The sequence below is a fragment of the Echiichthys vipera genome (assembly GCF_963691815.1).
Source record: "Echiichthys vipera genome assembly, chromosome: 18".
NCBI lineage: Eukaryota > Metazoa > Chordata > Actinopteri > Perciformes > Trachinidae > Echiichthys > Echiichthys vipera.
In genome coordinates, this window is record NC_139843.1 from 28,383,058 (window position 1) to 28,527,236 (window position 144,179).

Below are 144,179 nucleotides of genomic sequence, written 5' to 3' on the forward strand. Positions count from 1 at the left end.
TTAATGTTGCAAGCCCAGAAGTAGTGTCAGAAATTAGGGACGTGCTAGTCCCCCTTCAGGTTTAGGGAGTTGAAGAATATGTTTTTTGATAGGGGCTGGTTTATTTTTCCAGATAAAGGCATTAAGTTGTTGGTCTAGGTCAGTGAAGAGCGATTTGTTAAGACAAATTGGGAGGTGTTGAAAAAGGTACAGAAACTTTAGTAAAATGACAGCTTAATAAGACCCATCTAGACAAGTCTGACTTGCATTTATCCAACAGTGGCTGGAAGTTCTTTTGAAGTCCCTGAAGGAGCTGGTGACACCCCCAAATACTTGAACCCCTCGTCAGCTGTTTTAAAGGGGCATATGGATTGTGGGAGTGATCTCGCCAAGTTGTTGATAAAGAATAACTCACTTTTTTAAATATACAATTTATATCCCGATAGGTGTCCAAACTGATTAAGGATTGATAAAACTGGGGGGACAGAGGTTGTGGGGTTTGAAATAAATAAGAGAAGGTCATCGGCATATAAGGAGAGTTTGTGGACCAGGCCAAAATGAGCGATGCCTTCAAACTCATTCTGTTTTCTACACCAGATGGCTATGTCGAACAACGAGGGTGAGAGCAGGTGGCCCTGCCGGGTCCCACACCTGAGAGGGAAACATGCCTAATGGACGCCGTTACATACAGAAGCTTAACCCAAGAAATAAAATTAGAATCAAAGCCAAATTTCTCCAAAATATAAAATAGGAACTGGTCGAAGGCTTTCTCCACATCTAGCACCACTACGACCTCAGGAGTGTCCGATCCATGGGAGAATATGATGTTGAGCAGCCTTCTGGTGTTGAAGAATGGATGTCTCCCAAATATGAAGCCTGTCTGGTCTTGTGAATTTATCGATGACATCACACTTTGGAGGCGGAGGGTGAGGACCTTAGCAAGGATCTTTGTCTAAAAGTGTTTAAAAGTGAGACCGGTCTCTAGCTGCCAGATGAAGTAGGATCCCTGTCTTTCTTCAGGAGCAATGAAAAAGTTGCCTCATACAAGGTCGCTGGAAGTCTGCCTTGAGTAAAGGAGTCATTGAACATTCTCACAAGGATGGGAGCTGATAGCATCGAGTATGCCTTAAAGAACTCGACTGTAAAACCATCAAGATCAGGAGATTTCCTGTTCTGCATAGACTTGATCGCTTCATGCACCTCCAACAGAGAGATGGGTTTACCGAGCTCCATAGCGATGCTTATATCAATCTGAGGGTACGTTTGCTGCACTAATTGGGTTGCATTCAGAAGTATATGTGGTGTAAAAATCAGAAAAAGAGTTGTTGATCATCACTGGATCCGGGGTGTGGCTACCGTCTGGTAGTCTGGTAATTTTAGAGATTAGTCTGAAAGCACCTGCTGCGCCAGGAGTCTCCCTGCCCAAAAAAGTTTTGTTTGGATTGTCGCAGCTGTCTCTCCGCTACGCGTGTCATTAAGAGGTTGTGTTCCGAATGTCGTGGTAGCCGTTTCATAATTATGGGGGGGGGGGGGGGGGGGGGGTAAGTTTCATCGAGTCTTACCAGTTCCTCCGCAATTTCCACCAGCCTAGCATGTGTCCTCGAACAGTAGCTTTAAGGGCTTCCCACAGAGTGCTGCTGCTGACATCAGGGGTGTCATTAAACTTTATGTAAGAGCGGATTTGAGTCGCAACAAAATCTTTAAACTTACTATCCGACAGTAAGTGTGAGCTGAACCTACATGGTGAATGTGGAATTGTCATCAAAAACTAATGTCAACTGTGGTAGGAGCGTGGTCAGAAGTGACTATATCCACATAGTCGAGGAGGTTGTTATCTAGTAAGGAAAAATCATTTCAGGAGAATGTGTGGTTCTCAACTGTGATGCATATGTTTTCACTATGTGTGCTGATTTGATTTGGATAGCGTAACCTGTGTAGGAGAAGATCTGTCAAGAGTCACATCCTGCACCAGGCTGAAGTCTCCGCCTATGATAATGCGATGACTGTCAGCATTGGGATTTTGACAAATAGCCTTGTAAAAAACTGTTCATCGTCCCAGGTGGGCGCATTAAGCGAAACTAAGACCACTGGTGTAGTCTGGAGTGTGCCCGAATCTATTACATAGCGGCCGTCAGTATCTAGGTTTACATTTGTTGGCTCAAAGAGGACCCTTTTATGAATGGTGATAGCTGCCCCTCTAACTCTATCTGTAAATTTCAAGTGGAATAAGTGGCTCATCCGCGCCCTCTTAATATGTGAGGTGTTGACTGTTTTGAGATGTGTTTCCTGCAGAAACATCACTTCCTCTTGAAGGTGCTGCAAAGGTGTCAGGAACCTTACCGTTTTTGATCGCTTTGTTCATTCCCTTAGTATTCCAGGAAATCAGACGCACTCCAGTACCTCACTTTACAGCATTAGTCATAGGAACAATAATAATATGTTAGAATGACACTGCATGACCTTAAAGTAATCTGTAGTAGTGGAGGAAGAGAGTGGGGAGAAAGGGGAAAGAAAAACAAAAACAAACAAGCAAACAAACCAACCAAAAAAAGGCCCAAACGCACATAAAACAGAACAAAAACAACATAAAACAAGACAGTAACAATGACCAATCTGAGGGCTACTCCCATTGACAAAACACATTCTGAGCTCTCTAGCTCGAACTAACAACTAAACTGAACTTCCGGGTCTCCTCCCTAAACAAACAGTGTTTGGCCCCTTAAAGTCACATGAGAATAATAGTAATGAATAAAACATAAAAATTGTATAAATAATTATTCCAGAACAGACATTAAATTAGTCAGCAGAGGGCACTAAGATGCCATGGGGCAGGAAGGCCATGAGGGTATTTTTCTATCTCAGCTCAGATGAATAGAATGCATTTATAAAACCCTCCACAATGCACGCTGTATCGATACAATTCACCTCTGTACATCAGACTATAAAAAGTGTCAGGCTTCAGTAAAGCCCTTTGACTAAACAGAGCACAAGATAACACTTTGGCAGTGGGTGATAAAAAGTTTAAATGAAATAAAATAAAGCTGTGAAAGAAATATATAATAACAAAATGAAATCCACATGCAGACAGGCTTCCAGTGCTTGGCACGAAGGCCGACCAAAGACAAACTGAATTCACATAACAGTGTGAGCAGGCACAAAAACAGGATGAAGAAACGGGAATTTAAAAAGCATCAGAAAACACCATACCGTGAGTCAACATGTCCACAGTGCGTTAAAATGACCACTTAGCTATTTCTGTTCAAACAGACAGAAAATCGGCAGCCCGTCAGGACTTTAACTGTTAACGAGGCAGTTTAAAAATAATATAAACTATTTAAACTCCGGTCAGTCCGCGGACCTTTAACAGATTCTGGTAATCAAATCACTCTGATGTTATTGCGCCGGCTCCAGGACTCCAGGTCGCTGACTTTAGCCAGCAGCTTAGCGTTGCTCTCTGTTAGCGCGGCACAGGAGGCCTTCAGCGTTAGCAGACGCATGTCCTGTAAATTTGCATTTACCTCAAGGGAGCCTATCTTCTTTGTGTGGTCGGACACTGTGGCGTGTAAGTGGTCCGGCCTTGCTTCGAGCATTGAAATAGAGGCTTTGAACTTGGCAGAGAGGGCTTTGATCTCGGCGGAGAGGGCTGAGCGGTGATGCTCCAAGAGGTTAGTAATGGCGGCAATGCTAATCCCGCCACCTGCCTCCTCTGTGGGGCTAGCCTTCGCCCCCTGGTCTTTTACAGTCTGTCTGGTCGAATGTGTGGGCATATTTAGGTGGTGTAGCCATTAAACGAGACAAATATCACTATTGTTGTGACTTTCAGGGTCCTGAAACGTCAAAATGTCAAAAGTTGCGGGAGCAAGACTTGACCCATGTCTACTCCATCTCAGCCAAACCGGAAGTCCAAAATCAATCCCACTGCTGGCTTTTGTTAGTAATGGTCTTACTGTTACTTCTGATGACGCTGAGGACACTTCCTAGTGCCTGGAAGGAGAGACCCTCCCCCCATCTTTTTTATTTATTAATTTTCTTTTGTTGTTTATCTCTTTTTTGAATTACGTTATTTATTTTTGTTATTAGTTTTTTTTTTTTTTTACTTTAACCATCTTCTTATGTTACATGGTCGGTTATTGTGACCGTGACGTGGGTTATTGGGAGGGATAGCGGGATTCATGTTGGGGTTGTTCTGTTGTCTGTGTTTTTTCACCTCAAAGCAGACACACTGTACAACTGTCATACTTTTTCCTTGTACTTGTCTGCAGAATTCAATAAAAAAATAAAATAAAAATGCAGGTCCACAAGTTCAGTTATCTTATCGGTTTGACCTTTCATTTGCTGTCATTTATACCTTATTGTATCATTTCACTGTAAGCAGTTCTATAGTTAGCAAAGGATTGCATATTGCTATATTTATGATAAATGACCACGCTTTTTATGTGTTCTTGTTTTTTAGTTCCTTGGAAATATAGAGACACGTCAATGTAATAATGGATGGCGAGACACCCCAAATAAAGATATGCAGCACGGGTCCATACCTCTGCAGATTCTGCACATATACAAGGGTGCTAAAGCTATAGTCAAATGTCATATTGAATGCCATCCATGCACAGATGTAAACTTTCTTTATTTGTTCATTATATATATTTGACATCACATTTTACATTTTAAATATTTTCATAATCAAAGCAGTTTGTATTCATTTAAGTGTAGATCTTAGATATGTTTTTCTTTCAGAGCACCTGACATCTCACATGACCTCAGTGGCCCCTCCAGTGTCCTCAAGAAATTGTCTGGATTACAGCAGACAGCCAGGTTTTGAACCTGCTCTGGTTCTCACATATTTGACCACACAAACATCCAAATGGTATCAACATGTTCAGCAGAGTCTCTTCTCTCTGGTGAAAATTATACTTTGGACATTGGACTCATGTTTGTTTTTAATTAAAAAATGTTGTTTGAGAGGTGTCGTCTCCATTAAATTAACTTTCTGACCTGTCACCATGGAAACCAGAGCTGTGACAGGTGACTTTGATTGATGGAGACACTGACCCAATGACTTAGCAGTTGCTGGGAAAATGGAAGACAGGACAAATCTAATTTGACATTTCCAATAGATCTCTGATTGGCCCTTTGTAATTTTGCTTGGACTTTATATTGTATTAGACTGATGTAAACATGAAAATCAGTATCTTCAGTAAAGCCTCCTGTTGTTCACAGGAAAATACACAGCAAAATCAAGAGTTAGATTTCCCGTGTTGGTGTTGTGTGTAAAAAATACAGTGTCAATTCAACACTTTTTCAGTCTAACTATGTGAGAGTTAGTTCCTCAAAGGAGTTGGTGTTAATCCAGTGAGTCAAATCAAAGCAACTCTGTTCAGTGTTGATTTTAAAATCAACACTTAACAGAGTACGTGTCCGACGAATAACTTTCTTTTCGTGTCGTGTCAATAAGTCTCACGGAGTTCTGTCTGCACCGTGACTATAAACTGTGATCATGACAAAGTCCCATGTTAAGGTTAGCATGATTGTTGTATGCTATGTTTTGATGGGTGCATTTATGTTTTGCACAAAATTGTTGATGAATATACATAATTTGCTTAACGTCAGTATAGACGTTTGGATAACAGTAGTGAACAGTATGAAATCAACTATAAAATATTAGTTATATGCTACACTCCACAGTGTTAATATATTTGAGCCTTATTCAGTCTTAAAAAAACACACTGAAAGTCTTAACTTTTGACACTACACACTAGTGGCAAATTCAACACCAAGGTTGTGTTAAATTTCAACTATTGAGAGTGTTGTTCCAACTCTATCACAGTGTTAACTGTTAAACACTTTCAAAAGTGTTGTTTGACTTGATCTAGAGTGGACCAATATACCCACTTTGAAAGTGTCGAATTTAACTCCCAGGGAGTTAAATTAACACTTCCGAATTTGCTGTGTAGGTTTTACGATACAACTTTTGGATTTTGAGGCAAGGGAGTATTGTTGCCACAAAATGCTACCACATCCTGCGTTTGGACAGATTTCTTAACTGTTAGTCTACAGGGGGTGTCCAATACCCATCCTGCATGTTTTAGGTTTCTCCGTGCTGTAACACACCTGAGTCTAATGATCTGCTCGTTATCAAGGAGCAGTTAGACTCAGGTAAAATAGGTTAAAACTTTAAATGCTCTGCTTGTTATCAAGCTTCAGCTGCGTGATAACGAGCAGAACATTAGACTCAGGTGTGTTAGAGCAGAGAGAAACCTAAAATATGCAGGACAGTAGCTCTCAATGAGCAGGATTGGACACCTCTGGTCTAACATGTAATACTATTTTTGACCTTTTCACCTTAGCAACCCTAACTCTGCGACCCGACCCCGGATAAGCGGTTGAAGACGAGATGAGACCTTAGCAAGGGGATGTGCACCAAGTATCAAAACGGGTAAAAGTCAAGCCCACAGTTAAAATTTCTTGTGGAATTTTCCAGTTATACAGTGGGTACGGAAAGTATTCAGACCCCCTTAAATTTTTTACTCTTTGTTAAATTGCAGCCATGTGCTAAAATCATTTAAGTTCATTTTTTTCCTCATTAATGTACACACAGCACCCCATATTGACAGAAAAACACAGAATTGTAGACATTTTTACAGATTTATTAAAAAAGAAAAACTGAAATATCACATGGACATAAGTATTCAGACCCTTTGCTCAGTATTGAGTGGAAGCACCCTTTTGAGCTAATACAGCCCAGAGTCTTCTTGGGAATGATGCAACTAGTTTTTCACACCTGGATTTGGGGATCCTCTGCCATTCCTCCTTGCAGATCCTCTCCAGTTCTGTCAGGTTGGATGGTGAACGTTGGTGGACAGCCATTTTGAGGTCTCTCCAGAGATGCTCAATTGGGTTCAAGTCAGGGCTCTGGCTGGGCCATTCAAGAACAGTCACAGAGTTGTTCCGAAGCCACTCCTTCGTCATTTTAGCTGTGTGCTTAGGGTCATTGTCTTGTTGGAAGGTGAACCGTCGGCCCAGTCTGAGGTCCATAGCACTCTGGAAAAGGTTTTCGTCCAGGATATCTCTGTACTTGGCCGCATTCATCTTTCCTTCAATTGCAACCAGTCGTCCTGTCCCTGCAGCTGCAAAACACCCCCACAGCATGATGCTCCCACCACCACACTTGACTGTAGGGATGGTGTTGGGCAGGTGATGAGCGGTGCCTGGTTTTCTCCACACATACCGCTTAGAATTAAGGCCAAAAAGTTCTATCTTTGTCTCATCAGACCAGAGAATCTTATTTATCATAGTTTGGGAGTCCTTCATGTGTTTTTTGGCAAATTCTATGCGGGCTTTCATGTGTCTTACTCTGAGGAGAGGCTTCCGTCGGGCCACTCTGCCATAAAGCCCTGACTGGTGGAGGGCTGCAGTGATGGTTGACTTTCTTGAACTTTCTCCCATCTCCTCACTGCATCTCTGGAGTTCAGCCACTGTGATCTTTGGGTTCTTCTTTACCTCTCTCACCAAGGCTCTTCTCCCCCGATTGCTCAGTTTGGTTGGACGGCCAGCTCTTGGAAGAGTTCTTGTCATCCCATACGTCTTCCATTTAAGGATTATGGAGGCCACTGTGCTCTTGGGAACTTTAAGTGCAGCAGAAATTTTTTTGTATCCATGGCCAGATCTGTGCCTTGCCACAATTCTGTCTCTGAGCTCTTCAGGCAGTTCCTTCGACCTCATGATTCTCATCTGCTCTGACATGCACTGTGAGCTGTAAGGTCTTATATAGACAGGTGTGTGGCTTCCTTAATCAAGTCCAATCATTAGAATTAAACACAGCTGGACTCCAATGAAGGTGTAGAACCATCTCATGGATGATCAGAAGAAATGGACAGTACCTGAGGTAAATATACAAGTGTCACAGCAAAGGGTCTGAATACTTATGTCCATGTGATATTTCAGTTTTTCTTTTTTAATAAATCTGTAAAAATGTCTACAATTCTGTGTTTTTCTGTCAATATGGGGTGCTGTGTGTACATTAAAAGGAAAAAAAATGAACTTAAATGATTTTAGCACATGGCTGCAATTTAACAAAGAGTAAAAAATTTAAGGGGGTCTGAATACTTTCCGTACCCTCTGTATATTTTTTTGTTGAAAAAATTGTTTTTTTTTGCCCATAGGCAACTCATACAATGCATCCATGAATCACAACTTTGTAGAGGCGCACCATATCATTCAAAAAGAACTGCACACTGAATCATTTACTTACCTTATTTGTTCTAAACAGCGCACATCACTGCTTACTTAACTGTTATATTAGTGAATCATCATTTTAAGGGTCTCTCCTCTTTTTTTTAAAAGCCTGCTGATCATCAGCGTCCGTGTAAGAAACTACCATTTCATTTGTGTGGTAGAGGAGGGCAGAGATGGAATGTGGAGTCAGAAATATATTTGTCAAACAATTGGAGGGGGACATGCCGCTGCTGGTCCTGCTTGACGCTTCCTGCTGCTATTATTCATATATATTAGTTTTATAAATTACAATATACAATGCAATAAAAAATATCAGTCGTATTTCTTCTAGTATTGCATCGGTTAATTCTGGTACTCATATCATTTGATCATATTCACCGCCAGTTATAATTCGTATTCTATCACCTTAACTGCAATTGTTTCTAGTATTCATATTCTAATATATTACCTGACATAACTGGTTAGTCATATTCACAATACAATAGATATAATAGTTAATGTTCATTTTGTGGTTGCTTGCATCCCTGGGTCTATCTGTCTGTCGTGCTGTCTCTTACACATATTTAGAAAGTCTCCTTCACCAGACTGCCAAAGAAACTATGCATCACAACTAGAGCTGGAGGATAGGGACAAAATTTCCTATCCCGATATAGTTCATTTCATATCTTGATAATGACAAATATCAGGACACAGCACGTTTTTCACTACATAGTTTATATGAAACAATCGTGAAGCCTATTTTTAATACTCCTGTGTGGATTGAATATGTAAAAAATAAAAAAAATAGTATTTTCTTATTTTATTAACTTTCGTGCAAAATCTCTCTCTATAAGATATATATATATATATATATATATAATTATATCTGAAAAAAAATGAGTTAATATGTAGTATTTAGTAAAGCGCAAGAGAAGACTACAGTGATGCCTTGTATACAAAATAGTTCCTTCATGACCAGAAGCCACTTTGTTGTGAATGAAGATAGAAATGTTGGTATGAAATCCAAGTATTTATCAGAGAAGAAAGGTTTCACTCAGATATTCATTTCATCTGCAAGTCCAAAACAAATTCAGTTAGACATGCTGTATAACCATAGTACTGTGGATGCAACACTTTTTCAAGATGTACACCAATATTAAAAAGAAAAAGCTCTACACTGTGTACTGAAACATAATGTGCTTTCACTCACATGTCAAATGTCTTTCTTAGAGCAGTGTTAAGAGCAAACAGCATGACTTGTCACTAAATAAGCATCAAGGTAAACTGAATCATATTTCCCTAGCTTTGTAAATGCATTTTCCAGCACAGTTGGATCATACACTTAATACCACCTAAATGAAGACAATGTTATCACACTCCTTTTTATATCAGTTAATAAAGATTTACAAAAGAGCAAAAAAAAACAAAAACAAACTAAAAAGAAGTTACATCTTACCGCCATAGAGGCTGCTAGACACAAGGCATCTTAATACAACCAAGTCTTGAAAAGTGAAAACAATGCATTGTCAAGCAATCATACCTAACAGTTTGTAATTTCTTATTTTCAGAAAATAAGAATTCTTTTTCTTTTTTGTTTCCATTTATATAATTTTCTATTTCTAAAGCTGTGGCTGTCACGATAAACTCTACATAATGAAAGTCAATAAATACTGTGCGACAAATAAAATGTTGAAACTGAAAAAAATCATTGTCTTTTGAAAATGATATGCCCATTCTGAATTTGATGCCTGCAGCATGTTTAAAAAGTTGTGACAGTGGCAACAAGAGAGTGGAAAAGGTGTGAAATGCTGAAAGAAAACACCTGGAGGAACATCCCACAATGAATGAGGTCAACTAGCAACAGGTTAGTAGACATATTTTCAGGGAAGGCCTGTTTATTTCACTAAGACAATGCCAAACCAAATTCTGCACGTATTCCAAAAGCATGGCTCTGTAGTAAAAGAGTCCAGGTGCTAAACTGGCCTCCTGCTGTCCAGGCTTGTCACCTGTTGGAACATTTTTGGTGCATTATGAAATATAACAAAGGATTCGGGAAAACATTCCACTTTTAAAATGACAGCAGTTGGTCTCAGTTCCCGAAAGCTTACAGTGTTGTTAAAAGAAGTGATCCAACAGAGTGGTAAACATGACCCTGTCCCAACTCTTTTCAAACATGTTACTGACATCAAATTCTAAATTAGAATATAATTTTCAAAAACAATAACATTTTTCTGTATCAACATTTAAATGTTGTCTTTGTTCTGTTTTCAATTACATATGGGACTTAGTCCACTTTTTTGAAACAGGTTTATACTGTATAAACAAATCCAATCTACATATATTTGTGTATGGCCTTTATCCCTGAAAGATAGTGGAAACATATTAAGTTTAAACTCCTATTGAATTGATGGTTTTTAATAGCGATTAATGGTGATTTTAGTGGGTGCTGCAGCACTCTCAGCATGGCTTATTTCTGTGTTCAGCTCAACAGAATAAGGCGGTATATGAACAGCTCAAGACAGACGACTTACCAAATTATTTACAAAATTCACTAAACCCTAAATAGCAGGAGAGAGAGACACACGCTAGAAACCCTGGAATGTGTCCTTCACTGGTCCAATGAGTTCCAACAGTGGTTTTAACATTTGTCTCAATATGTCTCACTTAATTTTGCTCAACAACACAACTTAAACACGTTTTGACCGGCTGTTCCTTTCTCAGGTGGTCATGACCAACCATGAGACAGACAGCTTTCCACTATGGCTCCTGATCAGAGGGTGTTCCTCAGGTGTCAGCTTCTGGTGGCTCTGTACAGGTCACCCCCTGCTCAGACTCTGGGCAGGGCTGCAGCGAGCGCAGAATGTGTTCTAGTGTCCACTGCTCCTCATGTAAGACATGCTCCTCCAGGGTGAACTGACCCTGCTTGGTTCGGATCAGCTCCTTCACATGAGCACATGAAGAAAGAGCTGCAGCATACAGGCACAGATTATTATCAGAGGAAAGGGTAAGAAGGGTTAATTTCTGATCACTTAGCATTATTGATGTTTCAATAAACATGCTGATGAGGAGATTCATTCATTTAATTAATCTCACCTTTTCCCAGGTCATCCACCAAGCTTCTGACATAAAATCCTCCACCACACTCAATATCTGTTATAGAAATCAAACCATTTTAACTGTTTGAATGTGTCTCTATCGTAACATGGAAAGAGCAGAAAAAGACATCCAAACCGCTATTTTGAATACCAGACGGTCTGAAGTCAGTATTACACAGAGGAAAAAAAGAAATGTGTGCTAACCAAGAGTGAAGAGTGGAGGCTTGAACTCCTGCAGGATCAGGCTGTATACAGTGACTGGTCTGGCTGGTTTGGCCTCAACCTGGTGACCTTTCTTCAGCAGGACAGACAGACGCTGGCCGTCTTTTTTCAGTGCAGAATAGCTGAAATGATCGTAAATCAATGAATCATCATGGGAAGATAACCTGAAGTAATAAATTACATCCATCAGATGCATATCACAGTGTGACACTGTAATGCAGAAGTGCCCACCTTTCCCTCAGGCTGTTTGCCTACAGCAAGTGTGACAGTCACTGGCAAGAAAGCTTCTTCACAGGAGAAGTGACAGTTGTGCAATACCGTCAAAACCCCCCCAGTGACCTCTAGAGGCGTCAAGCACGACAACAGAAAACCAGCAGCACGATAATGATTTATATGTTCTTCGAGATGAGGCCCCAACTGATATGGGATTTTTTTTAGGCTGATACCGATGCCAATTTTAGAGTCTGAATACTGATAAGGCAGCTGATACAGTAACGTTTTTGAGCTGGAATAAAAACAGACTTATGTGGATTGAGCACTGATTTTGCACCGTTATGAATCTCTGCAAAGGTGCCCAGAAGGGTTCTTATATTACATATACACAATGTAAAAACAAATTCTAGAAAGGAGCACTGAGAAATAAAGAACAAATAAATACTAGAAATTTTTTTTAAGAAATTTTAACTGTGGGCCTGATTTTTACCCGTTCTGATACTTGGTGCATATACCAATGCTAAGGGCAAAAGTAGTAACTTGGCTAGTAGTAGTAGTAGAAGTTGTCGTCGTCAAGTATGGCAAGCCGTTTGAGCCTCTATTCCATATCCTTGGTATCAGACTTTAGTGTCCTCCACTAGTTATCAGAACTAGTTGGACATTTTGTCGTACCAGCTGAACAAAAAAACTCTTACTGGCCCTTGTTCCCAGCAACTAGTGGAACATTTGTCCAACTAGTTCCAGGAGAATCCTTACTAGTGATGTTGTGCAGTGTACTAGTAGCACCAAAGTCCAAACTAGTCAGCTGTTTGAAGTACTAGTGGTAATGTGGACCAAAGTAGTAACACTAAAAGCCCTACGAGTGACCGCAAATGCTCTCACATATTAACTAGTAAACATGGATTCAGCCGCTCCTGGTTACAGAGCCATGCTAACGCAAATATGACGAGTAAAATGCTAGTATTACACTAGTTAACTTGTGAGAGCCAAAATGACTTAATATTTAACTAGTAAAGGCAAAAATGTTTACTAGTTAACATGCTGAGGCCTATTTTGACCTTGCTAGTTAACTTGTTAGCCTTGACAACTTTACTAGTTAACTAGTGACGTCCAAAGTGCTTACTAGTTAACTAGTTGAAGCCTCTTGACCTAACTAGTCAACTAGTAAGCCTCAAAATATTAACTAGTTAACCAGTGATGTCCATAAAGCCTACTAGGGACACTAGTGAGTTACCGTTGGTATAGAAAGTGTTCAGACCCCCTTCATTTTCTCACTCTTTGTTAATTTGCAGCCATTTGCTAAAATAATTTAAGTTGATTTTTTCCCCTCAATGTTCACAGAGCACCCCATTTTGACAGAAGAACACAGATTTTTTGGGAAAATCAATAAAAAACAAAACTGAAAATCACATGCCCATAAGTATTCAGACCTGTTAAGCTTAGTATTGAGTAGAAGCACCCTTTTGAGCTAATACAGCAATGAGTCTTCTTGGGAATGATGCAAGTTTTTCACACCTGGATTTGGGGAACTTCTCTAGTTCTGTCAGGTTGGATGGTGAACGTTGGGTATGGAAGCGGCAGTAGCTCAGTCCATGGGGCGCTGATCTATTGGCTGCTCCCTCGCTCTGACATCTCTCCATTAACTGCATGTATATAGGTCCTTTTTGTGCATGTGTGTATTTCGGGCCTGTGTGTTTGTAACATGAATAACAACAGAGTGAAAAAATTGATAAAGTAAATTCTGCTTCTTCTTTAAGTCAGGGCTCCGGCTAGGCCATGCAAGAACAGTCAATGAGTTGTTCTTAAGCCACTCCTTTGTAATTTTATCTGTGTGCTTAGGGTCATTGTTGGAAGGTGAACCTTGAGCCCAGTGCTAGTTCCTGAGCACGCCGTAAAAGTTTTTTTTCCCCCCAGGATATATGCCTCACAGCATGATGCTGCCACCACCATGCTTCACTGTTGGGATGGTATTGGGCAGGTGATGACGTGTCTGGTTTTCTCCACATACTGTTTAAAATTAAGACAGCAAGTTTAATCTTGGTCTCATCAGAAAACAGAATCTTATTTCTCATAGTCTGCAAGCTTTCCTTGGTCGTGCACGGAGGAGAGGCTTCTGTTGGGCCATAAAGCCCTGATTGGTAGACGGCTGCAGTGATGGTTGACTTTCTAGAACTTTCTCCCATCTACCCACTGCATATCTGGAGCACAGCCACAGTGATCTTTGGGTTCTTCTTTACCTCTCTCACCAAGGCTCTTCTCCGATTGCTCAGTTTGGAGGGCCAGCTCTAGGAAGAGTTCTGGTCGTCCCAAACTTCTTCCATTTAAGGATTATGGAGGCCACTGTGCTCTTAGGATCCTGAAGTGCAGCAGAAATTATTTTATAACCATGGCCTGGTATGTGCATGGTTACAATTATGTTTGAGCTCTTCGGGCAATTCCTTCGACCTCATGATTCTCATTTACTCTGACAAGCACTGTGAGCTCTAAGGTCTTATATAGAAAGGTGTGTCCAATCAGTCTAATTAAACACAGCTGGACTTATATAAAGGTGTAGAACCATCTCAAGGATGATCAGAAGAAATGGACAGCACCTAAGTTAAATATACGTTGACAAATATCAACGTGATAGTTTATGCGGAATACTTATGGCCATGTGCTATTAAAGTTTTTGTTTTTAATACATTTGCAAAAACATGCTACAATTTTGTGTTGTTTTTTGTCAAAATGGGGTGCTGTGGGAACATGAATGAGGAAAGGCTGCAAATTAACAGAGTGAAAAATTTAAGGGGGTCTGTATAAATATATAGTGGAGATCAAAACTAGAGAACAAAGAGTTTAAAACTAAACTAAACTGTTTAAAACCAACCTTAGTTCCTTCAAATGAGACTGGACAACATAGAAAGCTGACTGCAGAAACTCAAAAGCCTGTGTAACAGATGCTGAGCAACAATAGATAATAGTGTCATCAGCAAAAAATTGTTACATGGCAATTAACAAATTTTCATACAAGTTATTGATATAAATGCTAAATAAAATAGGTATTGAGTATAGCATCGAACCTTGGGGCATCCAGCTACAATCAAATCTCACGTCTGGTCTGAGATCGTGTACGCACATTTGAGCCTGTGTATTTGCGGTGCAGCACAGCAAAATCTGGCTGAAAATAATGAACAAACCTCAGCTGTCATTAAGCATAAGCAGTCACATATTAAGAACAGATCAAAACGGATTCTTAAAACAAATTAAAAAAAAAAAAAAATTGTGGTTGGAGCAATTGATTGTACTCATGCGCGTCTGAAGGCACCATCAATGACTGATTACGCATTCATCAATCGCCAAAACTACCACTCGATAAAAGAAATGTACAGGTGATTTGTGATGCCAAGCTGTCGCTTTTAAACGTGGTGGCCAGGTGACCGGGGACACACACACGATTCTTTTATATTTCAAAACAGCTCGGCTCCAGCCCCCCGCGACCCCGACATTGAATGAATGAATGAATGTGTTGGCGCGTGGCTGCAGCAAGACGCACTGCAGAGCCAAAGTCATCTCCTCGGTTCGTGGCTACCCTTGATAAATTGCATTAAATCAAACAAGGTATCAGATGATTAACATCTTGGTATGGTTCTTCTAGGTGACAAAGGTATTCTCTTACGGAATACCTAATAACCCCACTGGCAAACCCCGCTACAGAGCAAGAGCGCTGTATTCAGCACCCCTGCCGTGAAATGCACCCCCTCGCATTATAGGTGATATTCTGGATCAGAAGGCTGTTGTTTCCACCTAAAGGAGTAGTTTATATACAGCTAACCCACAACGGTCAGAACATTGGTTACTTACAGTCTTTAAACTATTTTAAAGAGTTTAAAATCACAAAACAACACCCTTTTGTATGTTCTGTGGAAATATACTGCAGCCATAATTACAAAATGAATGAAATGGATCTTTTGAGCAAGTTGAATGTATTTGACTTAGGGTTTCCTAAATATAATCTCAGCTTTTCTTGCAAGTCATAGATTCAAACGTGTGTGCTTTTAATTGGGTTACACCTGTCCAACAGTGCGCACAGGCGCACTCGGGTCACATTGGAACGCTGCTTCGGTTTGACTGCCTCCAGCGTTTTTATGGGCCCCTTTTATTCCACTCTTAAGACTGACAAAAAGCACATCTTTATTTTGCTCCATCTCGGATGTCAGGATGCCGATCTGTGTGTCGGAAAAGTTTCTTTTCTAACCTGCGTTCCTTCTCTCCGTGTTTGACCTCAGTGGGCGAGGCCTCCGAAACAGGAATATTTAGGGGCGTAACATGTTAAAGACGATCGAACAGCTGTTACAGTGCTATGTTTATTTCTAAAACCAGACTGATACTTAGATAATACATCGTCATCCAAAAAATCTTTTAGTTGATCACTAATGATTTGGCAAAGTTTGGATATTGGTAATTATCTACATGTAAGGGTTCACAATCTTTTAACAGAGGAAAAACAAATGCTCATTTCCAGACATTTGGGATTTCATTGCTGAGCAGACTCAAGTTAAAAATATATGAAAGAGTCATTTTGAAGTTTCACGGCCCAGTTTGCTGTTTTCATAAAACACGTCATACCCGGAAGAAAACAGCAGCCCCAGCTAACCTATCAAAACACACCCTTACAGACACAGAAAAGGCAGTTATATCAAGAGGCCTAAACTTTGCAATTACACCCAAAACAATACCGTACGAAGAATATATTCTAGCAACAGAACTGGCATGCAATAAACTCCAAGACCAAGGACAGAAAGCTAGCCTTCGGAATGCCATTGCAGGTATTCTCAAAGCATTGAAACCTCCACAAAGCAACATCACAAAAAAGGAAAGAAAAGCAATACACTCTCTCAATACGAACAACACTATCATCATACTACCAGCCGACAAAGGACGCACAACAGTAGTCATGGATGCAGATACTTCTCACAAAAAGATGGAAACCATGTTACAAGACAACACATATGAAATACTAAAGAAGGACCCCACGGAAGAAAAGAAAAATACATTAAAGACATTACTCAAACTGTTACTGGAATCCAACAAGATAACACAGGACAACCATTTAATACCTACAGACCAAGTTCCTCTCCTGTGGAACCAACTCCAAAGTGTTGTTCGGGAGGCAGACACTGTCCCCATATTTAAGAGTAAACTTAAATCTTTCCTTTTTGATAAAGCTTACAGCTAGGGCTTACGAGCCCTTAGCAATCTTGTTTTAAGCTAATTTTGTTCTGCTTAATTATGCTGCTACAGGCTTAGTCTGCCGGGGGATAATACTTTTCCAGATACTCTGAGCTTCTCTCCTCTCTGTCTGTATCGTTCATGTCTCATCAATGCATGTTACTAATTCAACTCCTTCCCCATAGTTTGTGCTTTGTCGTCTCGCAGGTCTCTGCTGACTATTATAATCTACAACCTTAGCTGTGCTTGTTTCTACTATTCTGCTGTATTAACTGCCATAACATATAAGTCATATACCTATTACTATAGATATTATTATAGTTACTCGAAGTGTGTCTGTCTCTGTCTTTGTGTCTGTCTTTGTCCCTCTCTGTCCATCTGTCCGTCTTTTCTCTCTTTCTCTCTCCTTTTCTTCCTCCCCAACCGGGTAAAGACAGATGGCCATCCTCCACAGAGCTGGGTCTGTCTGACCTTCCTGCCTGTAATAGGGACGGTTTTCGTTGCCACCGTACTCTACGGGGGAATTGTTGGGTCTATTTTTATCATAAATAAGTCAGAGTGTGGTCTTTACCTAGTTTGTAAAGTGTCCTGAGACAACTTTTGTTATGATTTGGCACTATAAATAAAATCGCATTGAAATTACATCCAATGTCAACCCCCGGATATATGGAACTCCCAAAATACACAAAAAGGACACACCACTACGTCCAATAGTTGACAGCATCGGATCACCCACATACAATCTATCAAAAGCACTAGTAGAAATCATCGTACCTATGCTCAGAAAAACACCACTGCAAGAACTCACAACAACTGGCACAAGAAATCAAGAACATAACTGTAGAGAAGGATGAAATGTTCATATCACATGACGTAATATCATTATTCACAAAAACACCTGTAGACGTCACTTTACACGTAGTTACAGAAAGACTAACAGGACAAAACACTTAAGACACGTACAAACCTGACAGTCAGACACAGTCATCACCACCCTACTACAGTTTGTCGCCAAATCTACTTATTTCCAATACAATATACTCATTTACAGACAGAAGGAAGGTTTTGCCATGGGAGACCAGTTGTCCGCTATCATGAGCGGGTTTTTCATGGAGGACCTAGAAATGAAAGCCATCCAGACTGCACCCCCACAAATAAAACCCACACTCTGGAAATAATTAGGACTGGTAACTCACAAGAACTCACTGCCAACTTAAATACAATAGACAGCAACGGCAATATACAGTTCACACACGAAGAAGAAACCAACCGGACCATACCATTCCTAGACATGAACATACATCACACAGAAGACGGCAGCATCAAAATCACAACTTACAGGAAACCCACTCATACAGACCAGTACCTCCTATGGACCACCACACACAAACTGTCAGTCGTCAGACCACTATACAACCGGACCAGCATCATAACGGACAATAAAGACAGACAGAAGGAGGAAAAACACATACGACAAGCCCTCACCAGCGCCAATACCCCAGCTGGGCAGTAAAAACATGAGCAGAAGAAAAAAGAAAAGAAAACGAAACAAAAAAGAAAAAAAAAATTAGGACATAACACTATCATACGTCAGAGGAACAACAGATTCCACACGCGCCATAAAAAAAATTAGATAAACGCAGCCATAAAACCATACAACAACTTGTACAACCAAAAGACAAAATAAAACCGGACAAGAAATGTGACGTCATCTATGAGATTCCATGCAAATTGTGCAATAAAACATAAATGGAGAAACCGGACGAGCTTTCAGTACAAGAAAAAAAGAACATCAGAGGGAATGTGAGCAAGAGACAGCAGGCAGGCTTACCAGAACAAAGAAACACAAAGCAGAACAAGAAAACATAAAAATCAGCCATAACAGACCATTGCAGAAGAAACAACCACATCATGGACTGGGACAGGGGAAAAATCATCACATCTGAAACAAACAGATACAGAAGATGGATAAAGGAGGCCATAGAAATAAGGAGGCGTGAGGGCAACACCATGGACAGGGACCAGGGGACATGCTTGCTCCCACACACCTGGGACACCATTCTCTGCCAGCGGCACCAGGGCGAGGAACGGACACAACCGGGTCGGGGAACTTTATTTTGAAGTTTCCCGGCCCGGTCAGCTGTTTTCATAAAACACGTCATACCCGGAAGAAAACAGCAGCTCTGAGGAAGGCTGGAGTACAGCCGAAACTGTCAGCTAAGAAAAGGTATGAGGACATCCTTACCATACAACTAACTTGTCTGACAAGAAGAAACATTTACTTTCATATATTAAAGAGGCTCAGCAATAAAGTCTGCAGCCAACTGCGAGAAGAACGGCTCAAGTTTCAGGCCCTGCTGATTTCCTGGAGTCCAACTTCTGTAATGCTCTCCGCACCTCAGCGGTTGACATTGGCATAAATCGAAAAGGAACCTGTTAACCTCAGATGCCTTTGACACAAAATCCTGATTTTTGTCAGATTTTACCAAATCAGGGTGCAAGGAGTCAAATAAAAAGCCGGCTGAAATAAAATGTTCATTAAAATAATTTAGCATGGCTGATTTGTCAGTAAGGATGCAAGACTCTTTGACTAAGTGAGATGGCACATCACTTGGTAACACATGGCCAGAATTTCTTTGGGTCAATTGGAGCCAATCCACTGAAACAGGGGTGGTTTCGCCCTTTAACCCTAAATTTGCAAAATGGGGCGTGCTTGTATTAAAAACATAAATCGGTCATAAAAATACTTCCAGGCTAGCTTTACATTGTCAAAGAGAGAAACCGGGTCCAGTTAAAACAAACCCAATCATGTATAAAAGCTTGTTCATAAAAGTGTTTAAAACCCTCTTTAAGAAGAAGTTGAGGCTTGGTTTTAGGAAGTTTGCCATTTCGAACTGTTGCAATGGCACAATGATTACTTAAATCATTTGCAAATCCCCTCATATAACTATATTTATGAAGGGCATTTGTCAAGAAAAGGTCCGATAGGGTTGATTTTGTGGGTTGTTTAATATTAGGACGAGTTGGACTATCAATCAGTTGATACACGTTTGAGGGTCACATACAGATCTGAGGCTGTGGACAGCCAATCCTGATTAAGATCCCCAACCAAAAGTAGCTCACTGGAATTTAGTCCAGCAACATAGCTGGATAAGGACGACAAGGCTTCCAAACAGGCTGAAGGAGGTCTATATAAACCCAAAACTGAGATAGACTGGCCCTGAGAATATTTAAGTCTCAGGGCAAGAAGTTCAAATTGCTTGCTGATTGTCGCAGATGTTAGGATGGTAGCATAGAACTTATTTTTTAACATAAATAGCAATGCCACCACCTTTTTGGGGCGATCACAACAAAAGACATTGTAACCTTTAAAATAATAAAGGTAGGTAAAAAATATCTTTGTCTGAGAGAGACTTACTCAGCCAGGTTTCAGACAATACAGGAATACCAGTTGACTGTGTCCAAATTTTAATTAGGTCCAATTTTGGGACAAGGGTACAAACAATATTAGGACGCACTCACACTGTCCTCCCGCACCGGCTTTAGTGAAATTGTCCCCCCTCCCTCTCCCCCCGCGCCCCAGCCCCGTTTGTACTCGCACTGCCAGGGCCTCGGCCAATACTTCTTGCTTGCGTGTGTGTGGTTTTGTTTACAAATCTTTCCACAGACCTAAGTGAGTTTTTGTGCGTCTTGTCGACTGTTTTTAAACATTTTCATCCGACCAAATCTGCAGTAAACACTCCACCTCCGCATCACATCAACGTGAACCTTTCACCGCCATTGTTGTTGTTGTTAAATGTCCGCGCAAGGTCCGTCCTTCTATTTACATGTCCGAACAGGCGGACATAACGCTACTGCCGTAGAGCTCGTGCTTGTGCTCGTACACGTGCGCACGCTCGTGCAAACGGCTCCGCTTAAGCCCACCTCTTTCAAGCAGGCCGTGGACGGCCCGCTGGCCGCAGTTATGCGCGAAACGGGTGCACTCACACTGCTAAAAGGTACTAGGCTTTAGCTGAAAAAACGGTTTTGGCCCCGGCCAGAAGGACAGTGTGAGTACGCCCTTAGTGATACCAAGGCCAGTTCTGGCTCTGAATTCATCAGGTGTAGCAATATATAATTCAGTGCAGGGCCCGGATTTGTTTTAAAATTGCCCGAGTAAAATAAAATGTTTTTTCTTTTCATTTAGTACTGGTACAGGACCATCATGTTGATGCTTCACAAGAAAGAGTGAGATCTCTGACAGTGGGAAATTATTTTTCAAGACAAGAGATACACATCAAACAAAGGTAGTTTGCATCTTTCAATACAGGCACATACAGGGACAACAACATTGATTCACGAAAGGACCAGGTGAGTCATTGCATTAGGCAGACACAAAGGCAATGGCTTGTGTCCAGGTGCATGTATTCGGAACCCATAGCGCGGACAAAGTGAAAAAGTCAAGAAGTAGCTTCATTGCAACAGCCCAAAAGTCAGAGCGGCCAGCCGTTTAAAAGCACAAATATTCGGGAGTCGACAGAGAAAGAAAAGTCATAGAACCAGTAACAGAAGACCCACGTAGCCAGGGACAGAGGACCCACACAGCCTGGAGGGCTGCTCACCAGCCAACCAACTGCCAGCAGCTCAGCAATCCCGCAGACAGCCAACCCACATAGCTGGGAGAACCAGGAGTCCAGACGCCTGGTCAGTAGACCCACCAGACTCGAGCAGGCAACCAACGGCCAGCTGCCAGCTTGCCGCAGACGGACCCAGCTGAGGCTCTCCCCTAGAGGATCCACGGTTGAATATGGCTGGCAACCAGGTTGTCCACTCACCAGCAGGCGCACTAAGAGCGTGCTCACACTGTCCTCCCGGACCGAGACCCGGACTTTAGGGTACTTGTCCCCCCTCCCTCTCCCCCCGCGCCCCAGCCCCGTTTGTACTCACACGGCCAATGCTTCTTGCTGTCCATACGCCATCACGCCGTAACACGTCACACGCATTGATCGCGTGTGTGTGGCTTTGTTTACAAATCTTTCCACAGACCTCAGAGTTTTTGTGCGTCTTGTCGACTGTTTTTGAATATTTTCATCCGACCAAATCTGCAGTAAACACTCCACCTCCGCATCACACCAACATGAACCTTTCACCGCCATTGTTGTTGTTGTTAAATGTCCGCGCATGGTCTGTCCTTCTATTTACATGTCCGAACAGGCGGACATAACGCTACTGCCGTAGGGCTCGTGCTTGTGCTCGTACACGTGCGCACGCTCATGCTCGTACATGTGCAAACGGCTCCGCTAAAGCCCACCTCTTTCAAGCGGGCCGTGGACGGTCCGCTGGCCGCAGTTGAGCGCGGAGCGGGTGCACTCACATGGCTTAAAGGTACTAGACTTTAGCTGAAAAACCGGTTTTGGCCGCGGCCAAAAGGACAATGTGAGCAGACCCTAAGTCAGGTTATTCAGCTGAATGGCAGAGATGTTATAAAGTCCTAACGGCTCAGCCAGTGTTCGTGAACTGCTGGAGGGGAGATGCCAGCAGACACAAACAACTTGCAGATCAGAATGGTAATTTTTGTTAATTTGATCAGTTGCTGTTTAAAGAGGCAACAGAAAGGTGTTCCATACGCAAACAAAACTAAAAACATGAGCAGTAAAAGTCAGTAAAATATGCATAAAAAGACACTGGAATCAGGAGCCAAACAGTTGCATAGACGTGTGCTTGGATTGAAGACACAATTGAAGTCTGCATTGTGTCAAAAGAGAAAATTTCAACAATGTTTTCTTAGGGCTATAGGATTCATAGGAGCTGTAGTGGGTTTCTTAGGGTTTCTCTGGGTTTCCAGAGATTATCTATGGGGTTTAGATCTGGACTCTGGGCTGGCCATTTCATTGTTTCAATACTCTTATTCTAGGAACTGCTTCACCTGTTTTGCAGTGTGACAGGGGGCATTGTCTTGCAATAAAATTGTGGGCTGATTGGGAGACATTGCAGTGACGTATTGCATGTTGCCGAAGGAGGTTCAATTAAACATTTGCATTCACCCTGCCATGTAGCTGTACAAGAGGCCCAACTCCTGCTGCAGAAAAACCATGAAAAACATCCCCAAACCATGACACTTCCTCTTCCAAATTTAACAGACTTCTTTACACACTTTGGGTTCTGTCGTTCCCCAGTCCTTCACATGCACTTGTTTTACATGGACAACCGGCCTGTTTGAGGGATTTAAATTAATTTGTGTCCTTGTTAAGTTCAATATTCTTGAAATCACAGACTGTGAACGCCCAATCTCTCTCTGATGGCTGAGAGGGTCATCCCTTTGGCCTTCATCTGGACAACCTGCTGTCGCAGGGTTTCAGTCACCTTAGAGCAGCTTGCCATCTTGAAAAGTAAACTGGGAGTAGGTCCTAACTTGCTGATTTAGGAGTAACTCATAAAAATAAGGAGCATTTCACTCCTAGTTTTAGGACTTCTAACTTTTTAAGATAAGTGTAATTCACAAAGCACTTTAGCGCTAAAAGAATATCCTAAATCTATAAAAACATAGGAGTCCTCTTGAGGACTAAATGATACTTAGCTTTAAAAAAAAAGGTATCACTTTGATGGAGATGACATTATGAAAGTGGTAGAGTTGGTCGGGGATGATCAAATCATCAACCAATAAAAACCACCCAATATCATACAAGATTAAAGTTCTTACAACTCTCCGCTGTTTGACCACAGGAAAAATGCAGCTGTGAAACGCAGACGATGTTGGCGCCTCTCAGCTATCGGTCAGGAGGATTTTGCACCAGACAATAAATGCCCTATCTAGACCACACATAGTGCGGCTGTTCATTCACTTCCCCAATGAAGTTTCTATCATAAATTCACTCTTAGGGACTCATTCCCTCTCAACCTCTCAGTCTTAGCTTAGGAGTCCCTCCCACTCCTTAGTAAAAGTTGGTCTCAGAGGCTTTGGGAATAGGCCTGTGAATATTCTCATTTGTCCAGGTCATCGTTATCCCCAAAGTAATTTCAGTCAAAAGCAATTGGACTTGGTTATTTGTCTAGGAAGACCTTTCACCTCAGGAATAGGTTTGAAGCAATTACCCTTACCTAAGATCTTTTAGTGCTCCTTAGGAGTACTCTTAGTGCTAAGATAAAATGTTTTGTGAATACGGCCCCAGGAGAGCTGCCAGATAAATAGGGTGTGTCCAACTAAGTAAATAGTTATTGGTGTTAATCTGGCACCTGGTGACAAAGAAGTACCTGAAATGATCTCTAATTCTGCTCACTGTTTTTTTCACAAAATAAAGGTTTCTGTTGAAGTGCCTTGGTTATTTAAAAAAAACATGCTAGTACAGCAGTGGTATAGCCACAGAGGATATATCAAATTCTAGAACAAATTTTTAATACTTGATTTATTCTGAAATACTGTTGTTTTTTTATTGATCAGAATTTTATAGAATATCAGCTGTGGATATACCTGACCTCATATACTTTGAGCTTTGGTATGATGATCAGAAGAAATGGACAGCACCTGACTTAAAAATACAAGTGTCACAGCAAAGGCTCTGAATATTTATGGCCATGTGATATTTCAGTTTTTGTTTTTTCTCTGTTTTTTTGAGGGGAAAAAAATCAACTTAAATGATTTTAGCAAATGGCTGCAAATTAACAGAGTGAAAAATTTAAGTGCTCTGAACACTTTCCATACTGTACACAGTCAATTATCTTGATAAGATATGCAAACTAAACCCTTCGACAGTTTACATTCACATACACAAATGTTACTGTGACAGCATGTTCTCAGATTGGAGGCTTTACTCACAGTGGAGGAACTTGCATGATGTCCCCAGTGAATGCTTTCAGCTTCTCCTCCATATCCAACCTGCTTATGTGTTCTGTGGGCAAAAATCATCCTGTAAACCAGAGACAAACTGCACAAAGAGAGGCATGCTGTTCACATGAAATTATGTCATTTGTACTTCAATATTTACCAAAGTCTTTCTCCAGAATCACGCTTCCAGAGGCATCATGAGTATCTGTTGCTTTCCCCAGTTCTCCCACAGCAATATATTTCTGAAAAACAAACGGTACACGCACAACTTTGTCGTCTGTGTATTGATAACAACATATGCTATCTGAAATCACAAACACGGGCAGCGCTATGCCGCCATTGTTTGGTTCAGTGTAAAAAAGAAAAGCCAGTCTACTTCATGATATTGTGGAATCTGTTAATAATAAAACCACTGTACACTTCCTGCTCAGCTGCAGACAGATGCAAGCCTCTTTTACACAAAGTGAAAAAATTTAAGGGGGTAGAGCTTTTTACCTGAAAACAACCGCCTGCTGCAGCAGGAAATCAGGTTGATGAGTGAACAAGAATAAGTTGCAGACAGTAAAACAAAGAACAATTTTACTGTGTTGACCTAGGAGACCTCTACCTTGTATGATTTCATGTGACAAATAAAAGTGATTGACAGACTGAGCTGCCTGATAATCCTCTGGAAGTTTGTCAGTATGAGGGACAGCTTCACTACACAGTCTTATCAAAGAGGTTATAATAGGCGACACTCCATTGACTCGCCAACATCTTTGTGCAGACGCTGACCATTTTAGACTGAGCAAAAGGCTCGCACTTATAACGGAGATACATAAAATATGCCATTCCTATTCACGAGAGGGGGTGAATCGGGTTGAAACTGCTAGTAAACAACAGCCATGGCAGTCATTCAATCTAAACATTTTCCCTTCACTTTTTTTTACCCGTTTGCAGCCATACTAGTGACATTAGTACAATTATGTTTTGCAATTCATGCAATACCTTAAAAAAAAATCTGATTTATCCACAAGCATTATATTGTGAAAATTCATTGAAAAACATATGAATACGGTTTTAGAAATAAGTTACCTTTTATTTTTATTTAATCATGAAATGTTTATTACATCTTTGTGCACCAAACACCAAGGAATATGCCTTATGTGAAAAATGAATGGCAATAAACATTATTCTTATTCTACGTTAGCTTTTTAATTTTCTCTTCTCTGGGCTCTAACATTGTTCAACGGTTTCTATTAAAATGTCCTTTTTTTAATGTGTTTCTATTGCAATTTGTCTCTATATTTTTGTTTTTATGTATATGTCTACTCTTAAACATAAGGGTAGCACGTCTTTTCAGGAACATACTAATAGCAGACAAACCAAAATTGTTGATGCATTTTCATAAATTTTTGGACAGAGTCAAAAGGCTATTTACAAGCATTAATTGACAGTTCATATATTTAACTCCAGAATATTTTATATCATGCCAATGTCATGAAAGGCTGTAAAGAAGGAGTTATTAAAAATGAGAAAATCTGTTTAACAAAGTCAACTATAAATGTGTATTTACTGTAGAGTAGTTAGTTGCGCTCATTGGAAAATTGCAGGTTTTGCACCCACCTGGCTCACCTGTAAAATATGAAAATGTATATATGGCAACATAAATATAAGCCCATTACACATCTTAACTTACCTAAAAATACTCTGGGGCGAAGAACTTATTCCACTAGGTACTGATTACACCATGTAATCAAACTTTTGGATTCAAATCATTATAATTTGGACTATGGCATTATTATTATTAGGGTCTGAGCACCGACGAAGTCGGCGAGGACCCTAATAATTGAAATGATGATTATGATTATTATTATTTAGGGCCCGAGCACCGACAAAGTCGGCGAGGACCCTATTGTAATTGTAATAATAATAATAATTATTATTATTATTATTAGGGCCAGAGCCCCGACGAAGTCGGCAAGGACCCTATTGTAGTTGGAATGAGTTTTATTATTATTAGGGCCCAAGCACCAACAAAGTCGGGGAGGACCCTGTTGTAGTTGGAATTATTATTATTATTACTATTATTAGGGCCCAAGCACCGACGAAGTCGATGAGGCGAGGACCATATCGTAATTGGAATGATAATTATTTTTATTATTGGGGCCGAGCGCCGATGAAGCCGGCGAGGACCCTATTGTAATAGGAATGATTATTATTCTTATTCTTATTAAGGAATAACTTTTATTTAAACTTTGCACACTGATCAGAAGTTGTGAAAAATTCTATTTTTTATGGGTCTCAGTCTTGGGCGTGGCAAATTAGCTCAATAGCGCCCCCTTCAATATTGCCCAAGTCGAGCCCCTCAATGCGCTTTCACTTACATGTATGAAAATTGGTTGGCATGTGAAGAATGCATAGAGACATAAAATAACCTCTTAGATTTATGTCCTAAACACAACAGGAAGTCCGCCATTTTGATTTAAACAACAAAATCTTTGCTCTGTACTTTGACGAACTCCTCCTAGAGATTGTAATGGAATGACTTCAAAGTTGGTCTCTACAACTTCAAGACATATGTCTTATTATTATTGTATTGTTTTGTTGTTACTATAGATGTTAGATAATTTATATCGTGTCACTTACGATTGTGTCTTGTCTGGTCTACGCATGGGATAGTGAGAAACAAATTTAAATTCCTTGTATGTCTTGTTCATGTAAATAATTGACAATAAAGCTGACACTAAATTGTGGAGCATATGCGTTTTCATGAACCAAATTTCGTCTACTTATTGGCGCCCCCTGCTGGTAACAAGAAATAACATGTTTTATATACTTTGATGTCATCGTCCTAACTGGTTCATCACATCCCCCTCAAAATTGGTGATGAGAGCCTTAATACGTGTTAGTGGCGGTGGATCCCACTCTCAGCCTCAACCTAGCATCGACTCGATGTTAGCACGGACATGGAGGAGCTGCGATGCACAACGAGCAGAGAAAATTACCCAAGGGATCTGCAAGTTCATTGAGATGGATATGCTTATTGGAACCAGCATATCACATTCCGTCTTGACGTACCATCACCCGACTGATAAAGACTCACTACAAAGAACGGAAGCAAGAGCTGTTAAAAGAATTACGCACAACTGAAAAAGTCGCTCTAACAACAGACTGTTGGACCGCGTTAACAGCGGAGGGTTACATCACCATCACCTGCCACTACATCAGTGATGACTGGCAAATGAACTCAGCGTTCCGACTTACAGATAGCCTGCCAGAACGGCATACAGCTGACAACTTCGCTGAGAAAACGAATGAAGCTGTGGAGCAATGGGGACTTGAAGATCGAGTTATTGCATGCGTTCATAACAACGCGGCCAATATTGTTGCTGCTAACAGTCCCACCAGAGTGAACTGGATTTCCGTTGCCTGCTTTGCACACACTCCAGTTGGCCATAAACAATGGATTTGCACTGTATCTACATTGGGTAATATCAGCGGCTAGTGAACTTGTTAGCCACAGCACTACAGCAACCAATGCATTGCAAAATAAACAGGAGCAAATGGGCCTCACAACCCAACAGCATATCCAGTCGTATAAAACATGTTGGAACTCCATGTGCGAGATGTTTGATCGGCTGGTGTTGCTGCGGTGGGCTGTTGCTGCTGTGCTCTCGGATCGAACCGTGACTAAGCTTCAAGATGCCAGGATCCTGGAGTTGAAGGATGAGTACTGGCAGATGATGGCGGACACGCAGCCTGTGCTGTCAGCACTCAAATGTGCCACCACGGTTATGTCTGCAGAGAAAGACATCTCCATCTCGAACACTTACCTCACTTCAGCCTCATCAATATCAACCTCATGCGCAGTGAAAAAGACGGGCCCAGACTCACCGAATTCAAAGCAAAAGTGAATGATCAAGCAAATGAGTAAGTTAAACTTTTTTTTATTATCTTAGTTTAAACTATTTCCATAATAAATAGCCAATTGGGTTAGGCCTCCCACCTGCTTTGTGTTGCCTTTTTAGGTATAGCTTTTTTTTCTTATTTATTCCCCCATTATACATTTACAGGTTCAGTCTGATGAGTTTGTGTCATCTGCCCCCATGATCTCGTCAATGCCCTCGTCACAAGCACCTGAGCTTTCTTGCCTCAACACAGAAAAACGCTGCTAATGTAAAACAGAGAGCTGGGAAAGGCAGTGGAGATCGGTAGAGCGGCTATCCCAGAGGCTGGGGGAGACTGGAAGCCTGCGTTGTCCGACACGGATAAGGGGAACGCAAGCACTGGAGTTGCGACCTCTCAGTCCCAGGTCTCTGCTATGACAACTCCTTGGGAAGCACTATACCACTCAATGAGTCTGGCATCTCAGCAGAACTTCAGAACTTTCTGAGGGAGCCCCCCCCCCCCCCCCACCCCTGGATTGCACCCCTACAAGCTGGTGGAAAGTGAATGGAATAAGGTTCCCCCGGTTTGCCAAATTAGCACGGAGGTATCTGTGCATCACAGCAACGTCGGTCCCCTCAGAGCGGGTGTTTTTGGTGGCTGGACTGACGGTCACAAGGCTGCGATCACGTCTGACTCCCCGAGCATGTTAACAGGCTCATCTTTCTCAACAAAAATCAGTGGAATGGTGCTGAAGTTATATGTGAGTTACTGGTTCTTTTCTTCTGGAGCTTTGTTAATAAGCCCAATTCATTGTTTATCATCTCGACTGTGTGCCTTTGTTAATTTTTGAGTTACATTGGATAAAACCTGTCCGAACTAAGTAGGCTATGATATATTTTTGGTTAAGTTATAACATGATTGTCTGTTTGTATTAATATGATTATTTATATTCATTTTTTGGGAAAAAACAGGGGTCAGTTTTGTTTATGAGCACCGGCAGGCTTCGCTGCTTTAGAGCACAGCAGCGCATATCATGTGTGACCGTTGAATGCATCAGGAACTTCCACGAGATGTTCATCTAATAATAGAGATCTAAATGTGGAAAACACGCTGTGTTTTGTATTTTCATTGCATTTTGAGTATAGCATAAAATATAGTAAATTTTTATGTAAAAATATTAATGATTAATCAAAAATCAACCGTTAATTCTCCTGACGATCAACTAAGACAATTTAATCAAATGCCCATCCCTATTTAAGACCTTCATGATGCTTGATCAAGTGGCTTTTGGCTTTTCATCAAATTCTGTTGTTGACCATTCTTCGCCACGAAACAGGAGGTGGTTGTAACAACATACATTGTCCAATATGCCCAAAATTTCTCATGATTCATAACAGTCCAGACCTGAACACATCTGCATTTCAATATTTAGTCATACAGATAGCGCCCCCTACTGGCAACAGGAATTAAACTTATACTGTGGGTTCTACACCTGATGTAGGGAAACAAGATGCATGTTTTGTGTGTGGGGTAATGACATGGCACCCATTTTGTCCCGCCCGCCATAAACAGGAAGTCGCTCTAACTCTAGCATGAATTGCCCAAACTGCAGTACATTTCCCAGAGATGATTAGAGTCGAGGCCTGAGGAAAACTACATGCCAATATCGACTAACAGACACAGCGCCATCTACTGGAAACTGGAAATCCAACTTAGGTGACAAAATGAATCAGATTTACATGTAATTCCCAATATCCAAAGCACACTGCCGCGAGTGCCGGCGACCAGCCACGCCCCCGACATGCAATGGGTGCAAGGGCTCATTCATCGCTGCTTGCAGCTTTAATTATTATTATTATTATTATTATTATTACATAATTACTGGGAAATTATTTTGTAACAGCAGTAGTGGGTCAGCAAATAAAAACTTTGTGCATAACATAAATAGAATCCAATATATACATAGTGTATATATACAGTGTGCTATAAAGAATAATAATATATACAAAACAAAAAAAAAAAACAGTAGAGAGAGCAGAGTTCTCTGTCAGGTAGAGGTGAGAGAGTTTTTATAAAAAGTGATGGATTGTGGCAGGAAAGAATTCCTGAATCTGTTGCTACGACAGCAAAGCTGAAGCAGCCTTTTGGAAAAGGGGCTCCGCTGTCTGACCAGTGTGAGTTGGAGAGGATTATCCCTGATGGATAACACTTTTTTCAGTGTCCTCCTCTCCACCACAGCCTCCAGAGTGTCCTGTTTGCAGCCAATCACAGAGCCAGCCTTCCTGATCAGTTTGTTGAGTCTGTTGGTGTCACTGGCGCCAATGCTGCTTCCCCAACAAACCACAGCAAAGAAAAGTACACTGGCCACCACAGACTGATAAAAGATCTCCAACATCTTGCTGCATACGTTGAAGGATCTCAGCTTCCTCAGGAAGTAAAGTCTGCTCATCCCCTTCTTGTAAACAGCTTCAGTGTTAGATCTCCAGTCCAGTCTGTGGCTGATGGTAACACTCAGGTACTTGTAATCCTCCACCGCCTCCACATCCTTTCCCAGAATGCACAGATGTTGGAAAGCCGTGTGCCTCTTCTTCCTGAAATCTATCACCATCTCTCTGGTCTTGCTGATGTTCAGCAGCAGGTGATTCTGTCCAGTCCACTTCACAAAGTTGTCTACTAGTGCCCTGTTCTCCTCCTCCCGTCCCTCACTTATACACCCAACAACAGCCGAGTCGTCAGAAAACTTTTGCAGCTGACACGACTCAGTGTTGTACTGAAAGTCAGTGGTGTATAAGGTGAACAGGAAAGGAGACAGTACAGTCCCCTGTGGCGCTCCTGTATCACTAACCACCAAATCAGACAGAAAACGGCGGCCTGCCTGTCAGGTAGTCAGTAATCCAGGAGATCATTGTGTCATCTACTCCCACCACCCGCAGCTTCTCCCTCAGTAGCAGTGGCTGAATGGTGTTAAAGCACTAGAGAAATCAAAAAATGTGATTCTCACAGTACCTCCTCCACCATCCAGGTGCAAATGGGCTCGTTGCAGCAGGTAGATGACAGCGTCATCAACTCCCAAGTGGGGCTGGTAGGCAAATTGCAGAGGGTCTAGCAGGTCTCTCACCTGCGGCCTCAGGTTGACCAAAACTAGTCTCTCCAGCACCTTCATGGCTTAAGATGTGAGGGCCACTAGTCTATAGTCATTGAGGTCTGATGGTGTCGACTTCTTTGGAACAGGAATTAGGCAGGAAGTCTTCCAGAGCACTGGTATTCTCTCTTGACCAAGGCTCAGGTCGTAGAGGTGTAGACAGGAGACAGCTGGCTGGCACATGTCTTCAGGATCCTGGGGCTGATACAGTCAGGGCCTGCAGCCTTATGCTGGTGGAGTCTCTCCAGCTGTCTCCTAACCTGGCCTGCAGTCACAGTCATGCAGCCTCCCCCGCATGACTGTGACTGGCGTTTGCCCTCTCCAGGCTGCCTGATGACTGTCTGCTGCTCACCTTACACCCAGTGATCTGCTTCATACCAGTCCACACATCCCTCACATTGTTCTGCTTGAGTTTGGCCTCCAGCTTCCTCCTGTAGGCGTCTTTACAGGTCCTCAGCATATCCCTGAGTTCATGCTGCACTCTCCTCAGTTCTTCCCTGTCTCCAGACCTGAATGCCCTCTTCTTCTTGTTAAGAAGGGCTTTCAGGTCATTGGTGATCCACGGCTTATTATTAGAGAAGCAGCTCACAGTCCGGGTTGGCATGGTGGTGTATTCACAGAACCTAATGTATTCTCTGATGCAGTCGGTCATGCTGTCCAGATCCTCTCCATGTGGCTCAACAAGTGCATCCCAGTCTGTCGACTCAAAGCAGTCCTGTAGTGCGTCAGCGGCCTCCTGAGTCCACCTCCTCACGCTCCTAGTGTGGACAGGCTGCCGCTGAACAAGGGGAATATACTTAGGGGTCAGCAGAACCAGGTTGTGGTTAGATCTTCCGAGAGGGGGGAGGGCTGTGGGACTGTATGCATCCTTAGCATTTGCATACAACAGATCAACGTGGCCTGCAGCTGCCATAAACTTCGCTGCATTGTTATTTTCAGCATGTATGGTGTATGGCAGAGATAAACCATCTATGAGATCAACTCAAAGATCGGAGAAGGAAGGGTGGACACTGCAGATATTGAGAATGGCTTTGACTACACAGCCAACCAAGCGCCACCGAAGGCGTTGTGACCCAGCAACCGGAGATCGGAGACTGTTGCCCACATCTAAAGAGGTTATAATAATCCTAGATATGGCTACTGGACTTGACGGGCGCTGACAGAGAACATGACTTTGGTGGGACAACTCTATATGCCTGGGCGGCATAGTGGTGTGTGGTGGCTAGCACTGTCGCCTTACAGCAGGAGGGTTCCTGGTTCGAATCCCCATGTCTGCGAGGGTTCTCTTCAGGTTCTCTGCCTTTCTCCCACAGTCCAAAGACGTGCACGTGTTGATGGTTGTCTGTCTCTGTTTGTCTCTATGTGCCCTGCGATGACAAGAAACCCGATAATAATCTGGATAAAGCGTTTACATGCCAGAGAACTCCGGTTACAAAAGGATTTATCTAGGTATGTTAACTGGGGTATGAGAACTCCGATTTTACCCGGGGTATGGTGTTTACATGGTGTTTGAAAAACCTGGGCATGCCCTTAACCTGATTATATTGGGTTTTTAAAAATTGCATGTAAACGCACTGATTGAGTCCTATTTGATACTGATAAAAAATAATCTTAAATATGGTAAGACTGTTATTCACGTCGGCGGTAATGACACCTGGTTACGTCAATCGGAGGTCACTAAAGTTAATGTGGAGTAGGTGTGTACATATGCCTTTTCCAACTCAGTATTCTATACAAACGCTGTCTGCCCCACGATCATTTAAATTAATTAAATCAAAAATTAACAGTAGAGGAGCTATACAGAAAAACATGATAAAAATGAACACCAAAATCTGTAGCACAATCGGAAAATAAAATGTGGACTTCTAAACATCAGATCTCTGTGATCTAAAGCTGTATTAGTAAATTATTTGATATCAGTCAAATTCGATTGGTTTTAGTCAGAGTGAACATTAACCTACTGACTATTTTAATCACACCCTCGTTCTTGTTTTGTCTTATGGTGTGGAAATTAAAGACTTAGGGCGCACTCACTGTCCATCCGTACCTGGGGAGGGGGGCTGTACTAACGTTAGTTTCTTTGAAATTGATCACCTTGTTGACGGTGTTCAGGCTGACTACGAACAACACTAGACTCTGTTGCTCCTTTAAAACAGAAGATAATGAAACAAAGGAAATTAGCTCCATGGTATAACTCACAAACCCGTAAATTAAAACAAGTATCGCGCAAATTGGAAAGTAAATTGGCGTTACACTGAACTGAACGAATTTCACTTAGTTTGGCAATAAAGTCTTAAAACATACATAAAAGGCCCTCCCCAATGCCAGCACAGCCTATTACTCATCTTTAATAGAGGAATATAAGAACAATCCTAGATTTCTCTTCAGCACTGTAGCCAGGCTGACAGAGAGCCACAGCTCTACTGAGCCATGTATTCCTGGTTCACCTACAGCCACTGTATACCCCCCCCCGGTCCAAAAACAGCCGGTGACAACTTGCACTATCAGGAGGTGGTCCCCTGAGATGGAAAGTCCCCTGAGAGACTGTTACAACACCACAGTCTGGGATGTGCGGATCAACCCGCACGGTGAGGACATAGAGGGGATAACACATTGTCTGACTGAGTATCTGGACTTCTGCACAGTTGTGGTCTCCCCTGTCAAAGTTAAGGCTGTCCTCAACAGGAAGAAGGCTGCCTTCAGGAGCAGGGACAGGGAGGCCATGAAGGCAGCACAGCAGGAGGTGAAACACTGTGTGAGGGAAGCTAAGGGTAGCTACAGGAGAAAGGTGGAGCATAAGCTGAGGGAGAAAAACATGAGGGAGGTCTGGGAAGGTGTGAGGACCATCACAGATCACAACACAAAGACCAGAGGTACAGGGGGCACAATGGAGAGGGCAAACCAGCTGAATGACTTCAACAGGTTTTTCACTGCAGCCATCTCTCCTTTTTTCCCTCTACACACCTCCTACCCCAACACCACAACACCCCTCTCCTCCTCCACCTCAACACACTCCCCGCTCACATCACCACAGACCAGGTCAGAGGACAGCTGAAGAAGCTCCGACCCAGGAAAGCAGCAGGTTTGGATAAACCTTCAGCCTCTTTACATGGGGAGACTACTCTAAACACTGTGCCACCGGCCACCCCATCTGCTGGACTTTTACAGTATAATTACACATTAGAGTCTTCATTTCATAATGGACATTGTGTTATGATCATAGACAGTATGAAATATAAGTGGCAAATATGCTTCGGGGTCTAAGTGTGTAAAATTTAATTTATACAGTTTATGGTCTCAATCTCTAGTTTCAAGGATAAAGTGTGTCCGAGACTACTGAAGACCTGCGCTGCAGAACTGGGTGAACCACCACAACATGTTGGGCCCACTACTACTTTTTTATTTATATGCTGCCTCTTGGTGCTATCATTCGCAGGTTGAATATTAGTTTCCATTGTTATGTGGATGAAACACAATTATATATTCCAGTTTTTCTGAATGACCAATTGCAGATATCAAATTTGGAAGAAAACGGAGCAACGGGGGCGGTGTTGCAGTCGTTCTACCGCACCGTGACGAAAAGAAAGCTGAGCCGGAAGGCAAAGCTATCGATCTACCGGTCTATCTTCATTCCTACCCTCACCTATGGTCATGAAAGCTGGGTCATGACCGAAAGAACGAGGTCGCGGATACAAAAATTGGAATTGGTTTTCTCAGGAGGGTGGCTGAAGTCTCCCTTAGAGATAGGGTGAGAAGTTCAGAGATCCGTGAGAAACTCGGACGAGAGCCGCTGCTCCTTTGCGTTGAAGTAAAGATGCCCCCTGGGCGCCTCCCTAGGGAGGTGTTCCAGGCACGTCCAGCTGGGAGGAGGCCTCGGAGAAGACCCAGGACCAGGTGGAGAGATTATATCTCCACACTGGCCTGGGAATGCCTCGGGATCCCCCAGTTAGAGCTGGTTAATGTGGCCCGGGAAAGGGAAGCTTTCGGGGCCCCTGCTAAAGCTGCTGCCCCTGCGACCCGACCCCGGATAAACGGTTGGAGATGAAATTTGGAAGAATGTCTATGCGCTATTAAGGACTGGATGTCATCAAACTTCGTGCCCCTTAATGCAGATAAAACCGAGTTGCTGATCATTGGTGCCCTTACTACTAGCCTGACTCAGAAGTTGCGGTTCCCAATTTCCGATTAAAAGTGAACGCAGCATAACTGTTAGTGTCGTTCTGACGTCATTTTATGTGCGCCTGCTTGGACATAGAAAAAAGGACGAACCATGCGCGGACATTTAAAACAATGGCGGCGAAAGGTTCACGTTGGTGTGATGCGGAGGTGGAGTGTTTACTGCAGATTTGGTCGGATGAAAATATTCAAAAACAGTTGGACGAGACGCACAAAAACTCTGAGGTCTATGAAAAGATTTGTAAACAAAGCGACGCATCGCGATGACGTCAATCAATGCGTGTGAAGTGTTACGGCGTGATGACGTATAGGCAGGCAAGAAGCATTCGCGCGAGGCCCAGAGAGAGGGAGTACCCTAAAGCACGGGGCACGATGTGAGCGCGCCCTTAGTGACAATCTGGGCTGACAGACCAACTGTTGTCAGCAGCATCACTAACGTGGCAGCTTATTTACATCAAGCCCAGGAATGTCGCCAGAGCGATGGAAGTGCTTTCATTAGTGGGTCATATGATCAGTCACCATTGTATTAACTCACTCTTTGATATATAGTAACTAAAAAGGCATTTAAATAGACAAAAATCTTACAGAGTACAACTTTAAATGCAATTGTTTCTACTATTTATATCACTCTGCCATAACATGTAAGTCATATTCACATTTTAAACTCACCTTAGAACCAGTCAACATTGCACTGAGCATTTTTGTGCCGTTCCCAACACCAACAACTGCAAGAAACAAAGACAATGTTAGCAAAGCCCTGCTAGCATCCCCTATTGTGGCCGTGTTCATTACACTCAACATACGGATGCTTTTAGTCATTTTACAGCCTTACCAATAGCCTCCCTTGAGTGTTTGTGCCAGGTTATTACATTCTAATCAATGATGTGAGAGAGTTATGGTTAGGGGTTTGAATCTTTTGGTATCTCACTTATTGATTTCGAGGTCAGGATTTGATTCAACATCGTTTCTCGATTCTTTACATATTGGTGCTAGTTTCAGGATCTACTCCACCCGGCTGTGCATTAATAAGCACTGTAAGTCGAGTCATTTTATGAAAAACAGTTGAACAAATTGCAACAGAAGCAAATTCAGCTGATGTTGTATCCTCAATATATCCTGTGTGAGGAAAAAAAGCCCTGAAGAATCCCAATAGGGGAAAGTTTTGAAAAAGACCTCACCTCTTCATTTTATTTCCCACGTGAATAGGGAAAAAAAAATAACCTTCAGATATCGCCATGAAAAGACAAACAAAAAATGTATTTCAAGTTTTTTTCAAATTGTTTGTTAACATGGGCAAACGGGGCATAATCTAATTACATATGTGCTAATGCTAATTCATAAATACCTCAACAGATTTAAACGTTGGCTATAGCCAGTTGAAAATGTCTTGTTGAATCTTTTTGACACATAACAGTAAAAGACTTACAGCGTGCTCACACTGTCCTTTTGGCCGCGGCCAAAACCGGTTTTTCAGCTAAAGTCTAGTACCTTTAAGAAGTGTGAGCGCACCCGCTCCGCGCTCAACTAGGGCCAGCGGACCGTCCACGGCCCGCTTGAAATAGGTGGGCTTTAGCGGAGCCGTTTGCACATGTACGAGCACGAGCCCTACGGCAGTAGCGTTATGTCCGCCTGTTCGGACATGTAAATAGAAGGAGGGACCATGCGCGGACATTTAACAACAACAACAATGGTGGTGAAAGGTTCACGTTGGTGTGATGCGGAGGTGGAGTGTTTACTGCAGATTTGGTCGGATGAAAATATTCAAAAACAGTCGACAAGACGCACAAAAACTCAGAGGTCTATGGAAAGATTTGTAAACAAAGCCACACACACGCGATCAATGCGTGTGACGTGTTACGGCTTGAAGGCGTATGGACAGCAAGAAGCATTGGCCGAGGCCCTGGTAGTGTGAGTACAAACGGGGCTGGGGCGCGGGGGGGAGAGGGAGGGGGGACAAGTACCCTAAAGTCCGGGTCTCGGTCCGGGAGGATAGTGTGAGCGCGCCCTTAATGTTAAGGTCTGAATGGAACCCATTTAGGCTCCCCCTGAGCATTAATAAACAGGGCGTGATCACACTATCCTCCCGGACCGAGACCCGGACTTTAGGGTACTTGTACCCCTTCCTCTCCCCCCCGCGCCCCAGCCCCGTTTGTACTCACACTACCAGGGCCTCGGCCAATACTTCTTGCTGTCCATACGCCTTCAAGCCGTAACACGTCACACGCATTGATCGCGTGTGTGTGGCTTTGTTTACAAATCTTTCCACAGACCTCGGAGTTTTTGTGCGTCTTGTCGACTGTTTTTGAATATTTTCATCCGACCAAATCTGCAGTAAACACAACGTGAACCTTTCACCACCATTGTTGTTGTTGTTAAATGTCCGCGCATGGTCCGTCCTTCTATTTACATGTCCGAACAGGCGGACATAACGCTACTGCCGTAGGGCTCGTGCTCGTGCGCGTGCACGTGCGCACGCTCGTGCTCGTACATGTGCAAACGGCTCCGCTAAAGCCCACCTCTTTCAAGCGGGCCGTGGCGGCCCAGCTGGCCCCAGTTGAGCGCGGAGCGGGTGCGCTCACACTACTTAAAGGTACTAGACTTTAGCTGAAAAACCGGTTTTGGCCGCGGCCAAAAGGACAGTGTGAGCACGCTGTAAATGGAGGCAGGAAAAAGTACTTGCAAACAGGGGATTTTGGTCCCCCCTCTTAGTCAGGACATATTGAGTATACAAAATCAGTTGAATTTGCTTCAATGCTGACCCCTATTTTGGCTTAAAATTACTGGACTATGTGGCCACAGAGAAGCAAACCAAACACTGTTAATCTGTAAACACTGCCCACATTGCCACAACACAGAGCTCAATTTAAAATCAGCAAAAAATCTGTTCAACAGGTTGCTCCTTAACAAAAGAGGATGGAGCTGATGGAGAGAACTGACAGGCAGAGCAGTGATCGTATAGAATATGGAGAAAGGAATATTATCCCAGCCCTACCAGCCGCTAATTTATTAATTCTACCTAAACACTCGAGCGGTGTACCGTCCACCTCAGCTGAGATTGGAAACATGTCTGTGAAAGTTGTGTTATAACCGATTCACTACAGCCCAAACTATCATGGATCCACAACCAGGTGAAGTTTTAGAGCTGTACTGCTTATTACTAATAATCACAAATACCTTTAGACTCATTTTAATGAGATGAAGGTGTTTTCTATGGATGATTGCGATACATCTGCATCTTCTGTACTTTGTCATCTGTATCATGATTATCATCATTGTTATTGCTATATATTGCAAAATAACATTTATTCCTGGTGTTTACAGATAATGTTGAGAAGAAACCACACAAGTATAGATATATAAACTAAGTAGACTAAGGGTGCACTCACACTGTCCATCCATACCCAAGCACGTTTCACGGCTAAAGTCTAGTTTGTTTGACCAGTGTGAGTTCAACCGTACCGGGGCTAGCCCAAGGTGGGCACGAGTGCGCGCACGTGTACGAGCACGAGGCCTACGATGGTTCTGACATCATTTTAGTTGCGCCTGTTCGGACATAGAAAAAAAGAAGGACGGACCATGCGCAGACATTTAAAACAATGGTGGCGAAAGGTTCACGTTGGTGAGATGCGGAGGTGGAGTGTTTACTGCAGATTTGGTCGGATGAAAATATTTTTAAAAAGTTGGACAAGACGCACAAAAACTCTGAGGTCTATGGAAAGATTTGTAAACAAAGCGACGCATTGCGTTGACGTCAATCACTGCGTCTGACGTGTTATGCCGTGATGATGTATAGGCAGGCAAGAAGCATTCGCGCCGAGGGCCAGGTATTGTGAGTACCTGGGCCAGAGAGGGCAAGGTACGGATGGACAGTGTGAGTGCGCCCTAAATATTTACTGCGACCTGTCATTTTTCAGTAAAATGTTAAGCTATCAATGAAATTTTCTCAAGAAACTATCTGTTGTTCTTCTTTAATGGTGAGCATTCAGAGTTTTATGTACATTACTGCCACCTACCCATGCATGTCATGTACCAAATGCACAACTGCCAGGTCATATCCACCTCCTGAGTGACCACATTGCCATGAGTGTAGTTCAATTGATCACTCAGCCTTCAAAGGGTCGAGCTCACCAAGTTCACTTTAGTTTTTCAGAATATTGGAATGACACTTAAGATGGCAGTGGAGATTCCCCCGAGGGCAAGTGGTGAGGGGGAAGTGCACGAGGGCATGTTGAACCACTATTGGAACGCAGCATCAATCAATCAATCAATCGATTATACTTAATTAATTCACGAGGGGAAATTCTTTAAAGTCTCAAGTGCGGCTATACTGTTGGTTTCAAGCGTTTTAATGAAGATAAATGCCGTTTGCGGCCTCCTTATTGGCATGGTCAACTCAAACCAACCACTTGGACAAATGTTACAAGGGACATTCGTGGTGATTGTGTTTGCGTGAAAACTTTATTTTAATATCTGCTCCACTACATTACCATTAGCCAAGGCAGAAATGTTGACAGTCGCACATGAACCAACAGCCGTTTGTGAGTGGGACAAGTTTTACTGCGGTCAAGCCAGCCGCCACTTAGTATCTGTTGCGTGTCTATTACTGCACTTAAGGTACGGGTGCCTGACTTGGCCAAAGTGGATTGGAAAGCAGTTTTTTATACCCTGTGCAAATTTCCTGATTTTCAAGAACTACTTAAAATTATTCCATAGTAGGTTTAAAACTATTTTCACAGTGATCCTGACTAGCATAATGGGAAATATCAAGACATTTTACTGTATGTTTTTTTTTATCAGTAATTAGATTCAAAATCCCTCCCAGTGTCAAAGTGCATACTGGCGAATGAATAATTGGCTTGACCGCAGTACAAGCTTCTTACCTAAAACCCCACTGGCAGCACTGTCTAGCGTCCCTCCGTGTCCCATCTTCAGGCTCTGCTTCTTCCTCTTCCGTGGGTTTGGGTTTTGTACACCAGCTTCTGAAAGATAAGTGATAGAAAAAATGTCATTGTTAACTTAAACAAATAACAATAGACTTATTTCCTGATTCCTGCTCTTGCAGATTTACCCTTGAGTAAAACTACTTTGAGTGTATTTAGAACGTCTGCAGAGGTCGGCCCTTGTTTCTTATATATGGCAAACAATCCATTTAAAGACTGTAGTTTAGACAGAGAACTAGTTAGCGGAGCCGCAGTGTTCCCTGCCATGCTCAAGGCTGTAGGAAGCGATGGAAAGAGGCAAGGACACAAATCAAAGATGGCGGTGCTTTGTAAGACACATGCGCAATGTACCTGGAGCTGCTTATCTATGATAGTGCGCCACCGATTGAGCACCACGGCAAATGCAGACATGATTTTACTACGCAAGTGTCATACCACCGCCAATGCCATCGCCTCTTTCTACTAGTCTTGCACGCAACCAGGAAGTAGTGACGTTCTAAACTCAAGCAACCACGCGCCACTGAGCAGCTTTCCAGAATGGATGCAACGCAACTGCCGTTAAACCTCAAAGACGAAGAAGAGCAGCGTTCATAGGAATAAGTAGGCGCCATTTTTTGGTACGCCGACCGTTTTTTAACATGTCCTAACTAAGCCTCCTTCTACTAGCCTTGGTTACTCGCTTGGCTTCCTTTGCCTTGTCATCTGCGCTGTCTACAACGGTAATAACTGCCAGCAAGATAGTTGTACTGTAGTCACGGAGGTTTGTATTGTTTTTGTCTGAAGATACTCTTATTCGTTTTTGAGGTAAGCTCCCAAATACTTCCGTAAACTACACGTCGTTAACCATTTGATAGCCCTGCACGAGCGAACTCGCGTGTAGTTAACGTTTCTGTCACGGTTACGCGACACTTAAATTCAAAACATGGCAATACAAGTGTTGCTTGCTTATCACCAATATACTGTGCATATCATTATAAATAAAACGCAATGCATTTTCTAAATTAATAGATGCTATATTTTGATTCAGCACACACAGCAGCATTTATTTTTATTTCTTGGTGTATTTACATTTGTTTCCATACTGCTTCCGCCAAACAGATAACATGGCAGAAAGACCTGTTTTTAACGTTTGAATTGTTCAGATTCTTAGGGGCCGTCCACACGAACACAGGTATTTTTGAAACGTTGTTTTTCTGCATAATTTGGCCTTTCATCCACACGTGACCGCAGTTGTAGGCTCATGAAACCGGTGCCCAGGGTTAACTTTTACGAAAAGTCCGATTTTTTGCAGAGTTGTGTGGACAGGAAAAACGTGGAACGTCGCAATTTCTTGTTTTGCTACTAATTTCTGTTGTTCTGATTTGTGTTGAAAATTAATTAGACATAGATATCAGGTAGGTGACGTTATGTTTAAAAGTGTCATGAAAAGTTAACACAGGCATTCACAAGGACAGCTATGCATCTGCCGTCACTATGGCAACCAGTTAACTGGTTAAATCCAAACACTGGTCGGGAGAGACAACTTTCGTGTGAGCATTGATGTCTTCTAGATTTCACAGTTTCAGGAGACCTGCAGTGGATTCAACCTGGTCCACTTGACATCAGGTCGGTGCATGTCAGTGTTTCTGAGGCTGTAGGCTGTTCTCATGTCTCATCCTGGCTGCTGGTGTCTGTGCTAACCTAAACATTAACCTCCTCAGTAGACCTGCCCCCACAGGAGTCCCACATTACCAGGTCTTTCCTTTAATTCCCAAACTACGTCACAATTGCATGTTTATCAGCCCAATTTAAAAAATTTCCCCGAACCCCGTTTGGAAAGGCCTCGGACTTCTGGGCTACAGCCCTGGATGTTTTTGCATATTTTAAATTCATAAATGACAGTGAGAAGTAACTCAACTTCGCTGTCAGCCCACAGGAATGAATCTGCCCAGCCTCGTTTCGCCATTGTTTTAATTTTCCCAGCCTTGTGATTGGCTAAAATGGCCTTCCTGTTAAGAGTGCTATCCCCACCTACTGCTTTGGAATGTGCATGACATTGTTTGAGGCAGATTTTGCGGTTTCATGTGATGTCATGTTAGGGTACATCCACATGATTGAAACAACCTTTTTTTCCCTTTGTCGTTCTTAAAAAGGTCCTTCCACACGGCCTCGGCTCAATAAATATGTGTCCAGAAGGTTTCACTAACTCAAAACGCTGCAGTACACATGCGAGGCCTGGTTGTGGCGCTGTAACTGCTACAGAAATACACCAACAACGGAGAAGAAGTGACGAAGCGATGCATGAACACAAAAATGCTACATCTGCCAACTTTTTCTGTCAAAAGCACTGTTTCGGGTGTTATGGGAGACCTTTGTGGTGTTGTGGACACTGATGCACAAATCACTCTGTAGTTACTGTCCTCAACGAGCAGCTGGTGCTGCTGTGAGCCCCTTTCCTGTACCAAAGCTCTCACAGGCAGGCACTTTCTCGCTAGATTTAGCGACCTTTCAGATCTTCTTAGCAACTTTATTTATGAAAATGCAGCGACCAATTTAGCGACTTATTCTGACCATCAGGGAGAAATATATGGTCTGCCTCAGACGCGTTGCTAGCTCGTGAAAACGTCTGCGGCTGTAGCCCAGAAGTAGGATTCCTCCTCAGACGGGGGTTTTGGGGTTCCTCCCCCAAGAAATCTTTGAAATTGGGCAGATAAACATGTAATTGTCATGTTGTTTGAGAAGGAAAGGAAAGACTAATGGTCATGTGTGAGAAAGTGCACAGCATACACCATCCAGAATGAGACATTAGAACAGCCTGTAGCCTCAGAAACACTGTCATGCACCGACCTGATGTTAAGTGGAGCAGGTTGAATCCACACTAGAAGATATCACTGTTCCGACGGATGTTTTCTCTCCTGACTGGTGTTTGGGTTTAACGAGTGACCCGTTAACCGGACACTTTCAGCTGAAAGCATCTAGGAAGAGTGTGCATAGCTGTCCTCGTGAATGCCTCTGTTTAGTTTTTCATTACAATGTTAAACATAACGTCACCTACCTGATCAGTCTTTATAGTTTGAGGAAATGTCAGTGACGTTTTGTACGTTGCTTGTTGTTAGGGTAGACGGGGAGAGTGAGTTGCTCTTCCTGATAATATCTATTACTAATTAATTTTCTAAATAAATCTATATGCCTTTGAAACCTGTTTGTGTAAACATGTGGGGTGGAATGTTATTCACCACGTTAAAAACATTTTTTTTAGGAGATTGGTAGTCATGCCGTTGTGGGAAAATAAATGTAAGTCATGAGATTAACTCGGTGCGCAACCAGCCACATACCTGTCATCCTGGTGTAGTAAAACATATGGTATCTCTTTTTCATACAGTCCATGAGTATCTCTCTTAAAAACATAATCCTTACACATAATCCTGTTTCCATCACCTGCAGTCACTACTGCAAGTGGTAGTGGTGGTAGGATTCAGCTGAAAGTCGCCAGTTAACACAGTCACTCGTTAAAACCAAAACACCGGCAAGTCACTTGTCAGTGTGGACCATAGACTGTATAAAGGCGTGAACACTGTACTGGGCTATTAACATCATCATTATGTTTTTTTTAAATTATTTTTTGACGGCACAGAGGTCCAGGGCTATTCTCAAGAGACCCTGGGCTATAGCCCCAAATGCCAAGGTCTAACTATGCGCCTGGTCGACCTAATTCATTCCCATGCATTTAGCTCAGAGTACAGCTCAGTATACAGTCTATTGGTCTGTCTCTCTCCTCTCACGCAGCAGCACTGTTGTTATTTTGTTATTTGACAACAATATGGGTTAGAGGTCGGAGGTGGGGTGATGATGTTATGTGGTTTCGCCGTCCAGACTATAATGCCAAGGGGGGCGTTTTCAGATCTTCCCACTCTGGGACCCAGTTTCAAAAGAAACCGCTTTCAGGCTCCAATAACTTCAGCTCCGTGTGGATTGGCCCTTAGACTGGATGTTGCCAAATCGTAAAGGTGTCATCTCTATGTTCCTCGGTCGCATTAGCCTCTGCCTGCACTGATTTCATTTAGCATTTTGTTAGGGCTAGAGGTTGCGGTTAGGTTCCGGGTTAGGGTGTAGTGTTAGGGTCTACATAAGCCTATTTGCTGGGGAATTCGGCACACATTGTGAAAAAAAATAAAAGACAGGCTAAAAGGGTCCAATGGGGTGGCCGGTGGCTCAGTGGTTAGAGCAGTCGCCTCATGTAGAGAGGCTGAGGGTCTTTGACGCAGCGGCCGCGAGTTCGACTCCAACCTGCAGCCCTTTGTTGCATGTCTTCCCCTCTCTCTCACCCCATTTCCTGTCAGTCTTGTATAATAAAAGGCTTGAAAAACTGTCAAACATAGGGAACATAGGACCCAGGGAACATAGGTACGCTCCCAATGTAAAGGTGGTTCTCGTGCAGTGTTGGCAACTCCTCAGTTAGGAAAGTAGCTATTGTAGGAGAGAGGAATAGCGCTGTGTGAGAGACAAAAAGTGAGTAAAAACATCCTTAATGTGTTTAGAACAAAAAAAAAAGTTCTTCTGTTGATCCTTGTTTTTGCCATTGAAATAGGCCATCACTTCTCAAAATAACATCATGTCTTTAATGCTTTTGTCCTGTATTGTTAAATGTTAGCATAACAAATATAATCAAAAAACTTATGTGCTACTGGAACATAGCTCTACTATTTACATCCCGGGTGAGATCAGTGCGCATGCATAATTCATTTGCAGCCTAGACGCGGAATGATGTGGGTCTCCTCCATAGACTGTATCTCAACTCCCTTCTGCCGGCGATTTGAATTCGCTCTGCACCTTGGTCTGGGAAAGAACAGGTCGGTTCCTCCTGTTTCCTATCCCTTTTTTTTCTGGATCCAAGCACCAAGCTGGCTTTTTTTCACCTTGCATGCTATTGGCTGGTTAAACCAGATGACGACAGAGCAGCGTTGCAAGCAGTTTTGTGTTTACAATTTACATTCAACATGGCGGCCACGGAAACGCAGCAACCGTTACCCGTTGATGCAGCTGCCGCTGCAGTTTTTTTTTTTTTAAAGATAATTGTTTTGGGCAGTTTTTCTAGCCTTTATTATATAGGACAAACAGGAAATAGGGTGAGAGATAGAGGGGGGTAGAGATGCAGCAAAGGGCCGCAGGTCGGAGTCAAACCTGCGGCGACTGCTCTAACCACTCAGCCACCGGCCACCCCTTTCGCTGCAGTTTTAAATGATTTCAGTGGCAGGTTTTCTTTGAAAACTGAGCAGAAACTTGTCCTGGAGCAATTCCTCAAAAGAAACTATGTATTTGCTTTACTGCCAACTTGTTTTGATAAAAGTTTAATCTACCAGTTAGCCCCGTTGGTGGCCAAGCTAATGGAGTACGTCTAAGAACTGTCTAATTGCATGCAGCCATTTTAACTGCGCACGTCCCTTGTGTAGAAGAAAATGACAGCAGCCTTGCCAGACCAACATGCAGTCGTAGATTGAACTTGGTCTGGCAATAGCCAGGCTAAGACTGTATATGTATTTATAGTCTATGGTCTCCTCTCAGCTCTGACTGCAACGCACTGACTTCCAAAACAGCACCCGCTGCTCGTTGAGGACAGTAACTGCAGAGTAATACCTGCTTTATCATCAGAGTCTCCAAACACAATATAAAGTTGCTAGATCTGTCGCTAGTTGCTTTTGACAATAAAAGTTGCCAAAATTTAGTGAGAAAGTGGCCAAGTTGGTAACACTGTTATTGTGGTGTTGTGGGTGGATTTCCTGTTTATGTTACAGCGTCTCTGTTTTTGTCAAAATCATGATGCACTGCTGCAGTTTTTAGGGTTTGTCAGAGTGGAGTACTGGCAAGGCAAATTTGAGTTGTTACTTTTAGCAACTGGTTTAGATCTTCTAGTGTACGAGATGTTTTTCATTGATGCTGGTCGCTAACTGATTCTTGTGTATGAGTGGAACTTGAACTTACCTTAGCGTAAATTGTTAGCCTTGCTGTCCACAGTGACTAGGGACACTGTCATAGTTTAAGAAGTCGTTATCTGATTAAGCATCCATGTGTTTTATTCCTAATCACAAACTGTCCTGTCGGTAGGTGAACCCAGTAATCAGGAAGCACTGACTCTGTCACACACAAGAGTTTCATGCAATATGGCCTCCCAGCTGATTGCTACTTTTTGATTTTGGTCCTCCTGCATTTACTTCCACTTATTTACTGATTAGGGTTGCAAATGGGTGGAAACTTTCCATGTGAAGTTAAGCTGGGGAATTTTGGAAATATGCAGACATTTTATGTAGTCCATGGGCTCAAATGTGTGGCTTCAAAAGTCTTCTGCTTTGGGCTAAAAAATGTGGCCTCCATACTCCAGGGTATTATAAATCATCTGTGCATGTAGGTAATATGCACATTAATATATAATATATTAATATGATATATATTTCCAAAACTATATTTAAAATAACTGTTAAGGGCCAATCTTCAACTTCCAACTTTGAAAGATCACATTTCATTTTGCAACCCTATTACTCCTAAACATATCTGCTAGTTAGAGCTCTTTTAATGTACTTGATACAGAACAGGCATAAACCATAGTTTAGTGTGTTCGCTATAGCATTTCAACTAGCAATTATTTTCTCTCTACTGAATAATCTGTTTAGTGTTATCTGGTATATCTGTTCATGATTTCCTAGAGTCAAAGTCAGTCACAGACAATCAGTCTTCATTGTCCAATCAACAGTCCAAAACACAAAAATATTCGGTTCACAATCGCATGAGATTAAGAAAAGCACCAAATCCTCACAATTGAAAAACTGCTAGGGAATGTTTGCTTGTTTTTTTGCTTGAAAAAATTACTCAACAGATTAATCAATTATCAAAATGGTAATGTTTCTATCAATTGAGTTATCTAAACATTTCATCATGTCTGCATATTCAATCTTTTTTTCAACAGTCCACGGGACAAGTCAGAGGAAAGAAGGAAGACTTGAAGTCAGCATTGTACATCTCAAGGACAGACTGGTGATGTACCATGGAGGATTTCAGGTTGACATACCTGTGTCTGTGTAAAGAGGGAGGTGTGGAGCCCCAGGAGAGTGTTGTGGCTCATCTCCAGAAGATCAGGGCTGCTCAGGGCTCAAGACTAGACCTGAGTGGACAGAGCCTGTCTGCAGATACCTGCTCTGTGCTAGCCAAGGCCTTCCAAAAAGACACCGTCTTTACAGAGGTGTTGCTCAGTGACTGCATGCTTAGCGCAGAAGGTTTGTAAGACTTAGGGCGCACTCACACTGTCCTTCCACACCACGCCCCGGGCTTTAAGGTACTTGCCCCCCCTCCCTCTCCCCCCGCTGGCCAGCCCGTTGGTACTCACACTGCCTGGGCCTCGCGCAAATGCTTCTTGCCTTTCTATACGTCATCACGCCGTAACACGTCACACGCATTGAGACGTCATCGCGATGCGTCGCTTTGTTTACAAATCTTTCCATGGACCTCAGAGTTTTTTGTCCAACTGTTTTTGAATATTTTCATCCGACCAAATCTGCAGTAAACACTCCACTTCCCCATCACACCAACGTGAACCTTTCGCCGTCATTGTTTTTGTTAAATGTCCACGCATGGTCCGTCTTTTTTTTTTTTTCTATGTCCGAACAGGCGCACATAAATGACGTGTGAGCCGCCGTAGGCGTCGTGCTTGTACACGTGCGCACGCTCGTGCTCGTACTATGCAAACGCACTCTACAAAAGCCCACCTCTCTCAAACGGGCTGTGGATGGCCAGCTGGCCGCAGCTAGGTGCGGAGCGGTTGCACTCACACTGGTCAAAAGCACTAGGCTTTACCTGCAAAACCTGTTTTGGCCCGGTGCGGAAGGACAGTGTGAGTGCGCCCTTAGAATCAACAAGCCTATATGTAGCTCTGGTGTATTACAATATATTGTAAATTGCTCAATGAAAGAGCAGGTGTCAATAAGCATACATAGAAATGCAAATTTAAGCTTGATACAACGCTAGATTCTGCACATGGGATTTGATGACAATAACATCATTAATAACAATGTCTGCTTTCCTTCTTGTGTGTGAATCTCAGGTGCCAAAGTACTTCTGACAGGACTGTTTAGCAACACAACTGTAAAAGTCCTGGATCTGAAGGTAACCCCCGCTATATGAGACTGTCCACACTTTCAAACCCTAATGTATTTTATTTCATGAGATATGTATCGATAGTCTGTTGATGCAAATTATTGTTCACAGGGAAATAACCTGAGATCGACAGGGGCTGAGGTGTTGGGAAAGCTGTTGGCACGTAACAAGACTCTGCGTAGGTGAGAATGATGCTCTTTGTGGAATCCAATTCGTTTTTTTTTATAGTGCCAAATCAAAACAAAAGTTATCTCAAGACACTTTACATATACAGTGGAGATCAAAATTAGAGAACAAAGTATTAATACTTGATTTATTCTGAAATACTGTGAAAGAAACCTAATCAAAATTAGAGAACAGTTAGCACAGTGTCAGAAGAGAAGATGTGGGCTATAGGATTCAAAAATGAATAGGAAGTGTAGAGGCCCTTGCTTTGAATCACTTCAGCACATCTGTGCCCACAGGACATCACTAGTTTCTCACACTGCTCTGGTGTGATCTTGGTCAGTTCTTCTTCAGTCTCTTCCACAGTTCAGTAACTGTAGTGGGTCTCTTAGCCATTACTTTTTTGCCAAGGATTTTCCAGAGATTTTCTATGGGGTTTAGATCTGGACTCTGGGCTGGCCATTCCATAGTTTCAATAATCTTAGCTTCAAGGAACTGCTTAACTTATTTTGCAGTGTGACAGGGGACATTGTCTTAATGTCTAGAAATTGTGGGCTGATTGGGAGACAATTGCAGTGGAGGTATTGCATCTTGCCTAAGGAGGTTCACGTAAACAGTTGCATTCACTCCACCATGTAGCTGTATAAGAGGCCCAACTCCTGCTGCAGAAAACATACCCCAAACCATGACACTTCCTCCTCCAAATTTAACTGACTTCATTCTTTCCCTAGTCGTATGCCCAACATAATGTTTACTCTCATCACTGAAATACACTCTGGACCCGTTCTCCTCTGTCCACACAACATGCTCCTCAGCAAAGGCAATTCCAGCCTTTCATTATTTTTTGAACTTACTGCTGTTACTCGCTCGTGAAATAAATGTACCGTGGGCTTTTACAGCCTGCAAATGGGACACACAACCATTGTTAACAAAGCCACACTTAACACCATTGAAATTTCAGTACAACCTTTTACTGTCCTCCTGAGTGCCCAGTTTGTATTATAAACACTGTAAAACAGGTTTAGAGCTCTGTTTGTTTACATGATGCTGAATGCACCCGCTTCCGTCTAACATATATCCAGTGCATCTACTGACGCAACCATTTGATTGAAAATTCCAGTGTAGTGTCGGAAATCTTGTTTGGTAATCCCCTATAGAGTTCACTATTTAATAAACACTATATGAGTGAGTGAATGAATGAGGGAACCATTTTGTGTGCCGAGACAGATTCTTGCCCTGTCAAGCACTGAACTGGCGAGCAATTCCAGCTGCAGTGTTGAACTTATTCCCCACTGAGAGTCTTTGCGTAATCCTGTCCTCTCGTGCACTTGTTTATGTGGACGACCGGCCTTTTTGAAGGACTTAGATTAATCTGTGTCCTGTGTTTAAATATTCTTGAAATCGCAGAATGTGAACACCCAACCTCTCTCTGATGGTTGAGAGGGTCAACCATTTGCCATCATCTGGACATCCTGCTGTCTCGAGGTTTCAGTCCCCTTACAGCACCTTGCCATCTTGCAAAGTAACCAAGAGAGCTGCCAGATAAATAGGGTGTGTCCAACAATTAAGTCAATTTTCACCAGGTACCAGATTAACACCAATATCTGGGAGGTATCTGAAAGTGTTCTCTAATCTTGCTCACTGCTTTTTTTTTTTACAAGATATACGTTTTTGTGCCTTGGTCATTTAAAAAAACAAACAAACATGCTACTACAGCATTGCCGCACCAGACGGAAGCAGTCATGTCATTTTTTTAAGTTTTAATATCTGGTCATAATATCAGCTGGAGACTGCTGTATGGGGTCATTTTAGTATGCAACTGCATTTTTGTTTCATAAAATATTAATTAATATGAACTTGGAAAAAATAATCGTAACTTAGAGTCCATTTACTAGCTGTTTCCAGTGCTCGTATGTCTTCATCAGCCTTGGTAGTCACTATGGAACCACTCCATGACATGACTTAGCATCTCTATCCACTAGTAGCGAATCGTGGGGTCTGGCACCGAGCCTTCAATGGTTTTAAAGATGTGAACAGCTGTAACATTCGGCACAACAAGCTCCGACACACAGCTCCAATGTGCACATCATCATCACAAGGTAAAAAGCTCCCGCAGTTTTAGGCTACTGATTTAACTCTTCCCGCTTTGAGTCGGGCCGAACAACGCCCCTTAGCTTTGATATAATCCAAATTTACCACAGCCTAAAGTGCGCTATTGCTTTTATAAAATGGTTACAGACTATGGCAATATTAAAGTGATGGACTCCCAAACTGGAGGAGAACAACTTCAGGGATGTCTGGAGTGGGATGAGGGAGATCACCCGCTTCCAGCAGAGAGGTGGGAATGCCACCCTCGTCACCTCCAACTCATAACTCACGGCTGACATCCACCTCAGACACTTTCATATCCCCCATCCCCCAGTCTGGACTCCACATCACATCCAGCCAGGTGAGGAGAGAGCTGGAGAGGCTCAAACAGAGGAAAGCTGCTGGACCGGACCGCATCAGCCCTCATGTGTTAAAGGCATGTTCCAGCCAGCACTGTGGAGTTCTCCAACACCTCTACAACCTGAGCCTATGCCTTCAGAGAGTACCAGTGCTCTTGAAAACATCCTGCCTGGCCCCCATGCCCAAAAAAGGACGCCCTGCTGCACTAAAGTATTACAGGCCGGTGGCACTGACCTCTCACATTATAGAGGTCATGGAGAAACTGGTCCTTGCACACCTCAGAAGGCTGGTGTGCTCATCGCCAGACCCCCTGCAGTCTGCATATCAACCCTATGTTGGGGTTGGTGATGCAGAAGGCGTATTCTTCCCTGGACAGACCCAACTCCTCTGTCAGAATCATGTTCTTCGACTTATCCAGCGCCTTCAACATGGGTCGATGACTATCTGGGGGGCAGACCACAGTTTGTGAGATTACGGAACTGTGTGGCTGGTCATCTGATCAGTAACATCGGGGCCCCCCAGGGAACTGTACTGTCCCACTTCCTCTTCACCACATACACATCTGACTTTCAGTACTGCACTGTCGTGTAATCTGCAGAAATTCTCTGATGACACGGCCATTGTGGGGTGTGTTTAGGATAGGGGGGAGGCAGAGTACAGGGTCCTGGTTGACCGCTTTGTGAAGTGCTGTGGGGAGAACTACCTGCAGCTGAACATGGAGAAGACGAGTGGTGGCCTTTAGGGGGAACAAGCCCCTGCCCTCTTCAGTCAGCATCAAGTACCTGGGTGTCAAAAACTGGACTGGTCCACCAACCCACAGGCCATCTACATGAAGGGCCTGAGCTGACTTTACTTCCTGTGGAGGCCCAGGTCTTTTTATGTGTGCAAGAAGATGCTGCAGATGCCAACGGATTGAACAAACTGATTAGGATGGCAGAGTCTGTTGTTTGCTCCAAGCTTGTCACCCTGGAGGAGGTGGTGGAGGACAGGATGCTGGCAAAACTGCTAGCAATCATGAACAATCCCTCTCACCCCCTCTACAAGACACTTGACACACTGAAGAACAGCTTCAGCAACAGACTGATCCAACCCCGCTGCTCTAAGGAACGTTACAGGAAATCGTTCCTGCCTACGGCAATAAGACTTTTCAATTCATATACCTACGTCAGAGCCTCAATCAGCCACCTGGACTAAATCAGATCTGTAAATTCTGGCAACTCCTTCCTCTCCATCCTGTGGGCCCACCACTAGAAGGAGGAATCGCTGGGGTCGGGTGCACTGGGTGAGGTTGGCTCTGGGGACGTGGAATGTCACCTCTCTGTCGGGGAAGGAGCCGGAGCTTGTGTGGGAGATGGAGCGCTACCAGTTATATCTGGTGGGGCTTACCTCCACACACAGTCTGTGTAACCGTACTCCTGGATAGGGGTTGGGCCCTTTTCTTCTCTGGAGTTGCCCAGGGTGTGAGGATACTCTCAAACCCCTGGCTGAGTGCCGCGGTGTTGGAGTTCACCCAAATGGACGAGAGGGTCGCCTCCTTACGCCTGCGGGTGGTAGGGGGAGAAAACTCTTACTGTTGTTTGTGCATATGCACCTAACAGCAGTTCAGCGTATTCTGCCTTCTTGGAGACCCTGAATGGAGCCCTGCATGGGGCTCCAGTAGGGGACTCTATAGTTCTGCTGGGAGACTTCTTCAACGCCCACCTGGGCAATGATGGAGACGCCTGGAGAGGCGTGATTGGGAGGAACGGCCTCCCTGATCTAAATCCAAGCCGTCGTCTGCTATTAGACTTCTGTGCTAGTCACGGATTGTCTATAACTAACACCATGTTCGTACATAATGCTCATAAGTGTACGTGGTACCAAAGCACCCTAGGCCAAAGGTTGATGATCGATTTTATGATCATATCATCTGATCTAAGGCCGTATGTTTTGGATACTCGAGGGAAGAGAGGGGCAGAGCTGTCAACTGATCACCATCTGGTGATGAGTTGGGTCAGAGGATGGGGGAAGATTCTGGACAGACCAGGTAAGCCAAAACAAGTAGTGCGGGTGAACTTGGAACATCTGCAGGAGGCCCCTGTCCGAGAGATCTTCAACTCACACCTCCGGCGGAGTTTTTCTGGCATCACTGTGGAGGTTGGTGGCATTGAAACGGACTGGGCAATGTTCAAAGCTTCCATTGCTGAAGCTGCAGCTGTGAGCTGTGGCCTCAAGGTCTTTGGTGCCTCAAGGGGCGGTAACCCTTGAACACCGTGGTGGACACCGGTGGTCAGGGAAGCTGTCCAACTGAAGGAGGCCTTCCGGGATATGTTATCCCAGAAGACTCAGGAGGCAGTTGCAAGGTACCGACGGACCAGAAAGGCTGCAGCCTCTGCTGTGTCAGAGGCAAAGCAGCGGGTGTGGGAGGAGTTCAGGGAAAGACTTTCGGGCAGCACCAAGGTGCTTCTGGAAAACCATTCGACACCTCAGGAGGGGGAAACGGAACCGTCCAAGCTGTACAGTAAGGATGGGACGCTGGTGACCTCAGCTGATGAGGTAATCGGGCAGTGGAAGGAGCTCTTTGAGGAACTCCTTAATCCAACCAACAATTCTCTTTTGTAGAGGCAGAGCTGGAGGCTGATGGGGAGTCATTGCCAATATCTCTGGCGGAAGTCACTGAGGTAGCAAACAACTCCACAGTGGCAAAGCCCCAGGGGTTGATGAGATTCGTCCAGAAATGCTGAAAGCTTTGGGTTGGGAGGGGCTGTCTTGGTTGACACGCCTCTTCAACATTTTGTGGAAGTCTGGGACAGAGCCAAGGGAGTGGCAGACCGGGGTGGTGGTTCCCCTATTTAAAAAGGGGGACCAGAGGGTGTGTGTCCATTACAGTGGTATCGCACTACTCAGCCTCCCTGGTAAAGTCTACTCCAAGGTGATGGAAAGGAGGGGTCATCCTATAGTCGAACCTCAGATTGAAAAGGAACAATGTGGATTCCGTCCTGGACGTGGAACAACGGACCAGCTCTTCACTCTCAACGATCCTGGAGGGGGCCTGGGAGTATGCCCATCCAGTCTACATGTGCTTTGTGGATCTGGAGAAGGCATATGAGCGGGTGCCTCGGGAGAAGGCTGGAAACACTGTGAGGATCATGTTTTTTGATTTCTCCAGTGCCTTTAACACCATCCAGCCTGCACCTCTGGGGGACAAGCTGGAGCTGGCAGGGGTGAACCAGCACCTCACATCCTGGATTACCTTACTAACCGGCCACAGTATGTGAGGACTCTGGACTGTGTGTCGGACACAATTATCTGCAGTACGGGGGCCCCACAGGGAACAGTCCTGGCTCCTTTCCTGTTCACCCTGTACACCGCAGACTTCTACCACCAATCCCCTCACTGCCATCTACAAAAGTTCTCTGACGACTCTGCTATCGTCGGCCTGATCAGGGAATATTTTTTTTGTGGACAGATTTAGCTACTGTGTCCGTGAACATGTAGAGTTAGCTCTCTGTCATCAACACATAGGCCCAGCTGACTGACATTTCCAGTCAGTGTTGTTAGCAAAAAGGATAACCAATCATTTTATAAATACGTTGTACTAAATAAGACTAACCAATCAATTTATAAATATGTCCCTACAATGTATTCAAAGATGAAAATGGAGTGATTGTGACAAGAAATAGCCGTGATATACAGGAACTATATCACGGCTAACAACCAATCAGATTGCTTGATTCGGGCCATCCGTTTTATAAATGAATACATACACTGACAGACAGAGATTCCTTGGTTATAATGCATCAATTGGCCAAATGGCACCAACTTTGTGATGTCCACTCAGACATATCTACACCTACACATGTCCACCAAATGTGGTTGCAATAGCACAAAGTCTTCAGGAGCTATGACATTTATATAAGCCCCACCCCCCACTGGAGCCGATCCCAGCTGACATCGGGCATGAGGCGGGGTACATCCTGGACAGGACGCCAGTCTATCGCAGGGCACATAGAGACAGACAGACAACCATTCACACTCACATTCACACCTATGGGCAACAGTTTCAGTGTAGTTACCTGATTTAAAAAAAAAAGTGCAAAAGGCATATGTCATGTGTGTCACACACAGAGCCATGCAAAGAAATCATGCCTTTTAATAAAATACATGATCCAGCCCATATGAATTATGCTCAAGAACTCAAGAATGTCGGGTTGATTAGTCAAGCCACATCCAATCCTAAATTGAGCTGCTGTTTGCAGGCTGGTGTTGGAGTGGAATGCTTTGGGGGTGTGGGACGAAGCCTTCTCACTCTTTTGTGAGGGTCTGGCCTCCAACAGCGTGCTGACACAGTTGGACCTGCGCAACAATCAGATCAACCACCATGGAGCATCTGAGCTTGCTGTGGCCCTTAAACGCAACACCACTCTGCAAGGGCTAGGTGAGACACAGAAAAATAAATAATAGTTTGTTTTGCTTGTTATTCGGGCTAAAAGATTTGAGTTAATGTGCTACTGTGCAATTTAAATGTATTAAAATAACTTAATTAAATTAGTGGTCCATGTAGCTTTGAAGTACATATGATTGCACCAAGCATAAGCACAGAGGGTTTCTGTATGCAATCAAACAATATATTTAGTTTGAAATTGAGGTCCTAAAACTGTTATTTTGTTATGAACAGTCAACAATAATTTAATTAGGTATACAAATCAACCGTTGCTGTGTTTTGCATTCAGTACAGAACCTGCATCCTTCTTATTGCTTCCACTGTGCATAAATGTGAATAAAGTCAAGATACCAGTTTCCAACAATAAAACCAAATTTTCAGCATGACAAACAATCTTTAGCACTACTCTTGTCCTTCTGTGGTCTAACGAGTAACCTGGCTGGTGCCTTACTTTGCTTTGATGGTACCAGACACTACCTGCTGTGTGTTGCGTTCAGTACAGAACCTGCATCCTTATTATTGCGTCCACTGTGCATAAATGTGATAAGGTCAAGTTACCAGTTTCCATCAATAAAACCGAGCTTTCAGCATGACAAACAAACTTTAGCACTACCCTTGTCCTTCTGTGGTCAAACACCACTTTCCTAGCTATATACCTGAGCACTGAATAACAGGTATACCCAATGTACACGCAGTGAATAACAATGATTGTGTGTTTTCTACACACAGCAACCAGTGGCATACAGTGAGACCATGCCTGTTTTCTGTAGTCTGTACTAATCAGGGAAAATGTCTGCTTTTGGGATTAACAAACATGCAGAATGATAAATCTGATCCACATCTTGGAGTTGTAAATAGCATATTCTTGCTGTATTCTGGTGTATATCGCTTAACTGCCACACAGTCCACTGTAGCCTTTCTCACTGACTGTGTTTACAGATTTGAGGTGGAACAACATTGGTATGCTGGGTGGCAGGACTTTACTGGAGGCTCTACTGAAGAACAAGAGCATAGCACAGATGCAGATGGCAGGAAACAATATACCTAGTGACACACTCAAAGCACTTGGTAAGGTGTCAGTACATGGTTAAGCATGTGTGCTCATTGTTTGTAACTTGCGTTAAAAATAACTTACTTACCCCTCTACAACACACACACAGCTGCATCATGTATGGGTCCTTAACCATAAAAGAATTGCAAAAAACTTTTCTCACTTCCCTCTAGAAGGTATCTTTCTTGAGATACCTCTAGAGGGAAGTGAAACCTTCACAAACATTTTAAGCTTTTTCAAACCAGGATCTTTTAGTCTAAGTGTGACCAAAAAGTTATTTGATGAAAAGCATGGAATATTAGTAATGTTATTAACAGAGGCAATCGTTTTTCATATGATACAAGCTTTTCTTTGCATGATGTCATCACATCCTTCGCTACATAAGACATACACCATAAGGACAGCTGCTGGTGGGATACCGTTTTTGGATATACTGTATATTCAGAGGAAGTAATGCATCAATAAGTAACATCTGTTATTGTTACCACAGTCAATTTGAATAATGTGTTTACAGCTTTCATTGATGGGAAGGTATTAACACTATTCGAATATGGACTGATTTGAATGTGGTACAGATTATCACAGTGATACCTATTGACATGCACATGGTCCTCCGCTCTGGATCCATGATTCTCTCTCTGCACTCATTACCCTACTACCTGTTTAACCCTTTCAGAGCAGACCATAGTGCATAACTCAGACAGACAGTCCACCCTGAGAGAGAGCTGCAGCAGGAGCCAGATCCTCAGCAGGGAGATTCAGACACTAAAGGAGGAGAAAGGCCAACAGGTAACCTCACACTGAAGAATCAAATTATTCTGATTCAGAACAAGAACACTGGTGGATGAATACTTAAAAATCACAAAAAAATCACTTATGCCATTGAGAATCTGGCCATGCAGCTAGTCACAGAGGTTTTTAGGTAGGTAGGTAGGTGCAGATGAAAATAACTCTGGAGCTATCGGATGGATTTCCATGACATTTGTTCAGACAGTCAAGGTCCTCATAGGGGGTATTCTACTGACTGGGATGATCCCCTGCCATTTCTTTTAGCATCACTATGTGGTTGACTTTTTTTTCCGTAAAATATCTCAATTATGGGATGTATTGTCATGAAATTCAGTACAAATGTTCATTGTCCCAAGACGAATCTATCTATGACTTTGGCTGTGGTTACACTTATCAGTGCAAATTTTTGTAATCGGATGGGCTAGATGGGAAATCAGGTGTCTGTCCAAACTTTACACTTCAATGCGACCTGCCTGATCGGTGATTGGATTTATTTCCTGTAGAGATATATTCCTGCACAACAGATGCATCCAATATGGCATGAGAGAGCTTTCTTCTTTCCTCAGGGTTCCCTGCAGCACTTTACAGCCTAGGCAGTCGCCTAAGCAAGACACGTTTGCTGCCTTAACCAACCTCTTCCAAAAGAAAAAATAAATAATATATTTATATATATTCGGGGTGGAACGGTTACGGAAAAAATCCTTCCCATTCAGTACGCATGTCACAGTCCGGTACACGTTCGGTTTATGAGGTGCAACGTAGCGTAAGACTTCATGACCGCTGTCCTCTCTCTTATGCATCTCAGTGCTACATCTCAGCGCGTCAAGTTCCAGCTCGCTGCGAGACTTAGTCCACGCTCTCCCTGTAGGCACACAGCCACACCGCTACGCACCCTCCCGCTACGCTGTTCTTCGTGGGTTTCTGAATCCTCTTGGCAACAGCTCGCTAGGCTCCGCTCTGTTGTTGTTCTCAATCGTTTATGTCTGGTTAGCAGACAGCAACCTCCTCTCAGACACCGCCACCAGAGAGTCCAGTTTGACCTCCAGGACGGAGCCAGCCTTCCTGATGATCTGGCAAGACTCAGAGAGGAGCTGCAAGTCTGAGGTGTACAAGGTGAACAGAAAGGGGGAAAGAACAGTTCCCTGTGGAGCTCCAGTGCTGCTGACCACAGTGTCAGACACTCCGTCCCGCAGTCTGACATACCGTATTTTTCGGATTATAAGTCGCAGTTTTTTTCATAGTTTGGCCCGGGGTGCGACTTATACTCTGGAGCGATTTATGTGTGAAATTATTAACAATACCGTAAAATATCAAATAGGCCGGACTATTATTTATCTCTTTCTCTAGGCGTATATCAGCAATCGTCACACACACACGTCAACCAATCAAAATTCGGCGGGGGCGGGACATGGCAGAAGTGCATTGTGAAAAAAAAGATGCTACCTGCTACTTGGATTTGGCGGAGTTGTTCAGAAGTGACACCGAGGAAGAAGAGTTTATTGGATTTAGTGATTAGGAGTGACAGATTGTTTGGTAAACGTATAGTATGTTCTATATGTTATAGTTATTTGAATGACTCTTACCGTAATAAGTAACGTTAACATACCAGGCACGTTCTCAGTTCGTTGTTTATGCGTCATATAACGTACACTTATTCAGCCTGTTGTTCTCTATTCTATTTTTATTTTAAATTGCCATTCAAGATAAAAATGTCTATTCTTGTTATTGGATTTTATCAAATAACTTTCCCCAAAAAATGCGACTTTTTCCTTCTTTATTATGCATTTTCGGCTGGTGAGACTTATACTCCGGAGCGATTTTTAATCCGAAAAATACGGTACTGTGGTCGACCCGTTAAGTAATCCGTAATCCAGGAAACGAGGGGAGGGTGCACCTGCATCGCCGTCAGATTACGCATCAGCAGTGCGGGCCGGATGATATTGAACGCACTGGAGAAGTCCATGAACAAGATTCTCACTGTGGTTCCCGGTCTGTCCAGGTGGGTTACTGAAGTAATCAGATAAATGTAGTCCAGTATAGCACTCCAAGTATAAAGTAGCATGTAAATAAAATACTCAAGTAAAGGAGAAGAACCTCAAACTTGTAATTAGTCCAATAATTGAGTATAAACCTCTGGTTAACAAGGATTGTTTTTTGACAAGCTTGTTGCACTTTGAGGCCTATGACTAATATTTACATTGATAAAATAAAGACAATATACTGTATGCACTCCTATGTCGCTGCATTGTTTTACAATATCCATTAATGTGATGCTCATATTTTTACAGCCCCTCATTCATTTTCCAAATGAATTGAATAACCCTGATGTAGCCTTTATTCAGTCAGTTCAGTGATTGCTTTTTTGCGTATTTTAGTGAAAGAAAACATATTTTCTTCATTTTTTTCTAAGATTTGATAATGTTAAAGTGTTTATATTCTTACCTAGAAGGCAAACAATTGTTTACCTTTTTGCCAACTAAATATATAAATGCTTAAATGCAGCAATATCTCTCCTACTGTCTCAAAATCTCACTTCACTTTCATCTAAGATTGTTACAGTAATCCCTAAGCAAGCTGCCTTATTATTTCAGTTTTTGCATGATTGCATGACATGTCCTTAAGAATATCTGATTCAATTTTTTTTTAATTATTAGGCTACAAATCTGATACATGGTATTCTTAGAATCTAAAAGAAATAGAAAAAAACAACCGAACCGAACCGAAAAACCGTGACCCCAAAACCGTGATATGAACCTAACAGTGGATTTTGTGAACTGTTCCACCCCTAATATATATATTCAAAAAAATTATATGAGTGATATTAGCCATTTTGCTACAACAGCAGATGTATTTAGGTTTCGTAGTGAAATGAGGTGTCTCTCTCAATTCCAACAAGACTGCAATGGGTAGGCATGGATGTGGCGAAAGATGCATGAACAACAACCTGGTCATCAGCGGTACCATCTTCCCACACAAGAACATCCAGAAGCGCACATGGCAGTCACCTAATGGTAGCACCATCAACCAAATTGACCACATCATCATTAATGGTAAATGGTCTAGGTCACTGCCTACCAGGGTGCAAATGCAATAACAATAGAGTGTGGTCTTTACCTAGTTTGAAGTGTCCTGAGATAACTTTTGTTATGATTTGCCACTATAAATAAAATTGAAATGCCTATGGCGACCACTACCTAATCGCTGCCACCCTTAAACTCAAGTTGAAGAAGTCAATCCCACAAGACCACCTGCAGAAGAAACTGGACATTGCAAAACTCCAGTATCCATAGAAAAATTGAGTTTTTGTTGGATCTCAGAAACCGCTTCTACACGCCAGAGGCTTCCTTCGAAATGGAAGAAGAACCCACCATACACAGCAAATGGAATGCTATCAAGACCATATACTCTGAAAAAGCACAAAAGGTCCTGAGCTTCAAACAGAAAGGGGCCAAGGACATTACGCACAGACACCTAAGATGGCTAAGACGATGGAGCAGGACCGCATCACAAAAGTAGCCTTAACCACAAGGTAAAAGAAATCCTGGGAGGCCCAAAGCCACCTTGCGCAGAACTGTTACACAAGAGCTGGAACTGATGAACTTGTCATGGGGGGAGGCACAACTTGCTGCCAGGGACAGAATGCAATGTAGAATGCTCATTGAAGCCTTATGTCCCATACAGGGCGAAGAGGAGTAAGTAAATAAGTCTGTGATGATTCCCTGACCTTTGATATTTCCATCTGCCTCAGCTGTACTCGCTGTTTTGTGGTAATGATCTAATGACTGAATATATAATGTTAACATGCTACGATGCTAAACTACGACAGTCAATATGGTTAATTATACCTAAATACAGCCTCACAGAGCTGCTGGCATGGCTGTGAAGTAAAATGAAGACTAATCTAGAGGCCTCTGATTTGTTGAAGTAAAATAAAAGCAGTTCAGTTAGAATGTTTCATGCTAATAAGTCTTAAAACATCCAGAGAAATGACAGCATCGTTCATTGAAGTGACCTCCAAACCTTTTTGCAGCTGCATTTATAGCCTACACCTTTGTTTAATACTCAAAATACATTTTGGGCCTTTAATGATACAAGATTTTTGGGGGTATATCACTTATTCAGCTATCATTATTAAGTAATGCCGATTTAGGATAAAGTTTGTGGTGTTGACTGTGGTTGCTCCAAATCTCTTTTAGTTCCTAAGCCTGATGAAAACCATAGACAGGCAGAGGGAGGAGATGGGATGCTCCAACGGGTGAGTGGAGGTGTTACTGTGTATTGTCATTGCTATAACCATAGCTAACTGAGAGGTACAAGCCCCATATCAGCCTGTAATACTTGCACTGGATAGGAATTAAACCCAGGGAGATCTAGAACTTATATAGGCAGCACATTTCTCATTATGTTAATATGTATGTAACAGTCACTAACATTTTGTATCCATGGCCTCATGTCAATGACCTTGTTACCTCCTTTCTGTTTGATTAGGGTCACCTGCATTCAGATAGGCCAACTCCAGGAAGCTCTTAATGAGAGGAAGTCAGCTGTCAACTCTCTCATTGCCAAGTAACCACTTCATTTCCATTCATTCAAAGTTCACAATATTACGAATAGCACCATCTGTGTGTAGCTGTTGAAGGACTACAGTAAGAACTACAGTATATGCTTAGACTTCTCCACTGACTCAGCCGTCCTGAAACACTCATAGCTGTGAATCATGCTTGTGTGAGTGCGCCCTCAGTCCGGAATAAATCGCTGGATGGTCATTTGAACAAAACAATTATAGATTCTTTGGGTTCACATGCATAGTTGACTCTTGGCTGCAACAACAGATCAATAAAAAAAAATTGAATACTAAAAGCGTTTGCCACGCAAATAGATATTGATTTTAGTCGCGCAATTAAAACATCACTTGCAGGCGCAGAACTGTTTACAGACGCCGACAGGTTAATGCACGCCCACAACGAGCCTTGCACGCGTGAACAATAGTGGAGCAAATAAAAAGTGTTAGGTGCAATGGCATGGTACAGGAGCACCGCAGTGAGGATACAGCACCTGAAAATAAAACATGTCATGTCATCTGTGACGAGGAAGGGAGCTCAGCAGCTGGGAAGGTCAATACCAAATTTACAAAAAAAAAACAGTTTATTAAACTAACGTAAGCGTTTGCGCGCTTGCTACCAAAAATTACGTAGTCTGTGCCAATTCCAGTGACATTACACGATTCTTGATGGACCACCAATTTAATACATTTAAATCGTAAGTAGCACATTTACTCAAATCTTTTAGCCCTTCTAAAAAGCACAACTAACTGTATTATTTTTTTTTTTGTGTCTCACCTAGCCCTTTCAGAGTGGTATTGTGTTTCGCAGGTCCAACTGTGTCAGCACAGAGTACAACCATAGGTAGTAGTGCAACAACTTAAGATTCATACACATAATGCACACATTGGCACCAGCATGCACGCTGGTGCCAATGTGTGCATACAATTATTAACAGTAGATGCAGTCATTTTTACAGACATGGTGGTTGAAGGTAGTGTTGATGTTAAAACATTAACATAAAAATGTATTTAGTTGATAAGACAGACTGAAATGTAAACAAAATATTACTTATCTGCCGTTACATCTTCTCACAAAGGTGACAAAGACCCTCTTGGTAGTAATGTTGTAGTAAAATGAAAATGGAATAATGTGGCACATGCAGCAAAAAAAGATGTTACCTTAAAGTATAGTAAGAAGCACTAACTCTGATCACATGATGTGATTTTGTGCAGATTACACATGACAGAGGCTGCCCTCACCCTCTCTGAGCAGAATAAGAACAACATGGGAGAGCTGCTGACACAAGTGAAGGCTGAGAAAGAAAAACAGAGGGAATGGCAGAGCAGAGAGAGGAAGAAAGAGCAAGAGGTACATACACTTGGGAGGAGAGACACTTTAATTAATTTTCACCTCAAATAAAATTTGTACAGGTAATAACATTTTTGTTTTCTTCAATTATTTCACACATTGATTTTTTCATATCTTCAATTTTTAATTCATTTTTTAGTTATTCAATTCACATATGGACTATTGTGCAGTTTTGCGATACCAAGAAGAACATCTCTTTGTAATCAACGCACAGCCTAACATGACCAAAGCATGTAGAATCATCTAGCAAGTCCAGGTCCATTGTTTCAAAAACTGCTGTTTGTTTCCCACTACAATCTGCTCAGTAATCTAATTAGTTCTGATAAACAATTACGCAAACATGTTCAAAGTCACATCAGAATCATTTAAGCTTATTTGAGATATTGCTGTCACAAATTAATGTACCTCATGTGTTGCCATCCTGTAGGACAGTGCACTCAGAGAGGGCAAGCTCCTCAGAGAGATCCGACACCTGACTGAAACTAACGTCAAACTAATGAATAAAGTAAGAACAATATCTGTGTGAATTTATGTGTGTTGATTTGCAATAAAATTGTACACTCAGCAGGTTCTTTATTAGATACACCTTGCTAGTACCTGGCTGCCCAGTGTTAGCCTAGTACCTTTGGCCAGACTTTTATCAGAAATGTATGAAAATTGAATAATGATGAGTTTCAACACCTGGTGGCTCTTTTTTCAAATTTATTTTTGGGGAAAGTTTAGATTGTCATAAGACAGCCGTGCAAAGATGGTGGCGACAACAGCAGGATGCACCAGCCTGTTTGAAATCACAGGTGCGTCAGGGAAAAACGTTTCACTTTCTGAAGTGTTGTACAGTAGAAACTGAGTTTTGTCTTTTGGAAATGTAAGAGGTAGTTAAGGGTGCGCGATATTGACAAAAATCAGTATCCCAATATTTTGTAGGATTTTGCCGATAACAATAATTGCAGATATTTTTCATCCTCAAAAATATTTTTTTTAAAGCATTAAAGGCTGGTTATACTAGCTCGCTGTTGTTAATAGTATATTAGATGTTAATGCTTATATTGTCCCCAGAGCCAGCATCAGCCAACTAGACCCCAGCGGGTCCTCCTGCGAGTGGTGGGCCGTCGCTTTTTTCGGGCTGTGCCCGGCCCGGCTCAATGGCAATCCCGGCCACCAGACGCTCGATCCCCGCCCTGCCTTACTTGTGTCATGGACGTTGTGTTCTTGGGCAAGACACTTCACCCAACTTGCCTCGTGTGACTGTGTCTGACTGCTGTATGTTTGAGGTGGTGGTCGGAGGGGCTGTAGGCGCTGATTAGCAGCCACGCTTTTTTATTCAGTCTGTCCCAGGGCAGCTGTGACTACTATCGTGGTTTACCAGCACCATGTAAGTCTGTGTGAATGAATGGAACCTGGACTCTGTTAGGCACCTTGAGTACTGAGAAAGGCTCTATATAAATCCAATCCATTATTACTATTAAACAAAAACATTGAAATCACCAGTGCAAGTATTGAGATCAAGCAGTGCAAGTATACATAAACCATTTAAGTCTCCAAATCCAGGCTTCAAGTGTCAAATATTGCACAAAGATTGGTTACAGCTTTTGTTTTTGCTTGCCATCTATTGCACTTCTGGTTGTAAGGCAATCCCTTGCTGAATGACGCTGCGAAAGTTCGCGGAGTATGTTTTCTTGAGGGTACCTTAGCTGGCCAGTCCTGGTCAACTACTCACAGCCGAATAAATTGTCCAAACCACATGCACATTTTGACCAACAGCCACAGCACCACGTACTGGCAAAAGGAAGTAAGTCTAATATGGCAAACTTCATCCGATTTTCATACATTTTAAATGTGCGTTTTTCACTTGATACAGAGCATCTTCGGTATGTGCTCTCTAGTGCCATACTGGGGATGCAGGAAGCATTGCAAAAGTTGCGCACTGGGGTTGAGGGCCCGTTCATTGTTGAACAAAAACATTGAAATCACCAGTGCAAGTATTGAGATCAATCAGTGCAAGTATACGTAAACCATTTCAAATTGGCTTATAGGATTAACTTCATAAAATATTGAACTAACACTTGACACTTCCCCCTTATGTTAACACTCATATTTAAACTACAATGCATGAACATTAGGGTGTGGATACACATTTTACTGCTGTGCTGTGCAAGTGAATTTTGCAGCATACAGCATAAGCAGGAACAAAACTAAGTCTCCAGATCCAGGCTTCAAGTGTCAAATATTGCACAAAGATTGGTTACAGCTTTTGTTTTTGCTTGCCATCTATTGTACTTCTTGTGAGGTAAGGCAATCCCTTGCTCAATGACGCTGCCAAAGTTTGCGGAGTATGTTTTCTTTCTCTTATTTTTGTGAGGTGGTTAATTCCCAGATAGTGAAAACAAGTTTGTTGTAGATAGCTGCAACCGCTTTCCGGCATAGTTTGCAGATTGCCGTCTTTTGAGCAACATCAGAGTTTTTGAAGCTAAACTCCCTCTATGCAAGTAAGTGTGATCCCCATTTAGCTAACAACGTTGATTTCGAAGCTAGTAGATTTTGTGTTTTGTCTCCTGGAGCAGTTTGTTGCTGTTGTGAAGCATGAACACTGCATGTGTTCTCAATGCGCATGCGCCGCAGTCAGGGTTGCCAAATAGTATAGTGTAGTGTTTCATATTTCCCGACATTGGTGTGTTTCTGTAAACACAACGCCTCTGCAGAATGATATGTGTATGTGGAATATGAATAACACGATTTCTCTGTGCTCATGTAAACACCATATCCCGAATATGATCAAAAGTAGTATAAGGCTCAAAAAAGCCTTGATATTCATGTCTGTGTAAATACAGTCATTTGTGAAGTGCAGAGATTTCAGCTCCTGAAAATATAGATATGCTGATATTCCTTAAAAAACATGTCAATTCCAATCTAGGAAGACAGGCCCAGCATTATTCTTTTTTTCCTCTTGAAAATGTACGTATTTCATTGTTTTTGGAAATGGGTGTGGCAAACTGACTCGCTAGCGCCCGCTAGAACCAGCCCATACTCCACGATTGACTTACATTTACCGAAATCAGTGGGCATATAATACTCTTCCAGACAAGAAAAAAAGCCTCTTGGAGCGATATCCTTAACTCATCAGGAAGTCGGCCATTTTCTATGCTATGGTCCTTTTTCCACTTTTGCATGTCATTTTTTTTAACTAACTCCTCCTGGAGATTTTAACACAATTGTCTTCAAAACCGGCCAGTATCATCTAAAGACATGTCTGATCAAACGCACTTTTTCTGGTTTTTGCTCTGTATCGCTGTAGCTTAGCGTCAAACTGGAGCCTTTGTCATTAAAGTTGTTGTAACTTTCATTCATTATCCAATCTGCACCAAATATTTCATGCATGCCAACAGTCAAGGCCTGAATTCAATTATTGCTTTCTCTTCTCATCTTCATCCGCTTATCCGGGGTCGGGTCGCGGGGGCAGCAGCTTTAGCAGGGGACCCCAAACTTCCCTTTCCTAGGCCACATTAACCAGCTCCAACTGGGGGATCCCGAGGCGTTCCCAGTCCAGTGTGGAGATATAATCTCTCCACCTAGTCCTGGGTCTTCCCAGAAGCCTCCTCCCAGCTGGACGTGCCTGGAACACCTCCCTAGGGAGGTGCCTAGGGGGCATCCTTACTAGATGCCCGAACCACCTCAACTGGCTCCTTTCAACGCTAAGGGGCAGCGGCTCTACTCCAAGTTCCTTGCGGATGGCTGAACTTCTCACCCTATCTCTAAGGGAGACTCCAGCCACCCTCCTGAGAAAACCCATTTCGGCCGCTTGTACCGGCGACCTTGTTCTTTCGGTCATGACCCAGCTTTCATGACCATAGGGTAGGAACGAAGATTGACCGGTAGATCGAGAGCTTTGCCTTCCGACTCAGCTCTCTTTTTGTCACAATGGTGCGGTAGAGCGACTGCAACACCGCCCCCACTGCTCCGATTCTCCAGCCAAACTCACGCTCCATCATCCCCTCACTCGTGAACATGACCCCGAGGTACTTGAACTCCTTCACTTGGGGTAAGGACTCATTCCCTACCTGGAGTAAGCAATCCACCGGTTTCCTGCTGAGAGCCATGGCCTCAGATTTAGAGGTGCTGATCCTCATCCCAGCCGTTTCACACTCGGCTGCGAACCGATCCAGTGAGTGCTGAAGGTCACTGGCCGACGATGCCATCAGGACCACATCATTTGCGAAAAAGCAGAGACGAGATCCTCAGCCCACCGAACAGCAATCCCTCCCCACCACGACTACGCCCCGATATCCTGTCCATGAAAATCACAAACAGGATTGGTGACAAAGCGCACCCTTGGCCTTACTGCCGAGGATCCGGACACAGCTCTCGCTTTGGGTGTACAGAGATTGGATGGCCCACAGAAGTGACCCCCTCACCCCATACTCCCGCAGCACCTCCTACAGTATCTCCCGAGGAACCCAGTCATATGCCTTCTCCAGATCCACAAAACACATGTAGCCTGGATGAGCATACTCCCAGGCCCCCTCCAGGATCCTTGCGAGAATGAAGAGCTGGTCCGTTGTTCCACGTCCAGGACGGAGCCCACATTGTTCCTCTTCAATCCAAGGTTCGACTATAGGACGAACCCTCCTTTCCAACACCTTGGAGTAGACTTTACCAGGGAGGCTGGGTAGTGTGATACCCCTGTAATTGGCACACACCCTCTGGTCCCCCTTTTTAAAAAGAGGAACCACCATCCCGGTCTGCCACTCCCTTGGCTCTGTCCCAGACTTCCACGCAATGTTGAAGAGGCGTGTCAACCAAGACAGCCCCTCCAAACCCAAAGCTTTCAGCATTTCTGGACGAATCTCATCATCCCCTGGGGCTTTGCCACTGTGGAGTTGTTTGACTACCTCAGTGACTTCCGCCAGGGATATTGACAATGATTCCCCATCAGCCTCCAGCTCTGCCTCTACAAAAGAGGGCGTGTTAGTCGGATTAAGGAGTTCCTCAAAGTGCTTCTTCCACCACCCGTCCCGTCCTTACTGTAAACAGCTTGGACGGTTCCCCGTTTCCCCCTCCTGAGATGTCGAATGGTTTTCCAGAAGCACCTTGGTGCCGCCCGAAAGTCCTTCTCCATGACTTCTCCGAACTCCTCCCACACCCGCTGCTTTGCCTCTGACACAGCAGCTTCTGGCCTGTCGGTACCTTGCAACTGCCTCCGGAGTCTTCCGGGATAGCATATCCCGGAAGGCCTCCTTCTTCAGTCGGACAGCTTCCCTGACCACCGGTGTCCACCACGGTGTTCAAGGGTTACCGCCCCTTGAGGCACCTAAGACATTTAAACAATGCCAAATTGGTACTAAGAAAAGAAAGAAAATATCGCCCACACCATTTCACCACTATCAGCAGCCTAAACCATTGATACAAGGTAGGATGGATCCATGCTTTCATGTTGTTTACGCCAAATTCTGATCCTAACATTTGAACATCGCAGCAGAAATTGAGACTTATCAAACCAGACAATGGTTTTCCAATATTCTATTACAGGAGTGGCACCTGGTGTTGTCTTCTACTGCTTTAGCCCGTCTGCCTCAAAGTTCAAAGATGCTCTTCTGCTTACCTTGGTTGTAGCGAGGGGTTATTTCAGTCACTATTGCCTTTCTATCAGCTCAAACCAGTCTGACCTCTGCCATCAACAAGGCATTTTCGCCTAGAGAAATGCCACTCACTGGATCTTTTCTCTTTCTCTTGCCTTTCTCTGTAAACCCTTGAGATGGTTGTGTTTGTAAATCCCAGTAGGTGAGCAATTTCTGAAATAGTCAGACCAACCTATCTTGCAACATCCATGCCAAGTTCAGTCACTTAAATCATTCTCCTTACTTAAGCCTTTTAATTTAATTGTTGTTTTAAAGTAGTGTTCGCCTCTCCATGTAACTGCCAGTAGGCCCTTAAAGGATGTTGATTGGATGGATCACCATGGCTCGAAACACAAACAAATTACCTGAAGCCTGACAAAATGGATTGGATGGATGTACCCCATTAAAGTGGCCGCTGAGTGTACATTCCGATGCTGAGCAACACACACACAGACAAAAGTTACATCATGACTACTGTTAGATGTGAGCCTAATTATTGTGTGTGCATCAGGTGGAGGAGATGGAGCGCAGGTGTAAGTCTCAGCAGCAGCAGATCTTTGAGCAGAAGCAGGAGCTGACCAACAGCACGGCAGAGCTGAAGCTGCAACTAGCACAGGCAGAAGGTAACACATCCTTATTGACATGTACAAAGAAGATGTCTTTTTTCCCATGAAACCCAGCAAATATTTCCTGTATGTCACTCTCCGACAGACCGCCTGGATATAGAGAAGCGAAGGTCCAACCAAGTTCTGCAGGACATGGACGGTCTCAGACAGAAGGAGGTGCTCTCAGGAACTTTCTCCCATACACTATCAGTCAAAAGTTTGGAATCAGCTGTATATTGATTTTTTTAATCTTTATTTCAATTCTATTTTAAGAGAGATAAAAAACAGTCTAATTCAGACACCACATGTAGTCTAGTAGATGTCTCCACAGTTTTGCATTCCAGGGGAGAATACTGTTGAATTACTTTCAGTGGCCCTCGATCATTATTGCAGCTCTAAGAACTTTGCTAAAGCAATATGCAGCCTGTTCATTCTAGCTTCTTATGGGCTGTATTATTTTGAACTTGACAGTGAAACAGGAACCTGTTTTAAATGTTATAGCCGAAAAATATAATTGTTTTTGAAAATGATAATGTCATTGAGAATTTATCAGCAACACGTTTGAAAAGAGTTAGGACAAGGTAATGTTTACCACTAATTGCATCACCTCTTCTTTCTTTTTCAACAATCTGTAAGCTTTTGGGAACTGAGGAGACCAACTGCTGTCATTTTGAAAATGTAATGTCTTCCCATTCTTGTTTGATTAAGGATTTCAGCTGCTCAACAGTTCAGGGTCTCCTTTGTTGTATTTCATTTTTCATAATGCACCAACAATTCTTAGTGGGTGACATGTCTGGACTGCAGGATGCCAGTTTAGCATGCAGGTTGTGATTTGGCATTGTCTTGTCCACTACAGAATGGACTGTTTTTAATGAACATCCCCAACATCCAGTATCAGATTTCATACAGAGCTTTCTTCAGATTTTCTCAATCTTTTAAGGATATTATGTACTGTAGATGATGAAATCCACAATTCTTTGACATTTTACATTGAGAAACATTATTCTTTAATTGTGTCACTATTTTCTAGCACAGCCTTTCACAGAGTGATGAACTCTTCCCCATCTTTTTATATCCAATCATGTTACTAACCTGTTGCAAGTTCATCTCACTCATCTCACCAGTGTGGAGATATAATCTCTCCACCTAGTCCTGGGTCTTCCCCGAGGCCTCCTCCCAGCTGGACATGCCTGGAACACGTCCCTAGGGAGGCGCCCAGGGGGCTCGAACCACCTCAACTGGCTCCTTTCAACACAAAGGAGCAGCAGCTCTACTCCGAGTTCCTCACGGCTGGCTGAACTTCTCACCCTATCTCTAAGGGAGACTCCAGCCACCCTCCTGAGAAAACCCATTTCGGCTGCTTGTACCCGTGACCTCGTTCTTTCGGTCATGACCCAGCTTTCATGACCATAGGTGAGGGTAGGAACGAAGATTGATCAAGAGCTTTGACTCCTGGCTCAGCTCTCTTTTCGTCACAACGGTGTGGTAGAGCGACTGCAACACCGCCCCAGCTGCTCCGATTCTCCGGCCAAACTCATACTCCATCGCCCCCTCACTTGTGAACATGATCCCGAGGTACTTGAACCTCTTCACTTGGGTAAGGACTCATTCCCTACCTGGAGTCAGTGATTTATTGTGAGATGTTCCTCGAGGTGTTTTCTTTCAGCATTTCACAACTTTTCCACTCTTTGTTGCCACTGTCACAACTTCTAGAAGTTGCTGCAACTTCTAATTCAGAATGGGCATATCATTTTCAAAAAACAATGATATTTTTAATTAAACATGGGGATTCAATGTTTTGCAAATCTTCACATCCTGTTTCTATTTACATTTTACATTGTCCCAAAGTTTTGGAAACGGTTGTGTTCACAACTTGTTTCCATTGGCCCCCATGTGGCCTTTAAAAAGTATTTTCGTCACAGTGAGGTTCCCAGGCAGCCATTGGAGACTGCAGGAAGTTGCTAAACTTTGGTAAAGAAATAATCCATTAAATAACCCCCTGCTAAACCACAATGCAACGTTTTTACAATTTTTAAACAGTTTTTGTATGGATTCCATAAACAAAATGTAACTTGTTAGTGAGCTTTGGAGGTTCTGGCAGGTTTAATTACATTAAGAGATTTAATGTTCATTTCACTTTTCTGTATGATTTACTTAAACTCAATATTCTAATAGAAAGAAAAAGATGGACTGCTGAAACTTTAAATTTCTTTACAGGTGGAGCATGTGAATCGGCATCTAGAAGAGAGCGAGCAGGCTCTGCAGGAACGCATCTTTAAGCTTGAGGGACAGCGGATACAACTGGAAGAGGTCAGAATATCCATTTTTAGAAGATAAAAATACAGTCAATGTAACAGACATTTAGTCAACAAAGAAAGTGATAACAGATAACGGATTGATTATTTCTGTACACTAACGTATAAGTGGGTTTCTTTTTTTCTTTACATACACCTGAGATCAAAATAAGAGTTAGCCTGTGAATGTTCTCATTCCTCCAGGTCATAGTTATCCTCAAAGCAATTTCAGTCAAAAGCAACTGGACTGGTTGTTTGTCTAGGAAGACGTTTCACCTCTCATCCAAGAGGCTTCATCAGTTCATGTACGCATCTGACCAGGCTGGGACTGGTCCAACTAACTGGTGTGAGATCCAGGTATTTAACCTCTCACAAGGCCGATGAAGTCACTGAAACCCTTTGTGCTCCAAAAGCCCACGCCCGTCGTTGGTGGACAGTTGGTTTCGACTTCGTTAGTGCTCTATTTGAGTCTGAACGACAGTCGTTGGGGTCACACAGGGCCATGTGTGAACAGTTGTCCTTTGAGGTTAGATTGTTGAATCTCCTGGGAAGGGATGAAAGGGCAGCATTGTAAATTGGAGATAAGTGGTGTCTCAGACCCCCTCCTCTGTTTAGCGATGGTTTTTCCACTTTTACATAGATGGCTTCTTTTACTCCTCTTTCAAACCATCTGTCCTCTCTGTCCAAGATTTGGACATTGCTGTCATCAAAGGAGTGGGCTTTCTCCTTGAGGTGTAAGTGGACAGCAGAGTCCAGGCCTGAGGAGTTAGCTCTCCTGTGTTGGGCCATGCGTTTATGCAGTGGTTGTTTTGTTTCTCCAGTTGTTGTCTCTTAGTTAACTTAATTGTTGGACACCCTTTTTATCTGGCATTGGTCCTTGTTACTTTGCAAGAAGGCAAGCTGAAAGGTGACTGAAATCCTGAGACAGCAGGTTGTCCAGATGAAGGCCAAAGGGATGACCCTCTCAGCCATCAGAGAGAGGTTGGGCGTTCCAAGTCTGTGATTTCAAGAATATTGAAACTTTCTACAAGGACTCAGTCCCTCAAAAAGGCCGGTCGTCCACGTAAAACAAGTGCACGAGAGGACAGCATTATGAGAAGGCTTTCAACACTGTAGCTGGTGTTGCTCGCCAGTTCAGTGCTGAACAGGGCAAGGATCTGTCTTGGCACACAAGCTTGTCCTCTGTGCTGTCACGAACATTCTGTTGAGTCACAAAAAAAACATGCTAGAACAGCAGTGGTGTAGCCACAGAGGATATTCTGTCAAATTCTGAACAATAAAAATAACAATATTTCAGAATAAATCAAGAATTAATACTTTGTTCTCTAATTTTGATCTCCAGTGTACATCAACTAAAGGCAGCTGAGGTGTATTGCCTATAAGACTGAGGGGAGGCTATATTTATTTAGGAAGGGAAGTTGTTACATACCCTAACTGTTTTTTCCAGGCAGTTCAGTTATTCAAATCCACAAGGTAGCTTCTCTTTCCAAGCTTCTCCAGTCAAGCTGGGGACAAATGTGGAACATGTAACAACACTTTAGTGCTGGGAAGTTGAATACTGTCTACACTGTAGGTTCAGAGGTACAGTTTGTGCACACAGTAAATGAACATCTTTACACTATACTATGATCCTTGTGTGATTCCTCATTTTGGTTTGGATCTCCTGGGACACCCTAGGTATCGTGTGACACTGCTGAAATCTCCATTACCTGAACTCTCATGTTATATTACCCATCTGTTGTAGGAGCTGAGTAAAGCTAAAGCAGCATGTGTGACAGAGAGGGCCCAGGCAGAGGAGGAACTGGGAAGAGTGCGAGCTCAAGTGCGTCTGGAAGAGGTGCGTTTAAATGATTGAAACGTGTGGCTCTTCTAGACTTTCTAAATGTTATCGGACTGAATGGATCAAATTCTGATATTCACACAAGTCATTTTGTGGGGGTTGTGACACTTGAAAAAACATATCCACTGAGTCAATGGGGAATTGTCTTTTTGGGCCCAATAGCATCATGTGACTGACACGAAGTTATAATTTCATGTTTGCTGAAACTGTTACTATGTCCTGATAGTACTTCATGATAGAGATAATCTGTGAAAAATACCCAAAAGAAAATAACCAATAAGAGCGAGGCAGTGTGCGGTGCAGTATGCCTGTAAAACAAGAAAGTCAGTAAAATCAAAGCCCTATCCAACAGCCAGACAAACTTTTTAATTTTACAGCTTACTCTCTAAATGACAAAAACTACTAAAATATGCTTTTGAAAACACTTAAAGTGTAATTCCGGCGCAAATTCACTTCATGATCTTTTTCGGCACTTACATATATCAAATAACCTCTCCGGGAACCATCACCTTATCGTGGTGGAGAGGTTTGTGTGTCCCTGTGAACCTGAGGGCTGTGTTGTCTGGAGCCTAGTGCTCCTTGTAGTGTATCCCATGGCAAAGTGGTCTCAGGCGAGGGGCCGGACTAAGAATAGTTCACAAAGACTCAATGGACAAACAACGAAGAGGAAGAGAGACCCTGTCCGGAGGAAGCCCGGGGCCCCCGTCTGGAGCCAGGCCCAGACGGAGGGCTCGCCGGCGAGCGCCTGGTGGCCGGGTTTGCCACGGAGCCCGGCCGGGCACAGCCCGAAAAAGTGACGTGGCACCTCCCTCCTCTCCATCCTGTAGACCCACCACTCGCAGGAGGAACCACTTGGGTCGGTGCGCTGCTGCACGGGTGGCAGTGAAGGTGAGGGGCCTCGACGGACAGCAAAAGCTGGCTCTTGGGACGTGGAATGTCACCTCTCTGTCGGGGAAGGAGCCGGAGCTTGTGCGGGAGGTGGAGCGCTACCAGTTAGATCTGCTGGGGCTTACCTCCACACACAGTCTCGGTTCTGGAACCGTTCTCCTGGATAGGGGTTGGACCCTATTCTTCTCTGGAGTTGCCCAGGGTGTGAGGCGCAGGGCGGGTGTGGGGATACTCACAAACCCCTGGCTGAGCGCTGCGGTGTTGGAGTTCATGCTCACGTGGGCAATGATGGAGACACCTGGAGAGGCGTGATTGGGTGGAACGGCCTCCCTGATCTAAATCCGAGTGGTCGTCAGTTATTGGACTTCTGTGCTAGTCACGGATTATCTATAACTAACACCGTGTTCGAACATAAGGATGTTCATAAGTGTACGTGGTACCAGAGCACCCTAGGCCAAAGGTCGATGATCGATTTTGTAATCGTATCATCTGATCTGAGGCCGTATGTTTTGGACACTCGAGTGAAGAGAGGGGAAGAGCTGTCAACTGATCACCATCTGGTGATGAGTTGGATCAGAGGATGGGGAAAGATTCTGGACGGACCAAGTAAACCCAAACGAGTAGTGCGGGTGAACTGGGAACGTCTGGAGGAGGCCCCTGTCCGAGAGATCTTCAACTCACACCTCCGGCGGAGCTTTTCTGACATCCCTGTGGAGGTTGGGGGCATTGAACCGGACTGGGCAATGTTCAAAGCTTCCATTGCTGAAGCTGCAGCGGTGAGCTGTGGCCTCAAGGTCTTAGGTGCCTCAAGGGGCGGTAACCCTCGAACACCGCGGTGGACACCGGTGGTCAGGGAAGCTGTCCGACTGAAGGAGGCCTTCCGGGATATGTTATCTCGGAAGACTCCGGAGGCAGTTGCAAGGTACCGACAGGCCAGAAGGGCTGCAGCCTCTGCTGTGTCAGAGGCAAAGCAGTGGGTGTGGGAGGAGTTAGGAGAAGTCATGAAGAAGGACTTTCGGGCGGCACCAAGGTGCTTCTGGAAAACCATTCGACATCTCAGGAGGGGGAAACGGGGAACTGTCCAAGCTGTTTACAGTAAGGACGGGACGCTGGTGACCTCAGCCGATGAGGTAATTGGGCGGTGGAAGGAGCACTTTGAGGAACTCCTTAATTGTAGAGGCAGAGCCGGAGGCTGATGGGGAATCATTGTCAATATCCCTGGCGGAAGTCACTGAGGTAGTCAAACAACTCCACAGTGGCAAAGCCCCAGGGGTTGATGAGATTCGTCCAGAAATGCTGAAAGCTTTGGGTTTGGAGGGGCTGTCTTGGTTGACACGTCTCTTCAACATTGCATGGAAGTCTGGGACAGAGCCAAGGGAGTGGCAGACCGGGGTGGTGGTTCCTCTGTTGAAAAAGGGGGACCAAAGGGTGTGAGCCAATTACAGGGGTATCACACTACTCAGCCTCCCTGGTAAAGTCTACTCCAAGGTGCTGGAAAGGAGAAGGCATATGACCGGGTTCCTCGGGAGATACTGTGAGAGGTTCTGCGGAAGTATGGGGGGAGGGGGTCACTTCTGTGGGCCATCCAATCTCTGTACACCCAAAGCGAGAGCTGTGTCCGGATCCTCGGCAGTAAGTCGGATACATTTCCGGTGGAGGTTGGCCTCAGCCAGGGGTGCGCTTTGTCACCAATCCTGTTCGTGATTTTCATGGACAGGATATCGAGGCGTAGTCGTGGTGGGGAGGGGTTGCAGTTCGGTGGGCTGAGGATCTCGTCTCTGCTTTTTACAGATGATGTGGTCCTTTTTTAACCACTAATACTGCTCAAAATAATACCAAACCTCTGCAATAGCATGATAAGAGTCCTTATATATAAAATGAAGCAGCAATGGGCTCCTTCCTTTTGGACTGCATTTGATAATCAACTTGAATGGACTTTAAAACAAGAGGAGCTGGTACTGGGGCCAGTAGGTACAGTAAGTCTTTCAAAACACTCTTTTAAAAAACTCCTGGTTCACTAACTACGTTGTTGGTGCTTTGTGTTATGTGTAAGGACTCGTATCATGCTACTACAGAGGTGTGGTGTTATTTTGAGAAGTATTAGTGGTTAAACTCTTTAATGAGCTCACCACACTGCCCCAAGCTAATCAGTGTTAGCCATGTCTAGCTTAGCGACTCTCCCGTATATCTCACTTAATAGTTTATACACGAAAAAACTACCTTGATGGCTTAATTGGTGTATATAAGTGCTGGAAAAGACCATGGGACGATTTTACAATATTTTCACAATATTGATTTTTATTTGATCAACAGTACCTTGTTTCACAATTCAGTCCTCACCTCTGATTGGTTGTTTTCCTTCAGGCATGGTGACTTGACCTTTATTTCCTCTGAACAGCAGGAGAACGTGTCATCCTTGGAGGAGAAACTTCGCTCTGTGCGTTCCAATCTACAGGAGGTCCAGCTCCGCTGCTCCCAACAGAAACAGACTATCTCTGAGCTGCAGGCCAAGAACAGCCAGCAGAGCATGGAGATAACCGAAATGCGGCGTAGGATAGAAGAGCTCCAGCAGGTCGGGAAGCCCTCTTATGGAAGTAAATCTGTGTAATTGGATTTTGAAATTAAAAAGCCATTGAATTTCTAGCACTGAATATTTATAGCCTTGTGAGACCATCCTGATCTTGCGAGCTCCATTGTATTTTACTTGCTGATCAGTCTGTTAACGTGCAACAGAGAAAATCTGGAGCTGTTTGCCAAACGAACATCCAATCAGCATTGGTTTTGAGGCGAGTTTAAGTGTGACGCCAACAGCGAACTCCTCCTCTAGTCTACCGAGCAAGCGGAAGCAATACAGGCAAATCCGAACTGATCTAGACACATTTTCAGCGAGGTAGCGGTAGCCCTGATTCTGTTAACAGCTCGCTAACACTTTTTTCTCTTGGATCCTTCTGTTGGAATATGGACTGAGAACCTGATAATGTGCCTTTTAGCCATAAACCGACATGTTGTTTACTTCCTGAGCTTTGCCTCAATGCGCTGTTCGTACGTCATATGCTTCGTTGATCTGATTGGTGGATTTGGCTCGATAGACAGTTGGTTTATCCAAAACAACTTCCCAAAAGATCTCCAAACGAGAGTTCCCAGATGGATATGCTGAGCAAGAGAGGCTGCTAGTTGGCTATTTCCACCACATACTTTTGATATATAAACCTAATAATCTAGGATCCACCATGCTCACGTGCTACACTGGTTAATTTCTGATTCAAAGTGGAGTTTAATGTTGGGACCAGGGGGGAGCGAGTAGGCGGAGGAGGAAAGACACCAGATGCTTGCAGCTTTCCCGGGTACGGTTGTCAGTGTTATACTTCTACCAACATATGCTCAGCCTCTCTCGTCAGATTCACAAACCTCTTACCGATGATTTTCAAGCCATATCTCATATGTTCTGTGGCAGATATGATTGTATAAGCGCGCACTATACTTCCGCCACCTTTAAAAATGTATGTGAATGTACATTACAAGCCACAAAGGATGTGTTCATTGCAGGTGCACATAGTGATCTCGAACTTACCTGTGTCGATTAAGAAACTAGAGGAATTCAGAAAGGAAACAAAAAATGATTTCACACTGACTAAACACACAGAAACAGTTCTGAATGGATGGCCCGAAACAAAAAGCCAAGCTGCAAAAGACACAAATACAAGCATATTCACAAAAGTAAGTTGGGCATTGAAAAATGTAGACACAGAGCATGAGAGATAATCTTCTGGCCTGGGATGTCACAAAGTATCTCAGAGATGATGAACAGTTGTGATGTGTGCGGCACCCACCAGAAACGACAAACCAAAGTGGCACTACATCCACAAAGTGTTCCTGAAAGACCCTGGCCGAAGACAGGTGTTGATCTATGCACATTTGACCAGCAGCAGTATCTACTCTTAGTGGATTACTATTCCAAGTTCAACACGGATGAGTGGCTAAAGTCAGACACGAGAAGTGCAAAAGTCATCACCCATCACCCGTCACAATTCACCAGACATGGAATTCCTGAAACATTAATTTCAGATAATGGAACACAGTTCAGCTCACGTGAATTCCTAGCGAAAGAGTGGGAGTTAATTCACAGAACATCAAGCCCCCATCACCCACAGTCAAATAACATAAAGAAAAAATGTTCTCAAAACTTTCTATTTTCAAAACTGTGCTTCGAGTTATGGCCAACAACTGAACACAGACTAAACGGAGACAGTGCTGACAGTAACAGTAATAAATAAATGTTAATTTAGGTTCAGCAATGTTGTGTCTCATTTATCATTATTCAATTCTTGTATTTTATCAGATGCAACAACAAAAACAACAACAACATGATATCGGCGTTATAGATCGCCCATCAATAATATTGGCCAGGCAATATTGTATATAAGCAGAAGGACTACAGCATTTCTTTTCTTGATTCACAGAGAAGTGAAGAAACAACCAACATAAAGTAGTCTTGGTGTATGTACAGTGGAGATCAAAATTAGAGAATAAAGAATACATTCTTGATTTATTCTGAAATACTGGTGATTTTTTCTGGTACTAACCACCATGCCGCCCACTCGCCATTTTGAGGGACTTAAATTAATCTGTCGTTGTAAAGTTCAATATTGGAATGCCCAACCTCTCTCTGAAGGCTGAGAGGGTTATCCCTTTGGCCTTCATCTGGACAACCTGCTGTCTCAGGATTTAAGTCACTTTAGAGCAGCTTGCCATCTTGCAAAGTAACCAGGAGAGCTACCAGATGAATAGGGAGTGTCCAACAATTAGGTTAATTGTCACCAGGTGCCAGACAGTGGTGATTGCTCTAAAACTGCAAGGGAAGCTCAGCTTCCCCTAAAATGTCACAAAAAAGTGGTGAAATATGTACTGCTGTGTGTACATTTCATTGACTAAATACGCGCTAGAAAGCCTTCATCGGTTGTTCAGAATCAGCTACCTGTCACAGTAAACCGGCGCTACTTGCTTCTCATTCATCCCCACAGCGTCACAGAGCTTTACACAGTCGGACGCTCATCTTATACTGACTTCAATGGGGAAGCATAAAGCGGGTTGTTCCACTGCAGCGAAACTAGACAGTCATTGGATAAATGTTGGGCTTTGTCCCGCCCATCGGACGCTCAGCGTCTCTGGGGGTCTATGGGACAGTGGGCTGGCCTTGAGGCTCGGCTTCTGCATGATGATTGGATGAGCAGTCTGAGGCGGAATCCTTTTTTGATTGACAGCTAAATGAGCGATTCAGCGATCTTGAAGAATAAACATCAAGTGGAGCATTTTCCAAGTTTTTCATTCCGTTGTTCTGAACTGATCCGGAGACTTTAAAGATCCCCAGCGACTTTGTCTTTGTTAAAAACGACTAGCGCTGTGTTTGGCGACTCTGTTCTGTCACTCTGCAGTTTCTTTCACCAACGGGCAACGGCAGCTGCGGAGCTTCTCCCCCCCCTCACTCACACTCACAGGCAGTCACACTTCACAGTAGCCTGGCGCAGCTCCAGCTGGGCCAGGGCCGTTTAAGCAGCCTAGCTCTGCTGGCCATTGAGAGGTCACCCGTCAAGTCCCTGAAAAAGAGATTGGTACGACAAGGTCACAAAAGGAATAAAGGGTAGAATTTACATATAAATAAACAATCACATTTATAATGTAGGCTGGAAAAATGAGCTTCCCCTCCTTGAAAGACCAGCAGCCGCCACTGGTGCCAGAATAAGACCAATAGCTGGGAGGTATCTGAAAGTCTCATCTCATCTCATCTTCATCCGCTTATCCGGGGTCGGGTCGCGGGGGCAGCAGCTTTAGCAGGGGACCCCAAACTTCCCTTTCCCGGGCCACATTAACCAGCTCTAACTGGGGGATCCCGAGGCGTTCCCAGGCCAGTGTGGAGATATAATCTCTCCACCTAGTTCTGGGTCTTCCCCGAGGCCTCCTCCCAGCTGGACGTGCCTGGAACACCTCCCTAGGGAGGCGCCCAGGGGGCATCCTTACTAGATGCCCGAACCACCTCAACTGGCTCCTTTCAACGCTAAGGAGCAGCGGCTCTACTCCGAGTTCCTCACGGATGGCTGAACTTCTCACCCTATCTCTAAGGGAGACTCCAGCCACCCTCCTGAGAAAACCCATTTCGGCCGCTTGTACTCGCGACCTTGTTCTTTCGGTCATGACCCAACTTTCATGACCATAGGTGAGGGTAGGAACGAAGATTGACCGGTAGATCGAGAGCTTTGCCTTCCGGCTCAGCTCTCTTTTCGTCACAACGGTGCGGTAGAGCGACTGCAACACCACCCCCGCTGCTCCGATTCTCCGGCCAAACTCACGCTCCATCGTCCCCTCACTCGTGAACATGATCCCGAGGTACTTGAACTCCTTCACTTGGGGTAAGGACTCATTCCCTACCTGGAGTAAGCATCCACCGGTTTCCTGCTAAGAGCCATGGCCTCAGATTTAGAGATGCTGATCCTCATCCCAGCCTGTCCATGAAAATCACGAACAGGATTGGTGATAAAGCGCACCCCTGGCGGAGGCCAACCCCCACCGGAAACGAATCCGACTTACTCCCGAGGATCCGGACACAGCTCTCACTTTGGGTGTACAGAGATTGGATGGCCCACAGAAGTGACCCCCTCACCCCATACACCCGCAGCACCTCCCACAGTATCTCCCGAGGAACCCGGTCATATGCCTTCTCCAGATCCACAAAACACATGTAGACTGGATGAGCATACTCCCAGGCCCCCTCCAGGATCCTTGCGAGAATGAAGAACTGGTCCGTTGTTCTACGTCCAGGACGGAATCCACATTGTTCCTCTTCAATCTGAGGTTCGACTATAGGACGAACCCTCCTTTCCAGCACCTTGGAGTAGACTTTACCAGGGAGGCTGAGTAGTGTGATACCCCTGTAATTGGCACACACCCTCTGGTCCCCCTTTTTAAAAAGAGGAACCACCACCCCGGTCTGCCACTCCCTTGGCACTGTCCCAGACTTCCACGCAATGTTGAAGAGGCGTGTCAACCAAGACAGCCCCTCCCAACCCAAAGTTTTCAGCATTTCTGGACAAATCTCATCAACCCCTGGGGCTTTGCCACTGTGGAGTTGTTTGACTACCTCAGTGACTTCCGCCAGGGATATTGACAATGATTCCCCATCAGCCTCCAGCTCTGCCTCTACAAAAGAGGGCGTGTTAGTCGGATTGAGGAGTTCCTCAAAGTGCTCCTTCCACCGCCCGATTACCTCATCGGCTGAGGTCACCAGCGTCCCGTCTTTACTGTAAACAGCTTGGACGGTTCCCCGTTTCCCCCTCCTGAGATGTCGAATGGTTTTCCAGAAGCACCTTGGTGCCGCCCGAAAGTCCTTCTCCATGGCTTCTTCGAACTCCTCCCACACCTGCTGCTTTGCCTCTGACACAGCAGAGGCTGCAGCCCTGGCCTGTCGGTACCTTGCAACTGCCTCCGGAGTCTTCTGGGATAACATATCCCGGAAGGCCTCCTTCTTCAGTCGGACAGCTTCCCTGACCACCGGTGTCCACCACGGTGTTCGAGGGTTACCGCCCCTTGAGGCACCTAAGACCTTGAGGCCACAGCTCACCGCTGCAGCTTCAGCAATGGAAGCTTTGAACATTGCCCACTCCGGTTCAATGCCCCCAACCTCCACAGGGATGCCAGAAAAGCTCCGCCGGAGGTGTGAGTTGAAGATCTCTCGGACAGGGGCCTCCTCCAGACGTTCCCAGTTCACCCGCACTACTCGTTTGGGTTTACCTGGTCTGTCCAGAATCTTCCCCCATCCTCTGATCCAACTCATCACCAGATGGTGATCAGTTGACAGCTCTGCCCCTCTCTTCACCCGAGTGTCCAAAACATACGGCCTCAGATCAAATGATACGATCACAAAATCAATCATCGACCTTTGGCCTAGGGTGCTCTGGTACCACGTACACTCATGAGCATCCTTATGTTCGAACATGGTGTCAGTTATAGATAATCCGTGACTAGCACAGAAGTCCAATAACTGACGACCACTCGGATTTAGATCAGGGAGGCCGTTCCTCCCAATCACGCCTCTCCAGGTGTCTCCATCATTGCCCACGTGGGCGTTGAAGTCTCCCAGCAGAACTATGGAGTCCCCTACCGGAGCCCCATGCAGGACTCCATTCAGGGTCTCCAAGAAGGCCGAATACTCTGAACTGCTGTTTGGTGCATATGCACAAACAACAGTCAGAGTTTTCCCCCCTACCACCCGCAGGCGCAAGGAGGCGACCCTCTCGTCCACTGGGGTGAACTCCAACACCGCGGCACTCAGCCGGGGGTTTGTGAGTATCCCCACACCCGCCCGGCGCCTCACACCCTGGGCAACTCCAGAGAAGAATAGTGTCCAACCCCTATCCAGGAGAACGGTTCCAGAACCGAGACTGTGTGTGGAGGTAAGCCCCAGCAGATCTAACTGGTAGCGCTTCACCTCCCGCACAAGCTCCGGCTCCTTCCCCAACAGAGAGGTGACATTCCACGTCCCAAGAGCCAGCTTCTGCTGCCCGTGTCTGGTCCGACGAGGCCCCTCACCTTCACTGCCACCCGTGCAGCAGCGCACCCGACCCAAGTGGTTCCTCCTGCGAGTGGTGGGCCCACAGGATGGAGAGGAGGGAGGTACCACGTCACTTTTTCGGGCTGTGCCCGGCCGGGCTCCGTGGCAAACCCGGCCACCAGGCGCTCGCCGGCGAGCCCTCCTTCTGGGCCTGGCTCCAGACGGGGGCCCCGGGCTTCCTCCGGGCAGGGTCTCTCTTCCTCTTCGTTGTATGTCCATTGAGTCTTTGTGAACCATTCTTAGTCCGGCCCCTCGCCTGAGACCACTTTGCCATGGGAGACCCTACCAGGAGCACTAAGCTCCAGACAACACAGCCCTCAGGTTCACAGGGACACACAAACCTCTCCACCACGATAAGGTGATGGTTCCCGGAGAGGTATCTGAAAGTGTTCTCAAATTTTGCTCACTGCTTGTGCCTTGGTTATTCAAAAAACATTATTGCACAGCAGTGGTACAGCCAAAGCGGATTTTCAATCAAATTCTGAACAATAAAAAAAAACAATATTTCAGAATATATCAAGTATTTATAATTTGTTCTCTAATTTTGATCTCCACTGTACACAAAGACAAAGTCAAAAACTCATGAAATGCATCATTAAATATGAAATACTTAACAGTTGTGAATGAAAAATAATTATTATATTTATTTACAAGTGAATTTCACACTCCATAAACCTGAGCTGGCAAGAACTGTGTAAACAAGTGCAAGAGCGAGTGAGACACACTGCTTACATGTTGTTGACATGGGGACCTGGGCTGGAATAGCAGGAATCACCTCCAGAAGAGACCACAGAGCCGGAACACATTTCAGCTGAAACCCTGGGACAATGGTGCAAATTCAACATAATCCAAAAATGAACTGATTTCAACTAAAGAGTATCGGTCAGAGATTCCCAACTTACAGCCGTCGGCCAAAAGTCACACACGATAGGGTGCTAGGTGGCTAAGAAAAATATATTTTTCACAGCTGTTCATCTTTTATATTGGTGATTCAGCTGAGAGTTCCATGTCCATCTAAGAAGGGGCGGCTGTCGAAGTGTCCTTGGGCAAGACACTGAACCCTGAATGTGACAAGTAGTGTGAAAGCGCCTTGAACAGTCAGAAGACTAGAAATGCGCTATATAAGTACAAGTATCTTACCATTTACCAAGACTGGAAGAGAGATAACTGTCAAATAACATTGTTTGTGAGAAAATGAATAATTCTTTCCACTTTGCAACTCTGAGATAGATGTGGTACAACATAGACAGTACCACATCTCTTACTCAATGCATGCTAAGATAAACCCCAACATATTTTAACATGTACAGTGGCCTTGTTCATCAGACGTGATAATTGAAAGGTGTTTGTTTGTTGTCATTCAAATGAATTGGCCCTTATATAGGTGGTGTGTTGTTGCAGGAGCTTTCGGGTAAGGACCAGGAGAAGGTGGTTGACGTAAGCCGGGTGAGGGTGGAGCTGCAAGAGCAGATTGGACATTTAGAGGCAGAGAGAATGGCACAGGCAGGACTCAAAGAGAAAATCAGTGCTTTGGAGAGAGAGATGAAAGGTACATCCAGCTGTTTTTCTTATCACTTTAAACCAGTCTTTCTTTTTTCTCATGCAAATGAAAGTACATTTCAACAAGTCCCTTAGTTTCCCATTGTATCTTTGTTTGTGTCATTTATTCCAGCTGAAATTATTTTTTATTAACAAATGTATGAATACCAGTAGCATGATAAGCCCTAACACAAGATATCAGTCTTGTATAGATTACTTGAAAGCAATATTTGAGTAAAAGTATCTTACAAGAAAATGACTTTGGTACAAGTTAAAGTCACCTTTAAGGAAATGACTTAAGTAAAAGTCTTAAAGTATCGTCTGTCTACTGTACTTAAGTATCAAAAGTAATTTTTCTGATATTAAATGTACTTAAGTATTGGAAGTAAACTGGCTTCAACAGACTTATGATAACTAATGTTAATGTGCCGCCCAGCAAACTGTGGTCATATTATGTGATTTAATTTTGTATTAAATCACCTAATATATTCATTATATTTTACAGCCTTTTTTGTGTGTGTAAATTAAAGTTTGGAGCACTATAACAGTTTTAGGATGGGACGCAATTACATACAAAGACAATACTCAGACATGATTACGAGGTGATGGACGCAAGCTTTTCTTTTTTAATTGATCGTTTTGTATTTTATTTTTTTTATTTTTTTTATTGTTTTGTGTTGTGTTCTCATATTCAAATGTTTTTTTGGGTGTGGATTCATACAAGCCAACACATGCATTTTTTTTTATTTACTATGTGTTTTATACTGTTTAGATATGAAATAAAAACTAAACCAGTATCAGAGTAAAAGGAAATGTAGTGGAGTAAAAGTGAAAGTTGTCAAAAATGTAAATAACGTAGTACAGATATGTAAAAGAAACCTACATAAATACAGTAACAAATTATTTGTTCTTCTTTACATTGCGACATTGCAAGAGATTGACCAACACCGTACACATGTGACAACTTACTTGAAACAAAGTTAGGGTTGTTTCCTTTTTTAAGAAAAAAGATACTCCACTGATTCATTCAGAACTAAATACTTTGTCCTGTAACTAGGCCAGACATTTACATTTTTTTTTTAAATACATCATGTTTGAAATATAAAATATTTTCTGTCTTTCATACCTTTCTCCCTCTGTGGCTCACCATCCTGTAGTACTAAGCAGTAACCACAGAGAGGCGCTCCTTGACAAAGAGAGTGAGATGTCTTCCATGCTGGGGAAACTGCGGCTCAAAGAGACAGAGATCCAGAGGATGAGGGAAGACGAAGCCAATAGAGCCAGCTACCTGCAGAGCGCCATCCTCACCTACGTTCAGGGCTCACCTCTAGGGCACTACAGCAGCCCCAAGAAGTGACACACAGACCTCCACTCCACAGCTGGAACCTCTGATCCCTCAATCGGCCCTGATTGAAGAATAAAATTAAAAACATGATTGTCTGGACATGAAACATTTAGAAAACGCAGAAAATCAAGAGTGTAAGGAGAGATAATTGGTGCTGGGCATTGTGAGCTTTAATTATACCTAAAGCAATGTGCAGATCCAGTCAAGAAATGAAGGTTTTAAGAAGACTGGAATCACTGGCCCAATATCCATGACACCTGTAGGATGTTAATGGTACTCAGAGGACAAATGTTACAAGAAAGATATATTTTGATGCATTTTTAGGTATTTAGATACATTAGGAAACATCAATGCTCTTAAGGGACAAACTACCATATGACGGTTAATCTATTGCCAACATCAAAAATGTACATTTTTACCAGTGGCGATTCCTCCAAGACTGCAAGGAAAGCTCAGCTTCCCCTAAAATGTCACCCAAAAAAAGGTTGGTGAAATATGTATTGCTGTGTATACATTTCATTGACTAAATACGCGCTAGAAAGCCTTCATCTTTTGTTCAGAATCAGCTACTTATCACAATTAACCGATGCAACTTCCTTCTCATTCACCCCCACAGCGCCACAGAGCTTTACACAGTCGGACGCTTAGCTTCTACTGACCTTAATGGTGAAGTGTAGAACGGGTTGTTCCACTGAAGCAAAACTAGAATTGGATAAATGCTGAGCTTTGGCTCGCCCATCGGACGCTCACAGCGTCTTTGGGGGTTTATGGGACAGTGGGCTGGCCCGGACGCTCTGCTTCTGCATGATTGGATGAGCTGTCTAAGGCGGAATCCTTTTTTGATTGACAGCTAAATGAGCGAATCTGCAATCTTGAAGAATAAACACCCAGCAGACCATATTCCAAGTATTTCATTCCTTTATTCTGAACTGATCCGGAGGCTTTACCGATCCTGAGTGACTTTTGTCTTTCTTAAAACCGACTAGCGTTGTGTTTGGCGACTCTGTTCTGTCACTCTGCGGTTTCTTTCTCCAACGAGCAGCGCCAGCTGCGGAGCTTCTCCCCCCGTCACGAACACTCGCAGGCGGTCACACTTCACAGTACCCTTGCGCAGCAGCTCCAGCTGGGTCAAGGCCGTTTAAGCAGCCTAGCTCTGCTGGTCATTGAGAGGACACCTGTCAAGTCCCTGGAAAAGACGCCTAGTTGGTACAAGCTCACAGATAATTTTCTTGAAAAGGAATGAAGGGTAGAATTTACATATAAATAAACAAACACATTTATGATGTAGGCTGGAAAAATTAGCATCCCCTTAAAAAACCAGCAGCCGCCACTGATTTTTACCCAGTTGAGTAATGAACACTTCAACCTCTAGGGGTTGCTACCAGTCAATTATATTTTACCACTGTTTTTTAACTAATTGTTTTCCAGCTGGAAATGATAACCAGTTTCAAAACATGTTTTTATCTCTTCCCTAGGCCAAGTGTCCGTTTTTAGTTACACACCCAGAAAGTGATGGTCCAAATTCTGGATGTTATTTCTCCACTCTTAAAAGGAGCAACAAGGTACTATAAACACCAAAAAGAAAAGGGGTCAAAACACCATCAGGGAATTTAGTCCTACCATGCTAAGTGCCTCAACATTTCTACAAGAAATGCTATTGTATCCTCATTTAATCTCATCTCATCTCATCTTCAATATCATTCTGATTGGACTGTCCAATGTATACCTCAAATTGATCAGTTGTTCCTGACCTTAATAAAACTTAGACTTAATTTTGGCCACGTAGCACAGCAACAAACATCTTTACCGTCATTGTTAGTGCGCTTTATATGTTTTATGTCAGTATGCTTGTGAACAACATCCCCTCCACAGTAAAAAATCAATCATCCCTGCCAGACTGTTTCAGACCCTTCCAGAATTGCAGAAAAGTGCTTGACTGCACAGAAGTTGCTGTCTCCAACAGAGAGCGACTTGACATGCATAGTCATCTGTACAGCCAGTACAAAGGGCGGACCACACTGAAAGCCTTGATTGGTGTGGCTCCAAATGGAGTAATTACCTCCACCAGTGACCTGTATGGTGGGAGTGCATCAGACAAGACAAAAATAGCTGATTGTGCCAGGTGACATGGTTATGGCAGACGAGGGCTTCACAATTAAGAGACATTTTGCCAGAGGGAGTTCTGCTGAACCATCCTACCATCTTTTGTCCTAAAACCTAACCCTAACCCAATTTGACATCAACGCTTGGTCAAATTTTCACACTTTTCACAAGAACACATGGATTCGTATGGAAAAATAGTTTTTCTCGTGATAACTCACGAACCATACACTTCCATAATTTGAGCAAAACTCGCCAAATCTCAAGTCCGAGTCGAGTTTGAAGTCTCATTGGTGTGCGACTTAAGGGGGTCTCGAGTTGAGGCAGTCCAAGCCTCAACTCTATAGCATATCTCTGGACACTGCAGGTGAATAGGGTAAAATATTTTGCTTATAGATATCCTCATGGGGTTTGATTACTGACAATAAAACTAATATTTGTATTACAATTTTTTTCAGAAATGTTTGAATAAAATATTGTAACGTCCGACCAGACGTCAGAAGAATGACAAGTTGGTTTCACCTTTCTTTATTAACAGAACACAACAGTTACTGTCGGCCGTAACTACGCCAAAAGAAAATAACAGCGTTGAGCTTGTCTTACAGCGCTCTCTCCATCACATGCAGTCACACACTCACTTCTTTCACTCACCCCGCCCCCTTGCTTACTCATCCAACCTCATACCTGTCTATCTTAAACACGTTCACTTTAGAACACAGAACACAGCACGTAATATAACAGTAACATTACTGCAGGGTCGCTACAATATAAATAAAAAACTATGTAACTTAAAACACACTTAAAACGGGGTATTTAGTGTAGCTTTCCAGTCGAAATGATCATAGCCAGGACTGATGGTCTTATGTTCTTTTAATTTGTCTTTTCAACCATTCACAGACCAACGTAAGAGCTGAGTATAAAACACACATAACAGAAGATACAAAATATTAGACGAGTAGTAACAGGACGTTAACGCAATGTATGCTATAAAATAAACTCAAAATTACTTGACATAATAAACATGTTGCCACTTTCGACCGAGGCTATATTCTTTTATAGTTCTTATGTTCACACTCTCTCCCGTTGCTCCAACTTTCAATCTTCCGTATCTCCGTATGTAGCAGGTAGATGGCAGCCGTTGTGTAAAATGTCCCTCGCACATAGCCATACTTTACTCCCGGGTCTTAATTGACCAGCTGTGCATCATACATAAGCTGTGGCATGTCGATGCGCTCTCTCTTTTTCCCTCTTTGGTCCGTGACTGTGTGGGCGTGCGTCTGCGGTCCCTGTCCAGTTTGGTGCCGGCTTCTCCCCTCGTTTCTGACGGTGACGACGCATGCGAGTCTGCTGTCCTGGTCCTGCCTGGTGCCGGTTTCTTCCCTTCGGCTCCGACGGTGTCGGCGTGTGAGCCTGCTGTCCTGGTCCAGCCTGCTGTCCTGGTCCAGCCTGCTGTCCTGGTCCAGCCTGCTGTCCTGGTCCAGCGTGGTGCGGGCTTCTCCCTTCGTCTCTGACTGTGACGGCGTGTGTGAGTCTGCTGTCCTGGGTCAGCGTGTTGCCAGCTTGTATGAAAAACTTTGCGGAAGCTGTGAGTAGTGTATGGGGATTGCCACTGCTGTTTTGTTTTGCTTAGGTTTTGTTGAATTTAGTTTGTTTGTTGTGACTTGGTTTAGTTTCTATGTAGGTTTTTTTTTTAATTTTGTTGTTTTTTGTATAAAGTTAATTCTTCTGGGTTGGGTTTATTTCTGCCTCTGTCCCAATTACTTTATTTCCTACCAAGGAGGAAAAGAAACTAACAGAGCTGCAATGTCTATTTGTGTTTTTATTGTATGAAGATTTAATGTGTTTCTCTTTCTGTGTGAGTGCTGTAGGGGTAGCGGCAAGTGAGGCCGGCCGATGGTGACAGTCTCTCACCTGTACTTCACACTCCTTCTGATTTTGTGTGCTTGGTAATTATATTTGCACGTCCCTCACGATTTATAGTGGATCCCTTTTTTTTGTTTGGTTTTGCTGTGTGCATGTGTGTAGGACACTGGAGTGGGGTGAGTACTCTGTCCCTCTGCGGCCTCGGCCGCCCATCCTCAGTACACTCGTAGTCATTTTTTTTAACCGCTAGCTTTAATAAATTCTCTTTTAATATTGATGTTGGCAGCTCTGTAAATAAAATTGTAAGTCTTGGTGGGAAACACCCTTGCCTCGGTCCATCATTTTTGTCATCTGTATCAGTAAAAGAATCTGTGGCTTTATTGGGTGATTGAAGTATTTAAAGTGCTGATAAGATTTGAAATAGATGGTGAAATCGCGGGCCTTGCCACGGTCCAGTCACATTCTGGCGTTGTCGGCAGGATACAGTGACTGTTTTGGTGGATTTTGAGACAAGGTTCTTTTTTTTCTCGGTTTTTGTTTACTTTCCCTCTCTCCTGCCTCTTGAGTTACACCAACTTGGTTTTTTATTTATTATATATATATATTTTTTTTAGTTCAAAACAAAACAGCAGTGTGCACATCGAGGGACCTGCCGGATGTGTTGCTGCCTCCCTGTGGGTCTTCCCAATCAAGTTTGAGTGCATAAAGTGACTGTGTACTCTGACTCTTTTTCATCCCGGCCATGGCGACTGAGCTGCAGGAACTGAGGGACCTCGTCCAGCAGCTGCGGGCTGAAAAGGAGCAGCTATTGCAGGAGCAATTAGCAGCCAACTCTCTCCCTTGGGCTGGGCTCCGACCCAGGTCGTCCCACTGATTCACAAAACTCTGTTTCCAATAACCCCCTCCCTGTTGAACGGTTGTTTTATATACCTAGGGAGCGAAAATGTCCTACCTTTAGTGGAACGTCTGGTATCCCAGTAGAGGACTGGAAAGAGATGAGGGCGACCTTAAGGGCGAGACAGTTAAGACCTATTGATCAAGCTTATTTCATATATGACCATGTAGAGGGTGAGGCTAAAGAAGAAATTGGATACTGGCCTAAGGCAGAGAGGGAGGACCCAGAGCGAATCTTTGATATCCTCCAAGATCTGTATGGCTGCCCTAAATCTTATGTCTCTGCAGCAGAGTTTCTTTTCAAGAAGGCAGCTAGATGGAGAGTCACTCCAAGAGTTTTCCCATGCCTTGTGTTGCCTTGTTGAGAAAGTTGACCATTGTGCCCCTAGAGGAATGCGCGTCTACCCCACTCTGCTTGGAGACCAGTTTGTAGAGCATGTGTTTGACACTGATCTTCGACGGGAATTAAAGCGAGTCGTGCGTCAGCACCCAGATTACACCCTCTTAGACATCGGAGCAGAGGCCATACACTGGGAGTGGGAGGGCAGACCTGATGAGCCTTGGGGTAGGAGTTTTTCAGTCCCCTCTTTTAGCGGCATGCAGGTGTCTGAGAGTAGAACACCTAGTTCACGTAATTTGGAGATGACAGAGTTGAAACAGATGCTACAAAAGCAACAAGAGCAGCTTAACCAGTTGACCCAGGGCCTCATGGCATTACAAGCATCTTCCAGACATCTTGTTAATCACAAACATCTAGACTCTGTTATATGTAGGCATTGTCGTAAACCAGGTCACTATGCTCAACCTTTTTTTCCTTTTTGGTTTTGCTGTGTGCATGTGTGTAGGACACTGGAGTGGGGTGAGTACTCTGTCCCTCTGCGGCCTCGGCCGCCCATCCTCAGTACACTCGTAGTCATTTTTTTAACCGCTAGCTTTAATAAATTGTCTCTCTTTAATATTTATGTTGGCAGCTCTGTAAATAAAATTGTAAGTCTTGGTGGGAAACACCCTTGCCTCTGTCCATCATTTTTGTCGATCTGTATCAGTAAAAGAATCTGTGGCTTTATTGGGTGATTGAAGTATTTAAAGTGCTGATCCCACCAAATGATTGTGTGTTTTACACACAAATTACCTTAAAACACAAATTATTTTCTCAAATGAAATGCCCTTACATTTAATCTTAACCTTAAGACTATATACATTATGAAACTTTACTGCCTTTACCCTCCACTTTACTTAGGAGGCCTCTAATAGCAGAACTACCTTATGAACTGGACGTTCTACCACAGATACTTTGCTTACACGTTCGCCTCTCTCGTTCAGGTTTCTATCTGCTAGTGATATCTTCACCCTCCTAACAAGTCCATCTTTGTCCAGTACAGTCTCTGAGACTCTTCCAAGACTCCACACAGATCTTGGCTGTGTTTCGTCCATGTCCATTACTATGTCCTCTGTTTAAATGTTCCTTTTAGGCATGTGACATTGTTGTCTGACCATCATGTTATGGAGGTACTCCTCCTTCCAGCGGCTCCAAAACTGTTTAGCCAGAAACTGCACTTGTCGCCATCTTTTGGTCCATATAAGTCCTCTCTAGCAAACTTGGCTGGAGGAGGTAATGGAGTGGTGGCCTTCATGGTGATGAGGTGATTAGGAGTGAGTGGTTCCAAGCTATTTGGATCGGTTAGGTTGTCTGTTTTAGAGGGCGGCTGTTCACAATAGCTGTAGCCTCATACAGTAAAGTCCTTAGAGCAGTGTCATTGAGTCTTCCTGGGGCAAGTGAGAGCGTTGATTTGAGCACATTTCTCACAGTCATTTGTTGCTCCCACACTCCTCCAGCATGACTTGCATGTGGTGCGTTAAGACAAAATCACATTGGTTCTCAGAAAGAAAGGTTGCCACTCTCTCAGCATCAACCTCTTGCAGAGCTGCATTCAGTTCACCTTTGGCACCCACAAAATTGGTACCGTGGTCACACTTGATTTGTTTCACTGAGCCTCTCAATGCGATAAAGCAACGCAGACCATTGATGAAAGTATCTGTTGACAGATCATCTAACATTTCAATATGAATGGCGTGAGAGCAGAAGCATGTAAAGAGCAGGCCATATGTTTTGTGTTCTTTTCGTCCTTGTTTAGTCAAAAAGGGGCCGAAACAATCCAGTTTCCATTGCTGGAGTGTTGTGCTGTTGTGTATTTTCTGCGATTTACACGATTTGCAACAAAGGTGTGAAAACGCCTTGCTTCATTATTTATGTATCCTAGAATGACTTTAGAGTCTGTCCAAAAGAATTCCTTCACATTGTTATAGATTAGCTCCTCTCTGAGCATGTTACTCACTGACTAAGATCGATGCTGCTGACAGTTCTAACCTTGGAATGGTGGTGACCTTTGTAGGAGACGCACGAGATTTCCCCATGACAAAGGCGCAGTGAATGTCTTCACCCTTGTTCTTAAGTCTCAGATAAGAACACTGTCCATACCCATTTATTCTTGCATCTGAGAAATTATGCAGTTCCATGTGATGTTGAATGTGAAATAATCTCCTTCTATGCTCCAATAAATACATAATGCTCTCTCCGTTTGTGTCTCACTGAAATCTAGGTCCTTTGTTTTAATGTCAGTTGCATGTTCTGATACTGGTATGCTGTTTAGCACTGCATTGTTGCTTGGTAGAAACTTATGTAGCCGAAGACTACCTTTTGCACATAGTTTGCGTGCCTCTTGTGCCAGTCGTATGCCTCCTTCCACTGTCTCTACACTTGTTACTCCATCATCCACATAAAAGTCTCTGGCGATGAACTGAGCACCCAATGGATATGCAAGGCTTTTTTCTTTGGCTAGATGTTTTAAACTGTAGTTTGCACATCTTGGGGAAGAAACTGCACAAAAGAGGTGCACTGTCATCCTGTACTCTTGTGGTTGAGTGCTTGGGTCCCCATTTCTCTACCATAAGAAGCAGAGATAGTTGCGATCACTCTCTTGGACTTGAAACTGGTGGAACATTTTCTCAATTTCACACATTAAAGCTACTTGGTGTTGCCGAAAGCGTACGAGCACACCTGTTAAATTGTTTATCATGTCTGGTCCAGACATAAGCTGCTCATTAAGGCTGGTTCCTTTATGCTTGGCAGAGCAGTCGAAAACAACACGCAACTTTTCTGGTTTCTTTGGGATATAAATGCCGTGATGTGGTAGATACCATTTCTCACCAGGAAGTCCATCATCTTGAGCTTCTTCTACATCACCTCTTTTGATGATGTCAGTCATGTACTTAACATAATCTTCTTTATGTCTCTCATTTTTGGAGAATTTCCTCTCGAGGTGGCTCAGTCGGACCTCTGCGAGATGTCTGTTGTGAGGCATGTGGGGCCTTTCCTTAAAAGGCAATGGCATTTTATAATGTCCCCTTTCATTTTTTCTTATGCTTTCCTTTAGTTTGTCGAGGAAGAAGATATCCTCCTGAGACACAGTTTTGTCATTTCCAATTGTATCTTTAAAGTCACTTTCTAATGCATGGTTGGCATCCATGGGATTAACTGGGGGAACCTCTTTTACGGCAACTCGATGACAAAGGTTATGCATCATACCTGTTTCGAAGCAAGGTACTTTATTGCCTACTATGCTCCACTCTAGTTCTGTTTGAACCGCGTTAGGCTCTTTGTTTTTGCCTAATATCACTTGTCTGGGTGCTCACAATTAAGGAGCGGCGGGACTTTGATTGGTGATAGGTGACTCCACTATTTGGCTGTCTCACAGGTAGGTATGTGTTCACGATTTACAGGTTTACATTCCTTCGTGTATGCAGAAGGGAGGTGAATGTGTGTTGCAAAGCTGTAACCCCTTACATGGAGACCAGAAACTTTTTCACTGTTCACAACTGCATTCTCTCCCATCCTGGTCGTTAGCTTTAGTTTTACTGGATGAACATCCACTTGCAGTTCACGACTAACCTCTTGATAAACAAAAACAGTGTCACTTTGTGTGTCTAATAATGCATAGACAAGTTTTTCTTTGCATGGGTTTGCAGCAGATGACACCCACACTGGAACAATCATCGAAGTACTGGTAGACTGTGTTTCCCTAACAACATTAGGTGACGTAGCAGGTGTTCCTGATGTGCTATTTTGTGTTGTAATTCCCACAATTACATTGCTCATCTCCCTTTACCTTTTGTATGTAGTTGTCATCATGAAGACAGGTTGGGTGCCATAACACAGTTTATTGTCCTTAGCATATGTTCTATCTTCCAGTGACCTTTTCATGAGGTTTGGGCACTTGTGAAGCTGATGTGAGTTTTGGCATAACATGCATGGAGATCCTACGTTTGCTTCGGTTACCATTTGCTTGTCACAGTGTACAGCTGTTTTTGTATTGAAGACACTTGACTTGTTCCTCTTAATTTTTCTTAGATTTCCTTGTTCGCTGCAGATTTCTGAAGAGCGGAGAGCATGGATGGAGGTGACTAGATTGCAGGCAACTTCGGCTTCCAGCAGCGGAAAAGCAGCAAAATCACAGAAACTTGGAAACTCTTTTCCTTCCATCAGGGTCTTTGTGACATGGCGATTCCATCTGGCTGCTGCCCAGTCAGGCAGTTTCTGCAGAAGTCTCTGATTTTCTTCACAGTCGTTAAGAATTTCCAATCCCTTTACATGAGGCATGGCTAGCACACAAGCATTTATGAAGTCTGCAAAGTTCTTCAATCCATCATCATCTTTAGACTATATTTTTGGCCAGCTTGATAGCTTCTCTCTGAATGCTCTTTGAGTAATAAGTGCCTGGCCGTATTGCTGATCAAGTTTCTTCCAAGCATCTCTGGACGCTTCATCATTTCTAAAGAAGGTGCCTTATATGCATTTATGAGCTGAACCACTAACATACTTATTTAGGTAAAACAGTTTATCAGCAGCAGAGACACCCTTTGTATCTATCAGTGACGTAAAGGAGGCTTTCCATTCAAAGGGATCACCAGTAAACATTGTTGGCTCTGGTATGGGAAGTCTGTAATTTGTCATACTGTCTTGAACGGCTTGTGCTAGTTCAGCAACACCAGGGGATGCAGACAACGTGTCTGTGCTAGATGGGTGTGGTGCAAGGTACTGAGACTCATAGTTTGGGTTTACCTGCTCACTCTTAACTGACTGGACATCACTCATCTGTATGATTTCTTTGTTGTAGACTTCCAATCTTGCTCGAGCTGCCTCTACGTCCTTTCCAGCCTGCAGACACTCCAGTTCAGAACTTTGTATTTCTAATTCCTTCTTGTGTTGCTCTTCTAGAGCTTTTATCCTTTCCCTTTGCATTCTTTCCTGTTACACGATCTTGTACTCAGCCTCTTTGGCGGCCAGGTCTGCCGCTGCATCAGCCCGTTTTGATGTGATGTAGGAAGCTGACGTATGATGACTATTACTTAACTTTTCAGTGGTAGAATCGTAAATGGAGAGTGCTAAGTCATTATTCAGCAGCATACGTAGATGACATCTTACTTGTTCTGGCTCAAAGTCTCCATCAATTCCAGATAGTCTTTCATATATGATTTTGATAATGTCATGAGTTACAGCTTCCGCTCTTGGTGTTACAAGACCACTCTTGGTGTTACAAGACTTCTTATTTCAATGTAAAGTTGCATAATGTCATCTTTTCCTTTCTCTAAAATGTCTGAGTGATGACATGTCTGCCTCAGTCATGTCCGCCTTTAGTTTTCTCTTGCGTCACGTGCTTGGATTTTCCACTGTTCATAACAGGTGGTAAGCCTTTTTCCCTTTTACTTACTGGTATTCTTGGTATTCTTGTACGTTCAGAGCGGCGAGGCTCATCTGAAGTACTCTGGATTTTACACTGTAGATCAGCCAACATGTTTTCTTTACACTTTATTGTCTCCTTTATATCCTGCCTTTTATTTTAACTTGCACTTTGAAGTAAGCCTTTGCAATCCTCAATTTCCTTTAACAAAGAAGCAATCTGTTCATCAGTGTCTTTATGGCTCTCAGGTGAGGCCTGTGTACCGAGACGACAAAACACAAACAACTCCTGGGAAGAAGTTAAATTAGTAACATGCATTGATGAGACATGAATGATACAGACAGAGAGGATAGAAGCTGAGAGGATCAGGAACAGTATTGTCCCCTGGGAGACTAGGCCTACAGCAGCACCATTAAGCAGAACAAAATCAGCTTTGGAGACTCTAGGAATGACAAGTAGCCATGCATTCTCAGAGCGCAGTGATCTAGTCGGGTAATACGGTACTATGAGCTCTTTAAGATACGACGGAGCCTAATAACAGCTTTGTAGGAAAGGAGAAGGATTTAAATTCTATTCAAGATTTTACAGGTAGCCAATGCAAAGAAGCTTATACAGGAGAAATATTTTCTCTTCGATTTATTTTAGTCGGTACTCGAGCTGCAGCACTTGTTGGAGCAGCTTCATAATAAGGAGTGCATGTATTGTCACAAAAAGTCAAAACAATAGTAATATTTGTCTCGTTTAACGGATACACCACCTAAATATGCCGACACATTCGACCAGACAGACTGTGAAATCATCACAGTTGGGAATTTCGGACCCTTGGAGGTTTATAAATCCCCAAGGTAAAGCTTTCTCCTTTTTTTTTACATGTACACCACACATTCTCCCGAACTGATTGCTTTTTACTCGATAACAACCTCCTCGACTGTGTGAATGCGTGTGAATATCACCCAATAGTCACTTCTGACCATGCTCCTACCACAGTCGACATTAGTTTTTCACGTAATGCAATTCCACTTTCACCATGGAGATTCAGTTCAAACTTACTGTCGGATAGTAAGTCTAAAGATTTTATTGCGACTCAAATCCGCTTTTACATAGAGTTTAATGACACCCCTGATGTCAGCAGTGGCACGCTGTGGGAAGTGCTTAAAGCTACTATTCAAGGACCGGTGATATCCTATATTTCTCAAATGAGATGGGCTGAACGGGCTAGGCTGGTGGAAATTGCGGAGGAACTGGTAAAACTCGATGGAACTTACTCCACCTCTCCATCCCCCCTTTTATGTAAGAAACGGCTACTACTACTACATTCGGAACACAGCCTCTTAATGACACGCAAAGTTGAGAGACTGCTGCGACAATCCAAACAAAGCTTTTTTTGAGCAGGGAGATAAGGCAAGGAGACTCCTGGCACAGCAGGCACAGCAGGCCCGCGCAGCTGGCGCTTCTAGACTGATCTCTAAAATTCAACTACCGGACGGAAGCCACACTTCTGATCCAGTGATGGTCAAAATGTCTTTTTCTTATTTCTACACCGCACTATATACTTCTGAATACAGCCTAATTACTGCAGCGACCCCTAATCCGTTAGACCATTTATGGTACCCTCAGTGTCATGAACGGTGCGGGGAATATAACAATGAATCGGACCCAAATGCAGACAGGGACACAGTGAACGGTTTAAACGAATATTACAGAAAACAAGGGAATCCAAAAACAGGGGAAAAGGGACCAAACAAAATGTGACGAGACGGTTGAGGGTAGACATGAACGGGATCATATTGTTTTTTTCATAATTTATTGACCTTTTTGTTTTTAGGAACGACATGAAGGAAAGTAAGTCAGGTGATCCAAAAGTAAAAGCAAATACTTTAAAATAAAAGCCAAGAGGATAGTAAAGAAAAATAATATCTGTGTTTTTAATATTTGTTATAACTAGAAAATGAAAAATAAATCATTTTTTAAATTAAGTTCATCCCTTTCTGACCTTGACAAAGAAAAAAGCCTTGTAATTTAATTTTAAATTCAGTATTTTAAAATGAAAATCCAATAACCACTCATTTTTGTTAATGTTATTGTTGTTGTGTAGATATAATTACTTGCCCTTGTGAAGTTTTTGAGAAATCAATAAATCTGACTCTGGTACGAATGGTAGTTTTGAGCAGGTTTGAAGTTGTGTAATAAATTTGCGGAAAAAAAAAAAAATTGACAGATGATTTTATAGCAGTGTTTTGTGCGTGGACTTTTTCAGCCACGAGGGATACCAGCGTTAGTAAATTTGAGGGAGGCATAAGGGTTAACAAGTGAAACAATGCTAACATGAGACTCAGGAAGATGTCAATCAATCATAGTATACACAACCACAGTTCTGAGAAGAGCTCCAATCAACCAGATAACTGAAAACACCTGTGTGGGTGTTCAGAGGCTTTAAAACACGTGGACTGTGGCTTGTGGACGTCCAACATCTAGTTTAACAGCATGGTATTTAAAGTGAGGTACAAAAAGAGGCCAGATAACAGCAGAAAGTAATGCTAATAAACTGGTCCAGGGATATAGATAGGACAACCGTATAATAATAATAACACGGGCACAGGTGAAAGTTTGCAAGAAACATTACTGGATACCCCAAAAAGTGACCATGACGCTGCAGATAACAGACAAGATGTTTATACTTGCACCAAAAAAATAAATTGAATGATTAGAATATTAACAGAAGAAAAGCAAATATCACGGAAGGCACATTTATAAGCATTTCAGTTTAGTCTAATCTGTTTTATCATCGCCAGAAACAATATAAAGCGGCTTACGCAACCTAGCATTAGAAGAAAATAAAAAACAAACTGTTCAAAAACATAAAGACTCAGTCTCTGACAGCGATCAACACTCTGATGCCTTTTCTCTTCTGGTGTTTTTTTGCTGGCCGCACAACCATGGTCTCATTCTTTTGTTTCTTCTTGACAGGAGCGTCCGCTCCCTTTGCCTGAACCTCAAAATTTCGTTTCATTTTCTTCTTGACAGGAGCGTCCGTTTTCTTGGCCTGAACCTCAGATTTTCACTTCATTTTTCACCTTCCAGTGTCCTCAGCTCTGTTCGCTGCGGCATTGTTGTCCTCCATCTCCATCTCTCCGGGCGCTTGTTTCTTCTTCTTCAGCGGTGCAGGCTTCTCCAGTCTCTGCCTGCAAATAGGGAAAAAGATGAGGTCAGAGACAGGTCGATTCACAAACAGATATTAAAAACAAAAAATTAGTGATTATTTGATTTTCGTTTTAAAATACCTAAATTAAAATTAAATTACAAGGCTTTTTTCTTTCTTCACTATAAGACAGAAACCAAAAAAAGCCTGTTTTTTCATATTGTGCGACTGGCGGTTTACGCAGTAAGAGCGCCTCTCATGACGAAGGTTTTATGCTTGTTATTTGATATTTTAACTTGGTAACACTTCAGTATAAGGTCCTAGCGGCCCAGAAAACGAAAATAACATAAAACGCCTTGTAATTCAATTTTGATTATAGTTTTTTCAAAACGAAAATCAAATAACCACTAATTTTCTTTTTTTTAAATATCCGTTTGTGAATAGAATATCCAGTGACCAAAAGAAACACACGGACCCAGCTTTCATGACCAGGTGGGGGTAGGAACAAAGATTGACCGGTATATAGAGAGCTTCCCCGATCCAGTGAGTGCTGAAGGTCACTGACCGACGATGCCATTAGGACCACATCATCTGCAAAAAGCAGAGACGAGATCCTCAGCCCACCCAACTGCAACCCCTCCCCACCACAACTACACCTTGAAATCCTGTCCATGAAAATCACAAACAGGATTGGTGACAAAGCGCACCCCTGGTGGAGGCCAACCCCCACCGGAAACGAATCCGACTTACTGCCGAGGATCTGGACACAGATCTCGCTTTGGGTGTACAGAGATTGCCCAAAGAAGTGACCCGCCATACTCCATACCATCACCCCATACTCCCGCAGCACCTCCCACACTATCTCCTCTCACACATTTCACTTCATTTTGACAAACACATCAAGACAGTTCTTCAGTTCTACTTTCACCTGAGGAATAAAGCAGGTGGAAATGGTGATCCATGCCTTGTTTCCTCCCACTTAGACCACTGTAATGCTCTTTATTCCTGTTCAAGCCAAGACACTGTTGCCTGGTTACAGTTAGTCCAGAACTCTGCAGCAAGTCGACTCACTTGACTTGATCTCACTCCAGAATAAATCAGTGAACTGCTAATGCCATATACCTCTGCTAGAGCCCTCAGGTCCTCCAACTGGGACTACAGTAAACTCTCTGAGGCATTTCAGCTCAGAGCTTTCATGTTCTACTTGTTTTTGTGTGTGAGTCATGCTCTCTGTTTTTACTTCTGATGCCTCAAATTGTTACAGAGAGAGAGAGCTGCTGTGTTCTCCTCACTGTTGCTCTAAAAATACATAGGGATAAACTGAGTCTCTCTGTTTGAAATGTCTCTAGTTAATTGGAATTTAGTGCAAAATGCAAACAAAGCAACATGTAGGTCATATTTCCAGGTTGATTTTGACTCGTGTTTGAAAAATGTAATATTGAGAATTTCATTATTTATCCTTTTTTCTACTATTTCCATGTGTTTTTACAGAGGCCATGCCAAAGAGACCTTATCTGTAAGGGCAAAGACGCTAAAGGGCCTTTATGACAAATTTGACGAGTACACACCAGCGCTGCTGGTGGAATTTAAAAAGTATCTCAGAGACGCTTTGTATCCCCAACTGCCAAAGGAGGTTAAAGTCTTTACTGATGATTATTCAGCACATCAATTGCAGCACAGTTACAACTGTCTAGTCTGTATAACACTAATGTAAAAATTTCATTCCCAATCTCCTTATTCAAAGGTGGACAATAATTCACGCTTTCTGCGGTACCTGCAGCCAACCGGAGACACACCAACGATGGACTTTGTAAGCAAGAGCCATCAGACCGGGGACTACATAAGTTCCCTCTGGCGAACAGACATGACAGCAGCCACCATAATAAATTACTTAAAAAATATGATCATGTTCATGGACTACCTGAAGACCAGGCTAGATCTTACAACCCAAAGCAGAGATTTCTGGGATAACTTCCAAGCCTACAAAGAGTTCCTACAGACAATGAAGAAGCCTGTCTCAAAGGCTCATTCGAAAGATGTCTGCAAAACAAGGTAAATCTGCTCTCTTGTTTGTCATATTTCTGTTTATTACTGTAACCCTAAGTGTGGTATTTTAAATAATCCATCTTTTTCTTTTTTTTTTTAAATCGATACAATTGAATGGTTGAGGGTGTTAGGACTGTGATGGACCACCAAGAATTTCTCAGGGTGGCACAGGCTGACTTCCTTGGTACAGTTGGGAAGTTTATCAATGAGGATCCAGTCACAGAAACCAAGAAAACAATGTTTTGGTACTACTGTGAAGCAGTCCTGGTGTTGAGGTATTTTCAGCGCCCAGGAGTGGTGGAATGCATGACTGTGAGTGGATCTATTTTAACAGCTTGAATTAATTACCCCCCTTACATGGGCTGTAATGTCTTTTTGGTTATGTGGTTATCAATTCAAGTATCACCATACATTACATTTCCACTCTTTCATTATTTTCCAGGTAAAGGAGTGGGTCAACAGGAAGGCTGCCCATGAACGAGTGGTCAGTCAACACAAAACATAGTGGCCGCATTTGCCCTGTCTGAGGGAGAGTAAGCTGTCAGTTAACACAATCATATTTCATGATAGGATCCCATTGCTATTATGATTCTGTTCCTGCAGCCACCATGTCAAACCAACCACCAGCCAGGAGGTCCAGAGGGAAGTGGAGACAGAGGGAGCTCGACGTTTCACTGAGACTCAGAAGGAAAATGTCAGTCACTACTTAGCACATTCGACTACTGTGGCTCAGCAGCATTATAGAATGCGAGTGGAGGGGGCGGTAGCCCTTACGGCTATACTGCTGGACACCCTGGGAGGGTAGATTTCCTCATCTCATTTTCCAAGGCAATGGTGCATATCCCAATCACATTTGAGGGATGCAAGTTGTAATATCTTAATCCTTATTTTCCTTAATTTTTTAGCACTGTCGCCTCACAGCGAGAAGGTTCCTGGTTTGAATCCCGGCTGGGGCCTCTCTGTGTGGAGTTTGCATGTTCTCCCCGTGTCTGCGTTGGTTTTCTCCGGGTCCTCCCACAATCAAAAAGACATGCAAGTGTAAGGGTGTGAAAGAAATTCTCTGGAGTCCTCAGTGTTTCTCAAATCATGTCTTTACTAAATACTGCATGCATAACAGGAGAGAGGTCATACCAACAGTCGGGTCTCCAACCATCTCTGCCTCTCTTCAAGTCACTTCAACATTTATACAGTTACATCAAAAGATCCTTACAGACCCAGGCACATCAAAGTAATCAAAACACACTACCCCATGTTTATGACCCCAGTGGATGTTATCAGTGTTTACGACCCCCCTTTTGTCACCATTTGCAAACCCCCATGTGACTCCTATCCACAATCCCCCCCAGCACTCATTCTCAGCTTGACTGTTATGCTAATCAAGGATTTACATAATAGATAAATAAGGTAGGTCAATCTTTGGTTATTTCCCACAAGGGTTAATAGATGACTCTAAATTGGCCTTAGGTTTGAATGGTTGTCTGTCTCTGTTCGTCTCTATGTGCCCTGTGATAGACTGGTGTCCTGTCCAGGGTGTACCTGCCCGATGTCAGCTGAGATCGGCTCCAGCCCCTGTGACCCTGACAGGGACAAGCGGTTGAAGATGAATGAATGTAAATGACAGATAATGTAGAAAGTATTGTAGAGAGGGAGTGGCGTGGGGCGGAGGAACTCCCCGAAGAGGGGGGCAATCAAGGGCTGATGCAGTTCACCTGGGAGGGGGAGGAGGGACCGGGGTCAGCAGCTGGGAAGAAAACAGGCAGGGGAGAGAGCGAGTGGGGGGAGAGACGGGAGGACGTGAGAGCTGTCGGCCTGAGCTTTTTGGGAGGGTGCTGTTCGCAGCTTATAGTGCTGCCGGCAGTGAAGACAGCTGAGTAGCAGAGTTCGTTGTGTCGATCAGCCCTGTATCAAGATGGGAGGCCAGAAACCTCCTTTAGGTAGCGAGGGACTGGGGAGTAGTCGTGCCTTACCTGTGCTCTCATGCAGCAGCCACATCAGTGACGCCGACCACGCTGAACGACTCCACGCCTGCCAGCTGAGCATTCTGTTTTCCAGTGCACAGCCCGTTCCATTGCCTAGGCCCCACGGGGGGGGTCTTGTCACCAGACAAGAGGATAAGTCCTTTGTTTTAATGATTTTCATATAAACTTACTTGTAGTCTTGTCAGTTAATGTCCGAGTGTTATATGATTTCCCTCTTAAAGAAAGGTTTTTAATTAACTGACGTCAGTGTGCCAGCGGCCTGTTAAGGGCGGCTCATTGCTCTTGCGGTGCTCTATCTCCCCCTAGTGTTGGGAGTGGGTTTCGACCCTTTGTGTTGTAGTGGTCCCTAAGGAGCCAGTGTGATTTTGAGCTCCCATTGTGGGTAGTGTGATACCTGTTCTAGTTGCTGTGAAGTGATTTGTGTGCAGTGTCCCTTTCTGGGTGTGTTCTCTCTCGTGTGCAGTGTTGGTGTCGCCGGACGGTGGAGTTACCTGCCTGACCTGCTGGAGCTGCCCTCATTGGCCTGCTGAGTGCAAACGTCCCTAACCCAAAAATTAATTGGAAATAAAGATTGTCCATTTTTATACATATCTGTCTGGTGGGTGCTCTCTGACCTCTAAATACCGGACCAGACCGGGTTAACAAAGGTGGTGGCAGCTGGATGCTACTCTAAACATCCTAAACAACAAAATTCATTACACTGGTGGCAGCGGTGGGATCAAATATATAAATATTAAATATATTAAAGAACAATGTCAGAGGCAGAGGGTATCTATTCAATTCAATTTAATTTTATTTATAGTGTCGAATCATAACAAAAGTTATCTCAGGACACTTTACAGAGTAGGTAAAGACCACACTCAATGACTTATTTATGATTTACATAGACCCAACAATTCCTCTGTAGAGTACAGTGGCAACGAAAACCTTCCCTATAACAGGCAGGAACGTCAGACAGACCCAGCTCTGTAGAGGACGGCCATCTGTCTTGACCGGTTGGGGAGGAAGAAAAGGAGAGAGAAAGAGAGAAAAGACACACAGATGGACAGAGAGACACACTTCCAGAGATGCAAGCAAAGCCTAACAGTAACTATAATAATATTTATAGTAATGTGAATATAACGTATATGTTAAGACAGTTAATACAACAAAATAGTAGAAACAAGCACAGCTAAGCCTGTGAATGTTCTCATTCGTCCAGGTCATCGTTATCCGCAAAGCAATTTCAGTCAAAAACAACTGGACTGGTTGTTTGTCTAGGAAGACGTTTCACCTCTCATCCAAGAGGCTTCATCAGTTCATGTACGCATCTGACCAGGCTGGGACTGGTCCAACTAACTGGTGTGGAGATCCAGGTATTTAACCTCTCACAAGGCCGATGATGTCACTGACACCCTTTGTACTCCAAATGCCCACGCCCGTCGTTAGAGTGACAGTCGTTGGTGAGCAGTTGGTTTCGACTTCGTTAGTGCTCTATTGAGTCTGAACGACAGTCGTTGGGGTCACCCGGGCCATGTGTGAACAGTTGTCCTTTGAGGTTAGATTGTTGAATCTCCTGGGAAGGGATGAAAGGGTGACATTGTAAATTGGAGATAAGTGGTGTCTCAGACCCCCTCCTCTGTTTAACCATGGTTTCTCCACTTTTACATAGATGGCAATGTACACATTGGAGAAACAAAACAACCACTGCATAAACGCATGGCCCAACACAGGAGAGCTAACTCCTCAGGCCTGGACTCTGCTGTCCACTTACACCTCAAGGAGAAAGCCCACTCCTTTGATGACAGCAATGTCCAAATCTTGGACAGAGAGGACAGATGGTTTGAAAGAGGAGTAAAAGAAGCCATCTATGTAAAAGTGGAGAAACCATCGTTAAACAGAGGAGGGGGTCTGAGACACCACTTATCTCCAATTTACAATGCTGCCCTTTCATCCCTTCCCAGGAGATTCAACAATCTAACCTCAAAGGACAACTGTTCACACATGGCCCGGGTGACCCCAACGACTGTCGTTCAGACTCAATAGAGCACTAACGAAGTCGACTGTCACTCTAACGACGGGCGTGGGCACTTGGAGTACAAAGGGTGTCAGTAACATCATCGGCCTTGTGAGAGGTTAAATACCTGGATCTCCACACCAGTTAGTTGGACCAGTCCAAGCCTGGTCAGATGCGTACATGAACTGATGAAGCCTCTTGGATGAGAGGTGAAACGTCTTCCTAGACAAACAACCAGTCCAGTTGTTTTTGACTGAAATTGCTTTGCGGAAGCACAGCTAAGGTGACAGAATATGAAAATGATAATAATTATGGTGGCAAACATGATCAATGATGAGTAGTGGCAATAGCAGCTACGATACAGCTACAAATTTTATAGTTTATTAAACTAGTGATAGTATATATGAGTAACAGGGATAATAGCAGCAGGAGGCGTCATGTAGGACCACGGCAGCAGGCACCACCACGATCAGCGGAGACCTGCGAGACGACAAAGCACAAACAGCTCCGGGGAAGAAGATGAATTAGTAACGTGCATTGATGAGACATGAATGATACAGACAGAGAGGAGAGAAGCTCAGAGTATCAGGAAAAGTATTATCCCCCGGCAGACTAGGCCTATAGCAGCATAATTAAGCAGAATAAAGTCTTATCGTAAGCCCTAGCTGTAAGCTTTATCAAAAAGGAAAGTTTTAAGTTTACTTTTAAATAAGGGGACAGTGTCTGCCTCCCGAATAACATTTGGGAGTTTGTTCCACAGGAGAGGAGCTTGGTAGCTGAAGGCTCTGCCTCCACTTCTACTTTAGGAGACTCTAGGAACTCTAGGACTCTATCTCACCCCAGCAGGGGTCTTTAGAAGCAAATGCTAGCCAGAATAATCCCTCTGGTAGTATGTGCTTTTTGCCTGTTCAAACTGGTGCAATTCCACACCCTGTGTTTATGCCCAAAGTTTTTACTGGGGTGGGCCGTGAATGGTCTGATTGGGTGGAACAATTTGAGTTGGCTGCTAATGTAAATGGATGGGATGGGATGACTCTGTTCATTTCCTAATTCATGTCCTTATTGTTGTCGGGTCATGCTCGTGATATGTATAATGGGTTCTCTGGGGAGGCAAAAAGTAATTATGCCCTGTTGAAAGCAGCTATGTCTAGATGTTTGGACCCCTGTCACGGTGATGACTGGAACAGGGTTACCTTCACTGAAAGGAGGAGGTTGCCTAATGAGACCGCCCAGGAATTTGGTAATGCTTTGCGCAGACTGGTTATTAAAGCGTACCCCTCCGTCGATGACCATACCCGAGATTTATTAGCCAGAGATCAGTTCATTACCCATTTCACTGTAGGCGACTTCCGTATTAGCCTCCGTGCAGCTAAACCTAAAACATTAGAGGCTGCAATTCACTTGGCTGCTGAAATGGAGCTTCTTAGAGCTTTGGAACAAACACACATCGCCCCTGATGCTAAGGTAAGGGGTACCAACAAAACTGAGGAGCGTTTTGAGGCTTTATTAGGAGCAGTTGAGGGGCTGCAGGAGGTTAAAATGATGCAAGCTACTGTGCAGGTATTACAACAGCCTCCTGGTGCAGCAACCCCTCTTAATACCTCTAGACCATGGGTGTCAAAGTCAAGGCCCGCGGGCCGGATCCGGCCCACGAATGAATGATCTTGGCCTCCGGGATGATATTTGATAAGTATTAGAACCGGCCCACACGCCACAGCCGCCTGCTGGTGTTTTTCACTCACCAAAACTACATTACCCACAATGCAACGGTAGCCCGCAAACTCACCGCAGCGCTGCAAGTATAAATATTGCTTTATTCATGTAATGTAAAGGACATGTGTTTTCTCTTTGACGGAAGTTTTTTTTTGTCTGTTGAAAAATGTTTTCACTTGAAATTACTGACAGAGCCGTACAAAATATTGGATTATTCATTTAATCATTAAATCAAATACGGTACACTGTGTTCGGTCTTGGATCAATAGGTTATATGCATCATTTTAATGTGTTTTAATAAACATTGAACCAGTCCGGCCCTCGGCTTGTAGCAAATTTGTTTTTTTGGCCCTCTGATGTACTTGACTTTGACATCCCTGCTCTAGACCATCCAGGAACTTTGATACCAGTCATGGAGCTGTTCCAAGTGCCTCCTCCGTCAGTAGGCAGGCTGGGGTGTGTTGGGAGTGTGGCTGTGATGGACACTTGCACCGCGACTGCCCCTATGTGCAGGGAAACTAAAGGGGGTGGGCACAGCAGGCCAAATGCCTGCCCCCTTGTGTGTGTGTGTGTGGGGGGGGGGGGGGGGGGATTTTCAAGTGTTAGTGGATAGTGGTGCTGACCGCTCCATAATTACGACTATTACCAAGGGGGTGTGCAAATTGACTGACTATTCTGGGAATGTATCTGCTGCTAATGGGGGGGGGGGGCATGTGTATATCTAGGGTATGGCGGACTGTCTGTCAGTTTGATTCCTTAGCCCTAGTGGCCGAGTTTTTGGTCGCTGATGTTCCATCTAATGATATTCTGTTGGGCTTCGACTTCCTGTCTAAGTATGGGGCTGTGATTGATTATAAGGGGAGGGTTGTTCGCTTGATGGGCAAGACCTTACCCCTGCTATTTTCAGAAGATCTTGGGAAGCCTTGCACTGTAGTTATCAAATCTGACACTGCAGTGCCACCGCGGAGCGAGGCTATCCTGCCTGGCATGATCACAAACCCCTTCAGGGAGCATGTGGAAGGTATGCTCGAACCCTCAACCTCACTGTCTCATCACTGTAATGTTTTGGTTGCCCGAGTTGTGTTTTAAGTAGAACAAGGGATTGTCCCAATTTGTGTTATCAATGTGACAGATGAAAAACTGATTTTGAGGGAGGGCATGAAAGTTGGCAGCCTCTACGCTGATATTGAAGTGGGGGATGATTTGAGGGAGGTTAATGGGAGGAAGGGTCAGGAGCCCTCGCGGTCTGTAGATGCTCTGGTTGAGAAGCTGGGGCTGAATCAGAAGGGGCTGGGAAATTCAGACCAACAAGCTGTTCATAATCTCTTGTGTAAACATCTTTCTGTTTTCAGTACAGGTGATACAGATCTAGGGAGGACCCCCCCTTGTAAGGCACACAATTGACACCGGAGATGCCAAGCCTGTGAAATTGCACCCACGTCGTGTTCCTCCTCATTCACAGGAAGAATGCGCAGAACACATTAAACAGATGCAGGCGAGTGGTATCATCCAGCCCTCCTGTAGCCCATGGGCTGCCCCGGTAGTTCTTGTGAGGAAACGGGATGCGTTGATTATCGCCGGTTGAATGACCTTACCAGAAAGGACGCCTACCCCCTCCCCCGAATCGATGATGCCCTAGATAGTCTACACAAAGCTTGCTGGTTTTCGACTCTTGACCTTGCCAGTGGTTACTGGCAGGTCGAGATTGATCCTGAAGACCAACATAAAACTGCCTTTATAACTAGGCAGGGGTTGTTCGAGTTTAATGTGCTCAGTTTTGGCCTTTGCAACGCACCAAGCACATTTCAGAGGCTCATGGATGTGGTTCTGGCTGACCTGCAGTGGACCATTTGTTTGTTCTATCTAGACGATATTATTGTGTTTGGCCGCACATTCATGGAGCATCTGTCACGCTTGGATGAAGTGTTGCTTAGATTGCACCAGGCAAACCTGAAGGTGAAGCCATCCAAATGTAATTTGTTTTCTACTCAGATGCAGTACCTTGGTCATGTCATCTCGGCAGAAGGGGTGGATGCAGATCCAGCAGAAGGGGTGGATGCAGATCCAGCTAAAGTTCAGGTAGTAAAAGAGTGGCCCACACCTAAAAATCAGACAGAGGGGAGAAGTTTTGTGGGACTAGCATCTTACTACCGGCGCTTTATACAGGGGTTTGCAGAGATGGCGCGCCCTCTACACCAGTTAACAGAGAAGGGCCGGCGTTTTAAGTGGTCTGAAGCTTGCCAGAATGCCTTTGAACAGTTGAAGGCTCACTTGGTGTCAGCCCCTGTGCTGGCTTATCCAGATCCTGCAAAACCTTTTATTTTAGACACCGATGCTAGTTATGCAGGAATTGGTGCAGTTTTGTCACAGGAGGGTAATGGGGTTGAGCATGTTGTAGCTTATGCCAGTAGGGCGCTATCCAAGCAGGAAAGAAAGTATGCCACCACCAAAAAGGAGTTGTTAAGTATGGTAACATTTACGAATTATTTCAGGCACTACCTATAGGGGAAGTAGTTCATATTGCGTACTGATCATAACTCTCTTAGGTGGCTACATAATTTCCAGGGATTGGTTGGTGACGAAATAGCAAAAGCCCAACAGGAGGACGATGAGCTGAAGCAGTTGATTGAGCTTAAAACACAGGGGAAGGTTATTCCTGAGAACTCGCCCTTGCAGAAGTATGCTCCTGTGTGGCCTCAACTTCAGATTAGGGATTCACGTTTGGTAAGGGCGCCCCCTGCAAACACTGATGCAGCATCCCAGGTTCAGGTTGTTCTCCCACAGGCCCTGTTCCCTAAAGTTTTAGCTCAGTTGAATGACTCCCCGACAGGTGGTCATTTAGGGATACAGAAATTGCAAGGGAAAGTAAAGGATCGCTTTTACTAGTTGGGGTGGTTTGGTGATGTGAAAGAGTGGTGTAGACAGTGTGTTGATTGCGCCTCCAGGAAGATTCAGGGTCACGCTCCTCGCGCCCCCCTCCAAATATCCACAGTGTCAAGACCATATGAAAGAGTGACACTTGACATTTTGGGCCCGTTGCCAGAGACATCTCTCAAAAATAAGTATGTTTTGGTTGTCAGGGATTACTTCTCCAAATGGACAGAAGCATATCCCCTGCCTAATCAAGAGGCCCATACTATTGCTAAAGTGTTAGTGGAGGAGTGGGTGTGCAGATTTTGACCCCCCCCCCGTAGTATTCATTCTGATCAGGGGCGGTCTTTTGAGTCGACCTTGTTCAGGGAATTGGGTCAACTTTTGAATATTTACAAATCAAGAACTACACCATATAATCCCCAGTCGGATGGTCTAATTGAGCGATTTAACCGTACATTGTTGTGTATGCTGTCACTGTTTGTGGAGGAGAATCAGTCCAATTGGGACACTTTGTTACCATATGTAATGATGGCATATCGCAGCAGTGTACACGCTAGTACAGGTTATACTCCATATGAGGTACTGTTTGGGCGGGAGATGGTATTGCCAGTGGACATAATGCTTGATGTGGGGACTGGGGAAGCATTTTCTTCAGTCAGTGCATATGTCGGCCATTTGGTGGAGACACTGTCTACAGTAGTATAGGCAGTAAGGAAGCATCAGGCTAAAGCATCAAATCAGCAAAAGACCAATTTTGACTTTAGAGCGAGTCTTCAGTTTTATTCTAAAGGGGAACTTGTGTGGGTTCTTCACAAGACTAGAAGGAGGGGATTGTGTCCTTAACTGCAAGGGCGGTTTAAAGGTCCCTACAAGATAGTAGAGAGAGTCACAGAAGTGCAGTATCGGGTAGCATTAGTTTCTGGTGGGGGGGGGGGGGTCACAAGAGTTGGTCCTCCAAGGCAGTCAGAGGGGGTATCAAGCCCGGGCGGAGGTGATCTGACAAGCAGGCAAGGAGCTGGTGGACTACCGCAAAGGTTGCCTTCTGGAGTGATGAGCTAAGGGGGCCCGCCTGGAGGAAGGGGAGATGTTCAGGCACCCGTTCACCGCAGTAAAGAAATGGACATAGTTTTGGAACAGCCATGTGAGTCGCCACTCTCCCTAACAGGGGGGGGGATTGTCAACCTGACCCCGCACGAGGAAGACGCCCGGTCCATGAGAGGAAGGCACCGGCGTGGTCAAGAGACTATGATTTGTCATGTTGACTCAAGGACGAGTCTTCTCCATTAGGGAGGAGTGTAGTGAGGGAGTGGCGTGAGGCGGAGGAACTCCCCGGAGTGGGAGGCAATCAAGGGCTGATGCAGTTCACCTGGGAGGGGGCGGAGACTCACCGGGGTCAGTGGCTGGGAAGAAAACAGGCGGGGGGAGAGCGAGAGGAGGAAGAGACGGGAAGACGTGAGAGCCGTCGACCTGAGCTTTTTGCGGGGCCAGTGGCACTGTGGCGGGTGGGTGATGTTCGCAGCTTATAGTGCTGCCGGCAGTGAAGTTCGTCATGTCGATCAGTCCTGTATCAAGAGGGGAGGCCAGAAACCTCCTTTAGGTAGCGAGGGACCGGGGAGTAGTCGTGCCTTACCTGTGCTCTCATGTAGCAGCAACATCAGTGACGCCGACCACGCTGAACGACTCCACAGCCCAGTTCCATTGCCTAGGGCCCACGGGGGGGGGTCTTGTCACCAGACCGGGGCAGGATAAGTCCTTTATTTTAACGATTTTCATATAAAATTACTTGTAGTCTTGTCAGTTAATGGCAGAGTGTTATATGATTTCCCTCTTAAAGAAAGGGTTTGAATTAACTGACGTCAGTGTGCCGGCGGCTCATTACTCTTGCAGCGCTCTATCTTCCCCTAGTGTTGGGTGCGAGTGGGGTTTGACCCTTCATGTTGTAGTGATCCCTAAGGAGCCTGTGTGATTTTGAGCTCTCATTGTGTTTAGTGTGATGCCTGTTCTGGTTGCTGTGAAGTGATTTGTGTGCAGTGTCCCTTTCTGGGTGTGTCCTCCTGGGTGACTGTGAGAGGAAGGCATAGCTCTAAATTGAAGCCCATGGTTAACCATCCACCCGTTCACGTTTCAAACAAGTTTTCTCCACTCAGTGACAGACATGCTGAGGAATCAACGCTGGTTATTGGCAGCTCCATTCTGAGAAACGTGAACTTAGCGACACCAGGGACCATAGTAAAATGCGTCCCAGGGGCCAGAGCGGGCGACATTGAGTCCTATTTGAAACTGCTGGCTAAGGATAAACATAAATATGATAAGATTGTTATTCACGTCGGCGGTAATGACACCCGATTACGTCAATCGGAGGTCACTAAAATGAATGTGGAGTCGGTGTGTGCATATGCAAAAACTATGTCGGACTCCGTAATTTTCTCTGGTCCCCTGCCCAACTTGACTTGCGATGGCATGGATGGTGCCCGGTAAAAAATGTGGGCTTCGTAGATAATTGGCAGTCTTTCTGGGGAAAACCTGGTCTTATTAGGAGAGATGGTATTCATCCTACTTTGGAGGGTGCTGCTCTCATATCTAAGAGCCTGGACGCAGTTGTTTGCGGTCTAAAACCATGCCAACCCAGTGTTGGGATCAGGAAGCAGAGTCACAGTTTATTACACCACTCTGCGCTGCCCTTATCGCAGGTGCCCAGGAAGTAGAGTGGCAGTCTAACACACCTCTCTGCGCTCCCTGTGGAGCATTTTCCAGTTCAGTATAGTATACAAACGCGTGTGCCCCAAGATCATCTATTTTAACCAGATCAAAAATGATCAGAAGAGGCGCTAAACAGAAAAACTTCAACACCAAATCTGCGATAATGCAACAAAATCAGAAAATAAAATGTGGACTTTTAAACATTTGATCTCTTTGAACTCTTTGGACTTTGAACATTTGAAAGCTGTATTGGTAAATGATTTGATATCAGATAACCATATTGATTTACTCTGTCTGACTGAAACTTGGCTGTGTCCTGAAGAATATTTTAGCCTAAATGAATATTTTAGCCTATTGAGTCATATTAATACTCATATTCCTCGAGGCAGTGGTCAAGGAGGAGGCGTTGCAGCTATTTATGACTCAGGCCTATTAATAAACCCTGAACCTAAACTAAATTATAACTCATTTGAAAGTCTTGTTCTTTGTCTTTTACATTCAACCTGGAAAACTGTGCAGCCAAATATACTTGTTATAGTGTACCGTGTACTGGTCCGTACTCTGAATTTATGTCTGAATTCTCAGAGTTTCTATCAAATTTAGTCCTTAAATCTGATAAAGTAATCATTTTGGGAGAATTTAATATTCATGTGGACGTTGTTAATAATAGCCTTAGTACTGTGTTTATCTCTCTGTTAGATTCGATTGGTTTTAGTCAAAGTGTACATAAACCTACCCACTGTTTTAATCACACCCTCGACCTTGTTTTGGCTTATGGTGTGGAAATCAATGACTTAATAGTCTTTCCACAGAATACTATTTTATCAGACCATTATTTAATAACTTTTGAATTCATATTACAGGACTACTCACCTCTGGGCAAAAGTTTCTACACTAGATGTTTATCTGATAGTGCTATAACTAAATTTAAGGAATCGATTCCATCTGCATTTATTTAATGCCTTATCCTAACATTCAAGATTCCTGCACTAACGTTAGTTTCTCTGAAATCCTAGATTTCTATTCAGCACTGTAGCCAGGCTGACAGAGAGCCACAGCGAGCCATGTATTCCTATAACCCTCAGTAGTAACGACTTCGTGACCTTCTTTAATGACAAAATTATAACTATTAGAGACAAAATCAACTCACTTGGCAAAGATTTTTCTTCAAACCCAGGAACCAATTGTTTGACCTGATATGTTCTTGGACTGCTTTTCTACAGTAACCTATACAAATTAACATGTACTATTTCAGCATCAAAGCCCTCTACTTGTCTCCTAAACTCTATCCCAACTAGGTTACTTAAATAAGTGTTACCTTTAGTTAGCACTCCTGTATTAGATATGATTAACATGTCTTTATCAGCAGGTTATGTACCACAGTCTTTTAAAGTAGCTGTAATTAAACCTTTTCTTAAAAAGCCCAGTCTTGATCCTGAGGTAGTAGCCAACTATAGACCTATATCTAACCTTCCTTTTCTCTAAGATCCTTGAGAAATTAGTCGCCAATCAGCTGTGCGACTTTTTACATAATAAGTTATTTGAGGACTTCCAGTCAGGATTTAGAATGAATCATAGCACTGAGACAGCACTGGTAAAAATTACTAACGGCCTTCTAATAGCTTCAGACAAAGGACTTGTCTCTGTACTTGTCTTACTAGATCTTAGTGCTGCCTTCGACACTATTGACCATCACATCCTGCTACAGAGACTGGAGCATCTAATTGGCATTAAAGGAACCGCACTGAGCTGGTTTAAGTCATATTTATCAGATAGATCTCAGTTTTTACATGTTAATGACAAATCCTCCATTACTAAAGTTAGTCACGGAGTCCCACAGGGTTCTGTCCTTGGACCGATTCTATTCACCTTATATATGCTTCCCTTGGAAAATATTATAAGGAAGCACTCCATAAACTTTCATTGTTATGCTGATGATACACAATTATGTTTGTCGATCAAACCAGATGAAACCCATCAGTTAGATAAACTTCAAATGTGCATTAAGGACATAAAAAGCTGGATGACCTGCAATTTTCTGATGTTAAACTCAGATAAAACTGAAGTAATTGTACTTGGCCCCAAAAGCCTCCGAAACTCAATTGCTAAAGATATTGTTACTCTGGATGATGTTGTGTTGTCCTCCAGCACCACAGTAAGGAATCTGGGTGTTATTTTTGATCAGGATATGTCCTTCGATTCTCACATAAAATTTACGACAAGGACTGCATATTTTCACCTGCTTAGAATTGCGAAAATTAGGAACATTGTGTCTCAGAAATTGTGCAGAAAAACTAGTCCATGCATTTGTTACGTCTAGGCTGGACTACTGCAACTCCTTATTATCAGGCTGCTCCAATAAGTCTGTTAAGAGTCTCCAGTTGGTCCAAAATGCTGCAGCTCTTGTACTAACTAAAACAAATCGAAGAGAACATATTTCTCCTGTATTAGCTTCTTTGCACTGGCTACCTGTAAAATCTAGAATAGAATTTAAAATCCATCTCCTTACCTACAAAGCTCATATTGGTCAGGCTCCATCGTATCTTAAAGAGCTCATAGTACCGTATTACCCGACTAGATCACTGCGCTCTGAGAATGCAGGGCTACTTGTCGTTCCTAGAGTCTCCAAAAGTAGAATGGGAGGCAGAGCCTTCAGCTACCAAGCTCCTCTCCTGTGGAACCAACTCCCAAGTGTTATTCGGAATACAGACGATGTCCCCATATTTAAGATTAAACTTAAAACTTTCCTTTTTGATAAAGCTTACAGCTAGGGCTTACGAGCCCTTAGCAATGTTGTTATTTTTAAGCTGATTTTGTTCTGCTTAATTATGCTGCTATAGGCCTAGTCTGCCGGGGGATAATACTTTTCCAGATACTGAGCTCTCTCCTCTCTGTCTGTATCATTCATGTCTAGTCAATGCATGTTACTAATTCAACTTCTTCCCCGGAGTTGTTTGTGCTTTGTCGTCTTGCAGGTCTTTGCTGATCGTGGTAGCTCTTTTCTCTCTCCTTTTCTTCCTCCCCAACCGGTCAAGACAGATGGCCGTCCTCCACAGAGGTCTGTCTGACGTTCCTGCCTGTAATAGGGAAGGTTTTCGTTGCCACTGTACTCTACGGGGGAATTGTTGGGTCTATGTTCATCATAGAGTGTGGTCTTTACCTAGTTTGTAAAGTGTCCTGAGATAACTTTTGTTATGACTTGGCACTATAAATAAAATTGAATTGAATTGAATTCTCTCGTGTGCAGTGTTGGTGTCCCCGGACGGTGGAGTTACCTGCCTGACCTGCTGGAGCTGCCCTCATTGGCCTGCTGAGTGCAAACGTCCCTAACCTAAAAATTAATTGGAAATAAAGATTGTCTATTTTTATACATATCTGTCTGGTGGGTGCTCCCTGACCTCTAATACCGGACCAGACAGGGTTAACAAAGGTGGTGGCAGCTTGACGCTACTCTAAACATCTTAAACAACAAAATTTATTACAATACTTTTCCAGATACTCTGAGCTTCTCTCCTCTCTGTCTGTATCATTCATGTCTCATCAATGCATTTTACTAATTCAACTTCTTTCCCGGAGTTGTTTGTGCTGTCATCTCGCAGGTCTCTGCTGATAGTGGTTGTGCCTGCTGCCGTGGTCCTGCATGAGGCTTCCTGCTGCTATTATCACTGTTACTCATATATACTATCACTAGTCTAATAAACTATAAAATTTGTAGCCATAAAAACACCATCAGTGGTATGTCTCGCTGTATTGTAGCTGCTATTGCCACTACTCATCACTGACCATGTTTGCCACCATAATTATTATCATTGTCATATTCAATCATCTTAGCTGTGCTTGTTTCTACTATTCTGCTGTATTTACTGCCATAACATATAAGTCATATTCATATTACTATAGATAATATTATAGTAACTGTACGCTTTGGCTGCTTGCATCTCTGGAAGTGTGTCTGTTTGTCTCTCTCTATCCATCGGTTCGTCTTTTCTCTCTCCCTTTCTTCCTCCCCAACCGGTCAAGACAGATGGCCGTCCTCCTGGGTCTGTCCGACGTTCCTGCCTGTTATAGGGAAGGTTTTCGTTGCCACAGTACTGTATGGAGGAATTGTTGGGTCTATGTAAATCATAAATAAGTCATAGAGTGTGGTCTTTACCTACTCTGTAAAGTGCCCTGAGATAACTTTTGTTATGATTTGACACTATAAATAAAATTTAATTGGGTTTGGGGATTACGATTGTAGGGAATAGAGTCTACACGTATTATGGCTCGAAAAGATCACCGAATTAATTGTGAATTAACTCGACTCATTAAATTAGGATTTAATTTACCTTGAAGTAGGGCACCACACCAAAATAAGACAGGGTGTTTATTAAACTTTGGTGAAGGTTTAATACCTGTTAATGTAAAGGAATACCGTTAGCAACTCGAACGCGTTAGTTCGTACCGTAACCTAACAGTGACCTACAACTTCTATGGAAGATTCTCACAACGATGTAACGTTATATACATTTATTTGATTAACTGGCAAGGATAATACAGAATAATGCAATACTAAATAGATGAGTGACAAAGGGTTAAATGTGGATATAACAAGTTTAAGACCAGAGTAGTTCAGACCTAAGGGGATTGGTTTATACTATTACTGGCAGACTTAAACAGGCTCTAATTGCCTGCTTTGATTCCGGCCCTTCAGGTCGCTTGGCTCTGGCGGTCGTTAGTGGTCAAAAAGAAGTTCTGACTGATTCTGTTGAGTTGGTGTAGCGCGAAATTCAATGTAAATTGCCAGCCGGACAAATGCAACAAACATCGGCACGAAGTGGCTTTATTATGGTTACCTAAAAAAGGGAGATAAAAACGTATCAAAGTCGCGCGATAAAAATAGATTAATGTAAGAAAACAAAATATAAAAGTAACGTTTCTTGCGAACTCTTGAGCAACGAAGTTGAACAAAGAAAAATTACAACTTTGAAGTTAAAGGAGTGTTCTCCACGAGGAGTAAAGACTAGGTGCTGCAAACAAAAAAAACAAACAGCAGTGGAAGAAAGCGCTCAGGGGAGAGGTTAAACGTGCATGGTCAAGAGAGAGAGAGAGAGAGAGACACCTCCGCCTGTGATTTTTATCCCCCGGAGGCGCAGAAAGGGGGGTCTTGGGCTGACTTAACTTCCTGGTTCGGAATAAATTAGCTGCGTCTATATTCCAGCATTCTAACAGGGAAGATTAAACTATCTCTGGGTGATTTTCCGTTATTAATCTTTCTCATATCCAATTTAACCAAAATCTTTAGAAAGGCAGTTTAACAGATAACCTTACTGAGTGAATGGAAGCATTATTTAAAATCACAGAATATTCAGGAACTAAACAGAGACTTTGCACTTCTGAAACTACATAAACATAATTATGAACAAGATACAAATAAACATACGCAGTTACATATCTCCGGGAACCATCACCTTATCGTGGTGGAGAGGTTTGTGTGTCCATGTGAACCTGAGGGCTGTGTTGTCTGGAGCCTAGTGCTCCTGGTAGGGTCTCCCATGGCAAAGTGGTCTCAGGCGAGGGGCCGGAATAAGAATGGTTCACAAAGACTCGATGGACAAACAAGCAAGAGGAAGAGAGACCCAGCCCGGAGGAAGCCCGGGGCCCCCGTCTGGAGCCAGGCCCAGGCGGAGGGCTCGCCGGCGAGCGCCTCGTGGCCGGGTTTGCCACGGAGCCCGGCCGAGCACAGCCCAAAAAAGTGACGTGGCACCTCCCTCCTCTCCATCCTGTGGGCCCACCACTAGCAGGAGGAACCACTTGGGTCGGGTGCGCTGCTCTTGGGATGTGGAATGTCACCTCTCTGTCGGGGAAGGAGCCGGAGCTTGTGCGGGAGGTGGAGCGCTACCAGTTAGATCTGGTGGGGCTACCTCCACACACAGTCTCGGTTCTGGAACCGTACTCCTGGATAGGGGTTGGACCCTATTCTTCTCTGGAGTTGCCCAGGGTGTGAGGCGTCGGGCGGGTGTGGGGATACTCACAAACCCCCGGCTGAGCGCCGCTGTGTTGGAGTTCACCCCGGTGGACGAGAGGGTCGCCTCCTTACGCCGGTGGTAGGGGGGGAAAACTCTGACTGTTGTTTTTGCATATGCACCGAACAGCAGTTCAGAGTATTCTGACTTCTTGGAGACCCTGAATGGAGTCCTGCATGGGGCTCCAGTAGGGGACTCCATAGTTCTGCTGGGAGATTGATTGGGAGGAACGGCCTCCCTAATATATATCCGAGTGGTCGTCAGTTATTAGACTTCTGTGCTAGTCATGGATTATCTATAACTAACACCATGTTCAAACATAAGGATGCTTATAAGTGTACGTGGTAACAGAGCAACCTAGGCCAAAGGTCGATGATCGATTTTGTAATCGTATCATCTGATCTGAGGCCGTATGTTTTGGACACTTGAGTGAAGAGAGGAGCAGAGCTGTCAACTGATCACCATCTGGTGATGAGTTGGATCAGTGGATGGGGGAAGATTCTGGACAGACCAGGTAAACCCAAACGAGTAGTGCGGGTGAACTGGGAACATCTGGAGGAGGCCCCTGTCCGAGAGATCTTCAACTCACACCTCCGGCTCAGCTTTTCTGGCATCCCTGTGGAGGTTGGGGGCATTGATTCGGAGTGGGAAATGTTCAAAGCTTCCATTGCTGAAGCTGCAGCGGTGAGCTGTAGCCTCAAGGTCTTAGGTGCCTCAAGGGGCGGTAACCCTCGAACACCGTGGTGGACACCTGTGGTCAGGGAAGCTGTCCGATTGAAGGAGGTCTTCCAGGATATGTTATCCCAGAAGACTCCGGAGGCAGTTGCAAGGTACCGACAGGCCAGAAGGGCTGCAGCCTCTGCTGTGTCAGAGGCAAAGCAGCGGGTGTGGGAGGAGTTCGGAGAAGTCATGGAGAAGGACTTTCGGGCGGCACCAAGGTGCTTCTGGAAAACCATTCGACATCTCAGAAGGGGGAAACGGGGAACCGTTCAAGCTGTTTACAGTAAGGACGGGACGCTGGTGACCTCAGCCGATGAGGTAATCGAGCGATGGTAGGAGCACTTTGAGGAACTCCTTAATCCGACTAACATGCCCACTATTGTAGAGGCAGAGCTGGAGGCTGATGGGGAATCATTGTCAATATCCCTGGCGGAAGTCACTGAGGTAGTCAAACAACTCCGGAGTGGCAAAGCCCCAGGGGTTGATGAGATTCGTCCAGAAATGCTGAAAGCTTTGGGTTTGGAGGGGCTGTCTTGGTTGACACGTCTCTTCAACATTGCGTGGAAGTCTGGGACAGTGCCAAGGGAGTGGCAGACCGGGGTGGTGGTTCCTCTGTTTAAAAAGGGGGGCCAGAGGGTGTGTGCCAATTACAGGGGTATCACACTATTCAGCCTCCCTGGTAAAGTCAACTCCAAGGTGCTTGAAGGGAGGGTTCGTCTTATATTCGAACCTTAGATTGAAGAGGAACAATGTGGATTCCGCTTCATTCCCTCCTAGATGGCAGATTTCCCCGTTCCACCAATAACAGGACCTCCCGGATGTCTGGGTCTGACTCCTGACTGTGCCAAAGCTCCTCGAGAGAGAGGGCTAGGGGTGTGTCTTGTCATGAGGGCGCCATCTGAGGAAGAACCTTAAGAAACTGTACGGCACGAGACTCCACAGCCTTTTCCCACTCAGTGTGGCCTTCATAGATGGACTTAACATCAGAGGAGCCCTGACTTCCTGCTCGGTTGCATCTAGGAGCATCTGTGGTTGCAGAGCCTGATTCATTTATCTGAAGACATTGAACCTTGCACTGGAAAACGTCATTTACCCCATCCTCCTACGCAGAAAGGGGGGTCTTGGGCTGACTTAATTTCCTGGTTCGGAATAAATTAGCTGCGTCTATATTCCAGCATTCTAACAGGGAAGATTAAACTATCTCTGGGTGATTTTCCGTTATTAATCTTTCTCATTTAACCAAAATCTTTAGAAAGGCAGTTTAACAGATAACCTTACTGAGTGAATGGAAGCATTATTTAAAATCACAGAATATTCAGGAACTAAACAGAGACTTTGCACTTCTGAAACTACATAAACATAATCATGAACAAGATACAAATAAACATACACAGTTCCATATCTCCGGGAACCATCACCTTATCGTGGTGGAGAGGTTTGTGTGTCCATGTGAACCTGAGGGCTGTGTTGTCTGGAGCCTAGTGCTCCTGGTAGGGTCTCCCATGGCAAAGTGGTCTCAGGCGAGGGGCCGGAATAAGAATGGTTCACAAAGACTCAATGGAAAAACAAGGAAGAGGAAGAGAGACCCGGTCCGGAGGAAGCCCGGAGCCCCCGTCTGGAGCCAGGCCCAGGCGGAGGGCTCGCCGGCGAGCGCCTGGTGGCCGGGTTTGCCACGGTGCCCGGCCGGGCACAGCCCGAAAAAGTGACGTGGCACCTCCCTCCTCTCCATCCTGTGGGCCCACCACTCGCCTGCTTCGTGCCCGCAGATACAGATCCTTGTATGGCTCACTCATCAGCCTTTGACTCACTGACCTGGTGAAGGGGTCTCTACTCAAAGCATCTGCTACAATATATGCTTGATGTTGAATGTGTATGGGGATAGTTTGGCCACCCAACACTGTTCACAGGTGTTGAGTTTTGGGTTTTGTCATTATGTAGGTTAATGGATTATTATCGGCCCATAATGTAAAGGACTGGCCTTTTAACCAATGAATTTTTCACAAACACTCCACTTGAGTGCTATAAATTCTAGACGATGGGCCGGATATCTCTTTTGCAAGCCAGTTAGTCTTACTTGCAAAGGCAATAGAGCGGGCCTTGGCTTCACCCTCCGGTATCTGAGACAAGACTGCCCCAAGACCGTCGAGTTAGGCGTCAATGGACAGGACCAGCGGTCTGGAGAACTCTGGGTGAGTGAGGACTGCACAGTTCAAAAGTTTCTCCTTGAGGCTGAGGAAGGAAGCCTTCTGATTTGATTTACCAACCCTTCCTCTCTGTTATCTATGATTAATAACGTGACCCAGGAATGCTACAGATCATCACAGTAGGTGGCACTTTCTTGGGCTCAACTTTAGATTATGTTCTCTAAGCCTCTGAAAAACAACTTCCAGCCTATTGAGAGCTTTCTGTTCTGGTGGGGCAAAGACCAGGAGGTCATCAAGATAGCAAAGCGGGCTGCTGAAGTTGAGGTCACCAAAAATACTTAGCATCATTCTCATGAAGGATGCAGGACTTTTACAAAGGCCCTGTGGCATACTGTTGTATTTATGTTAGCCCAGTGGTGTTGTGAAGGTGGTATACTTTTTATCTTCTTCATGCATGGGCAGGTTTTAAAGCCATGATGTCAAATCCATTGTACTGAAGACAGAGTTCCCGCCGAGGGCAGCCAAACAGTCCGCTTGATGAGGCAGGGGGTGAGCGTCTTTAATAGTCCTTGCATTCAGCCACCGGAAGTCTGTACATATCCTGAGGTCACCACTCTTTTTCCACACCACCACAAGAGGGGAAGCAAATTCACTCACTGATTTTCAAATTATTCCCTGCTCTTCCATCTCTGTGAGGACTTGGCGCAGTTTCTGGTAGCGAGCTGGTGGCACTCTACGATATGGAAGGCGGAAGGGGCGATTGTCTGTGAGGGGGGGCACACTTGGACGAAATGGGCTCCACCACCACCATACTTCCAGGTGACATCGGCGGGACATTACTCGGTAACCTGCCCCACAACAGGTACTCCTGTTTGGGGTGTAGTGTCACTGCCTGAGTTAGCCTAACTGTGCCTATTTTGTACATGGTACATCCATCCCTCTCCACCTGGTGAGGCTAGTCATCATTTCCAAAAACTGCTCACACTCCGCTGCATTTGATAAGTTTCCAGTAATTGTCATCATTCTTCAACTGATGGACCACATACTTTAACATGTTTGTGCCTATGATGACCTCATCTCTCTGACTGGCAACCGCCAAAACTGGAACCATGCACTTAACTCTATACAATACCAGGTCCATCTCGTACATGCCTTTTGGGGGGTTCACCTGTACTCCTCCGCAACCGACAAGGATGATGCGCTGTGTCTGTTCTTGCTGTTGTGTCAGAATATTCTCTGATAAGAGTCTCTGTTCTGCCACCTCGTTTATTGTGCAGGCCATTGATCCAAAGTCAAGTAGTCCTTGCAGCTGAACAGAACCATTGATGGTCACTGGAGCATGGAATAATTCGGCAAACGGTTCAACTCTATGAATATTTTGAATAACTACTGTACAATCTTCAGGCATTGCTTTACCCACATTAGCATAAACCTCTTTCAAATCTTCTCCAAATTCGAGGGTGGTCTCTTTAACGCCCACATGTTCCCTCTCCAAACTAGTTTAAAGCTGCTGCATCTTGTTCTTCTCTAGACTGGATGGGATGAGGAGGGATAGGGCTGTCGACAGCCTCTCCTCCAGTGACCCAGCCGGAAACAACTCATGCAGAGCTTCTCCTGTCTGCAGTGCGTCGTGATGGAGTGGTTAGTAGCCTGACAGACTTTACATCTCCTTTGGAAAATGTTTGCTTGTTCTCTGCTTGGTCCTGCAATTACTACTGACTGAGCTTTCTGCTCCAAGACGCGGTCTAGCAGGCTGATGAGTAACTGGATACAAGCATTCTCAACTGGAGGAGTGGATGGTGGCCCCGCCATGTTCTGTTCACATGTGAGCTCCCTCACATTATCAGTAATTGCATCTCCCAGCATTGAAATCTGAACATGAGCATTTACCTGCCGGTGCTGTGGTGGGCGACATGTTTGTATGTACCTTGATTTTTCGTCTTAGCCTCTCTCTGATGTTTGATGAGGTGCTCTTGAATCTCTAGTGATGTCCACTGCTCTGCTGTTCTACATTTCAGGACACTGGAGAGTGCAGAGTCAGGACAGTGTTTTACAAACCTCATTGTGACTTCAAGAGCAGGGGTCTCAAATCACCTTCCTTGCCTCCTTAAACACTCATCAACCACATCCACTGCTTTATTCAGCCAGATCCAATAATCCATTGGCTCTTCTCCAGCCAGTGGTAAGGTGTTGTGATAATCTGCTAGAGGCATTAAGGAATAGGTCACCTCACTGGAATGTTGTTTAAGAATGTCAAAAACAAGCTTGGGGTCTTCAGCAGGCTTTAAGGACCGGATACTGCGCAGTGACCTACACAACATCTCCAGCTTTTTCCATCAGTCTCTACAGTATCTCTTGAGAATGTTCCTGGGGTGAAATACCCCTTTTCCTAAGATAGACATCCATGATTTCTTCCCATTCGTGTACTGTTTGTCGGTTCAATCTCCTCTGAAGTGTGGCGGTTCCTTTGCATCTGCCTGCATTGCAACCTTCACCCCTGTCATATTTAGTTGCGAATGATTTAATTTCAAAATCCGATGACACAGATTTACTTTGATATATTTTCGCTATCATATGTGAAATTAACTATATAGATTTATGTATTAAAGATAAACTTTAAAGTAAGCAGCTTCAACATTAAACTGATGAACACATGAATGCATCCCTAATTATAATCCAGTAGTACAAAATCATAATATACATTATCCAGCATGATAAGTGCTTCGACCTTAAGTACTTAGAGTATGTTTATATACATCTATATCACCTATCATTAACATGTAAAACCCCACTGATAAACATGAACCTAAAAAGACAATAATAAAGAAAAGAAAATGTTTTTGTTCAGTAGTTTATCCGTTCTCTCTGTCCTTTACGTTGTCTTTGTTGCTGTTTTGGGACCATTTCTCCCACTTTTCTTCCATCTGTGCTTCTTGCAATCTCTTTTTCCGTCATACTTTTAAAGAATTGTTTCCTTTTAAAGCAGTGACAAGTCAAATAATTACCAGCACTGTGTACACCTTATATCATAACAAAAGTTACATGAAAATATTATGAAAGAGATATTCTAAACACGGACGAAAAAGGCATAAGCGGGTAAATAAGCACAGAAAAATTAAATAAATAAATAACCAATGACATACACATATACGTGTATATAGAATACCTAAATAAATAATTAAAATAAAGATAAGTAAATGGATAGAGAAAAAAATATACATATAGTCATGTATCAATAACAATAAAAATAAGAAAATAAATTGTATTGACAATATGCTTAATGGGCACACGGTGATGCGGTGGTTAGCACTGTCGCCTCACAGCGAGAGGGTTCCTGGTTTGAATCCCGGCTGGGGCCCTTCTGTGTGGAGTTTGCATGTTCTCCCCGTGTCTGCGTGGGTTTTCTCTGGGTTCTCCGGTTTCCTCCCAAAGTCCAAAGACATGCCCGTGTTAGGTTAATTGATGACTCTAAAAATTGCCCGTAGTTGTGAATGTGAGTGTGAATGGTTGTCTGTCTCTGTTCGTGCCCCCCCAATGTCAGCTGGGATTGGCTCCAGCCCCCCTGCGACCCCGACAGGGACAAGCGGTTGAAGATGAATGAGTCCTTGTGTCTTTCAGTTCTTTATGTTTAAACAGTGATCACTGATGGGGGAATTTTATATGAAACTTTGAGAGCTTTTGCCAGATTTGAGGAAATGACTCCCTGGTGATGTAATAGTGATGTCACCGGGGATATTTATCTCATCTTTGGTTAAAAATGTACAACAGAAAGATGTGAAAAGTCTCTCATGACCGCAGCCAAACCAGACTGATCAGCCAATAAGAACAAAGAAAGACTGACATCATCAAAATAAAGGTATATTTCTTATATATTTATTGCCCATGAATCTATTTATTATGTTTTTTAAAACAAAATATATCCTAATTTATTCATGTATTATTCATAATTAAATATATAGTTCTTTTTTTCTGTGTGACATTTTGGCCCTGAACATATGGTATTAAATTAAAGATAAAGGCAATAATGTTTATCTATTTCCTATCTACTATATTTGCGAAGTTTCTCCGCTGTGGGACTAATAAAGGATAAAGGATTATTTGATTTAAAGATAGTTATAGTTAGTCGATTTTATCTGTATTTTTTGACAGTTGTGTTTATAGTTCTTTTGTAATAAACTAAAAGAAATGAATGTGAAAATAAATTGATTGCCCATTAATCTATTTATTGTATTTTTAGACAAAGATGTACACTTTTTAATATGTATTAATTATGCTCATATGTACATACATAAATTGAGATAGGTATGCATGTATGTATATGTATGCATGTATAAATGTATATATATAAATAAGCACACATACATATATATATATATATATATATATATATATATATATATATATATATGAAATAAGATAAAAAAGTCATAATAATTAGATATAATAAAGGGATAAAAAGTCATGAGTTGAAAAGTCATTGTAATGAGATAAAAAGTCAAAATGAAATAAAAAGTCATGAATATGACTTAAAGTCGTAATAATGCGTCAAAATAATGAGAGAAAAGTCATGAGATAAAAAGTCGAAATATTGAGATGAAAAGTCAAGATAATGAGATAAGTCATAATATTGAGAAAAAAGTGAAATAATAATCATAAAAAGTCATAATGAAATAAAATGTCGTAATTATGAGCTAAGATGTTGAAATAATGAGACAAAAAGTCATGGGATAAATGAGATAAGTCATAATGAAATAGTCAAAATAATGAGATAAAAAGTCATGAAATAAAAAGTAATTATGAGATAAAAGGTCATAACGAGAAGTCAAAATAACAGTCATATATGCTTTTTTTTATCCACAAGTCAAGGTTCCAGTGGCTTTAAGCTGTAGCAAAAAAGAAGGAGCAGCCGGAAATGTGATTCCGCAAAGCATCTCTGTGACTTGTAGAAACATTTCTGGGGAAGGGCAGGCTTTGACACCTGGGCTCTTTAAGGTTGATATGGTTAAATATTGGGTAGAAGAATTTATAATGTGATCAAACTTGAGCAGAACTCCATGTGCATTAAATGGTGTTAACATAAACCTGTCGGCCAAGCAGAAAAGAGTACTCACCCAGGCCATGGAATAATGCAGATTAAGAGGTAGACTGAATATGTCATAGTAATACCACAATGAACATCTGCATGCAATAATAATTCACCAAACAGACTTGCTGTTAACTTGTGTTTTAGTAATATAATGTTTGGACATCATGTACACACAGCTCAAATGGAATGTCCTTAATAACTACAGATCGCCACAAACCTGGTTAGCTTTAAATTAATGCATCTGGACATCAATTAACAAGAGAATATTCAGAGAAACAATTTTTTGGACTCACTAGCAACATGATAATAGCAGATTGTGCTCCAAACTAAGACCAATAACTTTGGCTATATAAAAAGAAAGAAGGGCTTTTGGCACAAACAAATTTAGCATTATTCTTTAACATAAGAAAACAGATATACTTCACACAGGTATACTTCAACGTATAACTATCGTGAGTCCTGAGAACAAGCCTTTCTCTTTAAGGCAGTGATCCGATTTCTGACATAATTTTTTACTCCAGTCCAGATTCGGTCTTTGAGCGCATAGGGTTCTGCATTGATGCACCGAAGGCAGTCGATCTTTTTAGGTACCTTGCATGTGTGGATGACCCGCATCATGTGTCATTCAACTGCATGTACCTCACTGTCTTCCCACTTACGTTTGGAGTTACCTCTGTTGTCTGCGAAGAAAAGATAGAGGTGTTGTCAATATCTCATTACTTAAAGCATTTTTTGCAGTTTAGTACTACTGTTAAAAGTGCAAGGACAGCACCAAGGTAAACTGATCAATAATAGAAGACAATGAATGCTACATACATCTACAAATGTTTAAAATTACTTAAATACAATCCCAAATAGGCATCACAATTAATTTTGAAATAAAAAGCTGGGTCCATGCTCCACCAACATTAGCTGAAGAAAGTACTGGCTTTTTGGGAGCAGAGCTAAGGTCCTGACGATGTCATATACTGTACAGACATGAAAAGAAAGAGAAATATTCACAATATTAATCAATAGCTCTTAGAGGGTTATGCCTTTATTCCTGGAATCTGGAGTTAAAATACGTAACGTTTTAAGCACTTTCCAAAGAGTTACAGTGTTACTACGTAATCTTAAGATTCTTCTCCAAACTCACTTGTTAGCTGCATTTGTAAACACTTTTTTAATCAGAGATTTTAGTATCAATCAACTTTTTAACAGAATTTAAAACTTTAGAATAGGGACAAATTATTTTCTGTGCCTACCACAAGGGGAAACGCTGTTACTGTGTGTTGAGTTAATAACGATGGACTATTTTAACGATAACAAGTGTTACCTTGAATCAATGAGGTCGAGACAGTCACATTTTTAGTTTGGCAAATCCCATCAGCATCGGAGCTGGGATGTTTCGGGAGGGACAGCTAGGAGTAACATTGGCTGAAGTCGAACACGCTGCACTGCTTCTGATTAAGCTTCTAATAAGTATGTTGCTGGTGTTATATGTTTTAGACATTTTTTTTGTCCATGACATTAGGTGCCATTTTCTGACATCTGACCGGACCCAGGACCAGTCCTAGCCTGGTCAGATGCGTACATGAACTGATGACAAAACCTACACTCTCTGCGCTCCCTGTGGAGCATTTTCCAGCTCAGTATAGTATACAAACACTGTCTGCCCCACGATCATGTAAATTAATCAGATCAAAAATGAACAGAAGAGGAGCTATACAGAAAAACTTGATACAATTCAACGCAAAATCTGTGACTATGCAACAAAATCAGAAAATAAAATGTGGACATTTAAACATCAGCTCTCTGTCATCTAAAGCTGTATTAGTAAACGATCTGATATCGGATAACCATATTGATTTACTCTGTATGACTGAAACATGGCTGTGTCATGAAGAATAAGTTAGCCTAAATGAATCCACTCCTCCCAGTCATATTAATACTCATATTCCTCGAGGCAGTGGTCGAGGAGGAGGCGTTGCAGCTATTTGTGACTCAGGCCTATTAATAAACACTAAACCTAAATTAAATTATAATTCATTTGAAAGTCTTGTTGTTAGTCTTCCACATTCAACCTGGAAAACTGTGCAGCCAATTATACTTGTTATAGTGTACCGTGCTCCTGGTCCGTACTCTGAATTTCTATCTGAATTCTCAGAGTTTCTGTCAAATTTAGTCCTTAAATCTGACAAAGTAATCATTGTAGGAGATTTTAATATTCATGTGGACAGTGATAATAATAGTCTTAGTGAGTAGGTTTATGTACACTCTGACTAAAACCAATCGAATCTAATAGAGAGATAAACGCAATACTGTTTTAATCACACCCTCGACCTTCTTTTGGCTTATGGTGTGGAAATTAATGACTTAATGGTCTGATAAAATAGGATTCTGTGGAAAGACTATTATTTAATAACTTTTGAATTCATATTACAGGACTACTCACCTCTGGGTAAAAGTGTCTACACTAGATGTTTATCTGATAGTGCTATAACTAAATTTAAGGAAGTGATTCCATCTCCATTTACTTTAATGCCTTATCCTAATATTCAAGATTCCTGCACTAACGTTTGTTGACAGTGTTGCAGGTTCACTACGAACAACACTCGACTCTGTTTTATTATCTTCTTTTTTAAAGGAGCAACAATGTGATCAATTTCAGAGAAACTGAGGAAGTTAGCTCCGTGGTATAACTCACAAACCCGTGAATGAAAGCAAATATTGCGAAAGTTGGAAAGTAAATGGCACTCCACTAAACTGGAGGAATCTCACTTAGTTTGGCAAGAAAGTCTTAAAACATATAGGAAGGCCCTCTGTAATGCCAGAGCAGCCTATTACTCATCTTTAATAGAGGAGAATAAGAACAATCATAGATTTCTTTTCAGCACTGTAGCCAGGCTGACAGAGAGCCACAGCTCTATTGAGCAATGTATTCCTGTAGTAACGACTTCATGACCTTCTTTAATGACAAAATTATAACTATTAGAGACAAATTCAACTCGCTTGGCACAAATTTTTCATCAAACCCAGGAACCTTAGAAACTGTACGACCTGATATATTCTTGGACTGCTTTTCTACAGTCGACCTTAACAAATTAACCTCTACTATTTCAGCATCAAAACCTTCTACTTGTCTCCTAGACTCTATCCCAACTAGGTTACTTAAAGAGGTGTTACCTTTAGTTGGCACTCCTGTATTAGATATGATTAACATGTCTTTATCAGTAGGTTATGTACCACAGTCTTTTAAAGTAGCTGTAATTAAACCTTAAAAAGCCCAGTCTTGATCCTGAGGTACTAGCCAACTATAGACCTATATCTAACCTTCCTTTTCTCTCTAAGATCCTCGAGACGTTAGTTGCCAATCAGTTGTGTGACTTTTAACATATTAATGAGATATTTGAGGATTTCCAGTCAGTAATTTTCACCAGTGCTCTCTCAGTGCTATGATTCCCCCTTGAAATCCTAACGACCTTCTTATAGCTTCAGACAAAGGACTTGTCTCTGTACTTGTTTTACTAGATCTTAGTGCGGCCTTCGACACTATGACCATCACATCCTGCTACAGAGACTGGAGCATCTAATCTGCATTAAAGGAACCGCACTGAGGTGGTTTAAGTCATATCTACTAGTCCCACAGGGTTCTGTCCTTGGACCGATTCTATTGACCTTATATATGCATATTAAATTTTCACTCTCTGTGACACACACACACACACACACACACACACACACACACACACACACACACACACACACACACACACACACACACACACACACACACACACACACACACACACACACACACACACACACACACACTCCATTCATGGTCCACACAGGGACTCGAACCAGCAACCCTCCGGTTCCCAGCCAAGTCACCTATGGACTGAGCTACTGCCGCCCCAGGAAATATTATAATGAAGCGTTCCATACATTTGCATTGTTATGCTGATGATACACAATTATATTTGTCGATCAAACCAGAAGAAACCGATCAGTTAGAAATAGAAATAAAAAGCTGGATGACCTGCAATTTTCTGATGTTAACCTCAGATAAAACTGAAGTTATGGTACTTGGCCCCAAAGGCCTCCGAAACTCAATAGCTAAAGACATTGTTAGTCTGGATGATGTTGTGTTGTCCTCCAGCACCACAATAAGGAATCTGGGTGTTATTTTTGACCAGGATATGTCCTTCGATTCTCACATAAAACTAATGACAAGGACTGCATATTTTCACCTGCGTAATATTGCGAAAATTAGGAACATTGTGTCTCAGAAAGATGCAGAAAAACTAGTCCATGCATTTGTTACTTCTAGGCTGGACTATTGCAACTCCTTATTATCAGGCTGCTTCAATAAGTCTGTTAAGAGTCTCCAGTTGGTCCAAAATGCTGCAGCTCCTGTACTGACTAAAACAAATAGAAGAGAACGTATTTCTCCTGTATTAGCTTCTCTGCCCTGTAAAATCTAGAATAGAATTTAAAATCCTTCTCCTTACGTACAAAGCTCTTATTGGTCAGGCTCCGTCATATCTTAAAGAGCTCATAGTACCGTATCACCCGACTAGATCTCTGCGCTCTGATAATGCAGGGCTACTCGTCGTTCCTAGAGTCTCCAAAAGTAGAAATGGAGGCAGAGCCTTCAGCTACCAAGCTCCTCTCCTGTGGAACAAACTCCCAAATGTTATTCGGGAGGCAGACACTGTCCCCATATTTAAGAGTAAACTTAAAACGTTCCTTTTTGATAAAGCTTACAGCTAGGACTTAAAAGATTTTCTTCTGCTTAATTATGCTGCTATAGGCCGGTCTACCGGGGGATAATACTTTTCCTGATACTCTGAGCTTCTCTCCTCTCTGTCTGTACCATTCATGTCTCATCAATGCATGTTACTAATTCCGCTTCTTCCCCGGAGTTGTTTGTGCTTTGTCGTCTCGCAGGTCTCTGCTGATCGTGGTGGTGCCTGCTGCTGTGGTCCTACATGACGCTTCCTGCTGCTATTATCACTGTTACTCATATATACTATCACTAGTTTAATAAACTATAAAATTTGTAGCCATAAAAACACCACCAGTGGTATGTCTCGCTGTATTGTATCTGCTATTGCCACTACTCATCATTAATCATGTTTGCCACCATAATTATTATCATTGTCATATTCTATCACCTTAGCTGTGCTTGTTTCTACTATTCTGTTGTATTAACTGTCTTAACATATACGTCATATTCACATTACTATAGATATTATTATAGTTACTGTTAGACAGGCTTTGCTTGCTTGCATCTCTGGAAGTGTGTCTGTCTCTCTCTGTCCATCTGTGTGTCATTTCTCGCTTTCTCTCTCCTTTTCTTCTTCCCCAACCGGTCAAGACAGATGGCCGTCCTCCACAGAGCAGGGTCTGTCCGGCGTTCCTGCCTGTTAAAGGGAAGGTTTTCGTTGCCACAGTACTCTACAGAGGAATTGTTGGGTCTATGTAAATCATAAATAAGTTATTGAGTGTGGTCTTTACCTACTCTGTAAAGTGTCCTGAGATAACTTTTGTTATGATTCGACACTATAAATGAAATTGAATTGAATTGAATTGAATGAAGCCTCTTGGATGAGAGGTGAAACGCCTTCCTAGACAAATAGCCAGTCCAGTTGCTTTTGACTGAAATTGCTTTGAGGATAACGATGACCTGGACAAATGAGAACATTCACAGGCCTACTTTTGGGGTCGTTCTATACGCGCGCACACACACACACACACACACACACACACACACACACACACACACACACACACACACACACACACACACACACACACACACACACACACACACACACACACACACACACACACTTGGCATCCCTAATTGGGGACATACATACTGATGTTTTGACATTATACGAAGATGAAAGTCTGTCAGTACTTTTTGGGTCATTCTAAACTCACACACACACACACACACACACACACGCAGTAGTCATACCTAATTGGGGACATCCGTATATGAAAAGTCTGTAAGTACTTTAGGAGGTGTTCCAAACACAGCTCATTGTCTTTACATTACGTCACTACTTGGCTTGCCAGAAAAACACTGGACAAAAATACATGCTAAAATAAAATGATTTAGCAGTGGTCTAGGTGGCAGGCAGACACACTCAACACTAAGAAATAAGAAAATACAGGCAACAGGCAGACTCTCTTTGGATACACACACTATAACACAAGAATGAACGTGTAGGAGCATTTTTGGAGAATTTTCAGCTTTTTTCAGTAAAGAAATTCTTGCTCAACAGGTCTTTACGTAGTATTTTATACACTGGCCCCTTACTTCAGGAGACATTTCAAACACACATCATTGTCCGATCAGTCCATTACTACTTGCACTGCTATAAGGTAAACACTGGATAATAATATATACTCTTAAACCAACTGAGTACTACACTGAGAACAAATACCTTAAATCTCTAAGAGATTAAGTAGTATTTATAAACTGGCCCCTACCTGAGGTCTGTCCCTGAAAGCAGGTGTCAGCTGCTCGCTGACATCAGGTATCAGCTGAGTGTTGACATGAAGTGCCATTTTCTGCTAGAAAAGGAAACCGGGAAAAAATGAAACCAATCATGATAAAGGTCAAATCACAAGACACAATGACATCAGATTCATATGAAAATGAAGAAAAAAAACTATTATCAACATTTAACAAATTGTACCTGTATGCGCCAGGGCCAGTCTGAATCCCCGTGATTGTAAGTTATTTCTTCACCTGGGGCGATGTCTCTTAGGGCAAACAGGCAAAGATGTGGCATCCCACCAACAATAATAGTTTTTATCTTGCAGTAAGGCTTGATGTGGTCATCATTTACAAGCCTTCCCAGTGACTTGTCTTCAACAGATGCATCAAGACTTAAGGACAATAATATTTATATTAAGGTTAGTTACCTACTTTGCTTGTATACAGTGTTAAGAAGGGCATGTTTTCTTTGAAAGCTGAGTAAGTAATTGAGGTAACTTGCAACAAAATACATTTACAGTATTACTGGGGTGGTGAGTCTCTTGCATGGTTTGTTAGTAATTGGGATATCTTAAGGTTAACAGGCCATTCAAAGCTCATCTCCTAAAACTATTGTTATTTATTATACCTGCCAACAAAAGCATATTTATTATCACTTACCACCAACATCCCCCTTTCCATTTGAAGTTAAACAGGAATACTGCTTCTTTGTCATTGTAGTTCTTCATATAAAGACCATCCTGATTCAGAAGTTTACCACGGTATTCAAGCACAAAATCTCCTTTGTTATAAACCTCCAAAGCAAGCACACCTCGACCTTTAAAAAAAAACCACATTTTTGTATCCACTAGCATAGTCTACCATCTACCATAATATTTTGTAAGCCAAGGCAAAGCTGTGCAACAGTAGTGTAACATAAAAATACCCTACTCTATCAGAGATGGGAACTTGAGTTTCAGACTCAGACTTGAGTAGCACTTAAACTTGTACTCCATAACATTTGAGATATGTTTCTAGTGGCCTATTTGGCAGAAAGATGTAACTGCAGGTGAGCCTATTCTTTCAGAGGCCACCATCTTGTCAAGTTCAAGTTCACTATGTGTTGATTTTTTTATGCTCTCATTTAAACTTTATTTATTCAGAGAGTACACTGCTAAATCATTCACCTGTCTACTTCCAGTCCGTCACCTATATGTTACACTCCTAAATCCATGCACATTTTCCTCTTACACTTCTTTCCTCACTGCAGAGCATAGAATAGGAACGGATAGCATATGCCATATAGACGATACTACGATCTCTCTGCTTTGGGTTGGTCAACACGTACTGATCCTTCACGATCTAATATCGTCATATTGCCCACCCCTCCTTCAACTCTATATTAATATTTATCAAAAACATAAGAGACTTGATGCTACCCTCAGAGACTTCAAACTTCTCCTGGACTTGCAAAAAGTGACTTGTGACCATCTCTGTACAGTATCCAACACAAACATGCTTGTTAAAGTTTCCTTCTCAAGACTTAACCATAAAGGGATAGTTCAGATTTTGAATGTGGTACTGTGTAATTCAACATAATTATCAATAGGCTGTGTACAACTGACACAAACACTACTTGCAAAATGCAAGAACTTACCTTTGTCTGGGTTGATAAAATGCTCTGTGAGACCAGCCTTGTCAGTTTTCAGTTTAATGTGTTGTTCAGCATCCTGTTGAGGACGGACCCGTCTTCTCCTCACAGATCTCTCCATTATCGCTTCATTGCTAGCCATATCATCTATATGACAGAATATTTCATGTATAATTAACTTATATCAGACAACCAGATAAGCTCATATACATTATTATGCATTATGAGTTTCCTTTATACCAGGAAATAATGTTTATATTGATAATTTAGTCACAAACTAATGCAGGCTTTTCCCCCTCATAAATTATTCTCTTAAGTAGCAAATGCATTGGAATTGTGTAATGTATGCAAAGTGAAGCTAGATAAAAATAGATAGATGAAAACTATCCTTCAGCCTATAGGTCCTGCATCTTCTATACCTTCAGTTAGAGGGCATTCGTGTGAAAAGCTTGTGTTGCGGTTTGATGGAGTCTTTGATCATCCTGTCCTGCAGAGATGGCAGGGGCATCCTGACAATCCTCTCAGCAGTTTTTACCACTCTCAGCAAGTATTTGTGGTTCATGTCGATGCTGTTCCCATACCGCACAGTGATGCAGCTTATCAATATGCTCTCTATGATGCAACAGTATGATGCTGTTGTGTTTATCTTCTCTGACTATCCTGTTGAATCTCCTTACAGTATATATCTGACAGTGGTAAAAGCTAACCGTCTCTGTGTTGTGTTTTGATGTTGGTGGTGGACTAATGGCTGAGGGTTGGCCAGTTACCTTTAACAAAGTAGAACAGACAGCTCTTATGGCAATGTCCCATTAAACAAAGATGTTACTGATACAGATGGATAGGTACACATAAATGATCACTCTGAATGTCAGTACAGCTACTGTCTCTTGCAGATAGGCTATGAATATTTACAGGTTTTCATTAAACATTACAAAGCGAATAGCTTATACCAAGCAATCTAGTTGGTTGTTAGCCATCAAATAATACCTGCATATCATGGCAATGACATCTAATTCCTTTAAACAATTCAGTATCACTCCACATTGTTTAACCCCTGTAAGTGTTTGAGGAGGATCCCGGGTGGTGGGCCATCAGGACTAACAACGGAGCTAGTGAGGTTGAAAACCTGTTTGCAATCAGTGGGGTGACTGCTTACTGAGCAACGCAACCAGAGCTTGCCCTCATGAGCGTTCAAATATTGCCAGACAGGGACAAACTCTACAGCAATTGCAGAGACTATGCTAGTCCGCAGCTAAAGTTATCTTCAGTGGTCGTGATAACTCACATAGCTTAGTGGCAACATCTCTCTAGAGAAACCCTGTCCGCAACAGCTGAACAGTTAACACAAGCCATCATAGCTTATATAATTACTAGTGACAAATACACTTGATTGATTGACTGATAACCCAAGTTATGAGGTTGGGTTGACTGCAGGGATAATGCTAAACCGGCAGGCTAGGCTAGGATAAGCTTACAGAGCAGCAACAGGCTGAATTTATTCAAGACTGTACACTTCATACTACTGCCAGCCAGGTTGGCCTATTTCTTTTTAAGAACAGTGCTTTAATGACAGTCTTTTGATAATAGAAATCATTTAAATTAGAATCTATTCATCATTTTTAACATTGCAATACTTGGTAACTGTATGAATACTGATACTCAGGTTCATCCACATCCCTATTGCCTAACACATACCCTATATGCTTGAAAACATATTTCAAGCTTGAGAATTGCATCTGCCATATGAAGACATATATACCACTTGCATCCATTCATGTTCATCTAGTGTAGTTATTACGACAGCGTTTAAAGCAATTGACTTTATTTTAAAAACAGAGGTAAATTGAATTAGCAAATGTCTCTTTTGATTCACAACCATTCTATTTAATACTATTATCCGAGAGCATATGGGCCCATGTCAGAACATTTAAAAAGACCACAAATCATTCATGAATCACAGTTAGTTAGTTGTCAATGCCATTTATGCAAACCAGCTGCAATGCTTAGTAGGGTTTAGAGAAGTAGGCTGACCGTCGTAATGGTAGCCACATGCTACCGATACCTTGCACTGTATAGGAATGTACATTTACTAATTATACTAACATTGGCTACACAGAAGAGTGTGAAAAGGATGATGATTTTCATAATCTTCAGTGTAAAAAGTTGCTCCACAATTACACTAAAAATAAGCAAAGGTACAAATACATCCTATTGAAGTGCAAGTTATTTTGTTTTTAATTGTCATGAAGTGATACCAGGATGCCCTGTTGAATGTGAGTACTGTTTTTATAACTGACAGGTAAACTGCTTTCAATATGTCCTTTCTGACATGAAAACATTTTATGAATGTGGATAGAGCATTCTCTATACAGCCAACTCAGGGAGGGGTTTCTCCTATATCCCTATTACATGCATACAAATGATGATTTTTAAAATATTTGATACAGATTATAATATCGGGAGATTTAAAACTGTACACTTTTGTTGTGTACAAACTATGACACATGGGGCCTGAAATGTCCATATTAATTTATATAATTATTTGGAAAAGCAGGCTTGCTAATACAACTCAAAATAAAACAAATGTATATATTATTTAAAAACCTTTATAATTATATTATAACTTTATATTATATGTATATATATAATATAATACAATATATACTATACTATAATATATGATATATGTTTATATATGTGTGTGTGTGTGTGTGTGTGTGTGTGTGTGTGTGTGTGTGTATATATAATACATGTATGTATTAAAATGTTTATACCAGACAAAATGCAGGCTAACTCTAGCTCTTAACTTGCTTCTATCTATCTATCTATCTAGGTAGCCTGTATTTTAGTCGATAGATATAGTTCTTGACTTTCTTATTATGTCTAATAGATAGTTATCTATCTATTATCTGAAAAAATACAGGCTACCTTTTAGCTTTCTATATGTAAATTCACATCATCAAAGTAGTTAGCATGTAGCACTAGCATGTGGCGTTAGCATGTAGCGCTAGCACGGAGCGCTAGCACTCTAATGCTTGCTAACTCATTTTAACACATTGCTTATGCTCTGCAATAAAACTATATATATTTCTTATCAGGCAAAATGCAGTCTACCTAAACCTTTTGACTTGCTTCTCCATCTATCTATCTTTATTATCAGGCAGAATGTAGACCGCCTATGGGGTCCTAGACAATTCCACACACTTCCACTAGGGGCAATGTAGAGGGATACACAGATTGAGTGGGGAGGGGGGATGGAGTGGGGGGCACACACACACAGTCTGAAATAAGTCAATTTTGGGGACAATTGAGAGTTTAAGGAAAAAACACATTCTGGAGCCTGCTGAGTACTATTCAAGTGAAATCTCAATGGGGACGGTGGTTTTGGTCCCCAAAGTCAAACGCGTCCCCGATCAACTGATCACCATGATCTACAGGCACCTTATCGATTCATCTGAAATGCTCATTCTTGGCCTGTGTTATAACACCCATAAGAGGAAAAGGTAAGAATATGCCAGTGAGGGATAACGTTCTTATCATAGAATCACTTAGCTTAGACTCATAATTGTTTTCCTTTACTAAGTAAATAATTGGGCTTTTGTTTTTTAATACATTTATGACTAGTCATGGGTTTTTAATCATCCTGCAGTCCCATTGGAGAAGCCTCCTGGAAGTATTTTCTTCAACAAATCTCTTGATAAAGAGTCCTTAATAACTTCACAATACGATGGGTTAATGCAATGGCCATCGGTTATAATTATTTCTTTCGGATCTGAGAAATGTAGTTTTATTTTGTCAGTTTTGGATAACGGAAGGCTACATTTTGAACCCCAGCCACCGTTGCGCTTGTTTGGCTTGTGTTGCAGGCGGAAGTGGTGTGTTCGAATACTGTTTTGCGCTGCCCTACATGGATGGGCTCCATTCCAACTCAAATTGCCGCATGTCGGCGTCACTAGCTCTGTTGATAAGACATTTTATAGCCTGTGATTGTAAAATATAAATAAATAAATAAATAAATAAATATAAAAGCGTGCGGCCTTATGTCCACAACTTAATCACAACCTAACAGGCTTTACATTTCTTCCTCTGAAATATCTGGAGTGCTGTTGTCCTCGTGGTCACTGTCCTCTTCAACGTCCTCATTGTCTTCCTCCAACATGAAAAAGGAGGGGTCAGTGTCAAAATGGGCGTAAGTGCTGGTGACTGCGCTCAGTTTCTGCTGCAGAATGTGCCGTTTGCGCAGGAGACAACAGAGCAGCCCCCTGTATCCCTCTTCTGTCAGCTCTGTGGGAGGTGCTAAAATAAAATGTAAAAAAAAAATAATAATAATAATCAGATAGAAAATAAGGCAACTCTTTATGAACATTAAAATGCAGATTGTCTGCCCAGCTCTGAGACTGTACTAATACATACTATGTTTCGTGATGTTCGAAGGAGGCTGTCTACTTTGTCCAAGGCCTTTCTCAGGTACTGGCAATGCTGGGTCATCTCCTTCACAATTATAACTTTTTCCTCTTCCATAGGCCTGACCAGCATAACCTGGTCAAAAAGTCGCCTCTTCAGGCGAAGACTCACCACTGTTTTGGAAAAGAGAACAGATGGGACAAAAGTAAAACACTTAAGCCCCTTTCACATATACACTGCAAACATAAAATTATCTAGACAATCAGTATGTAAGAACACAAATATTTGATCATCAAGTGACATCAAGTGACATCAAGTGGGATTTACCTGGCCAGCTCCTAAGTACAAAGACTGGGTAACCTCTGAGTAAGCTCACATGTGAATATAGCTGCTTTTTATCTTATTATGCATTGGAAAAGTGGAGCAAATCAAACCTTCAATGGTGAAGAAGGTTGATTTACACAAAATGGCAACAAAATTGTCTTAACAGGAGAGATGACGATATTCATGAGCTTTTGTCAGTAAGGATTGACTCTGAAATCATCAGACAATTTAGAAGAATTATGAGAGACTTTGTTGTTTGTGACGAAAATGAGAACCAGATCCATTAGCCTGCTGTAACTACGACATGTACATGCCCCTGCACGCTCTACCCAGGGGCCACTCTGGTTGAGTGCTGCATGTGTTAAAGCAAACTCAGGACTATTCTCGACCGGATTTCCCTTACATTGTCCAGGGATCATATGTGAAACCGGTTTTAATATATTCCACCATAGGTCTAGCACAATGTTCTTCATTGTGTGGCTTGCAAGCTTGAATTGGTAGCCTGCATCACAGCTAATTATAAAAATGCTAGTGAAAGCGCCTCTTTTGCTTCTGTGTGAAATCACAACTGGGGCAGCTTTACATAGCATTAGCTTGGTCTCTTTGACCTAAAAGCTGGCGGAAGGACTGTTATACATTCTTTTCTCAACTTCATTCACTATTGTGATGTCTGGAATACAGTTCATTTTATTGACAATTTAGATTTGTTGCCAGTGGGATATTATTGAATGTATAAAGTGACTTAGTTGTAGCTGATCTAGAAATATTAAATTACAATTACCACATAAATAAATTAATCCAAACTAATCTTCAGAATATATTATCATCTTTAAATAACAGAAAAAGGCAATTCTTTGATAATAACAAAGAACCGATAAGAATATCAATAATCAACTGGACCAAAAAGGAGTATTGAGTAAGAGTTGTAGTAGCAATATAATCCTAACAATCACCATCCCAAATTATGATAATCTAGCCAATACACATAATTCCCAAGGAATCGCAACAGCAAACTACAAATATTAATTGGAGAAATTCAAGGAAATACATACTCTGCTCATCCCTGTAAACCTGTATTTAATTCAGATTGCATTGGCTGCATTACATATTGTATGTTGTGAGATGTCAAGTTAGTAGGCATATTTACTAAATAGTTAGGGTAGATTTTGGATGTTTCTTGATAAACATGTCTCTTCTATTGACTGTGTTCTGCCAGTTCAGTTCCCATGAAGACCACTAGTCTAGCATGTGTCTTTTATATCACTAAGACCAACTATCACATTATCACAACTTTATGTGGCAACATAATACAGATGACAATATAATGTATCATTCATATTCCAAAGTCATTTTTGTTGGGTGTCCCTGAACAGTCTATAATGCACTTTGGACTATATGTTTCAACTTTGTTCACAGCTTTATGTTAAAATGATTATTGGATGTTTCCGAAGCACTCAAAATACAACACATTTCTCTTTGTGCTTCCCAAGGCAGTATTATATCTTCAGAGAGACTGCATGCTGCTTCTGTGTCAATTCTTTCTTCACATGAAGCAACGGTGTTGTAGTGCAGTATCTTCTCTCTGAGTTTGTTCTTGAGGCCAGTTAGTCTCTTTCTTTTGCGTTGCCTTGTTTTGTTGCTATATAAAAGGTAAAAAATATATTTATAAGAAAAAACTACAACAAACAAGCTTAAGTTGTTGAGTGAGGAAATAGCAAATACCATTTTCTCGATATAGCGCATGCTTTTTTCGTCTGAGGGAGTAATTGATCTCATCAATTTCTGTCTGGAGCTCTTCCTGGCTACTATGAGCTACATGTCTCTCTTGAAAAACAGAAACAAGCAAAATTGATCATTAAAAAATTGTATTGTAAAACATTTAGCGAAATGTATGGCAAGACTACCAAATCTATACACCCCCCACCATAATACATACCAGTGGCTGCCCACTGCTTGATGTCACACGCCCATTGCTCCGTGTCCTCCAGAGAGATGTTGAGCTTCTGTTTGAGACTCTCAAGATAAGCTCCTTCGATTTCTGCTCTCTGTTAGTCTATTTAGAATGTTTTAAAAAAACCAAACATAGATAAGGCATGGTGTGATCTGTAAAAAGGTATGTTAACATAGGGCATTAGAGATAAGAGAATAAAGATGGTTTCACATATGAACCCAGAACAATGTCAGAGAATCAGGTCCGGCAGCAGCACACAGACGTGTTCACACTTTATGTAACTACTTGGTTTGGTTTAGGCAAGGGGAGCGTGCAGGGGGGAGTACATTTTGTGGAGACAATACGCTAATGGAGCTGGTTCTTAATATCATCACAAACAAAAAAGTCTATAGTCATTGCCTATAAATGTCATCAACTCCGTGGATACAGCAGGCAAAAATCGTCTGGAATTAACCAGTCTTTGCACTACTAAGCTGGGAGGGTAAACTCCATTTGATGCCCGGTCCGACTGAATCTGATATTTGTGTACACAGACAGCTGTACCAGGAACTGTTCAGATAGTTTCAGGTTTGCAGTGAATGTGTGACAGGGGCTTAAGATGTAGGACAACTATCTGGTGGAATTTAATATACCAAAAGTATTTCATAGTATCAGACAAAATATGTTATTTTTTTTTAAAAAGGGACAATATCAGTGAGTGTATCTCTAATCATGATTGAAAAAACTAAATGACAACACACAAAACATTCAAGCACAAATTCATGAGGATATTCTAAGTATGTCCTCAAAAGAGAATATGTGCCTCATGAAACAATTATTTCCTTGTTATAACAAAGGCTATTTTATGGTGAAAGAATGCAATATGATATAAGAATGCTAATTGGATAGAAAGGACATCGAGTTGTTTGCTGCAGTCATTTGATGTCAAAAACACTAAATGGTGATTGTTGTTAGTTGTCATGATGACAACACACGCCAGTGGGGCCGAAAATTGTGCCACAGCTCGTTGGGAGGATGCTTGGGAGACGTTCTTCAGAGCGGGAAGGTGTGAGGAGAAGGGACTGTTAAACTCAGTAGCAGTGAGTCAGTGGACCATAAGCCCATTGTTCTGCTCAGTTTTTAGCCAATGCAGCACGAAAACACAGTGAACCAGCAAGCAAGCAGCCAACCAACATAAGGCTCTGCCATGCCTCCACACCACACCAGTCACAGGACATGAGCTGAACAAAGTTGTCACTCCTTTAACCTGTGATGCCAGTATTCAAGCCCACAGAAAGTAACCATGAAATGACAAATGTTAACTTGCAGTAAAGACTTCTTAATTTGACAAATCTTTTTGCCAGTGTCTTGTGCAGACTCTCTGTCTTCCTATTGTTCCATCCCATGGCAAGCACAGTTATCATATCCGCTCTGCCTGTAAAACACACACACACACACACACACACACACACAAAAAAAACAAATTTTACAATCTGGTACCGTGTCAAGCCTACCCTTTTTCTGACTACACACCAACCTGACTTAGTCATGAATTTTGTAGTCAGAGCAGCCCTCGAGAGAAAGCTGTTGACCTGTTCCACCTCCTCACCAACTGTATTTCCTGCACCATCCTGGCTTCTGCCACCCCACTTCACCTGAAAACACATGTACAAAACAGTGTTGCATATAATATACTAAATGATTTCACTAATGTGGACTACCATTCAGGAAACACCAATACTTGAAGGGATAACAAGCCATATCAATGTTTCCTGTGCAGGAGACTGTAGGGGTATGTTCTTCAGAAAGGTATTGTGACACAAACATTTAACTTTTACACTGTACCTCACATTTGCCAGTGTGAGCCTTGGCATGCATCACAGAAAGAAAAGGCTTCATCACTGTAC

At 43.0% G+C, this 144,179-nt stretch overlaps 2 protein-coding genes across 7 annotated transcripts; one reads left to right on the plus strand and one right to left on the minus strand.

Moving 5' to 3' along the window:
* Positions 1-9,207: 9,207 nt before the first annotated feature.
* On the minus strand, positions 9,208-41,124 carry trub1 (TruB pseudouridine (psi) synthase family member 1; the record flags this gene model as incomplete). Its single annotated transcript, XM_083933421.1, has 8 exons — positions 9,208-11,156; positions 11,284-11,340; positions 11,490-11,629; positions 24,721-24,793; positions 24,890-24,971; positions 36,587-36,642; positions 40,798-40,896; positions 40,986-41,124. The coding sequence occupies 8 exons, from the start codon at positions 41,122-41,124 to the stop codon at positions 10,975-10,977; spliced, it is 828 nt and encodes a 275-aa protein (XP_083789547.1). The 3' UTR covers positions 9,208-10,974.
* A 269-nt stretch (positions 41,125-41,393) lies between these two features.
* On the plus strand, positions 41,394-89,073 carry lrrc45 (leucine rich repeat containing 45). 6 transcript variants are annotated; one of them, XM_083933023.1, is made up of 18 exons: positions 41,394-41,474; positions 47,795-48,101; positions 48,926-48,987; positions 49,090-49,160; positions 55,830-56,008; positions 56,954-57,082; positions 57,742-57,854; positions 62,051-62,109; positions 62,343-62,420; positions 63,631-63,766; positions 64,194-64,271; positions 69,890-70,001; positions 70,090-70,160; positions 72,201-72,293; positions 74,022-74,114; positions 77,404-77,577; positions 85,009-85,156; positions 86,304-89,073. In XM_083933023.1, the coding sequence occupies exons 2-18, from the start codon at positions 47,873-47,875 to the stop codon at positions 86,501-86,503; spliced, it is 2,025 nt and encodes a 674-aa protein (XP_083789149.1). In that variant the 5' UTR covers positions 41,394-41,474; positions 47,795-47,872; the 3' UTR covers positions 86,504-89,073. The 6 variants fall into 6 exon arrangements, with proteins under 6 accessions (XP_083789149.1, XP_083789148.1, XP_083789150.1 ...); XM_083933022.1 differs by lacking the exon at positions 41,394-41,474 and adding an exon at positions 42,173-42,462; XM_083933024.1 differs by lacking the exon at positions 41,394-41,474 and adding an exon at positions 42,173-42,462 and having other exon boundaries at positions 77,407-77,577.
* The last annotated feature ends 55,106 nt before the right edge of the window (positions 89,074-144,179 follow it).

Bases quoted from the DNA above. Each gene is read 5' to 3' on its own strand.
- lrrc45 (XM_083933023.1), top strand. From the start codon at position 47,873: ATGGAGGATTTCAGGTTGACATACCTGTGTCTGTGTAAAGAGGGAGGT. The intron at 48,102-48,925 runs GTTTGTAAGACT...TGTGAATCTCAG, and splicing joins CTGCATGCTTAGCGCAGAAG to GTGCCAAAGTACTTCTGACA. The intron at 62,421-63,630 runs GTAACCACTTCA...GATTTTGTGCAG, and splicing joins GTCAACTCTCTCATTGCCAA to ATTACACATGACAGAGGCTG.